Source organism: Falco punctatus (assembly GCF_963210335.1).
Source record: "Falco punctatus genome assembly, chromosome: 5".
In the NCBI taxonomy this organism is placed as follows: Eukaryota; Metazoa; Chordata; class Aves; order Falconiformes; family Falconidae; genus Falco; species Falco punctatus.
Window position 1 is genome coordinate 89,903,056 of NC_137584.1, and position 142,583 is coordinate 90,045,638.

Sequence of the window (142,583 nt, forward strand, 5' to 3'; positions counted from 1 at the left end):
AGCTGGTTTGAAATAAGCCTAGCTAGCTTTCCATGCACAGAACCTGTGCGGTCTTGTTCACCTTCTAATTCTGCCAGGGCAGTCTTTAATGGTTTAACGAGCTAACAAGTGCTCGTCTGATTTAAACTTGCATTATGTTCTGCTACCCTGATAGAATTCCTAATATTATAAACACCCTTAATAACATAGCTATAATCTAGAAAACCTGCTCTCCTTTTTCCAAACAATTACTTAATGAGGCAGTAATTTATTCTAAGCTATATTTATTGGAGCCCATTCCAGCTTTATCAGACATACTCTGTTTGGTGTGTGCGGTTAGTCAAAAACATTAAAACTGCTCCACTTCTTCCAAGGGAACATGTTACATTTAGCAAACTGACAGCATTAGAAACTGTTTCCAATTTAATAGAAGCATATGTTTCCTGCAAGACTTAACACACTACAGAGTCGGAGATTGCCTTAGACTGCGGCTTTGCCTTTTTTTAGCATGGTAAAAAGGAGCTGGAAACTGAAGGCAGAAGTGGAGTTTGTAGTCATGTTTTTGGTTGTTTTGCCTGCTTTTGTTTTTCGGAGAGCCTTGTAGCAGGGCTTCGGCAGGCTGCAAGTTTAAGAAACTATCAAGAAAGTAGTGTGGGCGGTGCACGGAGAGCTCTCGCTCCAAACGCAGTTTCTGATCATTAACAAACAGCAAGAGCTTGCTTTGCCCTCTGGGCCTCAAATAGTACAGTATGCAACAAGGGAGCGCAGGCAAGGCACGGGGATGGAAACAGTAGGATCAGATTACAGTTTCAAAATATCGCTGGAACACGTTGGCTGGCGTTTACACTATTGACTGGCTTTATAATTGCATTGCTTATTTGCTGGGGAAGGCTTCACCTTACTTTCTGATTAACACAGACACTCCTTTGGGAACCTGGGGACTCCAGGCTGTGAGTACTGAAGTCAACCCCCACGAGAGCTGCATGACTTCAGATGCTCTTCAGATGAGAGCCTGAGCTTCCTCTGATGTCTTGTCTCCTATTTGCCAGGAGGTTTCCTTGCACAGTCCTTAACTAAGTCCTGCTTAGATTAGCCTCTGAAAGTTGCCCACTTAGGTTTTCCTTTCTTATTTCGATTTTTAACTTGAGACTAGAAAAGACCCCTGTCGCCCAGCTGAATTGCTCTCCCCCAGTCTTCACTTGCGGGTGCCTAGAGCGGGGGGCCAAGGCTGCCTTCCTGTAGGAAGGGGGGAAGTGCCTGCCTTGCTGAATGCAGGAGTGGGGTGCTGAGCAGCTTTGCTTGCCTCTCTGCTGCTTCTGGAAGAGCCAAGGTTTGCCCATCCACCACAGGAGATGGGAAGAGTTAGGTCCCCATAAAATGTATGTGAGAAATACCTGCCACTTAGAGTTACTGCTGGCAGTGACAGCCTTGCAGCAAAGGCTTGCAAACAAAAACAATTCCCTGTACTCTCTGGAAGCACAGAGCTACCCAGGAGGCCAATTTTTTGATACAGCTCTAAAGGAGAGTTTTATAACTGCTTATTAAACCTCACTCAGGTTAAAAAAAAAAAAAAAAAAAAAAAGGCAGCCAAAATTAATGTGAAATGTGTGTTGGGGAAAACAAACCTTGTAAATGGTGAATGTCTGAGCACTGGGTCTGGAGTGGACAAGAAACCCCAGCATAGCTCTGCTCCCTGTAATTCTTGTCTAGGGTTGGGGGTTTTGTTTTCAAATTTGCATGTGACATGAGACCCAGTTCTTACCAGGCAGCGGTTGTCAGGAGTCCTTTCTAGCCAGGCAACATGGACGCATTACACTTCAACAAGTAAAATCTGCATCAGATCCTAGAGAAGCAGCTTTGCAAAAAAAAAAACCCAACAAAAAACAACAAACCCACACCACCCGTCAGTGTACAAATTGCGAGCCAGCTGCAGCATATTGAACGTAGCCGTGCGTTACTGCGTGGTACATGCTGTACTAGCTCCCGGGGATGCTGCCGTGCCAGGATTTAAAGACCCTGGTGTCAACAGATGAACTCTTCAGGGAGGGGTGATTTTCATCATGCTGTGGCTGTCGCCTCTGAAAGTCCATGTTGCTTATTTGCTCCAGTCCTGGAGTTAAACCTTGACACCTGGGCTGTACAGCTTTCTTCCTTGTTTTTAGCGAGGTTGGGAGAGGGTGCCAGATTTATGCTGGCGCTCCCTCCGCTGTTTCTCTTCCTTTCCAACTTCGAATGGGAGGAGGATGCTTGCGCTCTGGGAGGGCAGGCCGGCTCCCAGCTGCCAGGGCAGGTTTGCTGTGCTTTGCCAGGATCCTGCAGGCCAAGGAGCATTGTTCTGCAGTGGGTGAGCCCATGGTCCAGCCCTGAGGGGGTCTTCCCAAAACACCAATGCTCTCCCTCCCTCTGCCATGGCCTTGGGGATGTGGGAACAGGGATGGGGAGAGAGAGGTTTACCTGCTTGCCTCCCAGGATCTAGGGGACACATACTTTGAAGTTGAGTTGTGGAGGCTGATTACAAGTTCAGGTGGTCCCTCAGGCTGGATCTGGCAGCACTGAAATGCCTCACGGCAGCCCATCCTGCCTCTGCTAGCTTAGAGGATCTAGCCCTTGTCTTGCCAGTTGAACCCAGTTGGCACAAAAGGCCTTTTTATTTTGGTCCTGCAGCTATCTATGCCAAATCCTGATCCTGCTGAAGTCAGTAACAAAACACTCATTGACTACCGTTGGGCCAGGATACAGCCAACGCAGCCCTCAAGGATGAGGAGCGAGGGATGGAGGAGAGGAAAATAATATTTCATGTGCCAGAAGTGACACAGAAAATGCTTTTGTAATTTACTGGATAGAGTCTCCAAGAAACCCTGGTGAGGCTCATTTACACCTGAGGTTTGGGGAAACTTCGTTTTGCAAATGAAATGTGCAAATTCAGTACTCTTTGCTGTTCAGGCTTTTATGGGGGGCTTTTGTGTGTGGTTTTTTTTTTTTTCTCTGTGCACATGTGTCTGTGAAGTCGTGGTTTATTTTAATCTCAAGTTGCCTTTTTCTTTCTTTTTTTCCTCTTTCTCATCTTTCTCTCTTTTTTTTATTTCATTTTTTTTCTCCCCCCCTCCCCCTCCCCCTTTTGGTTTTAATTACCCAAGATTTCAGAAAGTAACCAGTCCTGCTTTCAACTCTACTTTTTACACGAGCCCCTGCTGTTCATGTCTGTCTTTCGTCTTTTGGCTACATGGGGAGGAATTGTTGCCTGTGGACTCTGGAGTTTGATGCTTTTACCTTTTTGAGCAACGTGGTGTTCATTCTAAAACTGAACCTCGCTGTATGAAGCTGTTCATCCTCTAGACTGACTGATAAGGTGGTGTAAATATGTGTGGAAATGTAACTTCTTAAAAATCCTTTTCTGCTGTCCCTCTTGGTGTTTGGTTCCTCTTTTTCCTTCCTGTCCACCTTGATGAGCGGGGAGGGACTAGTGCGTTGTGGAATTGTCTTCCAGGAAAAGCCCTTGGCATTTTAAACTAAACTGTTAAAAATCTTTGAGAATTAACATTAAAGGGTGTTTTTGTTATTGGTGAGATAACCAAATCACTTTCCCCTTCCGTTTTTTATATATCTAGTGCTTCCCTATGCCAAACTCCTAATTATTAAAGCCTTCAGAAGTAGTCCAGCAGTGACAAGAGACAACGTCCCAAGTACAATCAATAAATACAATACTTCTTTCATGATGTGCAGGTACCTCTGTCCTCTGGAGAGCGAAGGATCGTCACTAAGTAGGCTCAGAGACACAGTCAGGCATTGCACAAGCTTTTTCTGTGTTTAATCGATGACGGTTGACTCCAGAGAACCACCCGCTCCAGGCTGATTATCTCTTCTACTGAGCCCCAACTGCATTTTTTTCCAGCTCTGTCTGAAGAGAATGCAGAGCCAATAAAAGGAAGCTAAATGACATGCAAATGAAAAAAATATATATTACTTTTGTTTTTCAATTAAGAAAAGCCAACTCCCAAACAATGCTAGGGTTTCTCTGGCTCTGAGGCGCGTGCAGTTGCCCTAAATGGGCAAAAAAGCAAGTTGAATCTTTCTCAGGAACAATGGTTCAGCTTTTGGGCCTGGGTCTTCCAGAGCTGGAGCCAACTGGTGGAGAATATTGGGGAAGATCTCCAAGTAACTCCCCTGGCCCCAGTCCCTGGATAAATGCAGTTTTTCCATTGCCTTTCTTCAGCTTTCTGGTTCCACATACCTAAGTAACATTGAAAACTAACTTGCATACCAAACCCCTGCAACACCCTTTATTAAAACAACAACAACAACAAAGCGATATCCCATCTCAGCTCTTAACAGTTGGCCCAAAAATGACTTTTGCTGGCAGACGGGTGGAAATGCAGCAGTAATACATCTGGCTGGGATTGCTGCTCAGCCAAAATAGATGCACGAAAGACCCTCTGTGGACATGACCCTTTGTCGCTGCCTGCCCAGGCTTGCATTTTGGTGGGTTGCTGTTGTCTGACTGTCCCCATTACGGCCATATGACTTGGTAGGCCAACTGTCCTCTGACACTTGAGAGGATGCGGGTGTATCTCGTTTTGTACTGATCTTTGGCCAAGCCAATCTGTAAGTTCGGCGGTTTTGTTTTCCCAGCAGGAGCTTTGGCTGGAAAGGCTAGGAGCAGTTTTTTGAGATGTACAGAACCAAACCAGATCAAATGTTGGCATTGTACAGCTTAGTTTTTTGGGGGTTTTGTAATGTTCAGTATCTGGAGATGTACGACATTGATCTCTTTAATGTAGGTATGAAACTGTTGATGGAAGGAGAGAAGGGATGGTTTGAACTGTAAAGAACAAATGGGCAACGTTGTCTTAAGCTCTGGGGTGGTCAGAAACTAAAATTCCTTTAAGGAGACCCAGAGAAAGTCTTGCAAGCCTGAAAGCGTGTCTGGTTTTATTGACTCTGTCAGTTGGTCTAAAAGATACTGCCTCCTTGCTTTGCGTCAAATGAATCAAGTGATTTATGGAAACTGGAGGGAAATGGTTTTACAGTTCCCATTTGCATGCCAGAGGAGAAGGGAAGAAAATAAAACTTTATAAAACTGAGAGTCTAGTGGTGCTCATTTAGGCCCACTCTTTGGGGGAATAAACACCCCTTGCTTAGGCTGGCATCCTGCTTTGCTGCTTGAATAGTTAAACCAGCTTCAGTTCAGAGAGCTTTACTGGGGAAAAGGAAACCGAAAGCTGTGCTGAAGAGCAAGTAGGTGAAATTGGGAGTTGCCTGATCTATTTTATCTTTTAAAAGGACAAGCTCTGAACCAAGCTGTGTGAAGATCAAGTGAAATATGAAAGCTTGACAGTGATACATACAGGAAACCTTGAATCATTTCTAAGCTTCCTGGAAAATGACGTAGTGAGGTTATTGTCGTGTTTATTAGTGATGATCCCATACCTCTTACTTATCAGCTTAAAAAATGTCTTAACTACCAGCTCCTCAATCCTGGATGCAAACGGGCTCAACTGGATTCATTTGAAATGCTTGTTGACGCCCCCAACAATAATAATTAATAATCCAGTGCAGAGAATGGAGTGTGGCCACCCAGTTGGTCTGTTTTCTTTATCATGGGGAAGAAGGTTTGCTTTGTAGAGTGAATATTTCTATACATGCCTGGCAGAGCCTGACAAACTTCAAAACTCTCATAGTCCCTAAGCCATTTAAAATTTTTTCCTTTACATAGAGCGTTGCTGTATCTTTAGGACAGAGTCTGTCTTTTTTTCAGGGGGGGAGATAGGAAGGGATGGGAAGCTGCTAGCTCTCCTCCTGACCCATTGCTGCTGTGAAAACATGCTGGACTGTGGTAGGGGTTTCGGTTCTTGCTAGCCCAGTCCTCCCTTTCTTGCCCTATCTGGCCAAAGTGGAAGGAAGCATGTCTGTCGTGAACATCTGAACAGCAGAGCCCCCCGTCATACCCTAACCCCCGTGCACGGCTCTGGAGTAGTCCGTGGAAGTGACACTAGGGAGCAGAGAAAAACCAGACTTCGGCAGTAGTGCTAAATTTCAGAGGTTTTGTTCACCCAAGATTCCAGGCGCGGGGATTGCTGGTAGCTGGCCAAGGAGCTTGGATGACAGCCTACCTGTTCCTCAGCTCCGCTCAGCTTGCTCCCTCCCCCCTGCCTTTCTTTTTTTAATTGCATAATATGCTAGAAAATGATCTGGATTTGGGACTTATTTTTAACAGAAGAGGCTCACCTTACCCGATCTGATTTTGGTTTTAATGTCCAGCAAATGCTTTCTGAATATTTTTTTTTTCTTTTGGCATTGAAACCCTGATTTCTTCTGCCCCCTCTCCCACTTTGCAAGTGGTCTTTGCTTTTAAATTTTTGTCAGCCATTCTTGGGGATGTTTGCCAGTCCTTAGCTACGTTGTCTTTCTGCAGAACCAGTATATGACGATCAAATTGGTGTTAGACCTGCCTGGTGCAGTCATTTTGCGGGCATGGATCCCGTTGGGGGAACAGGGAATTGTACTCAAATAAGGAAGGCAAGTTTTGTCTCCTAGACGATAGCTGCATAATAAAACTGCATACAAGAGGAGTCAGATTTGGGGTTAAAAAATATACGCTTGTTGCAACTTCTGTCTGGGCATTTTTCACTTTTTTCTTTTAAACAGAAAAAACAAGGCAGAAATCTTCATGCCATTTTATTAGTGTTTTGTTAAATGGAGGGGAGGGATGCAGGCGTGGCCGGGGGCTGTCTGTGATCCTACGAAAAGGGTGACTGGGTTAGCGCTCCAGCACCTCACCGCTCTGCCTGGGAAGAGAGAGAGGAAACCCGAGTGTTCGCCCGAAGATGTGGAAACAGGCCGAGCATGGGGTGCTGTTCTGCCGGGCCTGCGATCGTACCCCCGTCTCCGTAGGACTTCTCCTTGGCTGATTTGATGCAGCCCATGGGACAGGCACCTGAAGTGTTAGTACGGCCTCTGCTCCTCCTAGATTTGATTTAGATGTCATAAAATAGCTTGTCTGGTAAACTGGGTCCATGCAAGTCGCAGGGGAGAGAGTCGGGGGGAAGCTGCCGTCTCACAAGCACCAAAAGAAGTGCCTGGCACGGGGGCTGTGCTGTTTCACCTGATTAATTGCTGGTATTTCAACAAACCAGACCCTGGCTACTTAGTGAAGGTGGGGGGTAGAGTGAAGCAGAGGGTTTCCGACCCTAATGCCCTCCCAGTTCAGATGCATAACGTTAGGTCGTGCCTCTGTCACAGCACAGCACAGCAGTTCCTTCATTCCTCTGTGTTTGGGGGCATCTTTGTGTCACAAAAATAATGGTGACAAAATGAGGCTGGGACTGTGCTGTGTAGAGGAGCATTTCCAGGCACTCTGAAACATCCTGGAAGAGACAGCACCAGGGATTGAACTGCCCTACTTACTCTTAGCCCAGAAATTATTTATGATGTGGGGCAAGTTTGGTATAATTCCCTTTGTTTCCTTCTGCAAAATCTGCCATCTGACCGGGAGAAAAGCACATGCATTTATGCTGATTTGTGTTCTTTGGAAAGCCCTACAGCATTCTTTTGTTCTCAAATGAGACCTGACATGGATGTAGTCCTGAGTGAGGAACACGCTTTGATGGGGGAGAAGTGAAGACAAATGGTGCATCTGGAGCGATGCATCCTTGCTGTGGTGCGAAAGCTGTTCTGCCTGTGGCGAGCAAGTTCCTGAAAATCTTACCAGAGGAAGTAAAGGCTGCTGGTGTTGCCTTAGCCAGGCGGAGGCTGAGGAGAGGGTTTCAGACCCCATCATATAAAAACGCTTCCCACAGCCAGAAGCACAGGGGCTGCAAGCCCAGCCCGCCCCAGCCCGCTGCCAGGGCTTGCTGTGGGGGTGGGGACGTAGCGCACCCCCCAGTCCAAGGTGCAGCGGGGCCCACGCTCCCCACGTGGATTCGGAGCGCAGGACTAGAGGTGCTGCTGGGCGCCTGGTTCCGGGGGGGGGTGCTCAGCTCTTCAGGAGGTACCCAACCCCTGTGAAGTTTCATGAAGAAGATGCCCCCAGCCTCAAAGTGGGACCCAGGTGCTGTCGGGGTTGAAGGCCCTGGCTGCAGCAGCAGAGTGTAGCACAGAGAGTGGTCTTGGGGAGTAGACTAAAAGACCTGATGGATCATCTTCTTCATCTGTAATCTCTCTAATTCTGAGTGTAATAACTGCATTGCCTGCTCTAGTACATTCCTTAGGCGTTCAGTTAAATAAACCCACGCGGTCAGGTACATGCATATATCCGGGCGTGCTAAAGGGTTGGATCTCCTGACTTCCCTGGAAGGCTTCTCTCAGCAACTGCGCGAGCCTCGCTCCCCTTCCCACCGGCAACGTGCTTTTAGATGAAAAAGGGAAATGCATTGTGAGAACGTCGGTGCGTTACGTGTGTGTTCGCAGGCAGAGTACTGCATCAGTCGGGAAATGGAAGGGAGCGCTCAGTATAGCGTCTGTAGCTTGTGCACCTAGGTGTAGATATTTGGGGACCGTACGCTTAATATATGCGAGAGGGAAATTTGCTGCCAGGCGCGTAAGGGCTTGAGTTTTATAGATGCTGGTTGAATTTCGGCTTGGAATTTACTAGCGTAGCCATGCTTAAACACAGCGGGCCAGAGCACCGTGTTAAGGCGGCTGCCGCCTCCTCATCCCACTGCCATGAGCCGAAAGTGAGTTGTTCATGGGACGGGTTTCCAGTTGTGACCGTCAGGGGTAAGCAAGGAGGGGACGGAGCCGCCAGTCTGTCCACACCACGCGTGTGAGGGAGTGGGTGGGCCAGGGTGGCGATTCTGGTGCGAGGGACGGGCTTCAGGCTTCGCCCGCTTCATCAGTCTCGTCTCTTTCCTTTCAGATATATGTTGGGGAAAGGAGGAAAGCGGAAGTTTGACGAGCATGAAGATGGGTTGGAAGGCAAAGTGGTGTCTCCTACTGACGGTCCCTCTAGGGTGTCTTACACATTACAGCGTCAGACTATCTTCAACATTTCCCTTATGAAACTTTATAACCACAGGCCATTAACTGAGCCGAGCTTGCAAAAGACAGTTTTAATTAACAACATGTTGAGGCGAATCCAGGAAGAACTCAAACAAGAAGGCAGCTTGAGGCCCGTGTTCGTGACCGCTTCGCAGCCCGCCGACCCTCTCAGCGACAACTTCCGCGAGGCCCAGCCGGCGTTCAGCCATCTCGCTTCCCAGCCCCTTCTCCCCACTGACTTCGTAAGCACTATGCCCCTGGAGTCCTGCCTCACCCCAGCCTCTTTGCTCGAGGACGACACTTTTTGCACTTCCCCGACTGTCCAGCACGATGGTCCGACAAAACCACCACCTCCTGCTCTCCAACCAATAAAGGACAGCTTCTCCTCAGCCTTGGACGAAATCGAGGAGCTTTGTCCAGCACCTACCTCCGCAGAGGCAGTAGCAGCCGAAACGGCAGCCGGCGACTCCAAAGCCCACCCCAGCGAGTCCAACGTTCAAAAGCCCGAGGGCCTCCCGGAGAGCAGAACAGCCGAATCGAAACTCATGGACTCGCTACCTGGCAACTTTGAGATAACAACTTCTACAGGTTTCCTCACAGACTTGACCCTGGATGATATTCTGTTCGCTGACATTGATACGTCCATGTATGATTTTGACCCCTGCACGTCTGCCACGGGGGCTGCCTCAAAAATGGCTCCTGTCTCCGCAGATGAGCTCCTAAAAACTCTCGCTCCGTACAGCAGTCAGCCAGTAACTCCAAATCAGCCTTTCAAAATGGACCTCACAGAACTGGATCACATCATGGAGGTGCTTGTTGGGTCTTAAAATATAGAAATATAGCAAATTTTTTTTTTTTTTAATTTTAAGTACCAGTATATACACTTGGTAGTATTTCCATAGTCCCTCCCACCCCCGATTCACAGCACTGTGCATGCGTCCTTGCTTGCCTTTTTTGAAAAGAAAAGGATCACACTAGTTTTTGCTTCAAGCAGAGTTGGAGTGCCTTCATCCATGTATGACCACTTCTAATGTATTTTTTTTTTTAAAGTGGTTCCTCAAGGAAGACCGAATATCCTGGTATAGGAAAGAGTATGTATTGTAGACAATGTTATGTTATTACAAAAAAAAGAAAAAAAAAAAAAAAAAAGAAAAAAAATTGTAAAAGCTAAGCACAAGGATTATGTTGGGGAAAGCTGTAAATTGCATGTGCATATTTGTCTATTTTTTCTATAAGTTTTATTGCAAGAGGTAAAAAATTTTATTATTTAGATAATCTCAATACCATTTTAGCCCTGTATAGGTTGATTTAGCAATTCAGCCTTTTGGAGGCATTAACCTGCTCCTCTTTAAGTGTTGCATTTACATGGCTGTTTAGAAACTGCTGCCCAAATTTATTTTATATTTTTGTACAGATTCTGCAGTTTATGATATTGTTTTTTCTAAAAACAAATGCTGTTTATACACACAAAAAATAGCTATTTTGATAGGATTTGCTCACATAGTTCCTGCATAATTCAGATGTACAAGAACCACTTGTACTTTTATACAGAGTTGTAATGTTTTATATGTGTATGGTGCAAAGAGAAAATTGGATCAAATAAGCCTGCAGTCGGTTTCCCTGAATGCAAACAAAAAAAGTGCTTTAAGAAAGGGCTGGGAGCTGCTTCTGTAGGAGTTTCACAAGTGTTTGCTCCCTGCTGTACCCACTGCGCGCTACTGTGATTCCTGAAACTTAGAGCCATGTCCTTTTCCAACACGTATGTGAAGCAGTTGGCAGGAAACAGTTGTGGAACTTCACCCAAAGAGGTCCTGAGCACCACCGCGGCCGCAGCCTCCCTGCCCCGGCGCCAGGCTGGTGCCCCCAAGCCCACCTGCGTCCCCTTGCCGAGGCGTCCATCCTGCGTGTGACGTGGAGCGCCTTAACACGGCGGCAGATCAGCGCTTCCTCACCCGAAGCTCCTGGGAGTGGTTTTGAGGGAGAACATGCCCGTTGCCTGCCGAGAGCCGACCTCTCGCGGAGACCTTCCTGACCGATGGGCACACACGGAGCAGGCGGAAGACTGGTGTTGACAGCGTCCACTCGCCCTTTCTTGGAGCATTTCTCCTTCCTCCCCTCTCCCCACCTCACTGTGCTAAGTGCTGAAAAAGGTAACTTCAGTATTACTGCAGTGAAGCTCATCTCTTAACCTGCACTGGATGGACTTGCTTTAATATCCATTGCTGTTGGAACTGGAGCCAGTCACCTTCCATCACTTGGCATCTCGTATAGGGTTGGTTTCTTGTATCAACTGTGTTACCTGCTTTACACTTTATAGACCCGTTTTACAACGAATATACAGACACAGCTTTCTATGCATGGTCCCGTTCCCTGTAACACCTGAGAAATCTTCTCCTTACTGCACCAATAGCATTTTTTTAAGTTCATGATGGTGTACATTTAATTTAAAAAAAACCAATGTTTGCAATGTATCATGCCTATTGCTGAAGTTGCTATGGCATTTTAGTTTTTCAATGGTACTTTAGCTGTCGAGTGCCGGTTACAACCTATATTGTTGACATGCCTATGGCTTCTTTAGGAATAACTTTTATATTTATTTAAGAAATTTTAAATTATGTTTTACGTCATTTGGCAATATTCAGTCAGTTCTGCTCCCTTCTTGTCATGGATGAAATTGGGTCTTGCCTGCCTTTTAAGGAGGCAGCTTTTTATAAATTGGCACTTTAAAACAGGCCATATATATTTATTAGTATATAGATAGATAGATGTAACGTAGATATGCACACAGACACAGTATAAAAGCAAATACATTTTGCAATGAAGGATCTCCTAATTGAAATGAAATGCGTCATGTACAATTACGAAACGCGCTTCTGGCTCCTAATTCATCTGCCAGGGTGAGATGCGTGGCTAGGGGAGGGGGGACTTGTGGAGCGGGTGGGTTTGCTTGCTTCTTTTTTCCAAGCTGAACCCAGTGAAGCAGTGGGATTGCTGATGGATTTGCAGTTGTTTCCTTACATGGACTAAAAAAAAATATAATAATAATAAAAAAAAATTAATTGCTTTGAACAGAAAACTGTTGACCAAGTGTAGCTTTAGGGACCATCAGAGGCGAGGGGGTGGGTAAGGAGGGGGGGGCGGTGCTGTCTCGCGCCCAGCAGGACCAGTCCTTGCCTCAGCCACAGCCCTCGGCCCTCGTCGGGAAACAGTCGGCTCTGCCCATTGCGCGTTTCTGGTGACTGGGGCAATGTCACCACGCCAGGGTTCCGGGGCTGTCCCCGCAAACCTGCAGGCGCACGGTCACATCAGCAGTTCCACACGGTGACTGGGTAAGCACTTGCCTTACCCGGGCTAAAACCCAACTGACGGCACGCTGGATGGAACTGGCTGTTTTTTTGGGAATACTTACGCATTTAAACAAGTACCATATGCTAGGCAAGAGTTCGCATCGATGCGGTTTGTGGAGAGCTGTGCTGTTAAGTGGGGTTGAAGTTTTTATGTCCACAGAACAGGAGCTTGAGCTCTAAATCCACGTTACCACTCGTAAGATGATGTCTGTGTATCCTTGGTGCTGAAGCGCACGTCCTGCGGGGTATCCGTGCAGGAATCCCGTAGGACATAAGCCTACCTGACTTACGGGACTAGGCGAAAGGGCGGCGAGGCTGGCGCAGGCTGCGGAGGGAAGGGCTCTGCGGCCCTTGCTCCCCGCACAGTCACTTGCCGCCTGTAGCGTGGCCTTTGCCCTGGTCCTAACAGCAGCCACGTTTGGAATTTCTGAGACCTACACCAGGGATGGAGATTGACATTAATGTGCAATGAAGTGACAAGATGGGAGCAGAATTAAAGAGCTTTGGATTTGAAGTGATTTTTTTTTTTTCCATAAATTATTTATTCTTTTTTTTTTTCCTTCTGTAAATATATTTATTTTATTGTGAAGCTAACAACATCTGGATTGTAACATGTACAGAATGTATGGTAGGAATGTATTCTCTTGTAGGAATGTAAATCTGTATGAAAAAGGGTACGGGAGCCAGATTCAGAGAAAATGAATTGAGTTCCAGTCAGGATATGCATGGCTCACATGACTTACCCCCACCCCACCCCTTTTTTTCTAATATGGGTCTGGTTTGAAATATGCAAAAAGAGTATGGATGAGGGGCAGTTTTATGTTCAAAATCAGTCCTAGCCGGGCTCCTACCCCGTCAGCCTCTCGAGCCGGGCATCCCTTGGGAGCTGCAGCAGAAGGCAGGAGCAAGCGCCGTCACCTCCGTCGCGCTGGGCTGGCTGGTGTAGGAGAAGGTGGCGTTTGTAACGCCTACGGGAAGCCGCGCTCGAGCCCCCGGTGCTGGACGGCTGGAGAAGGTGGCAGGATGTCACCTCCAGCCCCAGAAGCTGCGGCAGCCAGTGCCACCTCGCTGCCCTGCCTGTCCCACCGGCCGGTCCCTGGACACCACGGGTCCCCTCCAGAGCCCGGCGGCACCGCACGCCCGTGGTGCGATGGGGAGCTTCCCTCGGCGAGAGCACGGCTTGGAGCAGTGTCATCCCCGAGCACGTCCGCCTGGCGTGGGCCTGGCAGCCAAGCTGGACCCTCGGAAAGGGAATTCGGTTTTTCCTCAGCGCTGTGTGGTCATAGCCCGGGTTGTTTAAAACTGATGTTTTGAATTTAAAAGTTTACACTTTGATCACCATTAAGTTGAGTAAATGGTAATGGGTCCTGTCTGACAAACGGTTTAATTCACTCCGGCATATTGTGACCTTTTGGTTCTTGTTACAGGGTTTCTTTTGGGTTTGTCTGTCCCCCCCCCCCCCCCCCCCCCAAGCCCCCCTACCAGGTTTCAGTATCCTGCTTCTGTGCAAGTTGCTTTCAGTGCTTCTATTAATTAATGAGACTGAACATTTTTAAAGTCATTAATTCTTTTTTAAGCACTTTTTCTGAAAATAAGCCTAATGCAAGTTCTGGAACCTCTTTAAAAACACAAATTGCAGATAAAATCCCAGCCTTGACTCCTATCTAGTTCTGAGCGTAATCCATACTCGCGCCTGTAAAGGCCAAGATTCTGGAAAAGGTGTAAATAGTGTGACATGTTCAGTGCATGGTTGTTTGAACAGGGCTTGTTATTGTCAAAAAAAAAAAAAAAAGAAAAAAAAAGAAAAAAAAAGAAAAAAAGGCTGTATTTCCCCTTCCCCTCCCACAGACCTTAGAGCTGTGCCTTTTCTATGCAATATTACAGACATATACATCTGAAACCAGATTACTGTATTCACATGTAGGTATGGGCTGTAATCAAAAAAACAATGGGACAAATGTACATGGAAATGAGCAGTCTTACTTTTGTAGTTTTATATTATACAATAAACAATTAAAATAAATTCTGGCTTCATTCTTTCCCTCCACAGATGAGGACAGTAAGGGGGAGACGGACCCCACGGGGGGAGTGGCAGGGGGCAAGGGACGGCCCGGTCCCACCCTGCTCTTCTGTACAAACAAGAGAAATGTCACCTTGTGTGAGGCGTTTGTTGGTGACGGAGAGGTGCCCTGGGTGGCCGTGTCCCTCCGTGGCTGCTCTTGGACTCGGAGGACCGGGGGCTGCTCAGCTCCACCACGGTGTGATCTGCGGCTCTTGACTCGGGCCCCCTGGAGCGTGCAGCTTGCCAGGTGCCACCAGGCTACCAGAGAGGAATCCGTCCAGGTTTAATACATATAGTGCACTGGCCTTCAGGGCATTAAATCCCAGCAGGAAACATCTGATACCTTAATCCATCCCTCCATTTACCAGTGCCCTCTGCCCCCCAGGTGGCTGGTGTTCGCTGGCCGGGCCAGCCGGGAGGGAGATCTCGCACTGCTGGGGCGCAAATGAGTCACCCCCTGCGGCCCCCCAGCCTCCAACACCCCCAGGAACACGACTGCTCCATTTGGGATTTACAGCCGAACCAAAAAGCAGACAGTTGAAAAGCAGCAAGTTTTCCCTATGCTGACGCACCGCACAAAGCATCGTGGCGGCGGCGAGCTGGCTCCTGTGACTGGTGCGGCAGTGGCAGCGCGGGGCATGGGGCTCTAGGCACCAGCGGCTGCTCGGGGACAAATGGCTGCGGGGACACAAGAAAGGCAAGGAAAGGAGAGGTTGGAAGAGTTAAAAGCCAGCCCAGGGATTGAATTTCTGTCTGCTCAGCTCAGAGGGCGAAATGCACCCAGGGCTACGGTGCAAACACAAACGCTTTCCCCAGCGGCTCCGCTGCTGGCCAGGCCACAGGGGTGTTCACCCCGCGCCGGTGGCTGCCGGCACGTCTCCATTGCCGCTGCATCGACCTGGCGCAAGACACGTGGAGGTGCCACCGCCGACGCTCCCAAAGCCGCTGCGGTTTGGTAGCCACGTACCTTTGAAGAGCTCCTTTTCTCACTTGTGACTTGGTACCAGGTGCCACCAGCCCCAAAGGCCAAGGCTGCGCCAGAGCCGCACTTACCCCCCTCCCTGGGTGAGTGGCTTCCCACCCGCTCCAACCCCCCAGCCCAACAGCAACCCAGTGCTCAGGGCTTGTGCAACGGGGCTACGTGTGCAGGGAGCTGCCAAGCGTTGGTGGTGTTGAGTTCTGGGGTACCCCACACCGGAGGGGTAAGGCACTCACCTTGTTTCTCGGGGTGACAGGAGCCTGGGGTGCCCTCAGGACTGAAGGACCGTCCCTCCCTCGCTGAGGTGCCCCAGGAGGGGGGTTCCAGGCAAAGGAGCCATCATGGTGCTGAGCAGCGGCTCCTTGCCAGCAGCACCAGCCCAGGTCTGCACTCGGCTCCGCCGCTGCTCAGGACCACCACGAGCCGGTGCAGCAGCTCCGCAGCTGACAGCAGCCACGAAGCTCCTCCCTTGGCCCAAAGCACTGGGAGATCGGGGCGTTGCGGCCGGGTGGGCACCAGCTTTCACTGCCCTGGCCCAAATACACGCCACGAGGGCAAGAAACACGCTGAAACGCAGCACCGAGGCAAGGAGGGCAGAGTGAAAGGCAGCCCAGTCCCACCGCACTCCCAGTGCCCTCGCCCAGAAGGGAGGATGCTCCCAGCCCCCAGCCCTGACCCAGGAGCGGAGGGACACGTGTCCCCCTCCCCACACCGGTGGCGGGGGCGAGCCCTGCCCTCGCAGCACTGCCAGCTGCCCCGCATCTCATACTCACCAGGGAAACCACATGAGGGAAAAGCCACTGGGGGAAAAACCACCCTCCTCCGGCCCCAGGTAGGACTTCACAGAGCTGCTCTGAACCACAGCCGAGACGGGTCCGTAGGGATGCTGGCTCCACGGCTGAGCTCTGCAAGGAGCCGCTTCTCCCTTCCCACTTCACCCCTTTTTTCACCTCCCTCCCGCTGAGCCCCCCCATCCCACTCACCTCCATCACTGGCGCTCGCAGGCTCCTCTCTCCGCCTGGTCCCTGCGCATCATCTGCCTCCTCTCCAGGCAGCTCCCTCCTTCCACAGCTCCTCTCGCTTCGGAAGAAACTGCCTTAGCAACTGGCAGCAGGCCAGCAGGATCATGGGTTTTTCCTCCAGCCCCCTCCTCCTCCTCCAAATAACGAGATGGCCAAGGAGGGGGCCGGGGCTGCAGGGCCCCGTGTGCTGGGGCTGTGGGGGCTGCGTGCGGCAGCGGGCTGGGCACAGCCACCCGCTCCCAAAACCTCTGTAACCAAGGCCCCAGGTACACCAGGTGCTGCAGGGTCACGGGGCAGGGAGGTTTCTGGTCCTCCTGCCCTCTCCCTTTTCCAACCGACATGTCCCCAAAAGCCAGCCAGTTCCTCCCCAAACACCTCCCGATCCAGAGCATCTGCCAGGAGAAGGCACATCGCGGGCAACAGGAGGAACACGTTTCAGATCGCCCGTTTCTGCAAGGATTTCCTTCCATTCTTCTGGCCCTGCTTACTCACCTCAGGCTACTCTCCCCGGACTCTTTCCTCTGCCGTTTCCTCTCCTTTTCCCCCTATTCAAGGGGCTTCCTCCCCCTCCCCGTTCCTCCTCTTGCCTTCTCTCCCTTGTGCAGTTTGGTGCCACTTGCTGCCTGTACATCTCCCTTCCTGGTGCGAGCGGGGATGACATGGGTTCTGTGCTTGTGCCAGGCTCTGCGTTTATTAGAAGGGGGGGGTGGGGGGTGGGGGGAAGCAAAAAAAAAAAAAAAAGCCACAGAAGGCTGGAAGTTTGCTAGCAGACAATACGCAGGCAGGGTAACAGCAGTCCCGCTTTCCCAGCACGGCTGCTCCAGTTCACTGCGCTGCGCAGCGGAGGTAACAGCCCAGTAATGCCAGTTCCTGCTGCCCGCTCCCGCCTGCCGGGGGTCCGCACTGCGGGGAGGCACGGAGGGATGAAACCCCCACCCCTCTGCTCTGTCCCCGCCTGCCCCAGCTGAGGGAAAGCCTGGGGAAGCAGATCTGCCCGATGTAACCTGGAATTAAGGGTGGGGGAGCAGGAGACTCCACCGGGAAAATTCCAGAGAACTTCAGCATGAGGGGCCACACACCCGGGGTGGGGGGCTTCTAGTCCTGCGGGTTTTCCTAGAGAGTGGTGCCACCAGGTGCATCCGGGCAGCTGGCTCGGAGCACGACGGTTTCAGGACAGGCGTTTTTAAGCACAGCCCTCTGCTTTCACACCTCTCGCCTCCAGCCAACGTCAAGGAGCTGCTTCTGCCGCCCTGCATGGGACCGGGGGTGCCCTCAGCCACTGACGGCTGCCCCCAGCTTGAGAAGACAAAGTTAACACCCTCATTTCAGGGCTGAGGAGCACCTACTGAACACCCACCCGGTACGTGCCTCCGTAGGGCGGCACAGACCACCTGGTGCGTGTGCCCCCCAGGCTGCCGGTGTGGACCCCTGTGAGTACAGCTGCAAGGACCGGGTTTAGGTTCCTTAGGGTTTGAGGAAGGTCTGGTGAGCCGAGCTGAGCTGCCAGACCTCAGCTTTCACTGGAAGCAGCAGCGACACCCAAACCCGCACAGGGGCTGCTGGCCAGCCCGGAGATAATCCAGCTCCAGCAGCAAGGCTTGATCCCAGCTGTCAGCTTTCATCCCAGGAGGGGCTTGGGGGTCAGGAGCAGCTCAGCTCCAGATCTCAGAAGCCTTTCAGGGGCTACCTCTGCATCCTAGTGGCCTCCACAAGCAGCAGCTGCTCTACCTCCTGCCCCCCCAACACTGTCAAACGGGGAGAAAGCAAAGCGCAGGGCCCCCCCCAGCAGGGACCGAGCTGGCCGTGCTCCGACAGCGCCACGGTCACGCTCCTCAGACCAGCCCCTCCCGTGACGAACCTCACGGGCAGCACACCGACTCACAGCCGCCTTAGCCAGGGAGGGAAAATGGGATTTTGCTGCTCTGGGAGCCAGGTTGCTCCCACTTTGGAAAGGAAAAGGGTTCAGGGAAGCAATAGGGCAGGGAGCTGGGGAAGAGCTGAGCTTGCAGTTTGCTCTTTTGGAGACCTCAGATGCAGGCGACAGCTCTGGCAGACACGATGCTGGCAGTGAAGCCACCCCTGTTTAGATGACCCCCCTCCCCCGCCACCACTTGGCACCAGCCTCAGATACAGAGGGGAAGCAGCTCAAAACACCACCTCCATCCCTCCAGCGTGACAGATCACCCCCAAACACTGCCAGCATCGCTGCTTGTTCCTGCAAACCCGGTTCTGGATGGTTACATTTGTCCTCTCCAAGCGAATAACCCTAATGCAACAACAACAACAACAACATCACCATCACCTAATCACCTCCTAATCACCTCTGCCACTCAAATGAGGTTATTGAAAAGCCTCAATTTACGGGTCAGGGATCACTGGGACACCCGGAATTACTTGCAGGAAGGAATATGATCACGGTTGGTACGTCCCTGTGGTGTGACTGGGCAGTGCCCGGTGCCCGGCAGGGGCTCCTGGGACAGCAGCGATACGGAATGACAGCCAGCACGTCCCTGAAAACCGCGAGCTGCTGGCAGACGCTGCCGAACAAAGCAAGGGCCAAAACGGGCCCAGTGAATCATCCGCTACCAGTTGGTTCAACCAGTTTGAAGTCCCGCACCCAAAAGCGAAGACAACCCTGGACTGTGTAATCCCAGGCGAAGGAGCGGGGGAGAAAGGGAGCGAAACGTGCTGGGCAGGAGGGACGGCTCTCCCGTCTGGCCCTGGGGGTGAGCTCGGCAAGGCGGCGAGTCCCAGCTTGCTCCCTCCTGCCAGAAACTGATTCCTGCCTCCCCTCCCACGCTGCGTGCTCCTGCCGAGACCTCCCTCCCGGCACAGCTGCCGCGTGCTCCCTCCCGGCACCCGGAGACCGAACGGGAGCCGAGACCACAGGTCCCCGTGGGGAGCAGAGGGGCAGGGGGTGAAGCCAATGAGACCAGGGAAGGAGAAGGGCTCCGAGGGCTCAGGGCTTGCCGAACTGAAGTGTCCTCAGAAGCGGGGGGAACGGGGGGAACTGGCCTTTCCACAGTCCACGGGGGCTGCTCCTGGTGGGCAGTGAATCCACTTGGCTCCGACTCGCTGCATTGCATGCCTCGACAGGAGTCAGGGCCAGTGCTCTCCAAAGGTGAGGATAAAAAAAAATAGTTAAAAAAAAAATAGTAAAAATAAAGATCGCCTGTCTCCAGTTAACCCCAGCCCTCCCGCCGGATTCAGAGCGGGCAGCACGAAGCAAACTCGGCTGCATCGCAGTTCTGGGGGGACAGCTGCACAAAGGGAAACCCGCACCCCCAGGAGCGCTGAACACATGGAGCCTGCTCTCTTATGCTGCTCTAAATGCTAAAAGGCCTTCAACTGAAAGGCATCACAATTTAAGCTTAAATTAGGATTTAAGATAAACAGCAGGAACAAAGCTATCGGGCCCGACTCCTTTCTCTCCAGCAGACCCGCACCAGGCGGGCAGGACCAACAATTTCTGGTTATGGTGTCTGCTCTGCAGGAATTAATCCAAACCTTCTCCGCACCAGCTCCAGCAAACCTCGTTGTTCCAGACTGCCCTGTGCCACCTGCAGGTAACGCACCCTGCTGCAAAGGGTTAAAATGACCCGTTCCGAACAAATACCTTCCAGTTATATATAATCTATCGCCCAGAGCAACTATAGGAAAAGCACATTTAAAATGTGGTTTTTGACTACGGTTAAGCCTGCAATGAGGGACTTTATCTTTTTTTTTGGTTGTTCTGCTCATCTTTTCGAAGCGCAGCTGCCCCCGAAGCCGAGCTCCTCTCTGCCTCTTTACAACAGCTCCGAATGCGACGTGTCCCCCGGCCCAGCTGTGTCCCCCCAGAGGTTAACGCGCCTTCCGCACAGAACACGTCCTGCAACCGCACATCGGCCAGCAGAGCCGATACCTGCAGCGCAACGAGAATAGAAGTCAGAAACGTGTTTTGTAAAACACTGCCTCCTTGTTAACCCGAGGGAGAAAAACCAGGCGCTGACTATCTCACGCAACCCTGAGAAGCATAATAATTTACCAACGTACAAACGGAGGGCTTAGCGGCAGCTGCACTACATAAACAGTCACTGGGGTGCTCTGAAGTTTCTGTCGGTATATGGTATATAAAGCTGGGTGAATAACTGATTTTTCAGTTTGCTGGCAATCCTGAAAAAAAGTTTTTTTTAAAAAATTCATTTGGGGTCAGACTGAAACAAATGTTTCACTTTGACTCTTCAGCCCTTTACAAAAGTTAGCTCCGAAGATCATTCGAAATGAAAAGTGGCTTCAAAGAGAAAAATCCCAAAGCCTTTCGTTTGGAAAATGCTGTAGCAAAGTAGTTTTTTTTCTTTTCTCTCCAGAAAAAAACCCCACAAACAAACCAACCAACTTTGGCAAATCAAAACAACTCATGATGTTTTCATTTTTCCAAAATTTGCTTTTTCTTTCCCCCCCTCAAGATTTTACCCAGCTCCAGCACAACCAATTTACATTCATAATAACTTCAACAGAGACATTAGTAATCCTGATGAAATACAGGCTTAAATAAAAGGTCTCAGCCACTGCATAAATGTCCCGAAACTGAAACCCAGAAGAAGAAAGTAAGCTACAAACCACTAAGCTTTTCTTGGCTTGGCAGGAGAATCTTATTAAGTCTCTGAATCGTATAGCCACAGATTTGGGACGTTGTAAAAATTAAATTAGTCTTACTTCTTATTAGCAAGGCAAGAAAGGAACCAGGAGATTATGATACAGCAACTGCTATTGTGAGCCAATTTTTCAGCGTGTTTCTGCTTTTCTCCTGTAAACCAACAATTAGCAGGCGTTCTCGCTGCTCTCATAAAGGCAGAGTTATTTTTAATCTCAGGATGCACGTTTCTGACTTTCCACTCAGCCCAATGCAGTTCAAGGATTCAACGCCGCGCCACAGCGAGATTCTCGTTTCACTTCCCCGCTTGTTTCATTTGAAGCCTGGGCTCACTCGTGCCTGTAGCTGCTTCTCTCTACGCGGCCGGCAAACCTGCGGGCCAGGGCAGCCCGGAGTTAAACCCTCGGGATACAGAGGAAGAAGAGGCATCCATGCACAGCAGTCCAGAGATGGAAAGTGGGATGGCCTCCCCCCTCCTGGTTTGCCTTTTGCCGGGAGTTTAATACTTGAGTTTAACGGCTGCTCGATGGCTCTGATGCCTTTGGGGACACAGGCTGGCCAGCTGGGACAGGAACAGTGCCCTGCACGTGGGCCCAGGGGAATAGATGGGATTTATCCAGATTTATCCACGTTTTCATTCAGAATACGATTGCTTCAGGTGCTGGGGAAGAAGTGGGAGCGAGGTGATGTGTTTTTAAGTGAAGCCGGGCTTTAGCAGAGCTCCCTTCGTAACTCCCAGCTCCCAGGCATCTCACCACGCTCCTCAATGGAAACGGCAGAAAGCAAAGAGCAGATATTCCAAACGTCACACCCAAGCCTGGTTTTAAAACAGTAGAAAAGAAAATAAAAGTGGTTTTCCTATTTCATAAACACAGAAGGACGGGTAGTGACAGTTTGCTGGAAATTATTTTAACAGCTCACAACGGAAAGCGGCTTTGAATCCAGAGAAATCCTTGGAAGAGAAAAAAACCAAACCAAAACACAAACCAAATCAAAGCAGAACTTGGACCGTCTCAAATCACCACTACACTACGAAACCATAGCCTTCCCAAGGGCAAACTCCAAAGCAATATTTAATGTATTTAATGGCCCAATACTTTCCATTTATCATGAGTTCATTTGAATACCGGAGTCCCCGCGTTACACTGCAGGCGGGTTTGATTTATTTATTTATTTATTTTTAAATAGCACCTTGAATCCCCAAACAGCTGGCTATCAGCACTACAGCAGCACGGCAGGGCTGGAGGCGAGCAGCACGGCACCTCCGCTCCGTAGGGCCATGGTGCTCCCAGCGGGTGAGGTGTGACGGGCTGTCCTGCTTGTCCATCCTCAGCTCTCCCAGGAAACACCACTCACAGGAGGGAGAAACCAGCCACGGCCAGCCCCGCTCCAGCCACGGCCATCTCCTCCAACCATCGCCACTGCTTCCAACCCTGGCTCCAGCCATCGCCACCTCCAACCCTGCTCCAAATGAGAGGAGCTGGAAATCCCTCCAAGAGAATGTTGCTCTTAGCCCCGCACACTCAGTGGAAGCCCAGGGAGCTCTAGCCCCGGATAGCTCCAGCGACCGCTTCTGTCCTTCAGCCAGACGACAGGACCCCATCCCTTCCTCCCTCCAGTTTACAGCACCCCACAAACACCCAGGTTTTACACAGCGCCTTGCTAGCCTGAGTTAAACGGAATAGGAAAGCTTGGCTCTGTGCAGGAGTATGGAGAGCTGGGCTTCCTGCACACCAGGACCTCTACAGCCCTTGGTCATGTCCCAGGAGGAGAGAGGAGCTCCGGGGAACTCCTGGCACACACCCTCCTGTCCCTTTGGACAGGCTCATGTTTACTCCTGGTTTCATGTCCCCTATCCCGAAGGTGCTGCTGCATGCCGTGCAGGGGGAGCAAAGGCACCCCTGGCTCCCAGTGTCCCCTCCAGCCTTTTGAATGCTGAGCTTTCCTCTTGTCACAGGTGCCCAGCCCAGGGCAAGCACGTACGGCCTCCCAGGATGGGCCAGAGCCCAGACACCCACCTCCTGCACCAGTGCCAGCCCCGTGGGTACCAGCTGCCCAACACCGACGTGGTGCCGCTGGTTCTCCCTTCAGCAGCGACCAAAGGGCTGAGGTTCTGCAGGTGCCCCAGACGCCACTGCAACGCCCAGCATCTCCCACACGCTGCCACAGCCTCAGCAGTGCACTCATGAGATGCCTCTGTACTGGACCTGGGCACCAACCTAACTAGCACCCAGCACCTGGCAGAATAATCCCAGCTGCACCAATGTCACACATACCTATCTATGGATCTAGCCGGTGCGTGCACAGCCATATATAACCACCTAGGATCATTACATAAAATCAGCTCCTAACAGCAAACTCTAGACAGGGAAAACAGTCTGGACAGCATGAATTTTACAAACAAAAGCAAATGCAAAATCCCTATTTAGACACTTCAGTTGAAGTGTTTTGCTACAGAAGCCAGTTTTGAATTTATCAGCCTCTTAAACCAACTCCAAAGCAGCAGGAAACAATCACGCTGGGACTGTAGCATCTCTCTTGACCCTGGCATTTGAGCCAACTCTCCTTGCAGGGAAAAGGGCACCTGCAATTCGTGAGCTGTGCTGCAGCTATGACAGCAGCCACGGGAGCCTTTTCCTCCCCCTCTCCAGTTAAGGGTTTCCCGCGTGCGCGTTTGTTTTGCAGAAGAGCTGGCCTACCTATGTCTTATTTTCATCTTTTCCAGCAGCATCGCTATTTTTGGGGAACCTACAGCAGCAGCAGGGTCCGCAGTGCTTTGTCAGGCAGGAGAGAAAAGCACGCCGCGTTGAAAGTAGAGCATGAACTCCCCTGCGATCCTGCCAGCGTTCCCTCGCCTGCCTCTACCTGTTTGGGTTGCTGAGAAGAAACTGGAACCTATTATCAGGCCTGCTCCTTTGTCAGGTGCTGCTTTGATGTAAATTCAACCATGATCAAATGTGCTGATGGCAGCAAACAGCCAAAGAGTAACAAACATGCAAACTGCACAGTGACCTGCAGAGATTAGAGTACCAAGGCTGTAGACAAATCGGGATGATTAAACACAAATGAGCTAGGAAGTCTTGGGAGAAGTACCCAGGGAGACAGAAATAAGCAACGCAGACAGAAAATACAAGAACAAGGCAGACCGAAGACTGAACAGACCCTACCAGCGCATAAATCAAAGCCTTCCCCCGCTGCCCGTGCTTTAGCTGTACCCTAACGCTTCTGCTCTGAGGAAGCCGGCACTAGGCTTGCTGCAGGGAAGCAGGCGGAGAAACCCTCCGTGCGCCTTTGCTGCATTCCGCCTGGCACACCGCTGTCGCTACAGAACCAGCGCAGCCCTTACAGAGGAAAAAAAGAGGCTCCCCTGCCCCCCCCCCTTCCCCCCCCCCCCCCCCCTTTTTCTTTCTTAAAAAACTTCTGGAGAGGCACTGACAGGAGTTCCCTGCAATCAGAACCGCCCTGCTAATTGCAGCATCTGCAGAATCCACCTTCGCTCACAACCCGCAAATCCAAGGAAAGCCTAGCGGGAGCTAATGGCACTATCGACATCCATCTTCCAGCAGCACAACTTTCCCAAGCGTGGAGGACCAGGAGGGTTGCAAGGCCAGAAAATCACGTGCTCATATATAACGTGATGCAATTCCACGGCTGTGCAGCTTCCCCTGCCGCTTTACGTTGGCGATGCACGCGAGTTCCTTGCGTGCCTCACGCTGTTCAAACACGCTGCACATACATCCCCGTCTGCAGCACAACACCACCTGCTTGAAAGGTTTCTTTAGAATTTGGAGAGTAGGGCTGTTCTTTGAAGGTGGGAACTTATTTTGGGGCAGCACGGTATATCATTGCATTACTTCATTTTTCATCTCTTGCCAGTAGCGATGTCACCACCCTGCACACTCTCAGACTTAAAGACCTTTACCGGTTTAGGAACCACTTAGCAACATGCCAGGTGGCAGAAGCTAAATGAGATCTGCTGCCTTATTACAGGCATATTTATCTTTCAAATCCCATAGCTGCAGACAGCACTTTCTGTATCCCTCAAAAAATGAACTTCTCTAGCAGTAACACAGGGAAATCTGTAAAATCCCCCTTGTAAGCATGTTAAAATCCCCCTTGCCACTGCATGCCACAGCTCTTCCCACCATCACTTGTAAACCGGAGCAGTGACACTGTGTTCACACTCGCAAAATGAGAACGAATCCTCGACCCTGCTGATCCAAAGTGGAATAAGATCGAGATGTCAGCAGGGCAGATTTCTGCACACACAGCCTATTCTTTGCTAATGAGGTTTCAGCTGCGATCCTCCCCACTCGCATCCCTGAGATCAAAGCCCACTTCAAAGAGCAGGACGCTTGGACATGGGCTGACAGCGCGTCCCGAGCTCTCTCCCCTAGTGCTGCCGTGCCGTTAGCTGGCCTGGGCAGCGCTGCACCTCACCGGGGCTAGCTGGGGTCTGCTCTAATTGTGCTCTGGTCCGTCTCTGGTCTGACTGTTTTTTCCTGGAGGTTCAGTATATTTTCCAGCATACATAAATGATGCAATACAACGCAACATGCAACGCACCAGCTTAGCACAGCACAATCCACATGCGGTTTAAAATAAAATAAAGACTGCAAGGAGATCAGCGCACTTTTTGGAAGACAAAGACAAATACCATCTTTCTTGCCAGGATGGAGGAAAGACCTGCAGAAATCACTTGGAGCTTCAGGTATTCGCTACGCTCCAGGCAGGACCCCTGCTGCTGTGCAGCACTGCCCACGCAAGCGGATGGTACAGCATCCATAGCACCCCACGGGCTGACCCCATCCCTCTTGTTTTCTAAAACCTGCTCAACTTGGAGGTTTAACTCAAGCCGGGCTAATCCAGGTCTCCTGGGAGTGGAAAATCTCCACTCCCCGTCTCAGGGGAAGGTGGCTTTCACAAGCAGATGGGAATTCAAGCACACACGCTGCAACATTTCAGTCCTTTCCTGAGACAGGCTAACCTCCAAAGCGCCAACATGGTCCTCCAGCACTCCGCATGAATGAAACACTAGGAATCGGAGCCTGTGCCAGCTGCAATGGTCCTACAAGCTGGAAAGGACCAAACTCCCTACCTCTTTGGTCCTGGACTGGGGGAGAATTGGCTCAGGCCATCTCCTGAATGAAAGAGCAGCTCTCCTAATGACTGAGTTCACATTGCCAGCCTGCTAAGGAGCTGCATTGATTGGAAACCTAAAGGACAGCTGTTTGTTCCTCCCTTTCCACCCTGCTTCCTCCTCCCCGGCCAAAGGAGGAGGAAAGTTGCCAGAACAGGCTTCATGTAGGTGGCCAAGGATAGAGAGAAAGGGAGAGGACACCCCTTCAAAACGGAAAAGGAAGGGAAACTGTACCCTTAAGAGCACAAAGCAGCCATACAACCGCTCATTCTGCCATTGTCAGAGGGAGGCAGCTCAGTCCAAGAGAAAGTGGAGTAACCTGCAATAGTCCTAACAGCTGCAAAACACCCGCTGCCAACTGCATGTTGATTCTTAACTTGCTTCAGCATTAACGAAGTGACAAAAGGCTTTAGTGCTCCCAATGAAAACACAGTCCCTGCACTCAGTAAAATAACACAGCCATGAAAAAAAACCTTTTTGGTAGTAGAATTCGTGTGCAAACAGGATTCAGGTCCAACTTGCCCAGACTAGGACAAAACATCTGATGAGATTCGGGGCTGGGGAGGGAGAGAAAAGGGAGGGTTTGAAGGGGTGTGTGTGTGGCACACTTCACATCCGCTTTCCATTTGTTCCCAAAGCAGCCCTGCTTTCTATTTGGGCTAAAAGTCCCTGTAGTTTAGAAGCCACGATATGATCAGAAAATAAGGCTGTACGGACCCTGAGCCAGCCTTTGCATTTTTGGAAGAGCACGTTGGATACTTTCCACTCTGCTCTGAACTGCTGTGGAGGCTGCTCCCGGACTCTTCTCCAAGGCTGTAAGGAGCTGAAGCGCATTAGGAAGAGATCCAGCAAAACTCGCTGCCTCAACTTCTTTAAAATCCTTGGACTGGTGCGCGTAAAGGCGTAAGGAAATCAGCAGCCCAACTACTCATGGACTGCCTGCACACAGCTGCCAGCATTCACTTGTTCTTTCCAGGTGGTCTTTTCCACACCCTTCTTTCCCCCAACTGAAAAACCAGCTCCGACCACAGCAAAAATTACAATTCAGCCATATCGCAGCTCTGCAGACCTAAGTGACATCCAGAGGGGACACCAGACAGAGCCAGCTCCGCCACGAGCACACACACGTGTCTTCTGCACATCCCACCATACACCCAACCTGCTCCTGGGACCATACAGCTGCCCACTGACTCTGGAAAAGCACACTGGAATGAAGCTGTGCGGCAGGACTCCCCTCCCTTCCCCTGTGCCACTATGACCAAGACTCGTTGCTATCAACGGGGCAGACCTTGACCACCACGTTCTTGGAGATATTTATACCAACAGGCTGCAGCTCACAGTCAGAAATACCACCGGGACTAGCACAGGAGAAGCCAATTTGCCTTGTTTCTTTTACTGCTAGAGTTGGACCCCGTTACAGCCGAATCCCCCAGAGGTGCTGTCACAATGCCACCAAAAGGGGTCAGGGTGGGAAGGGAGGGTTTGTTCTCCCCAAAGTACAAGTCCCAAAGGCTCACCCCCCTGCCGAGCCAGGCCAGCTCTGGCACAGCGCAGCTCGTCAGGATGGAGCTGACCACCACAGTGGTCTGTGGGGTTTGCGCCACAGCAAGGCTTGCGGTACTCTCTGTATTACAGCATAAGGCCGTGGCTACCCGAGGTATGCTGGACAACTTCCTTTCCTACAAGGCATCCTCCTGAGCAGCTGGAGGCCAGTCAACAGATTAAGGTCTGATCCAAAGAACTTGCTTTTCTCCCTTTGTGTAATGCCTTCTGAAGACCAGCTCAGGCGAGACAATGCTTCCTGCCATTTATAAGATTAAGGCTGTCTTGAAAACCACACCTGGCTTCAGTAAGCTGCTCTCACTGCAGTTCTTCACCATCTGAGGGAAACAAACACCAAGTGTTTTATCACTTAAAGATTTAAAAACAATCAAGACACATTTCATTGGAAAAGCAGAGACAAAGGCACAGACAAGCTGCTGAGCTGAGCTGAAACTGCCCCTCTGCTTCCCCTCCATCCCCATTCAATAACTTCATCGCTTTAAGTACGGGAGGTGAGGCTCACACGATGACAGCGGTCCCAGCAGCAAGCCTACCTGTATTCCAGGGGGGTTTGCTTGCTAGACCTGGTGTCAACCATGCAAATGCTTGCAGCATGGGACTGCATGAGCATCTGTGCTAATAACCGCCCCCCCCCCCCCCCCCCCCCCCCCCTATGACCCAGCCCTAACAAGCAAGTATCAGTCACAACAGCTCAGCTGCCAGCTCTCCTGGTTTCAGCTGGGACAGAGTTAATTTTCTTCCTAGTAGCTGGTGCAGTGCTGTGCTTTGGATTTGGTGTGAGAATAATGTTGGTAACACACTGATGGTTTAGTTGTTGCTAAGTAATGCTCATACTAAGTCAAGGACATTTCAGTTCCTTAGCCCCCGACAGTGAGAGGGCTGGGGGGTAACAAGACATTGGGAGGGGACACAGCCAGGACAGCTGACCTCAGCTAGCCAAAGGGATATTCTGGACCACAGAACATCATGCTCAGTATATAAGAGCTGGAGGAAGAAGGAAGGGGGGGGGGCACACATTTGGAGTGATGGCGTTTGCCTTCTCAAGTCACCATTACATGTGATGGAGCCCTGCTGTCCTGGGGATGGCTGAACACCTGCCTGCCCACGGGAAATGGGGACCAAATTCCTTGCTTTGCCTGCATGCGTAGCTTTTGCTTTACCTATTAAACTGTTTTTATCTCAACCCACAAGTTTTCTCACTTTTACTATCCCAAGGAAGCAAGAAAGGGGCTGGGTGGTGCTTAGTTGCCAGCTGAGGCTAAACCGTGACATCAGCACAGGTACAACAGGTCAGCAGCAAGTGCCACCTTGGCCAGACAAACAGGAAGGACACAGGTGGAAGCCCAGCAGAGCACCTTAGGGCACACAGCCCGAGAGGGTCAGCTTCATTTTGATGCTTCAGCTTAGTTTATTGCATGCATGGGTACGTATTTTAAACGTACACAACTATGCCAAAAAGATCGTTAAGCATGTGGAAAACCATGCCAGAAGGATCATTAAGTCTGCTTAGGCAAACATTTGAAAATACGATACCTTAATTTGACTCTCCTTTGAATTAGCTTTTAGTTACAGAGCCTTGTTATTTTGTTTTCCACAAGACCACAGTGTCTTCTAGTTCAGTGAGAAGCATTTTTCTGCCTCACATTCTAAAAGTAGTCCCCAGGCTTATTTAAGGCAGACAGTCCAATTCCTATATGGAGTACAGCATTAGGTGACAAACACTGGATCTGCAGAGGAAGATTTCAGTGCCCATGAACTAGGCACATACTTTTCTTCGGTGACTGTATAGTGAATCTGGGTGTCAGACAGTGAGCGTTCCTCTGTGCTTTGAGACGTGTGATACCTGTATCAGCTGAGTCCTCCTCAGATTCTACTGACAACCTACAAAGAGGAGCACGGCATTTCAAACAAGAGTTGATCTTTGCAACCCTGCTGTAGCACAGGGGCAACAATGTATATTACAGGTTTAAGAACAGGCTGACAAGTTGACAAGAGCTCCAGCAGCTTCGGGTGCTTAGCACATGCACCTGACCCCTGGTGTATATTAAACGAGCAAAGCTCCTAACTGCTTAAGCTACATCCTGGAGAAATCAGCATTTCTGCAAGTCCCAATCAGGCAACTCACACTGGGCACCAAGTGACAGAAATGCACAAAAAGAAGCCGGCACAGCCAGCTGCTTCAAGCCAGGAGAGCATCGCACTCCACTGCGCCTTCGCAGTGCCCGCGGGCGGCCATCCTTTCCCTTTAGCTACATGCAGCAGGGGCCCTGTAGGGAAGTTTCACTGCACTATGCTGATTCAGAGAACAAATTTGCGCAGGGCATGAGGCAAGGATTGGGTGAAGACAGGATGATATCTAAGTAACCACTGTCACATTGCAGATGCATGACAGGAATCAAGCTGCAGTTCCAAATCACAGCAGTGGAGCTTAGCTTTTGAGGATTTGATTTTATACCCACAGACTGGATTTATAATGTACCTCCTTATTTAAAAATACTTTTTAAAGAAGATCTTTAACATCTGGACTTGTATCAATGCTAAAACAGGCACCAGCAGCTGCATTTAAACCCCTTATGTCTGCAGTTCAGCTCTACCAAAAATAATTGACAGCAATAGTGGGCTGTTGCGACGTGTGCAAGTTACACTCATGTGACGGGTTTGACACATTCTCTCTGCAGTACAGTAACACAAAGACTTGGGTCTGAGGCTCAGTTCCAGATTTTGGAGAAAAGCAGCTAGTGGGCACAGTGTGTGCACCTGTAATCCATCCCAGGCTTTCTCTCCTCTCCAAATGCCCCTGCTCCTCACGCTTGTATCCCACTTTCTCCACCACCTGCTCCTCCTATAGCTATCCCAGCTGCCTGCACTCCCAGCCCGGCTTCACCTTCTTATTTCCCCTGCTCAGAGCTTCTCCTGAGCTTTTGCTTTGTATTTTCTTCCAGCAACTCCTCTCCTTGTGTTGTTTCCTCCTATCTCCCTTCCAAGTTGCCGGTTCACCTAAGAGAGCAGGCCAGGCTGCTCGCTGCCTTGACTGGCTGTGCTCTTCAGCAGAGAGGCCAGACTACGAAAAACTCTCCTTTCGCAGCAGGCACTCCTAGCAGATGCCATAAGCTTTTATAAGTTATACTCAAGTGTATTTTGCAACTATCCTGTATTTTCGGACTGCTCTGAAATCCAAAAGATAACTCTGCATGGGTGCAGAACTGTCACAAAAGAGACGCCCCTAGACACAAGCGGTTGGGTCAAAGCTGATCTATCCGTCTTGCACGCTCTGAGCTGTTTCTCTTGCATCCTATAAAGACTACTAGATACTCAGCGCAAGCACGGCAGTCCTGCAGTCCAACAACAACTTTCCACACGTTGATTTCATTACCAGGTAAAATTCTGTACAACAATCTCACGTGATGAAGGGTTAACTTCAGTACACAGTAATTGCATCTGAGGGCATCTACGTAAATCATTTGCAAGCTTTATTTTTGGCATCTCAAAATGAATCTGTCACGCTAATGATATTCTGAGAAGGTCTTAACGTTTCAAGTGCTGTGGGAAGTGCAGCTCTGCTAACACCTGCAGCAGGTGGTAATGCTGCTGGTAAGTCAGCGCTGAACTGCCGGGTGTCAGAGTGCAGTCTCTTGGATAATCCAAGCTGAGTCCAGCTCTTCTTAGCAGTCACTCAGGGGCCTGCAGCTCGCTTCACAGTGGGAGTTTTGGACTTTGCTTCATGGCCATGTTCCAACTCAGGCAATTGCATCTGAACCAAGTGGCCTCTGCTGCTTCTGTTGCACGGGCACATAAGCCCCTTGCTATTAAATGACACTAGTTCTGGAGTGAACGTGATACGCATTGACATGTCTGATGACAATGCAGAGCAACACGTATGTGCAGAAAGTATCGGTTACCATCCTGCCCATAAACCTACTGGCAAGACTAAACCCATATGGCACGCTGTATCAATGGGAACGGCATGCAAGGACAACCCTCTGCAGCCAGATCTGCTAGGCAAAACTTTCTGCGTAAGAACAAAGCTGTCTGTACACAACAGGAGAGAGGTAGTTCAGCCTGTCTGTCCATGCCACAATCGACCAGCAACAGGCAGGCTTAAGCTAGGAGACAAAAAGCAATGCTACATTTTAAGGCAAGCAGCATCCAACTCAAAAGGGTGAATTATAGACAGAAGATTTATGTCTTTTGGCAGTGTGAAGGTCTACAGGATGCGATTGGGGGGGGGGGGGGGCGGGCACAGAAAGAACATAAAAACCTCATAAACACACTGTAGGTTGGTACCAGGTTTCATAAAGTTTCAGATTGGTACATCCGTCACAATAGAAATCTCCTTCCCCCCCCTGCCACTTCTCCCCCTCCCCCACCTACGGCGGGCCACCAGTACTGCACTTGGAGACTGGAAGACAAATGGGCAGCTGCCTCTAGAGGCAATTGTGAGGAGACTAAAGATCAACTTGCAGCTGGCACTTCCACCCCCACCTCTCCTTAATACTTCAGTCCACATGCTTCCAGACAAGGATCATGAGTCAGCTCCTAAACATATTCTCCTTGAAACAATAGCTATAGCGCTCTGCCGCAGCTATACCACTACTCTGGCTCCAAGGGACACGCCACAGTTGGGAAAACAAAAGGACCAATTTCAACCCACAGCAGCCCACCACCAGAACTGAATGATATAATATGCACACACGGAAGAATACTATGGTAAACCTGTGAGATCAGCAAAGCTAATTTTGACATGTAGCAGGCATGAAGTCAGTACCGTAATGAAAATCTGCAGAAGCAGCAAACAGAAGTGTTTTTGGGGCTACAAGATAAAGCAGATGGCTTCTGCATAAACCTTTGCAGCTAGCACAGGGTGGTTTGATACCGCAGCACTGTACACTGCAGTACTAATTAGAGGTCAAATGAGCCAATTTAGCCTTTACATATTAACTTTATCACAACTGTCGGAGCTGCTCTCTCAATTCTGAGTAGCCACCACTCGCTGAAACTCCCGTGTCCACAAAGGTGGAACTCCAGCGCTCACCTCTCCAGGACATTTAAAGAGGAAAGAAGCTTCCTTTTGCCAGGGCATTTCAGCTTACCAGCCAATGACATCAAACTTCAACTCTCTGACCCAAGTGCTATCAGACGATAAAGAATTCAACAAAACAGTAAGAAAATGCATTGGAGATTTCTCAAAACTAAATATTAAATGATGAACTGGAAGTGACTACGGAGCACTTAAAGAGCTGTGCACATAGTAAAGGTTAGCCATGGGAAAGTCTACGCCCAGGCAAAGCGCCTTCAAGACATACCAGCACCCAGAGCATGCCTTACCTGCAGCCAGTTCACCGATACCCGCTGAAGAGGTGCTGCTGAAAGAGCTACAGTGCAAGCTAACATGTTAGGTAGGAAACTTAAGTGAATGCTATGTTTACATTTTTATTTCTAGCTAGGCAAAACCAGTTGTCCTTTCTCACCTCACCATAATTTGTGTTCATTACAGCTGAGTATTACCAAGTACTGTGAAGAAGTCTCTAATCCAAATTACCAACGTGTCTTGAGCCACATCGCCCCACCAGCCAGAAGGCTAGCTGGAGCCAGAAATAAAAGGCTACATCACAACACGTCAAAGAGGCAGGACAATTAAAGTCTGCTGCTCCTTCTGCAGGACCCCGACAGGTGCGTTTTGAGGGACTGTGCCACACAAATTAGAATGTTCTACTGTTCAATGCAGTGCATTGATTTTACCATGAACACAAATGTTAACGATGTATACACATGCTGTATAAAAAGACAGCAGACTATATACATATGTATCTTTTAAATTATTTTATTTTGTGTAAGCTAAAAGGAAATTTACACACTTAAATCTCAAAAGACCTTGGGCATGCACATTGACCTTTTTAGAGGTTCTTCTACATAGCTCTCTTTTTTTCCATAGGAATTTCCCCAGACATTTACAACCCATAGTTTTTTACTGTATATACAGCCTAAAACCATAGCAATCTATGATTATGTCATTTTACACTGTGCAAAATCAAACAGGAATAGTGGTACAACAGAACATAATTTTAAACAGGTAAATTTCATTTTAAGACATTCATATAGTTTTGGTCCTTCTTTTCCAAATCAAACTGATTAAAAGCAGACAACCTTCTAATGACCAAAAAAATCAAGTGTTTAGACAGTGATCCATAACTGGAACAAGAAGTTACTGACAGCATACCTTTCAAAAGGCTATATAGTGACAGAGCCATACTATTGAAATTGAAGAACATAAAAATTGATCAGCCAACCAATCAAACAGGGGGAGGGGATTGGGGAGAAGAAAAAGAAAAACACATCTTAAGCTTGTTAAAACACAAAAGAAATTACTGGGTTTTAAAGAAACAACAACAACTGAAAACCTGCAAAGGGACAAAGTAACCTTTTCTTCCCCCCACCCCCCACCCCCAGCAATAAGTATTTTAATATATGCAGGAAAGAAAGACGCTCAATGCAATCTAAAAACCTTTACGGGGGACTTCACAGATTGTGAAGATTGAAGTTTTCATTATGTGTTTCTAGGATATTTTTTTTTAACTTTTTAAAGTTTTGTAAGAAGGACACCACCAGTGTATTTCACAAAGACATAAATGTATACATCCCAGCACAACAAAAAGAATAGATCTTCCAAAAGATTTGCCCCCAATTATTTACATTTTTCTCTAATATAAATTTAGGACTCCAGTATGTAAATAAATATACATTACTATGTATACCTTTCTAGTGCTGCTTACCAACAAATCATCTGAACTTGACTTTTTTTTAATTAAAGCAAGATTGCTTTTTACGACCCACAGAGGGAAGGAAAAAAAAAATCAATAGAAAACGTCCAATTCACATCACTTTAGTCTACCTTTTCTTGGCAGCTTGTTGAAGGTGTTAATGTGGCTGGGAACATCAACACCTTGGCATGCATGAAAGTTAAGTCAGGAAGGCTAGAAATCACCTTGGCAGCCTCTTCACTAAGATGTTCTTCTTTTTTAGGCTTCCTGTTGAGAAAAGAACAAAGTGCATTAATCCAGTACCTGATATCCCTCGGATCACTGGGAGAATCGCTGATTGAAGCAATGTTCTGTCAGTTTGTCTCCCATTGACAGGCACTTCTGCAAGCTACTTGAAGGTAGTCTAATGTTATAATATCTACCTGCCTACCAACAAAAGGTTAACATAGAAAGTCAGCAGAATGTTCCTGCATATTGTTGTAATAAGGGGAAAAAATACCCCGATTTCCTATTTAGATGCTGATTTTTTTTTTTTTTTTGGCAGGTTCCAGTGTGAAGAGACAGCCATGCCCATATTCTAGGGATAAGACAACTGGAGCATTAGTTCTAAACTACCTAAATCCAGTACTATCTTTCAAAACAAAGTGGAAAAATCTTGAAAGGATACTAAGAAGTTCCTAACTTACTTCTTAATACTTTTAAAATAAAAGGGTACTTATGCTGTGTTTCCAACAAGACCATTCTCAGATGATACATCACATCGTTCCACACGGTGATCCACAAACCCTTTTTTCCCCCCAGGGCTCATCAGCAGCAAAAGGTGGCTCACAACTTGTAGCTACTTGCTTTGAAGTGCAGTAGTACTTGTAGCTATAATGATACATACAGCAGTTTGGGAATCACTGGTGTTTACTTTGCCTTTTGCATTATTCACAAGAATTACTGAGTGCAAATGAATAAAGAGGTCTGAATCCCATGTGCTTGGTTCTCACCATTATGCAAAACCCTCACATTTCCTAGGTAAAACGAAGCCTGGCTCAGACTGCTACAGAAGACCCCTCCCCTCCTCTGCCCAAAAATCCATACTTTACAGACATCTGGTTTATATTTAAAGAACACTGCTTATTACTAGAAAGTGTCAGTTTCCCATCAAACGTTATTCCTGTTTCAAAAAGGCACCTGCTACACCCTGTAATGACATTAGAAACTCTAGCTGAACAAGCTCCCTCATCTTCGGGGCAAAAAACAGACAAAAGGCTTGAACCAAATAAACTGCCTTTCCCTAGAATGCCTCAGAGATTCCCCTTCAATCTTGTCCTATCTATAAACTTCAAACTGAGCCTGTGAGAAGGCAATGACCACTCCCATCACAAAGCAGCATGTACTTCTATTTTCTTTTGTCAGCGCCCGTTAGTATTGTTTCCTGAGGTGACCAGAGATCAGGGGAAAGCAAGGGGCTACGTGTTTGCTTCAGCAGCTGTCTCAGAATTTCATAGCTAGGAAGCAAAGAAAAGAAGAGCTGGAGTCAAACTCATCCTTGACATCACTGTCAGTGATGATCACTGTGTTGACACTGAACTATCACTTCTGTTTGCTACTTGAAATCTCCACTTGATTAAAGATCTCTAGATGAGGCAGCCTAGATACTAAATCTGACTTTCCTTCACTAGAATAGCAATATTTTCTTTTCTCTGCTGCAGTGGAATTTCATGAGCCACTGACTAGGCAGATTACCAAATTCTAGAGGATAAACAAAGCTGTGTGCTGGATTTACTGAAGGAAGAAGCAGAGAGCCAATATGTGTCTCCTTCTCCAGCAACTTCACAGTCAGCTCTGTTTGTGCTCGAAGGACTATCCCCGAGCTGTTGAAATGTCATTCTCACCCACCACTGTGTTATCAGTATCTGGTGCCACTATTAGTAATCACTTACCACTAGCCTCTTAAAGGTACAAACCCCTGGTGATCAAGGGCTTAGAGCTAACAAAGGAGTGTTTGACACAGGAAGCCAGAGGAAGAGGGCTGACCCAAAGATCTGCATTAAAAGGAGTTCCTGTAATTGTTAATCAGGCACCGAGATGGAGCTCACACACTCCTTGCTATTTATATGCCTCTTCCTCCTCTGCTCAACTGTGGCATGCTAAGAAATGGCACTCCTGGATCCCAGAGGCAGTGTTGCATTTTATATGCAGGACCTTTACCATGGGAGGATGCTATCACTCTTGCTGTACTAGCTGGTCTCTGCAACATCACTGTAGAACATGCTCACCAGTGACCACAGTCAGATGTGAATCTCATACAATTACTGAATGCTCCCCTCCTGGCTGGAGGCCCTTTGCAGTAATTTATGTACTTAATGTGCTCTGTAAAGAGTACCTATACAGAAGGACAAGCTAACACAGCAAACATTATTTAATTATGACCAAGTTACAGCAATAGATACAATCACCTGGCAATGAGACTCAGAACCTTTTTTAAAATCATCTCAGTGCAGAGAGGGATGAGACAGCCTAAAGCCTCCAGCCTCCATTCCTCGCCGGAGAGGGCCAGGTTCTTCTGGAAGACAATAAAACTGGACACTGCAAGTACCCTTTCTGGGAAGCTGTCAACACCTTCAGTAGCAAATATCACCCGGTCAACCTTAAAGAACTACTCATTAACTCTCTAAATTTAGAAGACAAAGTAGCACCATCACTGCAGAGTGTTCTTACCCTTAAAACTTAAACTGCCAAATAACTGTGGTGTCTTTTGAAAGAGGCAAGAGGAATAACCATGTTAGGTGCATTAATTTCAGCCACCACTTTTGCTGAAGAAGTTCCCATTGTTAAGAGCTTCTTTTGCTAAACCCTGGTCTGTAGGGGGGTGTTACAGATCTTCTCCTGGTTATGCACTCTTAACTTCTAGATGCCATAGCATGCAGGAAGGACACCCAAGCGAGCAGATGTCACTGTCAGCTGTTACGAGTTCCGTCTGCTTTGGAACCAGAAGTTTTGATTACTAAACCATGAAAGGACCCAGCCCTGGCTCAAAACAAGGTCTCTGCCCCATTCAGGTTTTAAAACTACCCCCATCCATCTCTTCTCTTAAGATTACATTTCCTCCCAAGACAGAGGACAGAAAGGATGCCCTTATGTAAGCACCTGTGCCAGTTCATCTACCTGTCGGCTCAAAGATTGCTTTTCAAAGGCAAGTTAACACTAAGCTGCAAGAAATGAGCCAGCGTGACAGGCAGGAAAGTTGTTGGAAGAAAGTTTAGCAAGAAATAGGGAATGCTTTGTCCATGTGTCACTCACACCTTACTGTTCTGTTTTGCATTCCAACCCCTTCCTGCAGTGTCTTTCAGGACTTCAGTCATATCTCATGTTTGCAAAGAGTTCTGTGGATAGCACCAGCAAGGTCAGGCTCTAATAACAACGAGCTGGTTAGAGAAATGCACTATAAAAAACCCCCAGTCACTCTGTTATTAAAAGTTAGCCTGCTTCATCTAACATTGCCCCCAAGGAGTATTTCTAGTTTAAATGAGGGTTTCGGCCCTTTCTTGGAAAGGTATCTGTTCTGCTCTTCTTCAAAAAGACAGCAGATAAGCTTTTGATCTCTGCCAATTCTCTGGAACCCGGCAAGGCTGCCGAGTCTCTGTGGAATGCTGTGCTGGATCCCTGACCTTCAACACTTGCTGCTGCTGTGAAGGCTTCAGGCTCCAGCTGAGGGGGAAGTTTCCTTCCTCTCCCAACACTTTCCTTCTGAGAAGCTGACTTTCCAGCTTCAGGTAATGGGTTTGCAAGCAAAAGATGGGGCTACTTCACACAAAGACGACTCTTCACATGGCTTTCTACAGCTGAACAACGGTATTTTCACTCTAAACTTTACCCTAAAGATCCTAACTTCAGACAAGTTACAGCCATGGGATAGCCTTAGCCCAACTGAAGTTGGCATCAAAGTGATATGGCCACTGGCCACATCCTCCCCTGATCAGTTACCATGAATAGCTAACAGTCCACATTTCCAGGTTGTTGCATGAATGTCATCTTTGTTAAGCTGGCAGCATCCAGCCACTCCCATTTTAAAGTCTTCAGTTCAGTAAGAATAAAAAAAAAATTCAAAAGAAAACCAGTTTATTACAAAAAGCTAACATACTGCTACACATTTGGCATATTGCTGAGATAAATCCTTCTTATTTCTCTGAAGGTTTCTAGCTTGAAAAAAGACTGCTTTTCTTTTGGAGAGCATGAAATAAAAAAAAAATTGAAAACACTTGAAATTTTTAAAATTCAGAGTTACAAAAACATACAAAATGTATTGAACGCTGCAAACAGCTGCTTTAAAACACCTAACCTTTGTGTGTGTCTGAACTTAACTGCCAAGTCTGAGGTCCACAGCCTCTCTCTACAGCCTGATATATTGCTGCAGTACAGACCTAGAACCTCTTCCTATCAGTAAGCAATGTTCTCCAGAACAGGGGAAAAGCTTTGACATCTAGATAAAGAGCTTTAACAGCACAAGCAAGAGCTTTCAGGTGAGCTGTGGAACCACTGGAAAAAAATCCAAACCCCTCATATCAAAAACTAACAATACAGAAAAATGAAGGTCAACATTCATTTAAGCAAAGCAGGCTTCCCTGTTCCTTTGTAAAGAAAAAGTAAACTAAGACATGTTAAAGCAAATAAGCAGGTACAAATCTAAAAGAGGAGATAAAAATAATAGAGGTACATTTCAAATTGCTATGTCCTGCTGTGAATTTGTGGTTACTTTTAAATTAGACAGAATATATTACAAAAATATTTCAACCATAACTATGTTTTCTAATTAGTGAAAGTCAAACTTTCCTACTAGTGTATCTTCAGAAAGAGTATATGCACTCCACGGACAGAAAAATAGGCAATCCAAAAGCTGAGCCACAAAAAAATCAGCACTGAAGTGTGGAGTTCCCTCTACTGGTTCTCCTATGACATTTCATGGCTTGTTGAAATTTTTAATTCAGTGTTCACTGAACACTCTCGCTGCAGGAACACTAGCCAGACAGTTTTCTCAATTAAATAATATGTTTTAGAAGAGCACTTGAAAATCATAATTTTAGCCATTTTAAGAAAGCCAGCTGTCTCCCAACACTACAAATTACTACCTTTGCTACACCTCTTCCACTGTGCCTCCTGAGTGCTATGCTGCATCAAAACCTATCTACTTTTTAGAGTGCCGAATAAACCCTAAAGCTCACTTACGAGTGAGGATATGTTACTATTTATTAGTTGCTTTGCAACTAATAATTGTTGCATGTTGAGGCACACATTTCTTCAACAACAGAAACGTTTTACTTGGCGAGAATCACTCAGTGATTCTTTTAATGGGCACTGGCATTAATTACATGTTCAGACAGTCCAGGATTCTACTGCTAAGATATGCATTCAAAAAACAAACCAAAGAATCAAGCTCATAAATGGAGAGACTATTCTGCACACATTCAACAGGTCAGACTTCAAGGAAGATATCTGACACCTAAAACCTTTATATAGGCTCTACCTATAAAAAAAGTACAGAAGAACTTTACACGAGATCCAGGAAGCAGAAAGGACATCCTAAACCAACTACATTGGTTTATTTGCTTGTTCCTTCACTTGCAACAGCAAAATGAACCTGATGTTTGGTCACTGAAGTTCTGACAGGTGCTAGAAATATATGTGAAGGGACAAGTATCGTCATACTTATTAGTCAGTTTTATCATTTTACTTGTGGAAGTTTCCGTATCTATAAATCACAGAGGACTGAAGAGGGTCTTCTGTTAAAGTCCCAGGTCACCGAACTGCATGGGTCAGTTCACTCCTCCACTCCTAGGAATGAGCTCTGCTCTTCAGAAAGCCACTTGCTACAGTTCACTCTCTGGCTCTAGGCTTTTTAAACTTAGGTTCTGGTGATCTTTCTCATTCAGCTCATGAACTGTTTCCCATCTTATTTTAGAGTTCTACGATAACTTGAAATATGAACTACAGCACTATGTATTTCATATTTAATTATTAAATTTAAGCCTTTTGATCATTCAAGAACTTCTGACCTAAAATAGCATACACATTCAGTTCTCACATTTCATGCTACCCTTAGAAACAGAAGAAAAAAGCACAACAAAGTATTTACCTTGTGGACGTGCTTGCCTTCTCCACTGTGGACATGAGTCTTGCAAATGCATCAGTCACTCTGTTGCTTGCATTGGAAGTTTCCAGTTTTGAGGTTGTCAATTCATACAACTCAGGATCCACACCTTATAGTATAAAATTATAATCAGTGATGGTTGGAGGCAAGTATCGCCACAATTAGCCACAGACCAACTTGCTAGACACTGTTTTCTGTAAACATCTGAATTATAATTTTAAGATACATGAAAAGAACATGACAGAACATGTCTGTATTTCTGGAACACTGTCCTCTCTCCCCACCCTTTTTCAGTAGCTTTTATAGTGGTACTACAAAACACACACACATTGGATCAAGTCTGGCATAAAGGTCTCAGTCTACAAGTAAACAAAACAAATTTGATTTACCTTTTAGAGTGAAACACCTGTAAAAATGTCAGCTGGCTTAAAATGGATTGTTTCAATTACTTCAACTCAACTGTATTAAAAGAACCCTACATGTCAACATCGACCAACTCTTTAACAAGAGATTACACACAACACTGGCATGCATTAGAGTGCATTTAGCATCTTGCTTTTCACAAGAGGTTGTGTTAAAAAAAAATTAAGTCAGGAAAAGCAGCTTTCATGATACATCAAAGCGGAATGGCATTAAAAGTTACATACTAATAGGTATAATGCTACCAAAACTTTTAGTCTATGCTCCTTTTTAATTTTTCAAGTATTTATAAAGCATCAAGTATATGGATGTTTCAGCCTGGATTTGCTAGTTTCAGATATCTTAAGTCAAATGCTGAATTTTGACATCACATACATTGCAAACAGATTTCAAATTTTATCAGCAGAGGTCATTCTGAAAGCAATGCAAACAATGGAAACCTGCATCCAAAAAGATAGGTATGTAGGGGTAAAATTCTATCTGCTTAATAACAAGCATCACATCTCAGCAGGAAGTAGTTCTAGAATTTTCAGTTATTAAGTACGCTTTCTTTAAGAAAGTCTCCATGAATTATCAAAATAAATCAAGAGGAAAGACTGTTAGAACACATTTTGTTGCTTAGAAGCATTTTAAATTGGTGATATTCCTCTAGTTACAGCTATTTCATGCTTCACTGATTTAAATGAAGTGTGAACATGTGCCATCCACAATTAGTATTTTTCAAAAGCAGCACAGAATTTTTCTACAGAAGCATCATGTGTTACAGACACCTGCATTCTAAACAAGTGTAACACCAGTGCTAGCTGGTTCGGACAACACAGAAGCATTTCACACTACTGAGAACAAACGCTGCAGATACTCGGACACGATGGTCTCATGCTACCCAATATAAAACCAGCATTTATAAATTGATGTGCCGATGATTCTACCCAGTTTACTTGACGATTAAGACATTTTTTAAGTACTCCTGAAATACTGGAAGATCACTAAATAAAATAAATAAAAACTCTGTGCCTATTATCCTGCCTTTTCCACCCAGTAATTGCAGTACTACATGCGCAAACAGACAAGGTTAATAATCCTCATTCCTGCTTTGCTGGAACTCTCCCCAGGCACTGTGTCTTGGCCATTCGTCATTTGTGCACAAGTACTTTTTCATTGTTGGGAAACTAAGCTGACCAAAAAGTAAAATTAAGAAAAACATCTGGTTAAGCTGCAGGAAGGTAGTGGGGCAGGGAGAAGATTTACTCCAATATGAGTTGATTAGAAATTTATCAGCTGTCCTTTCAACATACGTTTTTATAAGTCTGGATTTTCAACATTAATTTCATCCAGTTTCATGCAAAACATCAAAAATGTACTGTCCTGAGACCAGTATACCAAGACTAAGTATTGTCAGATGTTTACAGAACTTGGAAATAGGAAAAAGCCCAACTATTCCATAAAATATCCACTTTCAATCAAGGAGAGTAAGACTTGAAGAAGCCTGCGAAATCCCATTAAGGTACCAATTGTAAAACTAATTGAAATAAGGAGTCCTTTGACATGCAACTCTGCAACAAATGTTAAATGCAACCTTGTAAGTTACATTATTTAGATATTCACATTTATGTTCCTGAATTCATTTTCATTGTAGTGCGATGTCACTGCTCAATTTACTGTACTTTAGGGACCTCTTACTCAGTAAGATTTATGTTAAACTATTACCATAAAAATAAAACAATACACGAAATCTGTGGGAACATACTAGAAACAAGTAACTCCTCATTTGTGATGCAGAAGGCAAATTTTTATAAAAAAGTTATTTTGGCTACTGATGAATCACACTGAGAAGAATACAGCATAGGTCTATAGTAAGCAAAACAAAGGTCTTCAGAGAAAGAACAAACTTCTACTACTGATAAGTGTTTCTTCTTTAAGCCAAAAGATCTAACAATTTGTCTTTTAATTATTTTATTTAACTTTAAGAGTTGCATATTCTCAATTTTATTCAAATGATTAGAGAATATTTAAGGAAAGCACTGCAAAACCTTAATGAGATATTGAAGAAAAGGTAGCCAACCAAACCCCACACAAAGCTCCTAAACACACACACAAACACACGAGCTGCAAGCCAAGAAACAAATGACTTTCCCAGAAACAAGTCAGAAGGAAAGAAAAGCCAAAAAAACCCAAAAAACCAAACAAACAAAAAAACCCCCAACAAAAATATGCGCTACGGGGCATAGCAGGGAAGGTGATAATACCTGTAACTCGATGAAACAACATAAAAAAAAAAAACAACCAAAAGGCAATAAAAGGCTAACAGAGTATTCCTCTAGTAATCTCTTCAAGTGTGCACGCCATCAAGACGTAAGAACATACCCAACTGCACGAGCAGTACATGTACTGGGTACTGACAACTGATGTTGATAGACTTGCACACACTTACGAAAGAATCTCTAAGACTCAAGCATCTTGAATTTGCTACCTATCACTTCCATGACAAACCTGCCATCTTTCATCTGATAATGACATGTCTTAAGAGTGGAATAAGAAGACATCTGGAATGCAATACCACAAAATTGCCTTCAATGATCAGATTACGTAACTGAAAGCAGGTTTTTAAAAATAAAAAATACAATAATAATTAAAAGCATTTATTTGAAATGTGGGGAAACAGCACACCTCTTAAAAATTGATTCTTAAAATTAAAATCACTAAGCCGAAAAAACCCTACCTTCGAAGACAGTTATGATGATGGCCTCAGGCATTGTAGTGAAAGAGTATTTGCCTTATCTACTTAACCTATGCACTGGGATAAATCCCCAAAATGCTCCCTTACATTCCTGCAGAAATTTATTCCAAGCGTAGGCTTTTACAAGCTCACACAAAATACTCAGAGCATGTAAAAACCACGCAATAAATGAATTAAATTACTTTCATGTATTATTCAATGGAGAGAGTAGTGTTTTCATCTCCTTTCTAAGGGATTAAGTTGCAGATAAAGTGCTTTGGTTATATAATTAACGTTAATGAACTTCTAATGTCCCCCAAACATGCAACTATCCTTATTTTCTATTATGAATGTTGTTAAAACACTTTTTTCACCTTATCATTAAGATTACTAGTTCATACAAAGGAAAAATTTACAACCTCCTGGTAGTGGCAAACCCCAGTGGGGTTGTGTTAAACCCCCTGGCTTTGTATTCACATACAAACTTCCAAACAACATCATAATCCTGTAATTTGGAAGCACTCACTTGGAAGACAGAACAAGCCCCATTTTTTTTGGAATCACCACATTTACAGTATTTTTCAATTTTTCTTAAGTGCTTAGAAAAGTTAATTTTCAAAATTTCTCACTTGAAACAAGTGTTTTAACATCTTATTTGCAAGAGCGTAAGAGCCATTCATTCCTTCAGCACGTGACAAAACACAGAGCTGACAGTACCTTTCAAATACTTCGCACTCGATATAAAACATCAGAAAACAAGACACAGATTAAAGGAAAAATGCAGTAGAAAAAAACATTTTACAGAAATGCAGTGTAAAGTTTCTCCTTGTTTATAGGAAAGTCAAGTGATGTGCTCATGCTTCTAGTAAGTCGTTTATAGTATTACAGTCGTGGTTTTAACACTCTGCTGACCTGGGATTGTGGTGGTGCTGCTAGAGCTACTGTCATCCACGGGCCCAAAGAAATCAAGGTTCAGAAGAGTGGAACCTCCACTAGCTTGAAATTCAGTGACCGTGTTGGTAGGCAGCCATATAGAAGGTAAGCCAAGGGAGGGGTTTATGTGTAAAAAGGGGTAAGACACACACTTGAACATGCAAGTTATAATTAGTACTCAGTACGCAATTTAAAAATTGACATGAAAACAATGCTTACATATTAGTTTGTACCTTCTAAAATGTTAACAACTTAATTCAGTGCACATTTCCTCATGTACAATGCAGCAAGGAAATCAACACTAGTAACTTTAAAATAGAGATATTTATTTCAATCTAAAAATGAAAGAGAACCAGCACGACCCAGAGAGAAAGATGAGATCAGTTAAAGGGAAACAATATATAGGTCAATTGACAGTTAGAATATAGTGGGCTTTTTCTCCCCTCACGGAAATTGAAAGCCATTCTTTCATCAGGAAGACTTAGCAGATCCCCAAATAGCAAAGAACCAAAAAAACCTTTAAAGTTTTATTTAGCAGCTTTAAGCTATTAATTATGATTATCTTAAAGTAGTGTGAACACACGGTAACAAATGCCACTCTTTTATTCAGTTCCTCACTGGTTAAGTTATACTGTTCCCCTTTAGTACTAAAACAGAAATCAAACCAAGATACATTTTAAAGAAGTTGTTTGTTAAAAAGAAAGCATGATGATTGACTGAAGTAATAAGACACCAGACAACAGCAAAGGGTCCATCCAGGCTTTCCTTCAGCACCATGATATTGCTATCCAAACTCTCACATCCCACATGTTCTGAAACAATACCATGAGGCAACACCACTGCAGTAAGAGATGCAGTTTATTTTAGCCTGCTTTTGAACAACTTATGTGTCGTAAACTAATTGCTGTTAGCAGGCTCCTCATAAAGGTATCAGATCCCTTACAGGTTTCTAGTCTGTCAAACAAACAAGTTTCCAAAACTTGTTTTATTTCTTTTGCATGCACTTGCATTTCTGGAGACAGGAGACGGTGGCACAACTCACTTTGCTATTAAAATAGACATAGGTGAAGTGTCTTATGTGATAACTATATACATTTACAGATACAAATAAGTTTGTAGCTACCTCTTATTTAATCTATTAGCTATAATTAGCTTGAGTGTAAGCAAAAGTGGTAACAGATGAAGTCACATTTTGAAATATAAAATTATCTGTAAATCTGAAAACTTTCAGCTCAAGAAGTGTATCTTTTGCAAACAGTTTGTGGTTAAAATATTGTGCTTTGAAGTAGCCACTATACACAAGTTTGTCATTCAAAGGATGTCTAAAGAGATAGTTCATTGGTGAAAAATACTTTTAAGAAGTAAACCTCATCAATCTAAAATGCTCATTTGTTCAGAGTTTCTTTATAATCTGCAGTTATACATAATGAAGTGTTAATATTGCCACTGTGTCACTAGCATATGGCAGGAATCTAAAATAATACTTAACTTAGTATTTTTCAGACTACATAATATTTCACATAGGGGCACAGTTAATCAGAAAGAAAGCCTGAATTTCCAAAGTTAGGAGTAAGAAATAAATATTATATATATTTATATATATGTGTGTGTGTGTGTATTTAAAAAAATAATCAGCAGATAGATGTTTGTCTGAACTTTGTAGCTTTCTTATCTCTAGCTCTGGTGCTAGAGGCTCTACGGAGAGACGTACCATCTAAAGGGTTAGTAAGGCCACTGCTACTCCAGTCAAACTGGACAGGTGGTAGAGATTCCTAGAGTTGAAAAGTCAGAAATCAGATTTTATAGTCAGTTCAGGTTACAACAATGCAAAGCAGTTCAAATAACAGATTCTTTAGCGTCTACATACTAAAAAGACAACTAAATGAGCAAGCCCCAACTTTTAGGAGGCGTGTATTTTCATAATATGCACTAAAGATTCAAAGTAGATTTGTTCTAATAAAGGAAATCCCATTAGATTCTGAACAGTACAGATTAGGTAACTTCTAACTCAGACAGGATTTGCAAATTAACTAAAACGTATGAATTGGATAAAAAAAACCCTTCAGGCATAGTCGAAAGTTAAACTACTATTACTTCCGTGGAAGACGAGGCATTTTGCATAAAAAGTTATGTATACACAATTATAGGGCAAATTTAGAATAGTGTTATTAGTGAAAGCTGTCTGTACATGCTTTGTTCTGATTATACATAAAATCAGTTATTTACCAAACAGCCCATGGTTCTTTTGGTTTGTTTTGCTTTTAAGAGACATAATCCCTACATGCAAAGGACAAGCCATCAACACCCTCCTCCCTCCACCCCCTTTAGAAAAAAATAATACTGTGATTTATCATCCTTTAATGATTAACTCATTCCAATATCTAAACAAACCATTAGTAACAATGCTTAAACAAGAGGAACATGGAAACTTTGACTCCCTCTGGGAGCCCATCCTTGCCTTTTCAATTCCTCGTTAAGTCTTTTGCACACACACAGATAAATCCAACAAGCAGCAGGGACCATGCTTTACAGGGAAAGTGTGTTCAAGTGCAGTGTAACTTCCAAGTGCTGTCCTCCTGTATTCTCAGGCCACAAACTGATGGGATAATATCAGAAGTGTCTGAAATAAAGTGATCTTTCTACTTCTGTGCATCAAATTTCTGCTCTCTCCCCAGTGAGGTCAACTGTCAAGAAGTACTGGGAAACAATGTGCCCTCAACTTCGAACAGAACAATCACACTTATGGAAGAAAAGCAATGGAAGTTTTCTGCAGCATTATTCAAAATGCATCATTAGTTGTCAAGCCTCCAGCGGCTGAGATGTACCTTCTCTTCGCTTTTTTAGAAAGTCAGGTTTTTGGTTTTGGTTTTAAAAGTTTCAACTCTCCACCACTGGAAAAAAATAGGCAGATTCACTAATCAAAGCTGTAGCAACCTGAGCTAGCTTTGTATAATTAAGCTAATTGTCAGAGGTTTTTGCTAGGTGACGGTTGTTTAGAGAAAGAAAAGTTAAGGGAGCTGGAATTTTCTGTATTTACTTACAGTAAATGCCTTGCCTAGAAAAATCTTCCCTACCTAATTACTTGGAAGTATTTCCAGTACCGAGCACAAATGGAACAGCATTCACTCCACGGAGCTTAAGGAGCTGATGCTACACTTTCTACTTTGCTTTGGTAATGAAATTACCGGCATTGAAATGATTTGCATGGAAACATAATGTTACCAGTGCGAAAGCTACACCTGATGAAGCAATAATCACTATCATCAGTAGCTTGTTTAAAGTTTGTCACATCTAAACCTAACAAAATTCCTAAGTTGAATAATTAATATTAAAAGGGGGTTGGGTTTGTACACAAAAAAAAGAGAAAAAAAAAAGGAGACAAGTATAACAACTAAATAGCTTTCTGCCCTGACCAAATTGAACCCAAATTGGAACCAAATAACTTCCTATCAATTCTCACTTACTGAGGAGAACACCCCCTGCATTTTGTGTCAAGGGTCTTAGCCAGGACTGATTAGTGCGACAGAATCACATGGAAAATGTGGTACCAATGGCTGGCTAAGCTCTTCCCTTTAATGATGACATCATTTTCTGATTTGCCAAGGAGAGGACAAAGGACAGGATGAATTCTTCCTAAAAGGGGGAGGAGACATAGCCCCCCGCCCGCTCCCCGACTCCAAATCAGTAAGAGTGTACCATGTATATTAGTCTGCTCTGAGGGATGAGGACACTCTGCTGACCCCAACTTACAAAAGAGAAGGGGTGGTAAGTAAAGCGGACCCCATCTATACAGGATGCTGGCAAGCCCTTGTTTATACAATAGCAAACAAAGTGAAAGGAGAGGGCAGAGGCAAAAGTCAAGTGAACAGAAAGGAAAGTTTTCTGTTTCTAGTGACCTTGGCCCTAGAAAGAAAACTAACTATTCTGGGACAGCTGAACACAACACTGAAATCTCAGACACTGGGAACACGCCCTGCAAATGGGAATATAACGTTTTGTCTTTCAGAGATTGTGAGGTTGCTAGACTACTGCATTTACAACTATTATTTTAATAACATGCTTTAAGGAAAAGTGCCCAATCTAAAAGAATATTGAAAATTGGGGCAAACTGCTCTCACTCCTCCCTCCACCTTAGATTACAGGATACAGTACAGAAATGAAAAAGTATACTCAGCTGTCAAGACTACTACTCTGAATGTTAAGGAAGTGAGAAAGGAAACGAAAATGCCTGCTGGTTATACTGCATCGTATTTCACGTTTATCAAAGTGAGAGATGTTTTCACACAGTAATTTTAGAATGGTATTATGTAAGAGCTTTTATAATCTGAAAGAGTAAAATGTAAGTGTGTCTGTGCCAATAATTACCCAAGGAAAATTAAACAAAGGAAAAAAAAAATATTCTGCTGTTTTAAAGCTGGGGTAAAAAATAGAAGGACTTGCAATACAAATGTAGCGTCAATATTTAGATAGATCCCACAAATGAACTTCATAAACATTTCAGAAAAAGGTTTACAAGGAAGAAATTAATACATCTAATTGTGTGTATTCATTGGCAAAATTACCACAGTTCTGAAAATTGTTCTTCTCCGACACCACCTTTAAGCAACTGTCACATCTGATAGAATAATAAGTTCTGTAATATCTCTTACCTGCAAATCTTTCTCTCCTACTCTGTCAACAAAGCTATGTATATTCTTGGATCTTTCTCGTATGTGTAACTGGAGAGCAGTTCCATGATAGAGACTTTGGCTGGTGGCCAATAATATGGTAGTTTGCATCTGTCATTGTTAGAAGTCCTGATGGTCCCTTATGTAATTAAAAGTGGTTTTGAAGACTGTCACCCCATGGGGTTTAATTAAGGTTCAGCCCCTAATAGCCAGCAAGTGTAAAATACATCTCTCTATTATAACCTGATCCCTAATTCAGTGGCTTAGATGCATGCAGATGTGCTGGAATAGGCACCTGCAGAAAAGAATTACTTGTAATTTTCTTCTAGAAAGGTCTGGCTGACTGCAGATTTCTATTTCAATATAAAACTTACTAAGCAAAACTAAGCAGGTAAGAAATCCTAAAGTTATCCTGAAAGCTACCAGTAGACTCTACCAAAGAAAAACAGTCCCAAATAGAGGGAAGAGGATGCTTTGAAACAATAGCATGAGCAGAAATACCTAGATATCTTTTTTCCAAGAAAGCCAAAGAGAAGCAGGTGAATAAACATCAAAACAACGTTCACCAGAAGCCAACATTAAATCAAGAGAAAGCAGTCAACATCAAATCCAGACAGCAACCTTTTTAACAAGCACTGGAATATATTTTAATCACACTGCCTGAAGACTTGGCCATGGTATAGAAGCTCACTATAGCAGATGCTATAAAAAGAAGAAAAAAAAAGAAGAAAAAAAGAAAAAAAAATGGGGGGAGAGAGAAGGGTACCTGTCTCGGGTTTCACAATCAAAGGTTGCCTGTTTGAGCAGCCTGATAGCGCCTTTTGCTTCAGACCTGCAGTCTTTGAGACATCGTGCTTAGATAAAGGCAACAGTAATCAGGGGATTATTTCATATTCTGTTTCTGCCTTACAGTTACGAGCACAGAGGAACAGAGAAATAAACCCCTCAATTGTCAAGATAAACAACAGATCAAAGAACCTGGATGCTATCTTCAAATATAAAATAGAACAAGTCTACAAAAGTCATCTTTATACAACAAACTAACATGAAAGATCATTCAGTAACTTAACTTGGTTGAGAAGGAAAGTCAATTTCAAAAACCTTGTCCTTACAACCTAAATGGCTCAGATAGAAATTTGTCCAGTGTATTTCCACAGCTTAGCCAACCATGTGAGAACCCCTGCAGAGAATGAGGCCAAAACATACAGTTTACATAACTAGGAAAAATGAATGCAGCTCATTTGCTGCTTTCTTCCTCATTCTTTTGACTTCTAATGCTCTCAATTTTAAAGCTCTGCGTGCTTTCCTCTGTTCGCCTACCACCAAAAAGCTTAGGTGGCACTTCTGTGTTTCTACAAATGTTCCTTTCACTCCTACTTTTGCAGCATCAGAGTCTTTTCTTCCAAAATCTTATTCCCTCAGCAGGAAGTCATACATGTACATGCACAGACACCAATCTCCCTTATGAGGAAAGGCTGAAAGAGTTGGCCCTGTTCAGCCTGGGGAAGAGAAGGCTGAACAAAAGCAAACCAAAGCCACCAAGCATTAACAGAAGATGAGGCCAAGAAAGAAACTAGGTCTCTGGGGTAGATAATTGATCATTCATGTCCTGAAACTTTCTGAAAGTCACTTAACTGTGGCCTCTTTGCATTCTTAACGGTTAGAGCTCTAACTCATCTCTTCCCTAAAAGCTTATTTTTGTCCAAAAAACCCAAATGCTAAAAGTAACCTAAGGCCAGCAAGGGCAGAGAGAGATACCATAGAAGCTTCTCGTATGTATTCATGGACCACGACTATTGCACCAAGATGGCCAGATGTCAGAACAAGCTATGGGACAGCATTATCAAACTGTGACAAGTAATGAGAAATTCTACTGCTGGAGTACCCAGAAGAACAAATCCATACGCGGGGGACAGCAGGATGATACACGACTTTGATAAGTAGAGGTTCTTATTTTCAGCACTCAGCACTATGACTGCCAAGCAACTGAGAAAACATCACGTCAGAGATGCTGCTACTTCAGGCTCTTACAGCTCTCTCCACTGTGTTCGGTGTATGGTTTAATTTATGTTTTCCGCTCTGTAAAAAAGGGAACTTTGAACGCTGCAGAAAGCCAGTGAAATTTTCCTACTTTGTTCATATATAGAAATCACACAAGTGATTTCTTCAGCTTAGATGGGTTGCAATAATCATTATTATCTTTTCTAATATCCAGTTCAACTGCTCAGTTCCACAACAGTTTGTGAGAAGCAGCATAGGAAACATCACCGAACATGTATATTACTATATAAAACAACCTCATTCTGAGCTCATTCTACAGTCAAAAAAAACTTCTTCTCTAGCACAAGCATGTCACAGTCAGAGTTCTGCACAATGACAGAGCAAGAAGTGCAAAGAAATCACTATACCAGAAGTACCTAGTGTTAAGGTTAGGTGTAGCACAAGGATAATTAATTTGGGAATGCCTTCAACCAGAAGTCACAAGCATAGCAGGTAACTAAAGCTGCTGGGCAGATTAAACAAGACCTGTACTAAGGAGGGACACAGCTGACTCTCTGAATATGTGCCAAGTACCACTGTAGTGACACTGAAAATGCAGCATCTCTGCATATCCCATTAGCTTGTTGACAACCACAAAGTTGCAACACACATGGCATTTAAGTGTTTTTCTAATATCATATCAAAACAACCACAAAACAGAATTGATGAAATTCAAAAGCTCACTCCTAAACTCCTCTGAGCATATTTTGTATCTGACTTTAAAGACAGAGAAGCCAGCAAACCAACTTTCTCTTCAACAGATAATTATTCAGTGAAGTCTGGCAAAAAGAGCCAGCAGAACTCATAAAATCAAAGAGTCAAGCACTTATGCTAGTCATAACTGCAGTACCTAGAATTTCTTTGCAGGCAGCTGGGTGGCTTTTTATGTTACTCTGAAAAAGACAGGAAAGGGAAAAAGGAAAAAACATGAACAGTATATGTGTAAATACAATAATTTAGAAAAACTAGTGCTAACCAACAGGTAGAGTAATCTCCTAAAATAAGCTCCAGAAAAAGCAAAGGTGAAGAACCTTATCCAGAGGAAGGATAAGTCTAAAGTTACACCTAAAATTTGTGGAAGTAACTGTCCACTGCCTTTTAAAGCAAACTGCTGTGTAATTGTAGGTATCACCAGGACTCTTAAAATGCTGGCCACCAGCTTCTACAGTCTTACCACAGGGACTCCCTTCCAGTCACACATGAAAAGCAGATCCAAGAGCAGAAATTCAATTTGACACAGGGAATACCTACCCTTTACATACAAGTGGCTTTGAACACACCATCTAGATATTTTAAACATGAAGGAAGAGGCAAGGCATCCCATTGTTTCCCTCATTCTTTCTTTTCCTCTCCTCCCCCTTTGCTCTCTATTCTTTACCTGGAACTGCTCAGATGTACATGTGTTCATCTCTGGCGATACAGGTGGTGTCTGTCCTATTGAAGCTATTTTCTCTGCTGCAGATATTGGTTTCAAAGGTTCCTTGGTAGGCTCTAACATGCCCTAAATAAATAAAGAGATAAATTTAAAAAAAAAAATTTCACGTATGCACACAGACACACACGCTTTACATATATTCCACGAACTGCAGATGCAAAATACTAGAACACACACTACTAGGAGGTACTACCCTCAACTAGGGGCTGGGGGGTAGCCATATCTCTCTGGGACAGTTTCACTGAAAGGGATAGGGGATAGGGCAGAGCAGGGAATCATCCTGGTTCCTTAGGCCCAAGAAACATTTTAGAGCCAGTAACAGAAACCCCAGCGCTTAGCCGAAGCTTGCTTTCAACTTTCGATAATGTAATTTAAGCTGGAGGAAACAGTTACTTGATAAGGTTACGTCTTCTCCTCCCAATTGTGTGTAGACTATTCCAGAAGTATCAAATGGACCATTAAAAAGCTACAAGTGCTTTCGTTCCATTTCAACAATTAAGAAATTCAGAAGAAACAAGTCAAATTATCAGTTTGCAGAATGATACCAAGAACAATAATTACTGACATGGAAATAAATGCATTAAAAGACTTTAAGAAAATAATTAAAACTGCATTTTTAATTTTAAACAAACAGTTCAAAGATAGACAGTACTATGAAAAATGTCTGAAACCTCTGGTGCTCCTGAATAAAACTGAGGGCGAGAAAGTGATCCACAGGAAGACTAAAGTTTGCACCGAGACATGCAAACCACCTCAGAACAGTAAGGTATGAGAAAAGGAAGCCCCAAATAAAACGGCTGGATTTGCAACTAACAAATCCAATTTTAAAATGATTTCAGGACGTCAGCCACCAAGATTAGCTGTCCCCACAAATGTTTCTACACCATATTAGGGGAGCTTAGAATTCAACCACCAGTTAAATCAATTATTTTGGACAGTGGAAAACCACATGAAGTGTGGCAATAGAAAGCAGCAAGCCACTTTACTCCTACCATCATCTCTATCCAGCTTATTGTGTGCAGAAGTATGTAAGAAAAATTTAGCATATAATTAATTAGCAACAACAATCTGTTGCAAAAAATAACTGCACATGTTGCGTACAAACATAGTCTCGCTCACAAATATGTTGCGGGAAGAAACCAGCATTTTTTTATTTCTCTGTAGCAGAATCCCATGCTTACATCCAAAGAAGTGCGTGAGCTGACCCTGATGCATCAGAAAACAGCAGCTATAGAAACTGACTGTAGAAGGCACTCTAAAAAATAAACCTGCAGATTAAATTGGCTAAATATACACCAAACAACATTGCAATCCTTTCATATTATATGGTCAGTCACAAACTGACAAGTGTACATGTGTTTGTATGTGTATATACAAACATAGGTTTCCAGAAAAAAGGAATGTATTTATTCTACTCAGACTAGCAAAAATAGCAAATCTTATCTTCTGAATGTTTTTACTACAGACATCGCAGAGTCCGAAATGCCACACAGGAACTACAGAATATGAGCTTAAATGAAAACAGTTGATCTTACTGCACTAGGTTACTTGAGTTTTCCTTCAATCTACAGAAATCTAAATTATGCTTACTATTTTTATCTAGCACTTGTGGCAACACAACGATACCGGCTATACAATGCTTTTTGTATGCACAAATAGGCTTTTATACATAGATACTTATATATGGGTCCTTTTTTAATATGCCAACAACACTGCAAAGCATTACCACTCATCCCTCTTGACCCACGGATACTGAGATGCAATCAATTAACAAAACAGTCTGTCACAGAAACAGTTGTACAAAGAGGAACGCTCGAGAGAGATGAGAAAACTTCCTACACACATTTCATGTAATCCCATAACTACCTAGCAGTTCATCTGGTCTTAGTGCCAGGGCTTCCCACAAGAGCTGATATGAATTGATGCTTTGATTAATTTCAGTGCTCCTTTGATGTTTTTGATAAACATGAAATGAGAAACTAGATTAAGTTGACATTTTTACATCTATACTTCGTATTTAATAGTTAAAATTCAACAAAAAAAATTTATTGCTGCATACACATTAACACATTACTTCATTTTTTTCTTTTTTAGAAAATGCCTCAAATTGAACTTTGACCCGTCTTCTTAGATAAATAGCTTGCTTTATGAAATGAGTAAATCTATACTTTTTTCATTTAAAGTATCTTCTTGCACATGTAATGAAAATTGTTTATCTGATGATTCTTTTCCAGCATTTTTACTGATGCCTAAGCCATAACCATACTTCCAAAAAATATCTTTCAGCACACTTGGTGCTTGATGTCACTTAATATATTTCATTATATAAATGTTGTTGGAACTATAACAAAAAATAACACACAAAAAAAGCTTACCAGTCCTGCTGCATACATGGGTACTATAACAGGCTGTTTCTTGTTGCCTGTAAAGAGCTGATAAAACAACAACAACAAAAAATTTACTGAAGAATTTCTGTGCCTGTGATGATAAAATTTATTGCAATGTTATACAACTTGTATAGCATTTATTCTCTCATACTAATGTTATGTTAAGTGTAACACAATGGTTAAAAACTAATACAACTTTTAATATTAATAAGGCTTATAAAAAGTTGTCAGGCAGACTGTCATGAAAAGCCATTTTCAGTGCAGCTATGCCATTAAGAGACAAGCATTCATACAAAAAGACTTCCATCTGATCCTACATTTTCAGGAACTCCGTTATTTAGAAAGCAAGTTTTACTGACAGACTCACAATATTTCTTGTGTCGATTCCCAAGGAGCACAAAAGCTTTTTGTTGCTGTGGGAGCCACCCCACTGGTATCTCAGTCCATATGCATCATGGATATCCTGCAGCTCTGTCCACACGTCCATCAGTTCCCTATACAACCCATCATAAATCAAGTTATCAACAAGAACAACAGCCTTAGAAGCCTTAAATATTTTATTCTAGTTTTTAATGCAAGTGACTTATTATGCATCACAATTAAACTTACGCCCAAACACAATACCCAGAGGAACTAAAGCTGCAGTGTTCTCAGAACAACTATAGTTCAGACTTCTTATTGGAGAATAATGTCCATAGCAGACAGGACAAGGCATATTTAGACATCATCATCACATGAATAAATATAGCAATTTATATCAAGTGTAACTAATAAGACATATTCTGATTAAATCCAAGACATCATTTTAAAGAAGATGATACGCTGCTAAGTTGGTATGCTAAGTGAAATACTCCTGGCATACACAGTCACTGAAAACAAGCGTTCTGCTAGATAGCCAATTTTTAATTGATAGTTTTTCAAAATGCTTGAAGAAAATAACTCATTTTTAATTACTGCTGTATGTTTTAATTTCCCAAAGACAACACATTTCTATGTAATTTCAGTTTGTTGCATTGTGGCTTCTTACCCAGTATTTGCTAAAGTCTCCTCAGCTGTCATCTGCTTTTCACCCGCTTCCAACAAATGATTCAAGGAACTTATTTCTTCTTCAATTTCAAGAACAGGCATGGGAGGAAAACAGACTTCAAATATTCGTTCCAGACGACTTAGCAACGTTGTCTGCATTAAAGAGAAAAATATTTATGTCAAGTTTTGTTAATTATTCTAAAGAAAAGGGTCAAAAATTATAAAAATAAGTTAAGATGGAAAACAATACATAGCTATACAAAGTTTCACTTGCCATGAAATATGTAACTGCCAGAGGATCACAAGATTTTTTTAAGCACCAAACACAGGCTGCTAGCTACTGAGAAACAGTAAGGGTCTTACTCTCTGCAAACAGAGTTCTTATAGAAGAATCCAGAACAGTTCTTACCAAAGTTACTATGTCATAAGTTAGCAGAAAATATGTGCAGCAAGTATTATGCCACGTAAGATGTGTGAAAGTCTCCAAATCTATACATGCTAAGGGTTTTACTAAATACATCTTTTCAGCAAGCTTGGTATCGATCAGTATCATTTCACTTCAAGATGAAGCACTTCAATCCAAGCTTGAGACATAACACTGATTCAGAAAATAGCTTCACTTATAAGATGCATGCAGTTAAAGGTCTCACAAAACTTAACCTGATGTGCAGCAAACTCATGGTGTGATAGCAACTTTGAAAACAGTAAAGAAAAAACTATTTATAGTCCAAACACTGCACACTTCCTAAAAAACTGTTACATCAATGACTCAGATGTAGAAAAACTATAATCCCCAGCTTCATTTGCTACAGTTTATGTTATAGTCAGGTATAATGCAGAAGACCCAAGACTAAGGCATTTAAACATTGTTTGTCAAAAAGTATTTGTAAGATTTGTTTTGTACTTCCACAGATCAAAACAACCAAAGAGAAATAATTACTTCATGCCTTAATTTCTTGCCCCAAAACCTATTTACTCATTTTTTCACATAAGACATTGCTTGGAGAACAGCAATTCTTCTATTTAAATAAGCAATTTCCCTTTCCTCCCATTCATGATTCATAGCTGATGCTGAATGCTGTGATCCTTCAGGGGTTAAAAACCAACCTTGGGAGTTTCTATCCTAGCCAAATAACTGAAACAACAAGAACCCTACTAACTTTTGTTTTAGCTGCATAAGAAGCCAGCTAGATAGCAGCATGGTTTGCATAACCTCAACTTTTATCAATGTTACTCTTGTCTGACCTTCTTTCTGCTGCCTTACAGTATAAGCTCACACCAAGAACATGTAAATACAAATACTCAGAAGTTTTGCAGAAGGGCTACAGATCTATATTTCACTGTTTTGAAACACTAAGCAGGATTTCCTGCTTGTCAAAGTAGTTGCAACCATGTCTTGATGCTGCCATTACTTCAGCAGCCCTTGGGAGAAAGGAAACTTCAGCATCTTAGGAAGGCAGAGTTCTTAAGTTTCACAATGCAGAAAATGTCTCCTGCTTTTCTCTCCACCACTGCCATGATCACTGCTGTTGGGTAGGATAAGGTCTCAGCAATATAATCAGCATATATTGGTCCTAATGATTTCCAGGCATTTTAATTCCACAGCATGCACTGGACCTTGGCAGATGGATATAATATTAAAACCAAGAAAACGCTCAAACTCCTGTCCCCACAAAACAAAAAAAAAGTACCCCCCCCCCCTCCTTTTTTTTTTGGACAAGCACTATATGCTTTCTTATTTTCAAGTTCTTCCCTTAAATTTCTATCACTTTTCTCTGTTGTATTTCCATAGAGACACAGAATTTCAGCTTTATTACAGCTCTATGAACTGTCTCAAAACATCAGATGTATGACTGACATGGAATATATTTTTTCTCCTCAGTTCAACCCATTAAAAACAGGTAAACAGCAAGCTCTTAACATTTATTAAAAAGTACCAATTACAAAGCATGCTCATAAAAATGAAATTAAAGCTTTTTTAAAATGTACTTGGGTTTTTTACCAGGAACACCTGAATCTCTCTTCTTGCTAGGGGAAGAAGACACAAGCCTGGCACAAAAGCAGCAGTTTTATCTTTCTAATTTGGAGTTCCTCAACAGCCACCTTTCCAATGCTCTGCCACCCCACACACAGGGCGGTGCCAGCAGCTCCAACACCTGCTTTCCTACCAGGGAAACAGAAAAGAAACGAGTAGGCAAAAATCCCATGAGCATCCCACAGCATGTGCCAGTATAGCTATGCCAGCAGAGCCCTCCTGTGGAGATGCAGCATATTCCAGCAGCAATGCTCAACTTACAAACATAAACCTCATACAGAGGTTTTTTGTAACAACTGAAATGATATAAGGTTCAAAGAAGCAAGGCTGGTAGGTGGAAGTTACATATTTTAATTAGACCAACCAATGCAGTTGGGACAAACCTTTATGCACTAGAGTATCTGCTTCACAGTTATAATAGTTATGTATAACATTTCTCATTCAAATTTTTATTTGAAAAAATTTGCCTCGTCTCTTGTCTCAATTAAGCAGATCACTGACCATGTACATCAGCAAGCATAGTACAGGAAACATAACATGGAGGCAAACGCCGCGTTATCAGAACATCTTGATTCTGTATTGGAGTCTGGATGATGAGTTGGGAACTGGGAACCAAGTCTGTTCAGTCTATTCTATTCAACTGCTAACTGCAAAAAGCCAGAAAATGAACCTGCTTAGAACACCAGCTCTTTACTTTTGCTACCTGTGAAAGAAATGCCTGACAGGGACAACCATCAGGTTCAATTATTTCCAAAGGATAATGTCAAAATGCGTAGTTGCACTACCAAAGGATCTGAATTACACAGCGTACCTGACTCACTTTTTTTTTTTTTTTTCCTTTCTTCCTTTTCCTCTTCAGTACCTCACTGGTATATTCAGATCATAATGAGTCATACTTTACAGAATATAGTTTTCCTTTTAATCATCTCTTAATGCCCAATCATTTTGGCCATACAGCAAGTTACAATACTTGTTACATTACTTGTAGGCTGTTACACGTTTGTTGACCAGAACTGAGACACCAATTTACATTTTTAGGAAGTAAATTCTACCCTAACATCGCAGCACACAAAAGCATGCTCTACTTAAGTTTTAAAACTTAACTTTGCCTACAGTATGTCACTTGCCCTCATCTTACATGAACAGGTGATGCTTCACTTATGTAACACAGCAGTAATACGTGTCCCCAGTGAAAAGGAAGGGGCAGACAAAAGGCATTGGATCACGAAAACAGCAAGGCATTGTGTTTCTTGAAAAGGATCAACACTTGAGAACATGCTGGTGACTAAGAATATGCTCACTTAGGTAATGGAAGAATTAACAGAAACTCCCCAAGAACCAAGCAGCATCTCAGTCAATACCCTATTTCAAATTTCAGCTTAAGAATTGTGCCACAATTTCAGGAACATTTAATTATAGCTTTCTTTACACTTCCTTTCATCTTTTCTAATTTTCCAGAAATGCTTAGCCCTTATTTAATAGGGAAGAACTGTTTCCATAGCAAATCAGAGTAACTAATTCTATGTGTGCAAATGGACACAGGGATGAGTGTGCAAACACACATCTCCCAGGCAGTGGCAATGTCCTAAACGGAAGCAGCCAAACTTGTTCTTCTAATTGGTAATGTCATTCTGTGGTCACAGCTCCCAGGTAGAAAGGGCATTACCAAGATTTTAAAATTAGTGTATAGGCCCATCTTCTACAAACCTCAATCTATTGTTTATATAAAACAGACTGTAAGAAAATACTACTTTTGTTATACACAGTAGTGTCATATCTTTCAGCGTGAAAAATCCTAAAAAAAAGGCAGAAAAGAAAACAAGAACTTTTCTCTACTTTTCATGTCACTAAAGGCATTCACAGTACCCAAGTGTTCTCCACTGCCATTTGAAAAGAGTAATTCTCAAAGGCACTTACTGAGGACGTGAACACAGACTACAGCTGCCATTCTAAAAACTGTGCTTCTCCAAACAGTGACAAACTCAAAGCCCCTTAGTTTCTGTGACTGCACAGAAGTTTTTGGTGAGCACTTAAGATATGCAGTAATTGCCACCTGAAACAATCAAAATATCTCAGACTTACAAGTGAGAATGATAACCACAGGATTAGAATTTATCTCCTTGGCAGTTAAATAGGGGGCAAGATCCAGCCCTCAGGGCTGGAAGGTCGAAGTACTTGGTTTACGGAGTTTGTTTTTCTCTTCTCCACCACAAGACTAGCGAATCAGTGAACTCCTTCAACACAACAAATCTGAACTGGCCATCCAGTACACCAAAGCCTCCCCAGCCACCTCCACATGAGACAACACACGGGCCACACTACAGAAAGCATTGACACTAACTGCAGCTCTCACCATATGACTGCTGTAACGCTTCTCTGGGTGAAACTGCAGGGAACGCTGTGTACGAGGGGGAATCCCCCTGCCCTGAGTCCTCTTGCTTCACTCCACAGTCTCAATCACATGAGCTGCAGAATAGACACAAGAGCTCATCCAGGGAGTGTCTCGTGCTGAAACCTGAAGAGTGGAGTAGCACTTTGTCCCTCCTTCCTCCCCACTTTCCAGGGGACAGCCCCATTTCTCAATGCAATCCCTTATTTGCCCCTCTCTTGCTTACAGCATCTCTGCTCCAGCAGCCTTCAGAGGTGCTTTAAGAAGGGGGAGAGTCAAAAGCAAGAGCACGCCTTCAGCCCTCCTTTTCCTGCTGTCAGGAAAACAGGCTATGGAGAGAGCAACACTCAAGCTCTGGGCTGTCTGTTTGCATCTATCAAACACAAACCTGGAAGACCTAAAAATAAATGAAACCGGTGTAATAGTTAAATTATTGAGAATATTTGATACTCAAGTCTTATCCGATTGAAAAGCATAAGAAAGGAGACAGAAATTAGCATATGAAGGATCCAAGATGCTAAAATGTATAATTTAGGAAAGGAGAAGTCCATATGGACGTGATCAGCTTCTAGTTAGAATTCAGAAGCCGAGTGAAGGCTCTCACAAAACAGCAGAACAAAGCTTAGGGGCCTGAAGCCAAGAAAAGAAACTGATTAACCAGAGAGAATTTACTTATTTTAAATCATGAACACACTGTTCTGGAGAATGCCTAACAGGGGTATTTATGACCATTTTAACAAAGTAACACAGAGGTTAAATGAGAAACTCCCTTTGCTAGGTTTTCTAACAATCAAACCATATTTTCCAGCAACACATTTGCCTGTGAGGAGCTAAGTTGCCATATAGTCCTTCACCATATGTGTATGTGGGTTGGGTGGTTGGTTTTGTTTTGTTTTTTTTTGTGTGGGGTTTTTTTTTTTTTTTCATTATTATTTTACTTTATTTTTATTTGGGCTTTTTTTGAGTTGAGTTTTTTTAAGTTTTGGGGATTTTTTTAAAGAGCTAAACTACACGATCATACCATTAACATAGGGGAGCTGAAAAACTGTTTTCAATGGATGCAATTCACCATAGGGAACACGCAAATAAACTTCAGTGGGGTCTCAATATCTTTTGGACTTGAGCATTAAACAAAGCTGAACAGTTACCTAAATGCATATAAGCAAACAAACAAATTACTAAGCTCCTAGTTTAATGGGGACAGTTTTTTCTTTGGAAAATAGATTGCTTAAACTAAGAAACAGCTTCCCTTCCAAATCACAACAATTTAATTCTTTTTCTGTTGAGCAGGTTTTGCTTAGCAAAGAGAACACCTTCTCAAAAGGAGTAAGGGAAGAGCTACAGGTAGAAAAAGAAGCAGCAAAGCTTACAAAGAATGCTAGTTTAACTTCTCATGATTCAAATGTGATGGCTTTTCTCCATCCCCTCTTGAAAAGCAGGTAAATTTAAGATGGTGCCATAAATTTCTTAGAAGTAAAAAAATGCAATTATTTCATTTCATGACCACAGGTAATTTATAATGGAAACACTGGTCCTAAACTGAGATTTACAAGCCAGGAAGAAGATGCCACAAGAGCTAAAAGCCTTTACCAAAATTAAATGAGGAGTAAGATTTTTTTTTCACAATAATTTGAAGAATTAAAGGTTGCAATGATAGTCCTAAATATCCTAAAAACATTTTAAAACAGGAACTATAAAGGTCTTGAGCTCACCTACAAAGCATATTTGAAAATTGAGTGGTTTGAGAAAGAAGAACAAGATCCCTCTGCTCTTTTTACTGTTTGATACAGGAGAGTTATAAACTGCAGGGAAGTTCAGCGCAGAAATGTGAAGCTGTCTCCATCCTTCTTGCTGGAAGGCTTGCACATTTATGCTCCCTCAGTTGCAGAATGTATCAAATCTTGCATCTTCCATGCAGGCAAAGTGAAGTTTAACAGTTACTGATCTAGACTACATAAAAAAATACTTCCCATTTCAGTTGGTCATGTTATTACCTAGTGCTGCGCTAAAAACTATTCAGTCAGGCTCTGAGAGGAAGTATAGCAGGTGAAACTTAACATGTACAAAATGGAAAATAATTTTGTTCTGTGATATATAAACAGAAATGTTAAAACAATGCCCTCACAAACTGTTGGTTTGGTGTTTTTTTGTAAGATCCTCTTAGCCAGCCTGTCCTGAAATACAGCAGTTATGGGCTACTTTTAACAGTCTGGTTTTTACTGTTATTCGGCTGCACATACTTAAGAACTGTGCCATGGACTTAAACTGACTTCCAGACAGATACATTCTCACTGCAAGTTGTTACCCAACTGTCTGAACTTAATTTAGCCAACACTATCTTAATTTATCTTAGTGAACCAGGAGGCTGAAGTCTTTATGGTCATAATTACTTTTTTGCAAGAGGATGACTTCATTCACTGCCCAAGACAAAGTACTCTCTAAGTGACAGCGATCCAGGGTTTTCTTTGTCTTGATGCATACTTGTGGCTTAGTAACTGTGTGCCACCCACACCCTCTGATTAATCTGGAAGGGTAGAGCCTCTGAGCACAGGCTCCCTAATAAGAAGAGGATCTTAAAACCCACTTGGAGGCCTGTTCAGGCTTCCAATCCTCCCTTTCCAGGATTTGTTGACTCTCAGCTAAATCAGGTAAGAGTTTTGGATTTCCAGCCAAGCCACTCCTCCTCCTCCAGAGATGCCTATACTCCTTCAACACCACTAGGCACGGCTGTATCGCCCACCCACATGGCTGCCATAGCTAATAAATGCTCTTGTGCTTTGCTGCCTAAGTCCTATATATATTCTTAAAGCACAATACAGCAGAGTAACCCTCTCAGCTGACTAATGTTCAACACTACCTCATGGAAAAAGCTCTGCTACAAGCCTTATATTCCTTATAAACATAACTCAGCAGCAAGCAATGTGATCGCATAAGAGGGATTAATGTACATGGTACAGTGCAGGTTTGCTCAAAATTAGTTAGATCAACCAGTTCACCCACCACGACATCCTAAACCAGTTTTAATGAACACAAAGACACATATATACTGAAACCAACTATTACATATTTTTTATCTGAAGACAGGTATTAAATGATGAAGGTATATGCTAGTATTAATATGGATTCAAATAGCAGTCTGCGTATCTGTATCCTGCCTTTGAACCTGGAACCTTTTCTAAGGGGTTACAAGTTCTTTCAGTAGTTTTAACCGAATAACATATACCATGCCCTTTTATTTCTCCCCTCCACATAGCACTACTGAATAGAAGAGGTCAGCGTGTTGCAAATCCTGCATTGCAGACTGTGTGCAGGATTTGGAGAGCCTAAGACCAAAGGCAACGGAGAAAAGACATAATGATCTTTTTGCTACTACATGTCGCTATATAAGGTCATTTTTGTCATTTCCCCCCTTACTTTCTTTTTTTATGTTCTATATTTTGTAAGAAAAACTGGATGAATTAATTGAATTCAGGCAAAGTCTAACTTCTAATTAAATGTTATACCAAATCCACACTCTTTAAACAGCTTGCCCGACATATACCTTACAATCAAGATCACATTCAGCAGGCACAAAATTTTGCTGCCACCTCCACATCCAGAATACACAAGCTAAGGAAACAGAAAGAAAAATACAGAGACCATTGGTAAGGGAACTTGAGCTACTGGGAAATAACTTTCATACTGCATTCTGGATGGATAAAAACACTGTATACATCATTTCCACATTTAAACAGTAATGCTGCTGGCTAAGTATACAAATGCAGAAAACCGAAAAATAAAGAATTAGGGTCATTCGGTTTATACACCATTCAAAATTATTTCACTACCACATTACAGTGACTCTCCCAGCCGCGACATCACAGATCAAGCATAGAGAGTATCTTGTAAATGATCCCAGTTCACAATTAGCCTAAGCTGAGGTCTCAATTTTCACTTCTCAAGTGTCTAGCACATGCAGTATTTCTCTCTTGCACAGTCTGCTCCCTTTAAGTTGCTAGAGCAAGTACTTTTTTTGATCTGCCAGCAATACATCGATGCAAGTGATCTACTCCTCCCTATCCTTTGGTCAGGGAAATAAAAAACAACTTTGTTTTCTTATCTCTCCCTAGCTTTATTACACATGCAAGTGTTTCTGCTTTTGCATCAAACAGCTCCAGAACTCAGCTTTAATGTAAGAGAAAAAAGTTCAGCAAATACTTTAAAATGCTGTGGTTTGTGGTTTGACCTCAGTGATATCCTCTTATATGAAAGTAAGGATGAGGATCAAAATATGATTTTAATTTTACTAAGATTCAGCACTTAAAAGTACTGGGACTGTCTGCTGGCTCATGTTGACTTAATTTATCTCAATGTTTCTAACTGCAGTTTACTAAACTGTGGCTCAATGACTTAAAACCAAAAGCACTATTTCAGATTAAAAAAAGCGCATTTAAAAAAAATATTAAAAGGTTTCAATAGATCCTTCCAAAACTCACAGCACTTAAAGAACACAAAGTAAGTTTTGAAAATGTGAAATTATTGTTTTAAGTTAACGGGGTTGGGGTGGGGAGGGGAGTAGCAACTACCTGTAATTTCAAAGCTAACAAAACTATTACAACAGAAAAAAACATTACCAGCCTAACTTCCTCCACAGCTTACTTGTGTAAAACATTCTCTGCATTGTACTTCCTCACTGGCACTATGTCACTTGATATATCCAAACAGTCACAACTGGCTGCAGCATAAGGAGAAGGAATGACAAAATCTTTAATAGAACTTGCTTTACAATCTAACTGAACCACTTCATGACAGATCACTGAAGAACTTCCACTGTAACTTGGCTTTTATCTTTTGTTAAGGCAGACTTGGGGAGGGGGAACAAATCCAACAACTATAGAAACTCTGAAGGTTTTGCTTTTAGAAACATCTACATTCAGAGGTGTTTACTTTTGAAATGGCATCATAAAATTATGAAAAATTTTAAGTAAAAATAAATGGTTGAAACCTTCAGACTATCTCTTAACAGCATGATTAACCAGAAAAATGGATGACTTACTAAAATCATCTCCCCACCTATTTCTTTGTTAGATTCTGGACTGTCTTTCAAGTGGCAACAGGAACAACTTAGATTAATAGCACTAATGACCTTAGCACTCTCCAATTTTATGGGTGAATGACCAACAGAATAGGTAACAATAGATTTGTGCTTTCAACTTGAGAAATGGATTCACGCATTCAGGTGAAGATGAGCAAGGTTTTGCATAGGCACAAAAATCCACATGCAGGTTCCCTTGCAAGCCTTTTTTTGGCTCACGAAGCCCCTTTGAAATTTGGTGTGTCAGTCATTGCACAAAACAGCAGGCAGGAAGTGTTGGGAGCTGAGGCTCACACCTTTTAATGTGACAAGAAGTCAGCACTAAGTCCCAAAAGCTCCATTCCATTTGCTGATGCTTGCAAAGCTCCAGCTGGCACAATCTTCTTCTGAAAAGCTATTTCACCTGTCACTGTAGGAAACAGGAAGAGGGACGGCTGTCACCAAGCCTACACAAGGGGTCCTGGAAGAAAGGACTTACCTAATTTCCTTTTATTGCCGGAGAAGATCCAAACCTTTCAGACACACACTACCACTAAAACCCTTTATTGCTGGCGCTGCTACATGCTTCAAAAAAGACAGAGCATACTCTAAACTACTCACATGGGATGACATGATTAAAAAAAGCAACACAGAATTTTAAACTCAAATTCTTGTTCTGAATTTTGTAAAAGTAGTATTAAATACTTAGTAAAAAAATATATGAACAGGTGCAGATTGCAAAGATGACTGTTGAAAAGACTTTGGAAGGAATTTTATTGGGAATTCATACATACTTAGGCACTAAAGCAGAAAACCAAGGGGATGGGGGTAAGAAAGAAACCTACCTACTTCACCCTCCCCAAAAGTCCTGATTAGAAACAGCTGCTTTAATACATCATCAGTTCTGTATTTGTGATGTTGCTATAATGTGGAGCTTCCCACAATTAATGGGACATTTCAAATAAGTTCAGTGGCAAACTTCCCAGGAGTTGGAATACCAGGGACAGAACTCCACAGGTTGTATTTTATCATGCTCTCTGCTCTAAACAAATGAGGGCAGCTATTTACAAACTGAGTCATTATTTTTTAAGATTTTGAAAACATGATAGAGAATGGTGATGAAAAACTTTGGGAACCAGTAATCTTAGCTTCCAGTAGCACCACTATTTTAGAGAGTGCCCCCCTAACAGGCAGTAAACTACGAAGCAAAGGAAGAACTATTACAGGTCCTGAAATGTTATGATGGCTTATTCCTTTGATCAGTTTATGTAAAAAACCACATGTAATAGTCAAAACAAATGCATACAAGTTGCAGCATACTCTGCTCATTTTTCCGTGGATAGTAACAGTGCAAAAGATAGAAGATGCAAACACAGCATACTATTTCATACCAACCCGTCTCACCCACCAAATTAAATCTCTCCCACAAGACAAACAAGAACTATTCAAACATCTGTTGTACACAGAAGCAGGAACCAGGAAGAACTGTATGCACAAGAGCAGAACAAGACTGAACAAAAATCAAGAACACCTTACCTGAACTGAAGGTGCTGGCTCTTGAGATTGCTTATTGGTAGCTCCTTGGAAAGATGCTAAAGCAAAATTGTCAGTCTTGTGTAATACTGGACCATCAATTCTGGCAGATGCATCTGTCCTATGTGACTGCCACGTCTCTTTTCTGTGATGAGATTCACCAGCTTGCTGATCTCCAAAGGCAGCCCAGGAACAGCTGTCCTTTTGTTCATCTTCAAAAGCATTCCAGTCTGTAGCCTGGTTACAACCTGCTGAACTGAAGTCCGCAAAGTCGTCAGAGTACTGAAAAGCAACACTCTCGTCTTGAGGTTTTGGCACTGAATCAAAGTCTCCAAATTCACTATCATCACCATTTCCTACCTCAGTAGTATGCTGGAAGTCTAAGCCAGAAGTTTTATTGGTAGTATCACATTCTAAAGTGTCAGCAGTCTGACTTAGTTCAGCCTGATCCAACTTTGCTGGTGGCTGAGAAACAGTACTCGTGTCCCTGAATTCACCAAATTCATCATCATGTTTGCTAACATGTGCAGGCTGTTTGGAAGTTCCTTCTACAACTAAAGCATTTATCAACTCTTGAGTGTTAACGAAGGGGAGAGATGCACTGCTGACTGAACCGAAATCACCAAAATCATCATCATGTGTGTCACTGCAAGCTACAACTTCGATACTACTACCACCATTCTTCAGATCTTTAGAATCACCTGATTTTTCTCCTGCAAGATCACAGCTTAGGCTTTGGGTCTTATCAACCCTGATGTCCTCTGTTCCTGAAGAGTCATCAGGCCTAGTAAAATCTTTGCCATTCTCTATGCCATGCTGTCTTCTCCTCCCACTGTGTTCTTCATTTTCAGTAGTGCATATTGAACTTCCAGTTGTTTGAGATGTACTAGAAATTGCAAATTCATTATCTTCCAGTGCTGAGGGCCCCTGTTCACAACTGATTTCTGAAATGCAAACCTCTTCTTCAATACGAGTTACTCTGTTTATTCTGTTGTTCTCCTGAATGCTTAGAGAGTCTCTTTCATTAAGAACACTGCATATTGTAGGTCCTGTTCCCTCTAAATGGATTGTTTTTTTGTTTGAGAATGTAGCAAAATCTGCAAAGCCTTCACCTGAGCTAGGCATTGAGTTCAAATTTTGCTTGGTACTACAGGTGCTAATGGTTTTCAGTCCCTTTGTGTCACTGATACCATCTAGATCTTCTGTTCCCTGAGGATTTACAGGGTCTGATGCTGCAAATCCATTTGTTAGAATCTCTAGACATGGAAGTTTCTCACCATTACAAGCATCTATTTGCTCATCCTGGCTCTCAACTGCTATACCAGTTCTAATAACATGAGAAGAAAACCCCTCCGATTTCCCAGTGGTGTCTTTTTGTTCCCCTCTTTTGTTTACATCTTCTAAAGCAGTACCTGAAGTTCTACACTTAGATTTTTCTTTGCTGGCACTAGTAGCTGACATATCAGAAAGATCCTTAGTACGAGTAGGAAGCTCTGCAATGCAGTCTTTAACATTTTTAACAGATGTGAAAGTTGCAATGCTGGCTACATTGTCAGAATAATCAGAATAATCAAGTGGGATGAAATGATTTGTGGGTATAAATTCTTCCTTTGGATGACCATAGTCTGCCGTATCAAAATCAGCAAAAGCTACACCAGCAGTGCTTACACCAGAAAATCCTCCAAACTCTCCAAATTCATCTTCATCATCATCATCGGCTCCATTGTCTAATGGTGGAGGGGATGAGGAGTACATTCGAATAATATCTGGTTCCATTGTTTAGTTTCACTTCAAAGTTAATGCATTTCTGTAATAGGGGAAAAAAATAAGTATATTAGAATTTGCCTAGCTGTTGTCATCTTTTATTTTTCCTATATCATGTTTTGTTTTAGAAGTGTGCATATAGGTCAATGTCCATATTGGATATGAGAGGCACATTCCCCAAACCCATCTTCTAACCGATTCTTTTATTTTAAAAGTCACAGAGAATCTACTAGGGACAGTTCAATCCTCTTGTAAACTACTACATGATCATATTCTCAGCAGACAGTGCTGAAACATGAATACGAAACACATTTGTCTTGAGCTGTTGTGCAACACACTGACACAGCTGAACTCAGTTTTAACCCATCAGTTCTCTACCTTCTGTCACCAGCAATTCATAAAATAGCCAATGACCTGGTCCACCTTTTGCCACACTCATTTGTGTGCTCAGCTGACTGTGACAGAAATTAAGCCACTTGGACTGTGCCACAACAATCACGTACATCAGGCACCTCCAGCAGCACCAAAGATTTTGAAAGATGTTCCCATAGGCTTTGAAACTGTAAAGAAGCGGAGGAAGGAACTGCTGTTATAATCACTAACTATGATCTGCTGCCCTACTGTTTAAATTTTTTTCCTACCAATTTATGGGTTTCTGTTAGGTCTCCCTGTTCTCTGGTTTTTGTAACGCTGCCTCCACAGCTGCTGCTGCCAGCCTGCTTTTGTCTTACGAACCGCCAGTTGGGAAATGCCATTGCTGGTGCTCGCAAAGCCTAGAGCAAAGCAAACTTCTTCATCAAAGCTTATTCTCAAAAGCAGAATGGAGCAAGATCATCCATAAAATATTTAAACACAAATCACGAAATCACAGGGGGGAAGGGAGAAAAAAAAAAGAAAAAAAAAGAAAAAAAAAGAGAGAAGAAAGTATTCCCATGGTTTAGACAAACAGATTAAGGACTCCATTTTAACATTGCAGACCATTACAGTAACAAGCAAAGTATGGATGGAAAATTTTCCTTCCTAAAAGGTGATCCTGATTTTTTTCAATGTTGTATGTAATTAATGAAATAACTACTACTATTTATGGCTTCACAATTGTACGCATCACTTAAGTAGTTCATACCTTAGAGCCCTGAAAGGAAGGACTACAACCAGGCTTTTCCCGTTTCAAATGACACCTGTCACGCATGAACTGCAATAACATACTAACCATTATCTACAGAAAAAGAGCAAAAACAACCTATACATATTCTTAAATATTTGAATTTCTAACCACCAGAATAAGTGCAGGCATTACAATACTAGTTCTGAAACACAGGTAGAGCATGATCCTTAACTCCAGCATCTTTACCAAGTGACTTTGTATGTGCACCTGAACAGCAGCACACAAAGGGTATAACAAGAAACAAAGCTCTGCAGTTCTTCTCAAGCACAATGTCCCACAGCACTTGAGCCCAACCACTCTTGGTACCTGCCAGGGAAGTCCGGCATCCTGAAGGTGACTAACATACCTACAATTTCTTTTAAAAGGGTATTTTGCAGTTATAGAAGAACATCACGCTTATCAGATGAAACCATGAAGTAATTTGTAACATCACATGCAAACTGAAGACTGCAAAGGAATTTTGTTTAGAATAAAGAGTAAGTTGTCAACAAGCTCCCACATAGGCTTACTCAGCACCAGCTGCTTAACAAGGTATTTGAGAGAAGAACTTCACTCTTATCTCAGAGGCCTCATCTCTCAAAAGCACTCTCCCTGCAGTTCTGGAAAAGGTCTAGCAATTGCTGTTTACCATCATAGGTGAACGTAAAGATCCTTTCCAAGATGTATGTAGAGCGTGACTGTGTTCACACTGAGATTACTCCAACCTGTTTAGTTTCCAAGCTTCTGGGTTACAACCTACTAAACATAATAGCTACTGTAACTGTAACTATCAAAGCAGCCACTCCTGATTTATATCCAAACTTCCAAGATCTACTGTGGTCAACCAGCAGCACTAAGATAAACACCCAGTAAATACATCCAGACTACAACAGCTTTCTGAATGTTTCATTGCAGAGGAAGATCCATGTGTTACACACAAAGATATGCCTTGGTAGGTAGAAATGCTGGTTTTGTTCTTTAGTAGAAACTAAGAAAAAAAAAAAAAAAAAAGAAAAGACCAGTTTGGTATGTATTGGTACATATTAGATCTGCTCATCTCAAGGTATCTTTATCTTGGGATAGCAATTTTTAAAGCTATAGGGGAGCTGGTTAAACATTGAATGGCACAGTCTCTGGAATTCCTAGGGTCATGAAACAGTAACTCTTCAGTAACACACTACATTTGGGAGACAGGACAGAGAACATTGCATTAATTGGGATGGGACTCACACACCCACACAATTCCTGGAAAACAGAAAGGATTGGGGTTTTTTTAATTAAAAAAAAAAAAAAAGGAGTAGGCTTATTTGGTTATAACAAATCATTCCTTGTAACTAAATTTAAGTTCACAGTTGAACCTCAGTAGGCAAAACCGTAAAGTTTTATTACTAAACCTCTGGAAATTTAGTAAGAGTTGTTATACCCATTTGAAAAATTCAGTCAACACAACATTTATCACCTGATCCCACGTGACAAAAGCTTTAGAGACTGCAAAGGCAAGAAACTTGAAAACTTGGGAAAAAAAAAAAAAAGAAAAAAAAAAAAAGGCTCTTGAAACAAACAAAACCCCCTCAGCACTATTTCAAGGACAGCACTGACTGGATATAGACCTTCATGATGCCAGAAGAAAAAGGAAGTTGAAGAAAAAGAATGAAGTAGCTGGGAAGAAGGAAGGTGGAAGAGTCCTACAAAAAATACCCCGATTGGCTTCTGGGGAATAATACTGGAGGGTGGAATAAGCAGGTCCTTGACCAAGACAAAATACTAACATCGAAGCCACTGCAACCTCAACAGTAATTTCATCATGTAATTAGATGTTTTATTCTTTATTAGGCAGAGATGTACAAGCCCTCTAAAACTTATCTCTAAAGCCATTTAGAAAGAAAAGATTTTAGAATAGAAAATGACAGTTCTACAGCATGTTGATTTACATTGGAAATAAAAAGCCATAACTAAACCCATAGAAATCTGAAGCAGAAACCAAAATAAAATCCTTACATATTTCAATTACTCTCAAACTGGTAGTCTATAAAACATTACATGCTTAAAGTCAAATGCTGACACAAGTTAAAGCTAGTAAGCTAACACATTTGATTTTAAAACAAGATTTCTGAAGTTGACAGGACCCATCCTTGAAGCTTTCAGTGCAGTATGAGTAATAAAAGATCCCAGTTTACCACCTCAGTATTATATATATACACACACATTAAAAAAGTACAGATACATACCAGATTTTTCCTATTTTCCAACAGTTTTAGAGTAATCAAGTCATGCAAGCAATTATATTCAAGTAAAAAGGAGATTAAATCTAGGTAGACCCACCTCCCCTTTCCCAGAAACCTTATTTTTATTGACAAGAAGTCATGAGAAGGAGAAGAAAAAGCAGAAGACAGAAGCAACTTCAAATTTGTTTCCAACTGGCAAATATATAAACATACAGCCCTGTACACAGACAATGACATCAAAGTATAGTTCTGCTGGTTCAGTAATAAAACAGATCCACACTGTACTCCTACAGCCTGAAAGTTTCTAAAATCTTGGAAAGTACTTTGATAAGTTGCAATTCTTTTGCTTGGCTAAGAAGCACTGCCAGCTCAGTGGCCTATCTAGATTACCAGAGCTTTATGGATAGGAATTACATACAGGAGGATACCGATTAGCTTCCTAATTTATGTATTATATAGGCCAGTATTACTTAAAACTAAATTAAAAAACTGCAGTCGTCATGACTCAGACTAAACAATGAAACCTAACTAAAAAGTTGGGGTTTTTTCATTTCACTGTATCTCAAAGACATTTCCTAACACTATGAATCAGAGGCCTTGAAAAAAAAACTTCTGAACTTTCCCATTAAAAATAAAATTTGTCTGTATGTTTCACCAAAAGCATGTGTGTTGTTTTATTTTTAAGTCTTTTCAGATTTATCATCTTGTGTAAGTTGGTTTTCACTTGAGTTATTTGAAATACCACATACAGCCCTGTATTAGTAACTGCTCCACTTGACATCAGAAGATCTCATATAAGAAATGCCAACAAAAAAATAATTCTTAACCAGCGCTGGACACACATCCATACATTAACCATCATAACAAGTCTACCCTTTTTTTGTTGTTGTCCATTTACTGTATTAATATCATAACCTCTGCTAAAAATAAACCATAGAGTTGAGAGAGCCCTTAGAGGCAAGGATGATCCAAAAAAACTCCAAGATGAAGCATTCAGAAAACAGACTGAGTAATGCGAGAGCAGCAAGCATCACAGTCAAAGGGAATTTACCTACAAGACACCTTTTCTTTTAACATAAAAAGGGGAGACAAGGAACAAGAGCAGTAGGGACAAGCACAGGAGAAAGGTAACATGAAGAGACTGCATGGGGCCTGAAGCAGACTGCCAAAGCCCAATCAAACATGTAGAAAGATCTCTGACCATCTAAAATTTTTCTCCTCTGCAACTTCTGCCATAGAGAAGAAATTTCCTTCAATTTTTCATTTCAAAGCACTTTTAAAACATCACAGGGATCATTTACACAGCAGCAGTCCAGTAGCACTATGCTCTGCTCCAGAAATGTTTCAGTAACGGTTGCCAACAGGAGCCACAAGGAACGTTAACAATGCATTTAACAATCTGATCAATGGTTTGCCACTCTACTACATGTTTAATCAGTTTAACCCATAAGAACCAACTCCATAATCAATTGTATGGACTCACGTACATTTTTTTTAAAAATGTCAGCTACTTCCAATGTAACAGCTGTGTTTTAAAGGCCAAAGTCTGAGCTCAAAAATGTATGAATCTGTATTATATATGAGTGTAAGGTTGTTACATTAACACAATTTAATTGTTTACAGAACTCAAAAGAATACCATACTCAAAAATGTAACAGAAAGAAGAAAGTCATACTAGTATACCCCCTCCCCTTAACTAATTAGTGAATTTTTTATTTTTTTTTTTTTTTTTTTAGACAAAGCATAATCCCAATTCTCCTTGCAATATAAAAACAGAACGGGAATGTTTAGCCTTATTGTACTTTTCTTCAGAAAGAATTTCATTATGATCCCCTTTCTCGACTTCCAAGTGTTCCACCTGCCAACCATAAACTGTTGAACCAAATTAATTATTGTCCACTGGAACACTAACATGGTGAAAACCCACAGGTCTGACAGAACAATTTTGTTCATTACTTCATTTAGTTAATCCCTGCTTTGTCTGGCATATCAAATAGAGGCTAAGAGCTGGAACTGTGGCTTCATCTTTTGTAGTACTTTATACCTAAATCAGACATATTCTTGGTCAAGACATTAGGCTATATAATTTAGTAAACCTGGTATTTCAAGTGATTAACCTCAAAGCAGAATTTGGAAAAAAATCTGTGACCAATACACAGATTATTTATCTTCCCCATGTTTTTGAGGGAATTGGGTCTCAAAACTCAGACGTGAAGTTAACATGCACTTTTGCAGTTACCTGTTCATTTAAACATTCATTTAAACATACAAATTTTAAACAAATGAAAACCAGCAATTTTTCAGCACACTATACAGAAAGGAGTCTTCGTTGAAAGGAATTGTAAGTGGTTTTACTTGCATATAATAGAGCAGGTACTTCCATGATTTTTTTCTAACATGCAACAACCCATGTTTCTGGCATCAGACCTTACACCTGCAAGTGAAGAATCTGACAGGCTTTAAGTGCTCATGTTTAGACTGGACTATTTTAGCCACAATCACAGATTTAAGTTAATAAGTTTTTCAGATCATAACGGTTCAATATTAGACTGATAATAGATTTCTACCAATTCCTCATGACATGCAGTTGTCCAACATTTTCCAGAAAAAAAACTACTAAAGAATTGTGTTGGCTTTCAGAGGCCATTTTCTGCAGTCTCTCACCTATTTTTTTCCTTTAAAAAAAGGAAGAAAAAGCTGAAAACACTCATTAACTTCTTGCTTCCATGTCTTTTTTTATATTCATACTTTGATATTCACTATGAAGAAATTCCACAGAAGTTTCAGTATCATAACTAGAAGATCACTGTAAAAGTCATACTAGAAATGTAATTCACCAACACACTTACAAGTACATATTGGCATTTGACTTCAAAGAAAAAAGTATTTGCTGATTAATTAGGTAAGATTCAATTCTATTACTGCAGGTCTTGGTTTAAGCCTTTTTTCTAAGGTCACAAGAATTTAAGAATGTAACTCAGGTTAATTTAACACTGGAAAAGATAAGAGTAGTGATTGACTTAAGTTTTGATAGGGCAAGGATTTGGAAAGACAAAATGCATACCCTTCTTTTATCTCAAGTCACTAACTAGGTTTCTAAAGCATTTACTATCAAACCAGGGTATCTTATTTGCTTGCAGTAAATAAGGCACAATACCTGCTTTCATCACACACTGATCACAACCTTGTTCATTACCTTTTTGTAGAGTAACAGTGACAGTCTAACAAAGATGTGGCAGCAAAGAGAACAATGTAATTGCAATACACAAAAGCAGGTATAAAATTTTTTCCTTTCCTAAGGAAAAACTTGAAATAGCATGTTTGGCTCTTATATAGGACCTAAAAACCTAGGATACCACCAAAAGCATCTCTAAAGAAATACCTAAGGTATGTAAATTCCAGAGCAGAAAGTTCCCTTAAGTTAAGATAAACATTAGCAAAAAAAAAAAAAAAAAAAAAAAAGAACATAGCAAAGCAACAGATAACCTCTCAGCTGTGGATTATTCTGAAAGCAAAGCTGAGTTAAGCAACCCATTACTTAAAGCACAAAGAAAAAATAATCAGAAATGACATGGTTGAGATGCAATGGCAAGGATATGGATTCAAGTCATTAGCTGCTAGCATCTGATCTTTCCAAGAACATTTAACTCTTCTACTGCAAGGGAATTTCTCTTGCAGATACCAAAAATACCACAGTAAGGACCAGATTTAGACTTCTCATTACAGCAAAATGTTAGCTTAGAAGTAAGAAAAGCTGTCCTCTTCTGTTAAGCCTTTGTTTTTTCATTGGCTTATAAACAATGGAAAAACGTATTACAGTCTTCCTGCATCTGAGAACTTCTTTCTAAAAGGGCCAGTGTAAATGAGGAGAGCCTGTCTGTTAAAATAGCATTTCTACAACCCAAACTCACTCTAGACAGAGAGTCACTGCCCAGGCTGAAGTCAGTATATTCTTAAATTGGTTTGCTTACTTTTATTTTTGGAATAAGTTACCAGCAAACAAAATACTGCAAGAAAATGTTTACTTCATAAAGCCTTTGAGAAATCAATGTTTTCGATTGTGAATATAATGCTGTTACAGCCAGAAGGTCCATTACCCAAAGCAGGAGTTTCAGAGCACTTCTTTTTTGCTTGGACATGTGTGAGTTGAGGAAAACAATGTTCTCCAGTTCCAATAAGGCAAATATATTTAAGCCTTATTTCTCATTACCCAACATTTTGGAATTAATCAATACCACTGTACATTACTGTGGTTTCAATAAACACTGAATATACTAGGCACCTTCTATTAGAAAGTGTTGTATGGGAAATGAACATTAAAGAAACAAAACTCAGGAGACTGCCGTCAGAATTCAGGCACTTATCTCAGGCAGCTCATTCTTCCTGTCCTCCTGCCCTCCCCAGGCCAGCAGTAAACAGCAAGCATCTTCAGACAATCCAGCCTCTATAAGATTCCAACCTCTTTGACAGTGGTCCCCTTCCTCTCTCATCACTGACAACACAGGAAGACTAAGACAGGTGGCAAAAATGTGAAATTTAAACAGAGCTGGGATACAGATATATTCCTTTAAATCTTACTTGGTAGATTACATATAGAAGCTATTGAACGTACCTTCAGTATTTGTGCTGTTTTACTTCTCCCTATTTCATTTTGGCTTAGCTGTGGAATCAGAAGAACATCTGAAAAGTACAAATCTAAACACTGTGCTAGCTTGCGAAGCTCTCTGTCAACCAAGACTAGTGTCACTTCCCCAAAACCAAAAGACCAGGTTATTTTTATAAAGTTACTATAAGCAAAAAAGAAGTATGTTTCAACTCAAAATATACTGACTTGCTTAAACCAGCTGCAGAGAAAGACACTGCCTGTACTTAAATTTGTAAACAGACAGTGGCGAAAATGTTGCAAGAACAAGCGTCTTTTTAATTCATATAGGCAAACACAACCAGCTGGGAAAGTCAATCAGGTTTAAAATCTGGCTCTGTGGGAACACAGTATTTGTGTCCAATGTACAGCTCACATCTATACAATGTGTACAGACAGATGCCGTAAGTAACACATAACTGGGATGTTTTAATTCTTACCATTTTTTAAATTCCTTTTAAAACAGCATTCAACTCTGTGAGAAAACCTATTTCTGGATGTTACCCTCAAACAGGTTAGCTGCAAACCTGTTCTAAATTAAGACGAAAATATGCTAGATTAGAAAGCATTAGAACTAGATTACCTAAAGTCAACTGTTCTCTGAGATTTATTTAGAGAGCGCTATGTTCTCCATCATATATAAACCCTTCAAACTTCATACAGACTACAGTAAAGAGCAGATTACAACTGCCCAGAGGCACACGCTTTTATGAAAGGTTCTCCCACAGCTTGGCAGAGGAAATACACAGTTACATAGGGTGAAGAAAAACCATAGGTCTTCCTTCCATTACTTCATAAACTTCTGCTTGTTTTTAAGTGAACAAGTATTTTCTTCAACATGCAGAGAACAAGTAAGTGAGAGAAAAAAAGGCAAAAAAAACCAACCTGACTGAAGCAAGTTAAACACATCTAGCAAGAACAGGCTTACATTATTCATCATTTATCCCACCTACAGACATTATCTCATATTAAAAACACAATACAGGAGGGACACCTGATACTCCAAAGAATAAAAATCTATTTTCCATCACTTTTCAATAGACATATGAATTTGAGGTTTCACATTTCCTTCCCCCTGGCACCTACTTTCAAACATACTAAAGCAAAGACCAGATTTGCCCCGCCTTGTGGTTCTTCTAAAACAGGACTCTTGGATTTGAAAAAACCAAATTTACAGAAGCACTCTTTACATCACCTTGCAACCTGTATCGATACAGAAACACTCCTTGCAGTATCAATCCAAAAATTTTAATTGCAGAAGAAGCATGGAAGAAAGTCTACTGGAAATGAGGTTGACTTTTCAAACAAGGCACATTTCAAGGCCTTTTTTGTGTGTGCATAGGAGCAGCTTACACAGTGCTTTCTGCTCAAAAGAAAAATAAAATTAACAGACAGAATTTCTGAAACCTAGCAATGAGAAAGATCTAAACCACTTCTCTTAAGAGGACTATCCAGAAAAGTTATGAGTATTTTGAATCCCCATGAAAGGGTTCGCATGTCATTGCACTGAAATGTTCACAAAGACTTAGTTTAAGTTGTCAGAGAGTACAATAGCACAGAACGGAATGAACATTTTGTTGAAAAAGAGAATGAGTATCTGAAAGAAAATTACGCCTCTGAGTACAGTGAAAACAACAAGATCCAGCATCAGTTTCTTCACCACTGGGTTTCCAACTGATACCACTACACAACTGCAAGGAGAGCTCTATGAATATTTCAAGAGGAAAGGGCAAAGACTTGACTGAAGTCCATCTAACCCGCTCTATTATTTCCACTGTGAAAGACAAGTCTTTCAAAGCACTGAAAGTTTCAGAATATTTTTATGTAATTAGGGTGTTAAAATGCTTGAATTAACTTAGTAAGTTACTGAAGAAATTTTAAAGTATAAATCTAAGATCACACACTGCCTTCGTCAACAGAAATGTGCAACACAAATGATTCATTGTGTCTAACTGAATTTTAGTCTATTATATCCTTTGCTAAATGAAACCTATGATCTGAGCAAAAATAAAATGAAAGTGAAAGAAATAAAAAAAATAAAACAAACCAGACATCACGAACTGATCTATTGAGGCTGAGATCCTTCAACTGCTCACTTACAAACAAATTAAGGAAGTAAAAAGTAGAGGTCATACTTTCACATGACCTTAGAAGGTCACACAACATGTACTTTATGGAAACATCATGTGGAACAGAAACACCATAGCCACATTAGCTTTTCTGAAGTCCCTTTTACTATACAGTGAATTCACATTTTTAAGTTTAAATTCTCATATCCTCAAATTTGTGCTATTTATTTTCACCGATAGGAACATTTCAAAAAAATCCACAGCCCCTCAGCAGCCAAGGGTATTTCACCTCTTCCCCCTGCTCTCCCGATTTAACGTTCTATTCCTCCAGGTACAGCTCCAACCTCAAGAAGAGGAACCACTACTGACGCATTAGCTGCACGAGCAAGCAAACAAACTTACGTCTGTGCCAACAACACAACCTAATGTTTTAATGTTTAAAGTAGGCTAATTGGTTTTCCAAGTCTAGTTCACGTGTCCAGAGAATAAAACAAAGAGGAAATACTTTTAATTTTGTTCAACCTCTAAGGATCACCCCAATTAAAAAGCAGCATCCACAGACTCAAAAGCTGAAAAAATTAGTTCTAATGAAGCACATCATGCTGTGAACCATGCATGAAAACTTATACGACCAACGTGGTACAGCTGTTGTCAACGATGCTTCTTCTACTCACTCCATTTATGAACAGATGTTTGCTTTAAAGGGAGCATCAGACTTCTGCAGGTTTCAATTTCTGTGCTGAAGCTGGAAGAAAGGGGCTGTCACCATCAAGCAGCCAGCTTACTGACACTGTGAAGGGATCCCAAGGTTTAATCCTTGGTTTAAGGAACTGTCTTCTCTATGGGAAAAGAATACTTTGGTTCATCAGGTAGCTGCTCAGAATAGCAAACTGAAGCAACTAGACCTAATAAGCATGCTGGCAGTTTCGCCCCATTTTAGAATGGCGGTACTTCTTAAAAAAAAGGTCAAATATGACCGTAACTCTGCCTCAGCGTGCCATTTAGCAACTAGCACGCTTTATGCCCCTTCAAAAATAGTTTATCAGGAAATACCACTCAGGACAGCTGAACTTCTGGTACCACATCACCAAGCCCTTTCCGCAGCGGCGGCCCCACCGAACCCCACAGAAACGCGGGGCACCGGGCCCGGGCCGGCCGCCACTCCCCGGAGCCGCTATGGGAAAGCGCTCGCCGCCACCCCCGGGGCCCGCCGCCGAAGGACAAAGCCGCCCGGCCCCCAGGCCGGCCCTGCCCCCGCCCGGCCCCTCGCCTCCGCCGCGGCGGGACGAGCCGGGGAGAGAAGCGCCTCAGCGAGGGGGAGCGCTAAGGGCTTCAGCCCCCTACCCAGCCCTCCCGCCGGGCAGGGCGGCCCGGCCCCGCCGCTCCCCTGAGGCTGGCGGGGGAAGGACGGGGAGCGCGGTGCCCTGACAGGCCCCGGCCGCTGCAGGCCCCCGGAGGAAGCCCCGGAGGGGGTCCCCGCGCGCCACCGCGGGGTGCCCTTCCCCCGCCAGGCCCGGAGGAAACACGCCGCCCCTCAGCCGGCGGTAGCGACGGTGCCGTCTCTTACCTGAGGGCAGCGCGGGGGGCGGCGGTGCCCGGGCGGGCATGGCGGCGGGCGGGGAAGGAAGGGGAGAGGGGACACGGCCGGTTATCTCAGGCCTCCCGCGGCAACCGCCATCCAGGGGGAACCCATGTCACGGCGACAGGAACCGCGTCGCTGCGGCCCGGCCCCCTCCCGGCGGCCACCGCCTCCCCACCCCGCCACCGCCTACTTGGCCTCCCGGCAAGCACCGCACCACCGCCCCCGGAGCCTCGTCACTTCCAGCAGCGGCCGGCGGGGCGGGACCGTAAATAAATAAATAAACAAACGAGCGACTAAAGCCGCTGCAGCGGTACCTACCCGCTCCCTCTGCCGGGTAAGGGCAGGCGGTGGTTGGACGGCGCAGCCGCCATGTTAAGTGCTGGCATGCCGCCTCCACCGCGCCAGGGCAGCCATTTTGGATGAGGCGATACCGTGAGGGACGCCGCGGCCGTCATGTTGAGTGTGGGAGGAAGAGAGCAGTGCCGGGTTGCGGTGTTTTCCGTGCCCTGGCGTTGGCAAGATGAGGAGTTTTAATTATTTTTTTATTATCCCCCCCCTGCTCCAAGGGGTGTTGTGTGGGCTGCGCCAGGTGAAGCCCTGCGCTCGGTGCCAGGGATCTCTCAGAGGGGCCGTGGCCGTTTGGGGCGGCTGCCCGCGGAGAGGCGCCGAAAACAGGCGGTGATATAAATAAAGCCACCGAAATAAACATGGGGAGTGCGGGGAGGTGGCGGGAGGAAAGCGGGTGGAGGGGCTGCGAGCAGCGCTGTGGTACCGGTAGCACCGGGGTGAGGGCCCCGGTGGAGCCTCTCAGACGCAAACACCATCAAGCTGGTAGCTGGCGCTGGGAGGCTTTCGTTTCCAAGTCTTGAGGGTTAGGCTGATGTTTCTGCACAGGAAATTGTTTATTGTAAAGTTTTGCCCCTTTGAAGTTTGGGGTGGGGTGCAGTCTGATCCTATATGTATGATCCCGCATGCCTGTTCCCAAACCCGCCCCTGGAACAGGCTACCGTACCCACTGTTCCACCTTTTATCTCTTCTTGTGACCACAGGGTAAGTTCCTTCAGCTTCGGAGTTTGCTTTGTCCGGGTGGCGGAGTCCCTGAGGCCTGTCTGCATAGTGCGGAAACCTCGGCTCACAAGCACCAGGGTCTGCCAGAGCTACTGCCTGCAGAGTCGCCTGGTACCAGTTTGTCTCTGGAAAAAGAGATTTGCATCTGCCTACGCTTCCTAGGGAAGGTGTGTACATAAGCTAGTTGTAAGTGCAACACCAGTGAAATCATGCTTGAGTTGAACTGGCTTTTTAGGGTTTTGTTACTTGTTGGTTGTGCAAATGCCATGAAAAGGAGTAGAAAGGCTTTCAAAAAGGTATACAGGGAAATACTCTATTAAAAAATTATTTTCATATTTTTATATGTGTCTTATTTGCCCTTTTTCCCAAGGCGTACAAGCAGACAATAGTTTGACCTCATAGGTGAAAGAACGTTTACAGCAAAACCACTAAATGAAGTCACGAGAAGTAATAACACGTGCATGCTTCTGTTTTGCAAATTTTGGTTTGTTTTCTAATATCCATTTATACTGTACTGGTGAATATTACCAGAACTACCAGTGCATTAGGTCTTTAAAAATGCATAACATGGTTTTAAATAATGTGCAAAGCCTGCTATTCATCTTTTGTCAGTAGTGAACTGAATGCTGTATAGCAGTTACAACATGCTGGCAAATTACAATAATAAAATAGTGATCAAAGTGTAATATTAATTTGTTCCCATAGAGACAAGTTTAAACACACAGTAGTTTGGCTGAGGAAGGCTTAAAACAAGGCTATTCATGCAACTTTTCATGCTTGAGATAGATTTGTGGTATAAAAATGCCTCAAATATATTTAAGAGTAATTATAATTAATTGGCTAATTTAATAAGCAATATAAGGCCTTTGTGAAGCGTGGGGAAGCTATATTGTTAATCCGATGGTTCTCTTATGTTAGGAATCCTGTTACAGTAGCTGAGGATAATCATAGGTGACTATTAATGAGGCTGTGTGACTATTAGTGAGGCTGTATGAGTATTACATTTCGCCGCCTGGTGGCTGTTCTCTTTTTTTTCAGCCTCGTATCAGAAAGGCAGCGTAAAGCTTATGTTTACCTGGAAGGACAGAAGATGAAGTGGTGAGGGAACAAAGGTAGGACAATTTAGCAAAGATCTTGGACTTTCACCCAGTGTACAGTAATGTGATTTACAAATCGTAAGGGTGCAGAGAAGAATCTGTAAAAGCAGTGAAATACTTTGTTGTAAAGCAACAAGCTAGATTGTTTCTTCCCAGATCGGGCAGTAGCCGCCATTATGCTCCAGGGGCCCAACATATGCCTCAGTGTGTAGTGTTAGTCCGTGAAGAATAGTTTCCCGTTCCAGCTGCGTTTAGTTGATGGTCGTTGGCTGTGAGTGTTAATCATCCTTATGTCAACATTGTAAATAATATAATTAGAGGAAGTAATTGAATAATTATTTCCTTTTACGCAGCTGCTATATCAATGATTTGAATGAGCTTAAGGAATAAACATACTCTCCGTAAACTCCACAACCTGAGCCCTAGCACCCTGAAAAAGGAAAATTAAAGCCTTTCTGTGGAAAAGACCAAAGCCACAAGAACGACTGTGTACCACAGGAAGAGAGCCAGAAATATCAACAGCGTCAGTAATTAGGTCCTAGAATAGAAGGAAATTTGTTAAGTAAAATTCCCAGGTGATTTGAGGAAGTGTTTCATATCCGAAGCTACAGACAGGCAGTAAATCTTTCCAAATGGTCCATGCCAGTTTTACCAGAGAGAAATTTCCTTCTCTTCTTGGTGGTATTCTGTAGTATCTAGGACTGGAAGCTTTAATCAGTATGTAGTTTGTGAGTCCATAAAATTTAACTTGAATGCAGGATCAGATGAGAGATAAGCGTTCCACATTAAAAAAAAAAAAAGAAGGTAATCTTCACTTAGGTATAGTGTGAATGATTGACAAGATGTGTGGGATTTCTTTAGTCATTCCTCCCTAAGCTTTGTTGATTGAAGGAGATTACGTTTGCTTATGAAGGCAGACTGACTCTTTATAATAGTATTAGCCATATTAGTTCTGTGAAATGGAATCCATGGGTTACAACAGTGATTTCAAGGTTATATTATCAACATATGAAAGTTTCCTTTACAGAATTGCATAGATTGTAAACACTGTATGTTATCTGGAGATAATCCTAGAGTGGCGTTTATCCATTTTCAGCCATAAGGTGGTGGTTGTTTTTCTAAAGCGTATACTTCCAAGCAATTATTTTTTTCTCACAGCACAGTGAGAAAACGTTGTAATTCTGAGATATCCTTCTCAGTGTGAAGCCACTCTGCACAGTGCAATAGAGGTTTTAAGTCAAGCAGGACTAGTCTTGGTAACTCCGAGGTCCAGCCTTGATTGTTAGCTGTGGCAAAGCGGCTTTATCGGTCACTGCAGTTGAGTCCTAAACTGTCAGGAGAGGGCGCAGCCTCCCTAGAAGTCTCAAATGGAAAAAGGTACCGTGGTGTGTCAAGATCATTTAGGAAGGCTCTCCGGAAAACCTGCGTGGTCTGGAGGCTCGGACACTCCTCCTGGGCTGGGAATTGAAGGTAGCAGGTAGAACTTGTTACGATCTACATCCATGTCCATCATAAAACTTAGTCATTCATAATTCTCAAGGAAACTGAGTATTTATAGGGAAACAATTTAGCTTTTTATATCTCATTTTGCATTTACAACATGATTCCTGAAGGTAACTATCGTGTAGTGTAATGCAGAATATCTTCTGGAAGATGTTGGATTGCTAGCAGTGGATAGTGCAGTTCTTTCTTTTACTTTTTTTTTGTTGTTTTGGTTTTTAAACATCAAAAATATAGCTCCTGGCAGCGCAAGCTTTTTCTGGCTTCCTCGCTCAGTGTACAGGGAAGAAACTTTCTCTAATCAAAGACTAGATAAATCTTCAAACTTCAAGCAGTTTGCTTCCCTTTGCTGTGTCTAGCAATGCTGCTGATCAGAAACTAGACAGTTTCGTGAGAAATTATTGTGCTTGATTTTTCTTTCTTTTTTTTTTTTTTTAATTCACAATTTGAATCAGACATTTGAAAATTTGAAATTATCCATAGAATGAATTTAAAATGGTCTTCGGACCTGCCAGATAATTTCATTCCACTAATGTTAAAGGCTTTAATTTCTGGTCTCATCAGTGCAATGCTAAGTAATTTAAATTTTTCTGTGGAAATGAAATAAAAAAATCCAGCAAACTGAAAACAGGAAATCAAACCATTGCAATTTTTCTTCTCAGAATGTTTTGACTTCTTCCTATCCTGACATGAAACTGAATTGGCATGTTTCTCTAAAATGTTTTTTAATTCATTAAAACTGCATTTCACTTAGACCGTTATAGCTGAAATAACCTCTAATACTGCATTATCAAGCAGAAAGAGCTTGTCTGCCAAAATTTGCTAGTCAGCCTCAAAGGCTTTACATGAAAATTGTTTGTGTCTGTGGTTTTGTAAGGTGGGCATTTTCAAAGCTAGCTGAATGAATAATATGTGCTTTCTGCTGGCTTCTAAATAAACAACAGCTAGTAAAAGAAAAATTCTGCAGTTACTGCTAGAGTTAAAGTTGCAGCTGAGCAGCGAATGAGCTGTTACTAAAGCAGCCTGTTACTAAACTCCACTGCAGATCTGTCCTTCGGCATGGAAAGTTGTTAAAACAGATCTATGAGCAGCTGATGCTTGTTTCTTTGAGCAGTGGTTGGCGCCCTGAGCTCTGTTCAGAATCGGTGCAGGCTGTCCGGCACTTCCACAGGGCACTGCAGGGCTCTTGTCTGTGTTAGTGTTGAGGGAGCCAGGAGTGCCGCTAGGCCTCAAGGCATCCCCCAGCTGCATCAGGGACCCTTGTCTGAAGAGCATGTCTGGGTCTGTAAGCTGGCTGTAAGACAGAGATACTGAGGTTCCCTATTCCCTGCAGTTCTCACAGTGTCTGAATTAATTCCTGCTCCATGTGGTCTTCATGATAGTGAAAGGAACTTGCTGAGCCTCGTCTCTCTTGTGGTAGGTGTTAGCCATTATGACAACACCTATGTGGTGGTCTCTATTCTCTCCCAGGGCTGTAGTACCTCTCAAATCTTTCCAGAGATGCTAAGATACTTTTCTAAACATCTCAAATACCCACATCTTCTGCACCACTGCTAGTTCCTTTAGCATTGACCTCTGGGCATGCAGAATGACCAGGCACTGTTTTTTCTTGTTTTGGGGATCCAACAAAGGTGTCTTAGCTTTTTCCTAGCTCTTCAAGGAAGGGGCTGTATCCATCTAGTTGCAATGGCATAAAATACAAACCATTGTAACATATGTTTTAAATGGAACATATAAATCTTCTGTTTGTAGTGTTTGTTATTTTTACAGATCTCCCTAGCTATCTTTACTGGAGTCATGGTTACAAAAGTGAGAAGGCATTATGACATCAGGCCTGTTCTCTTCTCCATTAAAAATCCCAGAATTCTCCTTGAACAATCCTAAATGCGTTAACTACAAAGAACTCTATGTAGTTACACAAAATGGATGAAAAGACAGTTTTTTTAGGTAGGTCTTAGAAATCTACATCTGAAGAGCATGTAGATGCTCTGGTTTTTGGCTCAGGCTTATTTGGGCAAGGGTTGCTGATGCTCTTGTTGGCTTTTTTTTTTTCTTCTAAGGAACTCCTTTCTGAGTCTCAACCATGTTTGCAGCTGATTTGGATCATCTAATGAACATGCAGGCTCACATTCTTGCCATATGAGGGCTGTCCAGTGGATTAACCAGCTCATGAATGTCAAAACAGCCCCATTTTACCTGCTGTGGTCCAGACCACATCCTCAAAGAGGCAGAAGTTAATGACTTCAGTGCGGCAATGATATGTGTACACCTGGCCTCAACATGTTTTTATAAGTAACTCATCAGCAGTGTGTGCAAAGTGTATTTTATTGTATGTACATTTTAACATCGCCAAGGCTTGTTAGCAGAGGCAATAGACAAACCAATGTAGCTGGTGAAAACTGGCAAGCTGTTGGCAGTGCTGGTGTGTTCAGGTGTGAAGGAGATACAAGAAACTTTAAGATGAATGCAGACTGAAAAAAATCTGACTTCAGCCCTAATTTAACTGTGTTACTCAGGCAAGCTGAGGGGGAAAAAACAGCTGACAAGTGTAGCAGGAGCTCAGCAAGCTATAGACAGCCAAAATGATAAACAGGCAGCATGTTCTATTTCCTCCCAGGTCTGACAATACTTCTTTCTCCTAGAAGGTGGTACTGTGTGAGCACCTCAATTGACAGCAGGAAAGCAAGATTTCTAACTCTTTCAGTAGTAGAGCAAAGCTTTCCACTGTGAGTAATTGTTTGGGGTTTTTTTTTGTTTTCTTTTTTCAATTTAGAGCCTCTAAATGCAGAAAGCCAGTAAGAAAATAAATCAAAATCATTTAAAGACAGTCCCTTGCCTTTAAGAGACATGGTGGCTTGTGAGTTATGTACATTTAAGATGAAAATAGCTGAAGACCATTATTCTGTTTTAATTATCCAATTTATTTGTTGGACAAAGGTGAGCTGATTTCCATAGCCATCCTCCTTCCTTGTGCGTCAGCTCCTTTCTGTGATGACAGGAGTCAAGAGCCTCCAAACACCCTTGTAGATCAGCTGGTAGGAAATTCTGAGGTACAAACTACTAACACTGTGTACGTATGTGGTGGGCACTATTACAGCAGTCTTTTGCATACTAACATACATGCCCGTAATCTTTACTGACATGTATTTTAAGGCTTTTTTCATTTCTAAGGCATTTCAGAGTTGTGTGTGTTTTGTGGTGGTTTTTTGTTTGTTTGGTTTTGAGGTTTAGGAACATTGAAACTTACCTGTACAGCTGTTTTTATATTTACAGCAAGACCTGCAATATCCTGTTGTAATCACACGAGTTCATTTCACATCTGTATGTCAACACAGTGAAATTCAGGTGCCAGGTTCAGATGTTTTGGACAAGTTTTCCTCATGAACCAGTGTTGTGTGACTGTCAGTGATGCATATCAATAAAAATAATTTCAGATTTTTTTTTCCAAAGATCATGCCTTTATCTCTTTACAGTGAATGGCAAAATGTCCATTAAACTTAAGTGAACGTAGGATTCAGTTCTAGGTTTTAAAATGGAAATGGCTGAGATTTTTCTGAGTTAATGACAATTTCTGTCTCAAATGCAACTGCCATGGCAAGGAAGGTGGTTCCTTTTACACATACTTGTCAAAATCCTTCTCATTGTCTTTCGCAGTCATATCTGATGCCTGTTTTCAGTACCAAGTATATCAATTTTATCCTCTGTCCTATTTTTCTGTAGTGGCTTTGCTTTCTTGTTCATTGAGATGCAAAGCATCTGGGATGTAGGAACATAACAAGGGAACATCTCAGAAAAACAGGATTGCTTTCTGGAACACTGTTGTATGAGAAATATGTGAGATTGGCCATATCTGGTGCCAAACCTGACAAGGTTGTTGTCATAGGTAAATTAATAATAACAAGACAGATTTGAGAGAAAATGCCATGCTCCAAATAGCCAAAATGTTTTTGAATGCCAACAGAAGTGCTATCTGCCCCGGCTGCCCTGGAGTCCTGCATGCAATGACTTTTGGCTGCACCAGCAGTCAGGATGAGACCGTCAGACAGAGGGGTCTGTGTGATGCCTGGCTGTTGTCTCACCAGCAGAAAGAAGCAAGAGTGAACCCGTGATGTTTGTACCAAGAGCCGGCAGAATGTGGGAAGACACAGGCAGAAGGAAGTGTGGAGAACTGGTGAGGGAGGGAAATGGCAGGATAACAAAGGCAAGCACAAAGACGGTGGTGCACATGAGGAGATGAGAAGTTCAACTTCCACCCCTTCAGTATCCAGGATCAATCTGAGATCTCTTGAGAGCAGCTGAACCAGCTCTGTTGCCACAAGGAGAGCTAGGAAAGATGAGATTAGGTAAATCCAGGTGCCTGAGCAATCTTTTTAAATTCACTAGGCTTTAAGTAGGAACTCTCACTTTAAATTATAGCTAACAGGGTTTCAGGGCTGGGAAAAGTTTGCTGTCTCTGACCCAGCTTCTTTGTTCTAGTAAGTGAGGATGATCCCCCAGCAGGCTTACATCACTGCAGGAGCCCGTGCTAGGGAGCGCTTCCCTTCATCCCCTGCATCTCTCTGCGCCAGCCCTACAGTCTACGTACAGCCTGTGTCATTTCAAGGGAGCAGTAAGCTGCAGCCAGCCCATCTCTAACGTTATTGAACTGAAGAAGTGTGCATTAGTGGTGAACTTGGCTCATGGTTTTCTAGTTTTATTACCACTGAAGTGAAAAAATTTTAATAAGCACAATTAACCTATCAATTATAGAGTCTAGCGCTTGTTGCAATGAGCCTTGGATTCCCACCATAGCTGAGAGAGAGCTATTTTCAGAGCACTAGCTGGGCTCTGTACCCTCATCTGGCCAAAGGGGGATCTGAGATCAGATCGTGATGTTGAGAGTTCTCATGCCCTTGTTCTTCCACATATGCACTGCTAGTGAGTGGGAAACAGCTCCAAACAGCACCAAAAACACCAAGACCTGCCTTTGGGAGACAAACTGATTGCCAGATGTTTTAAAGGAGCAACTTTATCTCAGTTTTCCTTGCATTTATGGAATTGTTTATAATGTTGGCCACAGGCTTTTTTCTGTCTGCTCAGTCAGCTGTAAGTCAGCAGTTCAGTGGATTTAAATGAAAGACTGATGGCAACTTACAATTGGTTTGCATGGAAGTGGCACTGAGCCAACTGCCCTGTCGTGGAATGTTATGTGAGCAGAGCAGATATAATTATTTCCAAATTTGGCCACAATCCATATTTTATCCATATTTATCCATATATTGCTGCAAGGGGCTTGTCTCCTTCAGCAAGAAATCCTCTGGGCAGAGAGCATATCTTCAGTAACTCACTGTTTAGCCTATACTGGGTGGATCCTCTGTGGAGGAGCCAAGATGCATGACCCTTCTTCCTAGTGATGCAGTTATCTCCCAAAATGAGACTGCTGTCTCCTCAGCAGCCTGTCTCACTTAGGAAATATTGCAGATTATGAGATCATTCACAGTTCTCTGAGTAGCAACTAATTCTTGATATGAAACCTGTTGGCAATAGCCTGTTTTTTTTGAGGAGCAAAGGCTCCTGTGCTTATCATCATGTGGAGCAGGAGGGAGTTTCAGGAGCACTGCAGAGATCTCTCACCAGTCAGGTGCTTGTTCTTCTTATTCAAAGAGATGGTGAGATGTGAACCAACTTTTGTTCAAAAATAACATAGGCATTTTAGCACATGACTGCCCCCCCTCTAGCACGTCCTCTTGTGCCTCTGGTATCATTTTTATCTGAATTGTACTGATGGAACTCAATTGCTATCAATCAGATGGCCCTTTGCAGAGTTGCTTCAGGGATGAGGCTGATGTAGACTGAACCTGCTGGGGTAGCTGTTGCAAACTGACCTAGTCTTCTCTTGCTTGCAGCCAACCAGTCAGGGGTGGATGGTGCATCCATTTTGTGGCTGCTGAGCTATGAGTCTTCTGGTCTTTTTTTCCCATATAAATATCTTCAGATGCAGTTTGACAGCTGGTTATAGTGAGATTTTTCCACTCTGCAGTTCTACACCATCAAGACATGCTTAAATTATCCTGCAGGCTGTACCTTCGGAGAGGCCCATGTTACACATCTCTGGGTTTGGCTGACAATTTATACACCGTTACTAGCTAGGCCACTTCTCCGAAGAGTCCCCCTTTCTCAGTCTGACAGAGAGGCAGGCAGATGGAGCTACAGCTCTGTGCTACCTGAAAAAACTCAGGCTGATAATCCCCTACAAAGCATGATGAAGTGTCACTGTGTGCTCAGGTTTGCCTTGGGGCTGGTTTGCTTTTACAGAGATGGACCAGGTTCTCCTGAGTCAGATTCTGTTATGTGCAAGCTACTGTGATGCCTTTAATTCAGTTTAAGAGTGGATCAGACAGGTTTCTTACCCCTTCACAATTATTACCTTGTTATTGCTCAGTTTGTTAATGTGCATTCTGGTAGCATCATACAGCTACAAGCATGCCCCAGGGCCCCGTGCAGTGTCTATGGTGTGTTTTTCTCTCTTGATTGTGTAGGAGTCATCGCTGCATTATGAACTTATCTCTACAGCTTCTCGAGGCTCACTCTTGCCTGTGGGAAAGCTTCATGTGCAAAAGGCATCAGGCCTGGCTTTCTGTGGGATAGGCTGGACCGTTACCTCCTGAGCTGAAATATGACTGTTTATTTTTTCTGCACTGGAACTGATAGGAGGTTGTGGATAGCAGTGTCAGAGCTGTGTTTGACCCTAATGTAATGCTGGCCCTAGGTAAGGCTCTGCAGTGGTCTCCAAGTTTTCCTTGGAAGTCAAAACTTTGGTCAGAGAAAATATGGTGGTGGGTGAGTCCCATGAAGAACAGGAAGGAATCTCTGCAGTTGTGGCAACTAGTGCTAGTGTGTGGGAAATACACAGCATTTGTGTGAGCTTTTGAGTACCAGTTTTATTCCTGTGATCCTTTTTGGCTGTTCTAACACCTTGATGTTGAATTCAACTGTTTCACCTCCCAGGAAGCAAACATTACCACCACAGGATATTCTCTGGTGCACAAAGATGCTGTTTATGTTTCCCATTGCACTGGTATTGCTCAGCTATGGAAAACAGAATCCCTGTTTTACAAAGGCAATGGTTGCTAGAAGAGCGAGGTCTCCCGAGGAATTATAGGTGGCAAGTTGCTGTGTTGGTAGAATGCAACAAGCTGCAGTGATATCTACTTAATACACATATGTAGGCTTTGGACTTGTTGGCATTAAAAACATTTTGAAGATCAGGAATAGATCTGTATGTGACTGCCTTGTACGTATTTACACTTCTGTTGCAAAGGACAAAAAGAAAAGAGAGTGGTGCCTACTTTTTTGGTGATTAATATTGTTTGTGTGGATGAAGTTTGTTTTCTCTGAGGCTTTTGTGCGTGGTCTTTTACAGCTAATGAGCTGTTTCTCTGTAAAATTCCTTCAGAGGATACTCCAGAGGAGCCAGCTGTAATTTAAACCCAGAAGATTGTGTCCCAGTCCTTCTTTGACATCTCTTTTGGCTTCCATTATCTTTAAATTACATCCTTAGTGCTGTCACTTTGTCAGGGTGGGATCAACCTTGCCTAGATTCTTTGCCCGTGGAAGGTTTAGTATAGCCCTAACTTAGTTAGGAACCTGAGGATTTTCCCCTCATTTCCTTGGGGTGTATTAAAATGGGATATCCTGATATGAAGAGTATGAAACAGGCAGAAGTAAAAAAAAACCCAAAAAAATCATTCAGGCTCTGAATCTCTAAGCTCCAAAGACCTCACCATCCTGAACCTCACTGGCAATAAAAATTGCCTGTAAATGCAAAGTCTTATATCTCTGCACCCTTCAGGTTTAACAGAACAGATACCTGAACATATCATTGTCCCCCTGTTTCTGCAGTCCACCAGAGCCTTTAGCTCCAGTCCTTGCTCAGTCTTTAGCTGGGCAAAGTAGAGAAGGAATTTGAAGTGAGTAAGAACACATCAGGACTCCTGTGTTTAGCTAAGACTGCATATAAAAATAATATTGTCTTAGAAAATTAAAAGCCTGTGTCCTACATCTGCTGAGCAAGGGGTTTCATGCCCATGTTGTTTTCCTGCATGCTGGCAGATTCACAAAATGGGATGCATTCTCACTGTGGCTAAATAAGCAGCTGGAAGGCTGTTATCTCTGTGCGGAGCCATGGGCCTGTTCCCTTTCTCTTTTCAGGCGCTCTGCCCATTCTTCCTCCTTTGTAAAGGCTGCAGCCTTATGGGAGGGTGAGCACGTTCACATACATCACAGCGTTGATGCCAGCTGAGACTGAGCTCAACAAATTGCTTCTGTCCCATTCCCCCAGAGGTGGTCACTTAACAAAAGGTATAAACTTTTTGATAAAGCACTCCAAAACACCTGTCAGACTGACTTGAACTTTGTGTAGCCAGTGGTCATTCGCCTATCGCTGACATTTGGCCATTTTGAAGTGATAAAATGTAAGCTATGCACAAGACTAGCAACCCAAAACAGCTCAGGTCAGATTTGTTTGCTGCTGTAACGTCCTTGGACCTTGACGTCTGTAGCATACCAGCATTGTTTCCTCTACATTCAAGAGTAGGAAACCACTGAGGGATGGAGGCTGAAACATCTAGCATTCCCAGTGCTGTTTGCAAAGAAACCCACCAACCAAGAGCTATTTGGTAGCTTGGGTTCTGAGAAGGAGCCGTTCTCTTTCTTTGTATGCCAGTGCTGGGCAGTTCAAAAAAGACAGGGATAAAAAAATTCCCTTGTTTGGTCTAAGCAAAATGATAAATTTGCTTTATCTGGTTTTGCTTTTGGTGGAAGGGAGGCACACAGTGTTTTCCCATTGCTGCCTGTTTCTGGCAATGCACAACCTGCTTGAAAGCCACTGAAAGTTCTCATAACCAATAATTACTTTGGATCTGGCTTGTAAGAAACTCTGCTCTCAGCAGTATGGAAAGTAATTAAAAATAAATAAAAGTCACATGTTTATAGAACCCTTTCCACATCATTTAGCATTTCTAGTTGATAAGAGTGTTGTGTTTCTTACTCCTGTATGTAGAAGATGCTTGTATTGCCTGTGGGATGGTGAAGAGCCGGTGCTGCCCTAAGTGCCTCAGCTCCTTCCAGGGCTTTTTATTCAGATTTCTTTCCAAGCCTGGCAAGACAGGTGAACCCCTGTGGAAGCAGAATTGCAAATGTCATCTTTGTTGTGTGAGTGATGCATAACCTTCTGCCTTCAGCACTGAAAGCCTTTGCTGTTCTTCACTTTCTTAGGGTGGGAGTTTCCTTCCTATTAGCAGGTACTTAAGGAAACATCTGGAGTCCCTTATCTGTGGCCTGTTGTTTCCAGCCCTCTTTTTTTAAAAAAAACTTCAAACACAGAGTGTGTATGTGTGTGACAGGGAGATCAGGCAGCTACATTTGGGTGTTTGGTAGAAGGCAAGTGTCCTCAACCTCCCTTTATAAACATTGGAGCTAAGGCCTCTGGAAGACCATTCAGGGCATGAAAATTGTCGCTGCTAAATCATCCTCTGAAGAAGTGTCTCTCTTTCCATTGCCTATATATGGAACCCACAGAGACCAGACTGAATTACCACAGCTGAAATTAGATGCTGCAGAAGGTGGCTTGAATGCCCCTGCAGTTTCAGCTACTACTCACCCACTAAAAGGCTTCCAGTTTTCCCATTAATGCAGCCACTCAGCTCACCTAAGCAGAAAAAGACGTCTTTGCGGAAAATTGTGTATTAAGCATCAGTCTTTATTGCACCAAATACCTCTTTTAAATCCTCACCCTGGGAAGCTGTTGACACATGTTCGAGTCACTCTACCATCTTCTCCCAATAAATGTGTGTGTAATTGTATTTGTGTATACTAGTTACGTGTTGCTGTGGAAGTTTTGGCGTGCTGATATATATCTGCATGCCAACCATCACAGCCTGTGGCTTCGTGGCCGTATATGGAAGTTCACCTGTGAAGGTATCCAGAATTTCCCTTTGGATCTATTTGAGGTCTAAACCAAGCAGCTTGGAAAAGGGCAAGTGGAGCAGCTATGCGCCCGAGATAGGTGTTAGTCTCTGGCACTGAAAGTTGTGGCCTCCTGTTTGAAACCTAGCTCACATCACCAACATAGCTATGAAGGACGTTTCTTCCTGCCATGCCCTGTCTAGATCAGGATGTTCTCTGTGGAGTGGTATGCTCTGAGAGGCTACTCCCTTCCAGCACTTCAGGTAGAAAAAGATGGCTTAAACATAAAGGAAGCCATGAAAATTATTTGGAGGCTGGCCAGAGGCAGGTGGGAACAGGCTGAGGAGATGGAGGTCTGTTTGGTCTGGTGCTGTGGCTTTGTAGATTTAGTGTCTAAAATGTGGGGAGAGAATTGCATGGAAGGAGTCATTGGCTGCAGTTAACTAGGGGGTTCCTAAAGGCGAGATGTAGGAAAGCTTGAAAGCACACACCTCAATATAATTAGAGGTTTTTCTGAAATGAAGATAAAAATTGATATGCAAAGTCTGTACACTTGGATTTCACATTGAACTACACCCCCTGGAGAAGGCCTTTATCTTACATTTACATCAGGATGTTAGGCAATACACCACCACCTGCAATTTACTTTGACTGTGGTAACTTTTAATCCTTATAGTGTGGATTGAAGCCATGGTTTAGAAAAGTTTCCAGTCTGTTATTTGGTCATTAGGTTGAAAAGGTCTGTGTACCTTGAAAAAGGTGATAATTAACATGGTGAAAGTATATGGAAAGCTAAATGACACTGAGAAGGTAGTTTAGAGTCTTCCCTTTATTCATCCACCTATTAAAGGATAAAAGGGCATATAATGAGACAGAAGAGTGGTACATTGAAGGCAGACAGAAATTTTCTTTGCATGGAGTATATTGCCACTCATGAACAATATCAATGTGTGTAAATGTAACAGGATCCTTAAAAAGATCAGGCATTTTAGTAGCCTACAGCACCAATTGCAATCACTGCAATATCAGTGGTAAATGTGTAGAATTTAAGACTATTGAATAGGTTTCAGACTGAAAGAGAATTCTACGTAAAGAGAATTGAAAGAAAAGTCTGTCTGGGGCCAGCTATGCTATAGCCATCTGCCAGAGCATCTCTTGTGCTCTCCTGCAAAACACATTCCAGTTAGCACAGCCAAAGACTGTGAACTGTTTGGACTATTTGGCCAGTTTTATCAAGTGTAATAGTCACCATGCTTCTATGGTGGTCAGTGGTCATCAGTTTATATTGAATACAGCAACAGTCTACTGGAAGGTATCTGGCATTCTGACACCTACCTGAATGACTGCTGAATGCTTCAAGTGTACATACGTTATTTCTTCTACAAGTGAGCACGTACTGTGCTCTATTTAGAGATACTTGGGTTGGCTCTTAGTGGAAAGGTTCAGACTTTGATCCATCCTGTACAACTCCTGTCTAAACCAGCCCAATGACAGGACTGTTAACCTGGCTGAAGATATTCCCAGAGTCTGAAACAGCTTCTTCTGCTTTATGAGACATATAAATGCTTTATGAGACATCTAAGTTCCCAACAGATGCTGCAGCACATCTGCTTTGCACAGGCAGCTCCTGGTTGCCTCCCATCTGACTTTGCTTACAGCTTGGCCCTACCAGCTGCGTGCCCGCATCTGTACAGTTTTGCACCCAGTAATAAGCCTTGCACTTCTGCAGTCTTCATAAGACTTAGTGAGTGAGAGACCACTTCACCGTGCTCGGTTGTGCAACACAAGCACCCCAGATACTGCCCTCTGGCAGCTGAGACCCAGGACTGAGCCCTTGAAGGATGTCTTTAGATGGCCATCAGTTCTCTTTACTGGTACAGGGATGTAATTTCATGTGTTATGAGACCAGGTAAGGCAGGAGACATACGGACCCTCTGACCTGCAAATGCATCATCTCTTCATCCTGGAAAGTGAGATTCTGCTTTTTACCAGCTTCCCTTTCACACTGGCCAGTGTGAGCACACAGCTCTCAGAGGACAGTCTTAGAGGTAAAACCGCTGTGCTTGTCAGTTGAACTCCTGAGCTGTTCATTCCTGCCCTTTCCTCCTACCCGAAACAGTGAAATGTTTGCTGGCACTGTCCAGGAATTCATCTGCTGGCATTTTAATATGCATGTGTATGATCATCCAGTTGCTACAACTACACTGTGGGAATCTTGTTTCTAAAAATACACCAATCTCTGCTGGTCTCCAGCACTAGCATGAGGTAATGTATCAAGTTCCCTCACTGCCAGTGACACACAGGATGAAAGTAATCCATACAGCTAGTAATACATAAAGGCAACAATTATAATCACAACTGATTTCCCTTTCACTTAAAAACATCATCTTCTAGCCTGCATTAGCACAGCTTCAGCTCTTGCAGTGCATCAAAACAATCATGTGCTTCCCCTTGCTAAATAGATCCTGAGAGCATCTTCTGAATAGCTCAGGGAGGTTAGGTTTATTATGGGAACCTCAAACCAGTTCATACTCCAGCAGGTGCTCAGTTGCTATCAATCACTGTACTTCCACCAAAACTGAGAGAGATCTACCTGTTTGCATCACTCAGGTTGTGATTGCTGTATTTTGTCTAGGGAAATGTGTGTGCATATCATCTTTTGAATTCAAGATGCAGCAAATAACTCCCTGCTAAGAAACCTGATCTTCCATGTTCCAGTTTCTCTTCTGCATTATTTAAATTGCAGTTGAAAGCGCTATGAGTCAGTGGAGGCTACAAAAAAATTGACAGAATACAACCCAATTTTTACTATTTAAAAAAATGGTATTTTGGAAGGATTTTGCATTAAAAATAGCCCCTCTGATCCCAGAGGAGCTACTCAGTGTATAGCATTACTCAACCTTACTGTCATATATTCTGGCCCAAAATAACATGTCTGTCTGGTGAGCAAAGGAGGGAGCTTGGGAGCCTGAACTTCAGTGTTGTAGCCAAAATTCACAGTGATGAGACATTAAGTGTGTGCCAATCACTGTATTCCAAATCACAGCACTGACTGCTGAGAAACTATTGTTACATTTCTGTTCTTCCCCCTACCTACATACAGGGATATAGGATATAGGATGTAGATGTAGGAAATATATATACTGCTGTGTACTATATGTATAATATACATCAGTAATGCTAGAAATGGGAAGGAGCCTTCATGAATTAACACAAATTATAAAGTTTGTCAGTGCTTTGAAGTTCTTCAGTGAGGGATGCTAAATAAAGCATACCTTGGTCTGTGTCTGTAGAGGACACGTAAAGGTCTGAAGCCACAGAATTCCTCTGGCTGTGGGGTTGCCAGCAATGGTCCTCTCTCATGGAGAGGAATGGCCATTCCTGAGAAGGAGCAGTGGTAAAATGGAGGTGAATGGATGTGGAAGCTGTGTTCTGCTCCCATGTGATAATCCAGAGCTTCTCCCAAACTTTGCCCCTCAGAATCTGTTTTCTAGCTGCTGTAGCTCATTGCGCCTCTTCCAAACACAGAGTGTGAAAGGAACCCCACTATCCTTGGTGTGGCCTTTGTTCTTCTAAATTAAAATGTTTTGTTTTCCCCTGGAGATTGTAGTGAATCTGTTGCTTTTCCAAGAATGTTTCTTCTACCTAGAGCCATGTTCTGTCCTTAGTTCTGGTCTGGATCTTTTCTAGACAGCAATTATCTTTTTCATTGAACAGAAAATTTCTTAGAGAGCAGCTGGGAAAGAATCCTTTTTGTCTCTTTGAGCACGCAGTCCTGGAGCTGCTGCTGTAGCTTGTCATACATTACAGTACTGTCAGCGCTGGCTTTTCTCCCATCACAAGGAGTTTTGGAGCCAGGCAAAGGCAGAGCCACTGAGCACTCTCGGAAACCTCTAGCATCTCTATCAGGTCATGGCGACAGGCTGCTCCACAGAATGGAGCTCTGTCTCCGTTCAATCAAAACAACACCTGACCGTGGCCTCTGGGCACCAAGAGGTGATGGCTCATTGCTGTTAGTATCAGATTGCCTAGTACTGATATCCTCTTTTCTTTGTCGCTGAGATTTACTGTTCAGCTTTAGTGATGTTTTTCCTAATTAACCGGGCTTTTGTTCCTACCTTTCAGAGCTGCAAGGAAGCCCTGTTCTGCAAACCAGGAGTCAGCATAGCTCTGTTTTGCTGTTGCTTCTGACTGCTGAGGGTGTGAGTCTTGCAGGTCTCCTTCTGCTTGCTGGGAAGAGAGCTGCTGAAAGGCATCTCCTGTTTAGGGTCTTTCACAGAATGACTCCCCCAGCATCACAGCACTGGTCTAGCAAGGCACCAGTGTGGAAACTGAAACCTCAAAACCTGAACAGGATGAGAAGTGTGTAACTTTTGGAGAATGCTGGAGCCAATGTGATGTTTCAGAGCCAGCCTCTATTCTTAGAAGAGTGTTGAAAGTCATAATTTAAAAACAAGATCCAGTGCAGTGCTAGCAAAGAATCATATTCGTGGTATTCCTGTGAGTAAATCCCTCAACATGAATTGGCTTGACTTCAAGCTCAGAAGCACTCCACCAAAATAAGGCCCAGCTGTGAGGTGTCTGTATTACTGATCTGAGTGGGAGAGAAGTACACATGGCACTTGCTACATCAGGTGCTCTCAGTGGAGTGGGCAACCCCTTCCCTTCCTTCCCCCAAGAAACCATGCCTGTAGCTTACTTGGTATTATAGGTCAAACGAGAGCTTTTCAAGGGCCTCTATAAGAGTTAGCCAATGCCAAGTGGTGAAATCTGATGTATATATTCCCCCATTTAAAAATCCCTCAGGCACTTAAGTGGCTGCTGTTCTGCTGTCTGGTGGGGACTAGATGCTGCCTTTATACCATTCACAGTCGTTTCTGGTTTGCATCTACGTCATCTAGTGCTGTGTTTTAACTCAGAATCTCTAGATGTCTTAACGTGCCCCTTTGTGGGGTGTGCGTAGTAAACAAAGGGGCAATTTCAGGGTGGCATTGAGCAAAGATGGCCACAGATCCATGCTTATGGGTTAGAGCTAGGATGAACTGTGTGGGAGCATCTGATTCATAGTCATTTTATCGGGAGAAAAAACACAGAACTGGCTGTATTCAAATCCTGTTCATCTGCTGCTTCAGTGCTGTTTGGATTTTGAGGTTTCCCTCGGAAACCTCACACATTTTTACAGCCACAGCTGGACTTAGGGCATAATCCTTTCCCATTTGGATCATGCAGAATTTTTCCAACAGCTTTAACTGAAAGAAGCTGAGACCTTAGAGTTTCCTCTTGCTCAGGTCAACATGAACTTTAGTAAGGATCATGCCAACAATTGAAACACTGGATCTCATAATAACATGTCTCTGGAGCTGATCTGGTGGTTTTACTCACCGTGTAACCCTCACTTACGAATCCAGTCCCACCAGAGTGAACTGAAGCGTGTGTGAGTTGCGCTGCTGACGGGCTGTTTTATCCTATGCAAAAAACCATCAGCAATCTGTGTCTCATGGCCTGGCCGTGAGGTCTGAGTCGTGCCTGTTAACTCCTGAGGCTTACACTGCTCGGTGATGTCAGTGGGACTCTTTATGTGAGTAAGCAAGGTATTCTTTCCTCTAATTAAGTTATTTGATTGTTCTGTGTAGTGCATTTAAACTGTAAAGGAGTTCTACACAAGCTGCTACCAAAGTTGAAACATCTCATTGTCAAGTTTCACACTAGAGTTTTACGAGGGAAAAAGTTAGCTACATCTGCAAAACAATCAGAAGGTAAAAGAAGCCGGAAATTAAAGAAGCCAAGAGGGTGTGTAATGAGCATAAATAATTCAGATAAAAGACAGAATGACCTAGTGAAGATTTCATGTTTTATTGTTGTTAAAAGTTCATCATGAAATTGGCACAACACATAAAACCAGATCTGTGGCGAGTGATACGTATTACTATTCTTGCCCGCTTGTTTTGTGCACACCCTCACTTTTTAAAACCAGAAGGTAATGAATAAAAGACATTTCATGGGCTAACTGCGAAACTGATGTTAGCACAGCAGAGAGTGGCTGCGCTTTCTGTTGACTCTATCAAATGGATAATGCAGACAGAAATAGTCCTCTATTCATACTTAAAAATAAACTCAGTTTTAGAGTATGCCCCAGCTGAAAATAACTGGAGAGGGAGAGCTGGAAATAACCCTTTTCTTACAGACCTATTTCCATGAAAGTCAAAGGGATTTTTGCCATGGATTTTAAAAGCAGCAGGATATAGTTATTTGTTGACAGACAGATGGCGAGGCCTAGCAACAGAAGCTAGGGAGGACCTGTGGCAAAGTAGGAGTTTATTATTTTGATCTTGCACATGCTGCTGAATCTCCTTGTAGTAATTGTGCATGTTCACAACAGCAGTGATTGCTGGGAGGAGCTGGGAGGGTGTATCAAAGCCAGATAAAGCGTCTGCAGCTCATTTTTTCTCCCCGTTTGGGTTGGTCTTGGTTCTAACCTCACACACCATTCATTGCAAAGTGACTTTTTTACCTGTACATTTTCTGATCCACGTCAGAAAACAAGAACAATACCCACAATTACAAAAAAATCTTCACCACGTCACTGACTGTTCCTAGTCTTGTGTAGCTTTTCTTCCTGACTTCTGTGCTTATCAGAGTGAGCATTTAAGGCTGCTCTCAGCATGACTTTTGTTCCTCATACTGTCATATCAATTCCAGGGGCGCTGGGAGGTTGCTTAGAGCCGCCCGCCACTGACTGGCTTGGCAGAATTGTGGTTCTGCAGTTTTCTGCATGGAAAGGTCCCTGTAACCAGTCTCAAAAGAAAAAGCAGTGCTGTAGGTTTCTGAGGGGAGCGCTTCTCGTGGATGGGAGGCAAGATAAGCCCCACATGAGATACACTGCTTGAATGTCTGGGGGGGGCGGGGGGGGGGGGGGGGAAATACCTTAGTGGCATGGCTACTCCTAAATTTTCCTATTACTTATTTGGGAGCCTCTTTTAAAGAAGGCGAGTAGGAACATGAACCCATTCATGTCTTCCAAACTTGTAAGCAGGGCTGTTTTTTTTGCTGTGTGTCCTGGTATGGGGTTGTCAAAGGTGCTGGTTAATGATGTGGCAAATGCCTATCCCTGGGAAACTGTCATGCAGCTCCAAAGCCTATGCTCTGAAATGTCCACTACCTCCCTCTGAACTCATGCTCCATTAGGACTACAGCACATCATGCTACCCCAACCCTACTACCAGGCTTAAGAGCACTGTGGCTACTCGGGTTTTGTTTCCTCCACAGTGAATAGTTTTAAGTCCCGGAAGATAAAAATCTCAGTGCTGCTCCCTTACATTAAAATCTCAGGGCTTCAGTCTCAGCCTCACAGCAGGAGAGTGGCAGGGGTGGAAAGCTGGCACAGCAGAATGGTGAATCAGGCTCTCTCTTTGGTTTTCAGGCTGTTTACTCAAAACAACCCTTGAGAAAGATGCTTTGCCTCAAGCTGATGTCACATTCAACCGGTTTAGCAGTATTACGCCTATTTCTTCTCAAGCTAGTCAAGGAGGGGAGGGAGAATATATGTTACTGCAAGTTCACATAGACAACAAATGAATATTTAGTACAAAATGTTCTTTCAAGGTGGGGCAAACATTTCTAGCTGTGACAGAAAAAGAAGGTATTTTGTAACATTTTTAACAACTTGGCTGTGAAAAAGTGTTTATGTGAAATATGTTTAGACACAGACTACCTCACCTGATACTGAAGTATTCCAAGGCTCTTTCTGAGCCTTAACCTTTTTTTTTTTTTTTTTTTAATTACATCAGCTTTATCACAGCAAATTCCAAACGTAACTAAATAATTTGGTTGTAGTTTTTTGGGTTTTTGTTTTTGCTTTTTCCTCTTTGGAAAAAATAAAGCTATGCTGTGTGACTCCACTCCACACGGGTTCTAGCCATTCAAGGCTTCTTTCATTTCAGAATTCATTTCCTCATTCAGAGGAATCCATGGAAATATTCAGCTAGTAAATTCTAGCATAAGATTACAGAAGTTGGTTCGCACGCTCAGTCCTGAACAACTGCAGCTTCTGAGAAGCTCACACACTACTTGTCCCTACTGAAAAACATTTTGAAAACCTGGCCCAACTTGGAAACAGTCTTATTTCACGTCTAGCAGGGCTTATATCCGAAATGAAGATCTGAATAACCCCTAAATTGTGGAGACCAAAAAATTCAGATAGAAGTTCTGCAGCGCAATCTCCCATCTTAAACATTTGGATTTGGCTCAAGGTCCAACTGAACAGAAACATTTAAGGCCTCAGTTTTCTCTGACTTACACTGCACATGGAAGTGTTCAGCAGTTGCTTCTGAACACGATCAGCCAACATTAAGCCAAGCACGCATGGAACAGCCCTTGGTTACGTAGCCATCATCCTTCTTTCGCCTTCCACGGGCTGGTACTGCCCAAGAGCGAAATAAAAATAAAACCTCTTCCAAACTGGTGTTAGACAGACAAATAGATGTGGAAGCCTTAACTGTGACTTTCTGCCCTTTTCTGAGCGCTCAGCCAAACCACAACCTGTCAGAAGTGGGTTCTCAGCCCTTGCTCGAAGCCTGGCTCAGAAAATCACAACAGTGCAGAATCAGGTGGTGGGCGCTGTGGTTGATCGTGTTATGCAAAGGCAAAACCAGAATCAGGTTCAAAAAAGCATTTTCCTGAGACAGGAAACCACTCAAGCAGGAACTAACAGGAGTGCCCAGTGCAGCAGCTGGGAACAGAGGCAAAGCGGTATCACTGGGCCCTTGCTCCTGACAGACCCTGCTGACATGGTGGTGCGCTAAGCTCATCTTGGCATCCCTGGCGTAGGCACTGCGCTGTGCTGAGCCAGTGTGGATAGCAAAAGTCTCAGGGCTATGCTAACCTACCCGGAATCCCAAGCAGTTGAAAGTTCAAGTCAGTCAAATTGTGTTTTCTGAGCTACAGTAAAAGCATGGAGTGGAAATCTCTACTATTGTGCCATCAGGGAGATCCCTTTTGGTTCTGTGCTACTGTAGGGTCATGGTGCTACTTACTCTCTCCAGCCTCCTACTTCTGGCCCACCAGACTAGCAGGGCAGCCTCAGGCTGCATCAACGACCCTGGCTTTACATATCTAGTTGGATAAAAGCACCAGGCTGAGAGGGTGCTAAGTATCTCCAAAGAGAGTTCATCTTCTGCTTGCATCCGCTTTAGAACCATAAAGCATTTCCAAGCTGGAGAAAAATCCAAACACCTCATGTAGAAGCACCTTTCCCTTGGATTTTTATTATCATCATTGTCATTTTTAAGAATATATTTTGTACCGAAACACTGTCAGCATTCTTTATACAATGGAAAATGACACAGTCATCATGTATCTTGTAAAAGAGTAAAAACAGAGCAAGACAGGAAAATTTCATATCAAGATTCGATCTGGAGTACAAATAGATTCTGATGTATGACTTAAAAGCCACACACCAGATAAAAAGATAATCTGTAAAACAAACAGGTTCTCTCTTAATTTGGAAAAAGGAGGAAAAATCAGGGAATGTCAATGTTAAGGCTAAAAATTCCATTTTTAACTCATATTTTATAGGTGGCAGCGTGAATCTTAACTCGTCTGCAGTAGCAACAACATCTCCCTTGCTTTACAAAGAGATTTGCACTTGCATGAAATAAGAATCAGGCTTCTATGCTCGGAGGACTCCGATTGACCTCAGCAGGCTTTGGACTAGAGCCACAGTTGGAATTTCAGCTTGCAGTCTAAGGCTTCTTAACTGCAAGCCAAATTAGCACAAAATGAGGCTTTGCAACTGGCATTCTACCCTTAACTCTGGATATTCCAGTTCTGGTTGCTTTAAACCACAGCTTTATTGCAGGTTTAACATAGTTCTGTTTGTGAGATTCTTCTCTCTTTTTTTCTTTTTTTTCTTTTTTTTTTTTTTTTTAAATACTGTGCTACAAAGGATGTTATTGTATACTGTGTCTTACAAAGTCCCTATATTACATGTTTTCAGAATTGCCTAAATACATGTTTATGTCATGATTATAACTACTCAGAAAGACTTGCTACAGTCTGTTGTGAGCAGCCAAGGAAAAAAAGTATTTAGTCCTAAAGAAGTCAAGAAAAGTGGCCTGTGTTCATTTATAGTGTAGTGCAGTGACTGTGTTTATACAGCTATACCTACTATTTAAAAAGCTACTTGAAAAGTTATTATTCATGTGCAGTAGCTGATTTTCAAGCATTAATAACTTGGCTGTCTAGACAAGTTTTAATTGTCATATCAAAGGCCAAATATGTTCTCAAACAAGTGCAACGATCTCCCATCTCCCTTGGAAAGAGGCTGGTTCTCTTTCTGAACTAAGAGACTACCAAATTTAACTTTTTCTCAGGTTAAAAAAACACAGTTAAACCTACAAATTTGCTGTTTATCTTTTTAAAATGGATCGACCTTAACTCAGACCTATCCTGTGCAGCAAAGTTAGTAAGCCCTGAAAAACAGTTTCTAGTGAATATGCAGAGTTCCCACCAACTACCATGCCCACATTTCCCCAGGGCCTAGAGGGCTCCATTAAAATGTAACTAAATGTTTGATAGGAAACATTATTTTTCAAGAATGATATGTAAAGTTTGCCCAAAGAACCTAAGACATTTTGTACGTTCAAAATGTTTACACTTTGCTGTTCTTAACCATCGGTAAGATTGTTCAATTTTACTAATAATACATACAATGAGTATAAATAAATAAACTACAGATAAGCTTTAAAAACTGTATTAACAATACATTGTGCAAAAACTCATAATGATCTACATTCTATGCAAATACCCTGACTAAAATATACAGGCTGTGTCCTCACACCCCCATTCAGTTTTTGCGCAGTCCTTGGGCCAAATCAGCAGCTTGGAGCAATCAGCAAAATTCCATTGCAAGCCGTGGAGGTAATGCTGATTTACACCAACAGGTGAGCTGGCCCTCAGGCGTGTGCAAAAATCCCATAGAAATCAGTGGGAATTGTGCTTGACTAAGGACTAGACAGTTTGATTGTACCCCATTAAAGTGAGTGGGAGTTTTGCCATTGATTTCCACGGAACCAGGCTCAGGCCCCAGGTAAGGACATCAACACGTGGCCCTATGTTGTGCTACACTACTCCACTTCAGTGCAGAAACAATATTTGCAAAAGAAAAACTTTTTTTGTTTTGTTGTCACTGCTGTTCAGTAACTGGTTTTAGCAGTGCATTTCAGAAATTACCTTTCTGTGAGATTTGAAACAAGTCTTTCTGAATCCATTCCAATTTGATTATTCAGTACAGGTGGGCTATTTTGATCCAAGAAAAATGGCTCAATGTCTATTAACCAATTATGTTCTTCATTAGGATAAACAACAGCCTGGTTCATCAGCACAGGAGTGAAGAACTGCATGTGGAAAAGGAATGGGGCAGCCTTCCTACCATAGCTGTGTCCGGAGCCGGCTGTCACTTCTCCAAATGGATGATGGCACCTGAGCCGGTTTGGAATCTGCGGTCCTAACAAGTTCAGCCAAGTTTTGTAAGCTGAAGATCTCCATTTATCTTTATCGTGTCAATTGCTGACAGTGTTTCAATACGGTGGTAAAAATCAAAAAGCTGATGTCCATCCACAAATATTCTAAAACGGGGATGCTCGCAAAGTATCTCAACCTGTAAAAAACAAAACAATGAAGCATGCTGTTCACAGTGTGATTGGGAAGTTATTTCACAGAACACGAAGAGCACTCCATTAGCTTTTAAGTAGTGTTGATATGGTTACACGTTTTGCTACTTACGTGCCACGTAACAGACAGGGCTGAGACCAGTTTGCCCCCAGGACACCAGTTACACTGTGATGGTTCTGCTCTTTCTTCATAGGGACATTAATCTAGTCTCACAGCTTTGTGGCGGGAAGGACTGGAACCCAGTCCCACTGGCATCAGGGAGGTTTTGCCTCTTGGAATAAGGCCAGAAGAAGACTCAAACTGCTATCACAGGGGGAAGAAACTCTATCGCCAACCCAAATCTTACCTCGTACGTCTTGCTACAGAAGTGTTTTGGGGTTTTTTTTGCTGCAGAATGAGGGGGCAGTTCCCTCTGCAATGCTTTCCATGCTTCCATTAATGTACTTGGGAGGGAGCGAACAGGAGAGGAGGGCTAGGTTTCCCCTCCCATCCCACACATACTCACAGAGCTGATGTAAAACTAAAAAGCCTTCGCTAATTGTGGCTGCAGACAGCCCAGGACTCCGTGTTGGACTAGACTCCATGCTGGGGCTGCAGCAAGGGAAATGTGGTGCAGGATGGCTTGAATTCAGCTAGACAGTTCACACGAGGCACAAGCAGGATTGGGGAGGGACACAGCTCATCCCTCCTCCTCCGAGCCTGGCAGAAATGTTCTGGAAAAGCAACAAAGCCTGGAGCTGAACAAGCTTGGGCAGGTTGGGAGATTCCTGATGTTAGGGGTGGCTTGAGAGGGTGCCCTGTATTTAAGCTTCACTGGAGCTGCCCTGGCAGGAGGCAGGGGTAGGAGGACACCGAACTTGTGCTTCTTGTGCAGGCCCTCAGAGACCTCCAAGTCTGAACAGCCCAAGAAGAAAATCTGCAGGGAAGCCACACGTAAACCCTGGCTCATTTCAAGAGGCTGGTAGTCTGGAGCGAGGTGCTACTTCCAGGCACTTGACTCTGCTGCTATCACGGGGTATAAAAATGGCAACGGGGCCAGCGACAAACACTGAGCTAAAGCCCAACTGACTTGGGGCACGTTGCACCGGGAGCAGTGGCAGCAGACAGTCCAGGAGAGCATAAGCTCCTGGGGACCCAGCAGCGCACCACGTAACAGGGAAGCACCCGTGCTGCCGCGTAGCTCCCGTGTCACTGCGGCAGGCACATCCAGCCTTAGGCCTTGTTATGTAAAAGATATGGTTAGCCTCAACACTGCTTACAATCCATTTTCAGATCACCGTGGGCCACACCAGAATGATAATTGCAGTGGATCACAAGTAACTGGCAAGACACTTAATAGTCTAATTTATTGACTGAGAGGGAGACCGTCAAAGGTACAAAGTCAACTGGGAACCTAAATTCCATTTATGCGTTTGGGAAAAAAGGAAGGGGGCGGGGGGGGAAGAATGAAGATGAACAACTCCCCTTCTATAATATCTCATGCCAAATGTGCAATATTGCTGTCCTCTAACATCAACTGTTATTAGTGGGACACCCACAAAACATGCTTTGGGTAATTTGTCTGGCTTGGCTGAGGGCCCAGCCACCGCCCACTGCAGCAGGTACTATAACCTTCTCAGCCAGAGCAGGACCAAGCCTCCGAGCCCTTTCAAGTGCATTTCCCACACGCACCAAAGGGTGTTGCCAGTTCTGATGGGAGAGTTTGTAGAAGCAAGTAGAGCGCAACCAATTTGCAGCAAAACCAGTCACAAACACCCTCTCAAAGCCCAAGCATCTGGGGAGATGGTGAGTTTTTGGAGGTGGGGGAGACCATCTTGGGGGCAAGAAGGATTAAGAGAGTTTGGCAGCCAGTCAGAGCACTGGCATTTAGCAGAGGGGCCAGGGAAGTTTTGTAAGAGGGGAAGGGAGGAAGGTTTTTCTGGGTCAGCCGCATGGAAAAGGTATGCGGCCTTTTTTCCTCAATGTAGTGAAGCTGCTGAGAGAGAAGCAGCCCTCTGCAGCTGCACACTTTGTTAGTCCTAATTTGCAAAGACATCTTCACATAACCATAAACAGATGGGAATTTGCTTCTAGGTCAACTCAGTCCATCCACAGCACCACGGCATTTCCACATACACCATTTTCAAGTGACTACAGACTTAAATTTGACAGGAGACTTAATCCCAGGGTTCAGAAAAGAATACCACTATCGCTTAGCTGTTTAATCTCTTAACAGGAAGGGCTACAGCCAACCTCAGCACAACACCCCTGGAGAAAAAGGATGAACAAGATCCTTATTAGCTGCACTAAATTGCAAACACTATATCCATTAAGAAAACCATCAAAACATACAACAGTCACCGAGTATTTACATTCTCCTGTAATAACTTGTAATGCACTAATAACATAGAGGTACTGTTTAATTTATAGCTATAAAACTAAGCTGAGGAAGTGTGCTTCATCACGCAGTATTACAGCCTCCAACTTGTCATAGCACCCCGGTGAGGTGTTTGTAGCCCCACGCAAAATGCCTGCAGTTGCACACACCAGTGGAATCTCCGTGCAACTTCTGGTCAATACAAACAATCTTGTCAACTGGTGTCTCAACCAGAGAAGCACGGGCTACACTGCAATTTCACAAGAGGCAAGTTGGGTTCTACTGCGGCAATGATCAAATTATACTTTATCAGATACGGCGCATGCTGCTGTCATCCTGGTACTCACCCTAAAAGGCTGGTCCGGTATAAACGGAAAATAAGGAATAGACGATTGCTCTTCCCCCCATTCTCCGGCTACACAAGAGTTTCTGACAAACTGTCTGTCTGTAAACACGGCTTTCAGTTCAATGGCTACGTCCGCAGGAGGATCCTCCGACTCCCCGCAAGTCAGACTGATGCCAAAGCTGCAACACAGACAGAACGGCTCGTATTCAGCTGGGAACAAGGAAACATGCCCCAAACACCACCAGTCTCATTTCTCAGCTTGTCAAAGCCATTGATGGTAGGGTGGCACGGTAAGGGTGACAGCTCAGCTTGTTCGGAGAATGCTCCGAAAGCTCAGCAGGGACAAGAACATGGTTATAGCATATATATATATATATATGTATGTGCGTGCATGTGCATAGGTGTGTGTATCTATATATGCCATACATGCCTCCTTTACTCCCAAGTGCAACGTTGAGAAACAGGATCCCTTGAAGAAATGCCCCCTCTATGGGTCAAAGGAGAAATCAGCACGCTATATTTAAAATGATAAAAATAATCCTTTTCCAGAAAGGAGGGATCTGTGTGTAAGCGTGTGGCCTCCCCCCCTCGCCCCCTCCCCGGGCCCAGCGCCCCCGGGGCGGGCAGCCCTGCCCGGCTGTTACCTCTCGGGGTTGAGGTCCACTATGCCCATAACTAAGATCTTCTTTCCCGGCCTCATTCCTCCTTTGATGTGCCCACAGAAGGGGACGATCTGGAAAGGACAGGGGGAGGATGGCGAGGGTCAGCTCGGCAGCGGCGGCGGCCGCCCCTGTGCAGCCGCACCGGGCGGGGGGAGTGGGTGGGGTGTTGATAAAGGGGTTAAAAAAATGCCCCCCAACAAATAAAACCCCCAAATAAAGGTGAGTTACCAAGCGAGGGAAGTACACATCAGCTTGCACCGGGGATCCCAAGGAATTGTTTAAATGCCCGTCTTCTATTTTCTGCAGGTAAAAAGGAGAGCGCTGAGGCAGGGCTGGCGGGGCCCTCCCGCTCCCCCCGCAGGTGCCCGCCGGGGGGGCGTGGGGGCTGCCCTGCCCGTGTGTCGCCCACCCCCAGCGCCAAGCCCGGTCCCGGTCCCCGTCCCCGTCCCGTCCCGGAGCCGCGGGGAGGGGGCCGAGCAGCACTCACCAGCGCGTCCCGTTCGGCCACGGTCCCCGCCATCTTGTGGAAGCGGCGGCGCTGGGGACGGGGCGGGGGCGAGGAAGGGAGGAGGGAGGGGGGGGCTGCGCGCCGGCTCCGGCGGCTGGGGGCAGTGGCGGAGCTGCGGCGGCAGCGGAGCCGGTGCAGAAGTAGGAAGGGGAGGAGGCGGCGGCGGTGGAGGAAGAGGAGGGGAGGTGGCCGGCCCTGCCTCGCCCGGCGGGGAGCCCAGCCCCTGGCCTGAGGGGGAGCCGGGCAGGGCGGGGGCTGCTGCCGCTGCTGCTGGTCCGCTCCGTGGCCTCGGACACGCGGGGCCCCGGGCTCTCGCCGCTCGGAGTCCCGGAGAGAGAGAGAGACGCTCGGAGACCCTGAGAGCCCCAGCGGGAGGCCCCGGCCGCGGCCTCGCTGAGGAGGGGGCGGCTGGAGCCGGGGCGGGGGGTGCTGGTGGTGGGCCCGGGGTGGGCCCTGGCCGGCCTCCGGGGGGGGGCTGCAGGTGCTGTGTGCTGTGAGAGGGGCTACAGGAGCCCTGTGCCCCTTATTTCAGAGGTCACTTTTATTTTTGAGCTTGGACACCCTGGTGAAGAAGCTGAGACGGGTGTCGGGTAAATCCCCATCTCTCCAGAGGGGAAGCGATGGCTCAGCCCCCCACAATGAGCCGTCACCCCGCTCCCCCCGCCGGTGTGCCCACCCTGTGGCATGGACCCGAGGGGCGTCGAGTCCCTGAGGGCTGGGCTGGGTGGCACGTCTCCCGCTGGAGGGTGCCATGGCCCGTGGCGGCAGGTGGCTGCTGGATGGATTGCAGCCGCTTGGCCGAGTCAAGTCAGGCAGCAGCAGCTCCTTGGAAATCCTCCCCACCAGCCTCCTAACGAGGCACGCTGATTGCATAAGTCGGTCGGCTGGTGACGGAGCAGGGAGCTCCTGTTTACAGGCAGTGTCCGTAGTTATGCAACGTGGCAGCACCTGTGGGTGTCCGGCTCTGCTGAGAGCACGGCGAGGCTCCTGCCGAGGCCACCAGCCCTGCTCGTGGCTGCTGCACAACACCAGGAATCCCTCGTCTTTACCACAGCAAAGTGACTTGTCCTGGCAAGCATGCTGTAATGACCCTGTTGACGAGTTTAGGGTCCTGGAGGGGAGAATGAGGAAGGCGTTCTTCCTCACCACTGGGGTTTGGTGGCATGAGCATCTCTTTAGCAAGGTGATACAGCGGCTGGGCTTGGCTTGCTGCCTGAAGGACCTTGCACAAGTCGTTTGGCTTTTCATGACTTGTACCTGCGCATTAGTCAGGGTTGGTGAATGTCACTGTCCCTCCTCTGACGCACTGGGGGGGTTAGTGACTTGCATTGAGTAAAATGGAACAGAGTGGAAGGAGCTAAGTCATTGCAATATTTAGGGTTTCAGTGTGATGGTGTGTGTCTGTTGGGAAATCCTTGCAATCAATAGGTGATGCCCTTTGAGAAATCAAGAGCTCCTGAGAGTAAGTGCAGATTGTGCAAGTGTTTAGACGCTCAGTTACTTTTTCAGTAGTGCCCACTAATTTGGGGATGTTTTCGTCGCTGGATGCCCAGCTAGAGGTGGCTCATAGAAGTTTATGTTTGTGCATACAGCGCTGCTGGAAGTCATGTACTGGAGTCATGGCTTCTTCAGCTGTACCAACATAGCCACGCATGAAGGCAATGGGCATCTCTCTTGCCCAGGTCTTGCCATACGAAAACCACTGGACTGTTTTTTCATGCCAAAACATTGGGTGTCAGCCATCACCACACAGAAAAGCACCTTCCTCAAATACTGCCAGGAGAGTGCAGTAAAGTGAAACCATCGCACATTAGAAATGGTTGGCTATCAAGTGGTGAGTTGAGTGCACTCACGACTTCGCCACAAAGAGGAACTGGATTTAGCTTGATGGTTTTGTCAGCTCCTGTGTGCTGTGCACCTCGTCAATGCTGATGCCAGCTGCATTATGCATTTTTTTTCTGCAGGCCTGAGAAAGAACAGAAATCACTCTACGCTTTTTATTTTTATTTCATGGTACAGTGTTACACAATGCCCGAAGAACTCTTTTCAGAATGCCTCATCTTTTCCTCTGCTGTACAGGGAGCCACTTTACTGGATAAGATTAAATTTATTTGATGTAAAATCAGGCCAGGCAGTTGCATGTGCCAAAGCATAAATTATTGTGAGGAGAGAGGTCATCATTATTTTGTTTTGTAGCTGGTTTTAATTGAACTTTTTAATTTCAGAATAATTAAATAGCAGAAGACTTGGTGATTTGGCTAGCTGCTTTGCTTTGTGTTTGTCTTTTTTGGCATGTTTTCCAAAGTAGCACAAATGCAACATTTATTTTGTTGGCTATGGAACATGGATTGACTGGAACAACCTGCAGTATGAAGTTAGGATGTGGGAGGATGTTCCCGTGTTTTTAAGGCAGTGGTGGTCTGTGCCTTTCTGTTTCTGTGCCACATTCTCCTTTTGCGCCATGACAGCCCAGGAGGACACTGAAAATCCTGTTTGCACCACAAACAAGGTGAGGCGGCCAGAGCAGGAGCTTTGCCTCTGTGTGCGGCTGTCCTGCCTGTGTGATGGCTGCTCCTGTGGTTTCTCCTAGGGAGGTGTTCTCCGGCAGAAGAGGACTATGTGCCTCCACACTGGCCAGTGGTCTGTGGAGCAGGGCTGCATTTCTCAGCAGCACCGTACCTCCCACCCACGCAGAAGCTTCCTCCAGATCCAGCTTCCTACCAGGTTCCCCTCTGCAAAAGGCTGCAGGGCGAGTGCTGCCATCTAAGCTCCTGTGCTTGTTCTTCTGAAGAAGGGAGAGGTCTGAGCCAAATCTGTTCCCTCACTCATGCAGTCCTTGCTAAATCATCTGCACAGACTAGGCCCCGTTCAGTATTTGTACCAGCCCTCTTGACGGTGAAGATCTTGAGGTTTCATGCTTGAAGGGCCTGAGCTTGCAGACCTTGTGGTAATAGTTGGAGCAACATGATAAATATTTGTGCTCCACTGAAATAATGCTGAGGTACAAGTTCCTGAGCTTGGCTGGTTGGCCACGTACAAACAGCCTTGTGGAGAGGTGTTGTCTTCTCTTTCTGGGTTCGTACATCCCTTTGCTCAGTGGGAGCCAGGGACTGTTGAAATATTGGGAATTGTATAAAGATTAAAAGGAAGTGGCATGGTGTGAGCACCATTTGGGAACAATTAATGACATGCCCAGCCCAGCCACCAAAGCCATTTCTGAGAACTGGCAAACCCAGAACTTCATCTTAATCCCAGCACCTTGTATCTTGTAGCCTCTCCCTTTGATGATTTTAAAAGGTGTATCTAATTCTTAGCTGGCCTTCACTGGAAAGGAATGCAGCATGATTGCAATTTTGGTGTGGTATAATTACCCTGCCTTTCTTGCCCCATTACCACTGACATTGCCTTCCTCACACCTGGGTTTATAGGCTGACTTGTACAACCTCTCTGGTTTGTTTTGCTTTTCTAATGGTTGGTAGGAAGATGGGAGGGGTTTGCTGGTTTCGTGGAAGCTTCCTTTAGTTTCTGCGTGGCAAGGCACCGAAGTCCTGTTTTCTGTAAGACTCGGAAAAAGCTGAGTAATACAATAAAGGAGAAAGTCTTGGAAAAAGTTTCATTCAGAGGGTGGAGCCAAGCGTGTGATAGTTTAGAGGATTTCCTCCTTTACAGAATTACAGCAGTAAAACTGCAGTGTTGATAAAAAATTATTTGGGTTGGGTGGGGTTTTTTATGACCTTTGTAGTTTTGTTACTGCAAATTCTCAGGCAGAGGTCTGGGACACCAGACCCAACCGTACATAAATTTGCCCTGAGTGAGTGCCCAAGGCAGGGCTTGGGAGAGGACAGTGCTGGCCGGAGAGCGGAGTGGTAGATGTTGTAGTTGCTCTTTTGCTGCATGGCTTCAAAGTGTCCCAAGGATGGAGTCACCTGGCACTGTGTAGCGAATCTAAAGTGTGAGGTGCTGTGTACCTGTGGAAATGTTCATAACTCTGCCCTCCCATGCTCACTTGTGGGAAAGAAATGACAGTTATCAGTACAGGCAGTGCTGGGAGGGTGTTTAGCATGCCTGTATGCGTTCACAGGCTAGTGCTGTCACATCTTCATGGACAGAGGAGGGAACCCGGTGCCAAGAGCCAGCACCCTCTTCTTGACATTTATTTCATGTGGCTTCCTTGCTTCTTGTTGCCCCCTAAATTATTCCGGGCTGAATCTTGCCCTTAGGGGTTCAAGCTCTGGCCATGCATGAATCCAGGGGAGAAGTTAATTTTCTGAGGCTCTCAGTAACAGAGATTGTGTATGTTGGTGTTTAAGGACATGGTCCTGGTGAGTGAGTCATTTGGTCGCACACAGAACTGCTGCACACTTCTGGTGCAGAGCACGTGCACATCAGAAATATTTGTCTTGCAGATTGTTTACTGGAGTCTGCACCAGGAACCAAGGTCATGTACGTAAAGGCATGTCAGATAAGGCATTACTTGCTGGTTGATGACTGTTGGCATTCAGGATCTTTCAACACTTCTGTTGTCGATTTGTTAAAGAGTTGAGATCAATTGATTTTATTGGTTTGATTATCTTTTATAGAGTTATTTTATAGAATAGAAATATAGGAGGATAAGAAATATTTTTAATGAAACTTATAGTTGCACAGTAAAAGATGCTATGAGATCTTCTGTACGTCCTGTATCAAGGCTAGAAGAAGGGCCTGGAACTATTGTTAAAACATAGGTAATAACTCTAGGGTTGAAAGGTTCCTTTGCATCTAACTAGTCTTCTGTATAAAGAAAGTATATTGAGATGTCAGAATGTAGGATTAATGGGAACTGGGGAGAGTCGACTGGAACAGCTTGTAGTTACCTGCCAAGAAACCGTGAACTTTAGTAGCAGGTAATTCCGGCAGGGGGAGATCGCGACCACCGACTCATATACCACCTACCCAAATCGTACCCTAGACCCATTTCTGGACCTTTCTAAGCTTTATTGCGCAGAATCGGATATGGGAGGAGAATATGTTAATGATTTTTGGGAAATGTTATGATTATGCATGAATAATTAATGAATATGTATGAATAAGTTCTATATATGGAATCTGTTTTTGGGACCTGGTGTGCGTTGATCGTGAGAGGACTCGCTCACGCACCCGGCCGTCAATAAAGAAGTGTCTGCTTATCTACATCACATTGGTGTCGATAAGTTCTTCATTCTGAGATTTCGGTAACAGTTTCAGTCCTTTTTACAGAGAATTGATGTCCGAATGCATCAGAGGCTGGTCTTTCCTGCTGTGTCTTGTTTGGTATTATCACATCTCAACAATTTGATAATAAATCTCATAACGTTGGCTCTTTTGTCTTTCAGTTTCAGTTTTGAGGTCTTTGTCATTTCACAAATACCTGGCTTTTACTTTATTCAGGCATTTTTTAAATTTTTTTTTAAGGAGGCAGTTCTAGCAATTTCAGAATTTGGCTACTTTCCTAAAAACTGAAATCTAGTGGCAAATAAAAAGGACCATTATATACATACATTTTAAAATCTTGTGATATTCATTCCAAACTCATGATTTTAGTGATGGAGATTCATGACCATGATGCTTTACGCCTACATCACATCTTCCAGAGGATGTGGAAGAAGACTGCTAAAGAGCTTTTACACAAAAGTACCAGCGTGCCAAAAGCTCTTCTTTCTATGTACATTTTGAATTATTAGTGACTGCTGTTTGTCCTCTTTCTCCCTGTCCCTTAACAAGAGGTGGCCCCCCCATTTTGGTAAAAGATACACTTCTAATCCTCATCACAGTGGCCTGAGGAGACCTCCAGATGTAGGTTGGGATTGACTGTGAGCGTCACAGACACAGGCATGGGGAATCCAGGGAAAGCCACACACCCCATTGGGCAAGGCACAGTGGCTGAGGGACCTCTATGCTAAGCAGGTGGCAACACCGCGTTGCTGCTGGTTGGAACCCCCGGCTGCTGCTGCCACACTGAACTGCCAACAGAGAAGTGAAGACCGTGCCAGCTGAGCACCGTAAGGCAGAACCAGCACAGGGCACAGTAGTGAAAAGAGCTCCGATGACCAGTTCCCCAGGGCTACAAGAACTCATCATATGTCACGATTTCAGGGAATTATTTGTCTCTCTCGTAAACCTCTGCTGGCCTTCACTAGGCCATGGCAGCACTTGAGGCTGGTCTAGGTTCTGCCAATCCTCCTGGGGTATGGTGGTTCTGGCAAGACCAGCCTTCAGACATGCCAGGCCCTGGAGAGCTGGAAAGGCTGGAGAAGAGGTAGCCTTAGTGCAAGGAGATTGGGTAAGGTCAGTTGGAAGAGGATGAGATTAGATGACACTTGAGCCCAGTGGAGATGCTCATGTCCCTAATGGGGAGCACCCTCAAGTGCTGCGGGACCTGGCAGGCGGGTTTGCGAGGCCGCTCCCAACAGGAGCCAGGCTTGAGGCCTGGAGAAAAGCAAACACACCACGGACTGATGAGCAGCGCGAGGAATGGAGACCTGGCTGAACCACCAGGCCTGGGGTACCGAAACTAGTTGGACACTGGGAAGCAATGGTGAAGCCCAAGGAAAGAGGCACCGCTGGAAGGTGGAGGGAGGTGGTCCTTGCCCCCTGCCCTGTCATGCTGGGTCTAACCAGGGCAAGGCATGGGTGGCCATATTGTAGAGAGATCCCAGCCCCCCCCAGGCTTGACCCACTTTCCATTGGGAATGGAGTGTTGGTCAGTTGGAGCCAGCAGCCACCAGAGGTGGCAGTTTTGGAGTTTTGGAACAAAAGGCCATCTCCTGCAAGCAGCTGATCTGTGTTCATTTGTCCCTGGAGCGTCACCATGCAGGTTGGGCAGCCTGAGGGAGGAGATCACCTGGATGAGCAAGGACACCCACTGGGCAGCGGCTGCACGGTTTATGCCTGCAGCCACGGCGCCGTGGCTCATGGTGCTGTCCTATCTCGTTCCCCAGAGAGGGAGGTGAAATGAGAATTTTGGTGCAGAATGTTGAGGGAGCAATTTTCCAGCTTTCTTGATTTGCCACTCTTGAAAAGGCTTTGGGGAGCCGCTCGGCCTCCTTGGTGGCAAATTGAAGCCCACGGGTAAGAGGCTGGTTTTCTTAGCTTTAACGGACTTTGGATGCCCCCGGTCTGTCGGCCAAAAATGGAAGACCACTGCTCTGACGGACACCCCTGGCATTTCAGAAGAGCTTCTCGTGGCTCGGGAGGAAGTGGCTCTGGTGGCTCTCGTCCTCTTTCCCTCTGAGGACTAGAAGAGAGCCGCTCCACAAGTGTCTAGAGTTCTGTGGCGTGGTGCGGCCATGAGTTAGTTGAAGACCTCAGACTGCTTTTGGTAAGGGGATTTGCCTCTGAAAAGTAGACAGGCTTTGGGAGGTTGTCCCGCTCTAGTCATATGGTAGGAAGCAGCGGAGTCAACGGGACCAGGAACCCAAGGTCCCGGCTCTGTCTGTAGCAGAGCAGCCATGCTGCGGCTGTGCAACCTGTTTGAGCAGATGTTGGACCAGATGTTCTCCATGGGTCCCTTCCGGTGGCAGCCTTCTGTGTGGTATTGTGATGTGGTTTCACACCTAAAGCACCTCAAGGCAGCCCTAATGCCCACTGGGCAGGGCGCTGGGAGAAGGGGCCGTCCCAAACTCCTCCCCGCGGATTCATGCCCAAACGACAGGTCCCCACAGCAGAAACTCCCGTGGCAGGCACAGGCGGAAGAGAGAAGAGAACATTTTATTGGAAACAACAGTTGCGGAGGCCCAACAGGCAGAGCGGTTCAGCTGCTGGAAATGAATCTCCACCTGCAAAGAGAGAGTCAGAAAGCTCTGCTAAGTCCCTGAGGGCAGGAAGAGGCAGGACTCTGCTCCCCGTTCTGTGGGGAACAGCATTCAGCAGGAACCCTTTGTGGCCCAGAAGAGAGAGCCGTTGCTGCCATCGGCTAGGGGTTGTCTGTGGCGCCTTGTCCCCATGGGGAATGCCCCTAGAGACCTGCGTGGGAGCAGAGAGGCGTAGTGCCCCTGTGCCACGCAGCAGGGCTCCCTGGGGAGCCCCTGGGCTGCCACCACGGAGCTCGTTCCAAACCCTGCCCAGCACCATCCCTCGCCCTCCCTTGCCAGCGAGTTGCACTGACGCAGAGCAGTGCTGAGAGCTGAGAAAGATGGGCAGCAGCGCCTGGTACACACCTGGACCTCCTGATCTTCCGCACCTTCGTGCGTCTTTTGGCTGGTCCAGCCCGCAGAAGTTTTCCTATCTTTGTCCTCCTCTTTTCCGTGCAGCTTTTAGTGTCCTCTCCCCAGGCCTCTCTTCTCCTTAGCCTTCTGCCTTCCTTGTTCTGGAGGGAGCCTGCAGACCTTTCCATCCCGCAGTGGTATTAGTTAGGGGGAAAGCCACCCTCCAGTGGAGTCCCTTCTGATTTGACCCAAAGCGAGCCCATTTTACCTTCTCTCCTCTGAAAGGCTGGCCAGCTTGACTGGACACCCCAGGGGGCCTGCTGCACTCTTGATGGTGCTTGGAGGCAAAGCTGGAGGTGCCTACAAGAGAAATGTTGCAGTTGGGAGGTGGCAAGGGACAACGTGGAGCGGGAAGCGACTGTTGGCCAGACTGCTCCCTTGGCTGTCCAGAGGAGCTCCCTTTGGCTGGTTTGCATCGGCCACATTGCGCACAGTCATCTGCGCCCCTGCAAAATAGACTGGCTGAAGCTCTGACATGGAGACAATGAAGTAGGGCCCCGGCAAAACCCCTCTGACCCCCTCTGTCTTTTTGTAGCTATTTTGTGGGCCTTTTGTTTGCTCAAGCAGATGCCTAGTGCATTTGAGAATCACCTTGCCACTTCCCCTTCCTATGTATCAGCCTGGGGGGGCTGGAGGAATAAGCCACACGCAGCCCGGCTCTGCTGCCGGGCAGAGGCACAGCCGCGACGTGGCCTCCTCAGAGACTGCCCTCCTACAGCAGAAGCCAGGCTGTCACCGTGGCTGCGGGGCTGACATACCTCTCCCGTTGCAGACTCCGCCACCGTATCTCCCCCAGCTTTTTCGAGGACACTGAGCAGAGAGGGGCATGCCTGCAGCAAGGCTTCTGCCCAGTGCTCGGTATCCTCTGTGTCTGGGCAAACACTTGGCTCTTCCAAATGCAGCTCTAGAAAGAAAAAGCCCTTGCAGCCAGGTGACTTCTTGGAGGTAAAACCCAGCTCCAGCAAAACCCACCGGCAGCCCTCCAGCGCTTCTGTTTTCACCCTCCCGTGCCCGGCCTGCAGGCCTCAGCTCACCTTGCTGAGCAAAGTGTTTGTGCGCCAAGAGGCAGGGGCAGAGGCCATGAGACAAGCAGGTCTGAGAGGACCACACAGGATGCCCAGCCCCTCCAGAAAGGATGCTGCAGGTTCTGGCATCCCAAGCATGCCAGCCTGTGACACCCCTCAGTCCCACTGCCTCTTACCTCCAGATCTCTGCCTGGTGGCCAGCGACTCCTGGGCTGCTGGGCAGGGGGGGCCACTTCTCTCCTCCCCAAAGATTTCGCCACAGTTCACCACCAGAAACTGCAGCAGCACCTTCACCTGCACACATCAAAGCCCTGTTGTCAACCCAGCTGCTGGAAATGGACCAAGCAGCCTTTGCCACTCCTGCGCCTTGCCTGTGCGCAGAAGGCGGTGGCTGTGGGGCTGCTCTTGCAGGCTTTGCCACCCCAGCAGCATCTGCCCAGAGCCCAGCCCCCTGTCCCCGGAGCCCCGGGACACCCACCACCTCTACGGAAAATGCGGAGGGAGGGCTGGGCAAGCCCTGTGCAGGCTGGCTTACCTGCAGGGGCTGGGGCAGCGCGCCATCCTCCCCACCGAGGGCTGCCAGGGGCTGCCCAAAGAGCGCCTTGCCACAGCTGGAGCCCGCCTGCCCCGGTGCCTGGGCAACGGCCGCGCTCTGCCGCAGAGCCAAGGGCCAGGGCAGCCCCCTCCTGCTGCTGCTGCTGCTGCTGCTGCTGCTCCCTCCTGCTGCAAAGCAAAAGAGAGCCAGAGGCCATCAATGGAGACTGCCAGGCCAGCGGTCCCGGAGCCTGCCCGGCCTGCCGCCCAGTGCTGAGCAGTGCGGCAGGACGGGCAGGGAGCCAGCAGCTGCAGCCGTGGCTCCGGTTCAGTGGCTGGGAAGCTCCCGAGAGCCGGCGTGCCACCAGGGCAGCAGCAGAGGCTTCGTGTCCCCCCAGAGCCAGATCCGGCAGCCGCTTGCCCAGTGGATGTCCTTGCTCATCCGGGTGATGTCCTCCCTCGGGCTGCCCAGCCTGCACGGTGACGCTCCAGGGACAAGTGAACACAGATCAGCTGCTTGCAGGAGGTGGCCTTTTGTTCCAAAACTCACCTGGTGAGCGGCAAAGTCCCTCTCCGTTGCTCGATTTGGCCGCGGGAGGCCCTTGCTTGGCATCAGTCTGCAAGAAGGCGGCAGCGCTTAGCACCAGTGCCACCGGCGAGGCCATGCCAGTGTTCCTAGTGGCTCCCCGACCCCCTCCACTGCCCAAGAGGCACCGTGGGATGCTCTCTCCCTCCCCCCGGCACAAGCTCCCCTGCCTCGCTCCACATCCCTGGCACCCCGGCACAGCCAGAGGCGGGTGAAAGGCAGCCATCCTCACCCTTGCCTGCCGCTCCACCAGCCTCTCCAGGCTCCTGGCGCTGAACGTCCTCCACTGGGCGAGAGAGAAGGAGGGGAAGAAGATGAGCGGCGATGCCTCAGCTGCTCGGCTGGAGGACCACTGCTCGGGGACAGAGCCCGGAGCAGAGAGATACTCACGGCACAGCGGCGGCTTAGCTCCTTCTCCAGGAGTCTGAGTGACGGCACATGGGTGACTCGAGGTCTCTTGTGCCCTTCTGGTGTCCTGTGGGGCGGGAAGGCACAGGGAAAGAGCTGGGTGAGCCCCAGGCCACCTCTTCTGCCTTGTCTGGAGAGCTGGGGAGCTGTGTTCCCCCGGCCAGCTGGGAGCATCCCCCCGGCTTACCCAAGCAGCGTGTCCACCCACTGCTCCTTCAGGGCCCAGGAGCTGCAGAAAGAGAGGAGACACAGCGTCAGGCCCCGCAGCCCCCAGCCCGTGGGCAGAGGTGGGTGCCTGCGCACCCCTACCCCGTGGGGAAGGGCACAGGGGCAGGATGGAGCCCCACGGGGCGGGGCAGAGGTGCTGCCCAAGCCCTGGCTCCCTCTGTCCTGCCACCCTGCCCACACAGATGCTTTTGCCCTTCCCTTCTGGGGACCAAAAGGTGGCCAGGGGATGCAGGAGGTGGCAATGCCCCCATCCCTCCCTGCCGGCGTGCTGCCTGTCCCCTGGCCAGGCTCTGCACGGGGGGCAGAAGCCACTCACAGGGTGGCGTGGGCACAGCTGGGAACCTCTCCTGCCCGGCCATGGGACGTGGCACCACGACTCACCCAAAGTCGGCAACGCAGGAGCCAGTGGGCCAGGCGAGGATGAGGGAGGTCCTGCCCTCATCGCTGCCTTCCTCTTCTTGGTGTCCCGCTGCCCTTTCTGGGCTGCTGAGCACCCACAGCTCGTGCAGGGCCACGCGGAGCTGTGGGCGCAGGGTGGTGCCACGTCTGCGGAGGGGAGACGTGGGCAGTGAGGTGGAGGTGGCCTCCTTGGGGTCCCCAGAGGCAGAGTCCTGTCCCCCCCCTGCCCTTGGGACGGGCACTGGTGCCTCCAGCAGCGAGGTGCCGGGGCCCGGGGTGGGTGCCAGGGTGTCCCTGTCCTGGTCGCCAGGCCAGGGTTGGGGGAAAAGCAGGTGGGCTCTGAGGGTCTTACTGCAACTTGGCCACCACCAGTTCCTCCGGGAGGAGGAGAAGGCGCCTCTCACTCCGCTTGCGGCCCTGGGTCAGCCGCACGTCCGCGCTCAGCACTGCCTCGTCGTCGCTGAGAGCCTCCCTGCAGAGCAGAGCAGAGCAGAGCGGGCATGAGAAAGGCCACTGCTGCGGGGTCCGGCCGTGCCCGTGTGTCCCCAGGCCGCAGGGGGAGCCCACCTGGAGCCACTGCAGCAGTTGGCCTGGCCCATCCTGCCCGGGACAGCAGCACCCTCGCCGTGCACAGAGGATGTGGCCCAGCCGGCAATAGCGAGGATGGGAAATAGGGCGCTGGTGCCAGGACAGCGCTGTTTGGCCAAACCCTGCCTCGTGCCAGCGCCACTCCGTGCCAGCACAGCTCCCTCCTGCCGCCTCTGGTGGCTGCTGGCTCCAACTGACCAACACTCCGTCCCCAACAACCAACACAAAGACCAACACTCCGTCCCTAACAACCAACACAGAGACCAAAGCTCCACCCCCAATGGAAAGTGGGCGGAGCCTGGGGGGGGCTGCTGCCTTCTCGCTCCGGACCTGTTGCAGTCTGAACTCATTTTCCCATCCGGATCCCCTGAGGAATCCTCCGTTAGTGACGCTTTGCTCTGACAGGCGTCCTGCTGCACGGGGCAGCGGTTCGGAGCCAAAGAATTGATTTTGGAAGCATGGTTTGTACGTGACTTAGAAAACGGAAGAGAAGAGGAATATTGCAGCAGTGAACCGTGGGGTGGACAAGTATGCCCTGCCCTGTAGTTTTAAGCATTACACTTTGCCGTCCATTGTTTCAAAACTGCTTTCCTTCCCATAATTATCTTCGAAAGAGAAAGCTGATCCAAAGAGTTTTCTCTTTTTATTTTTTGGGGTTTTTTTTGTGTTTTTTTTGTTTGTTTGTTTTTCAGAGTGGCTCATTGATTTCCATTTTTACTCATAAAGGTGAATAACCAAAAGAAAAACCCCACGGCCCTATGTTACCTAGAGTTTAAAATAGAGAGAACGCACAGGTGTGCCGTAGCACGCTTCATCTGTGGACATCCAAGTGTCTCACAGAGGTCATAGTGGGCATTTTGAAGAAGAGGAAACAGAGGTGCTGAGAGGGAAAGTGTCTCAGCAGGTCAGTGGGGAAGCGGGGCAAGTGTCTGCCGAGCCTGCACCGGAGGTGGGGGTGAGGGAGCGGAGGAGAACAAAGCCGTGCTCGTCTACCCAGGACAGCCCAGGTCCCCAGTGCAGTGACACTGCTGCGGGAGCCGCAACTCACGGCACAAGCCGTGGAGCCAGCAAAGCCTGGTTTCCTCCGGTGTTGCGGCTAAAGGCTAGTCCCAGGGACGCCTGATGTTGGCCTTTGATGGTGCAATCACGGGGTGCCGCTGTGGCCTTCCCCTCACCGAGGGCATCGGTGGAGTCTGGCTCCTCACCTTTGTTGTCTGTTTTCCCAAAACCTTTGGGTACTGGGGAGCTGTGAAGCCTTTCTGTCAGGTGTGATGACTGTGACCCAGCAGGGCCAAGGCAATATCCTTGTGCGCACCCCCGTGCAGGCACACACAGGCATTGCAACACAGGGGACACCTTCTCCCATGGAACTGTGCACATTCTAATATTATTTTTCCCTTTTTTTCTCTAGAACAGAATTCTGAAAGGGGATAAAGGCTGGTACCGCAACGCTATTCGTGGTGTTGACTCAGCAGTTGCTGTTGTTTGACCTTACGGGAAAGCACTTCCCAAGGGGACACACAGAATTAGACTTCCAGTTCTGTAGCTGTGGCTTCTTTGAGCCCCGAGAGACTCAGCATGAAGGGAGACTCATCCAGGTTATTCATCTGATGAGCAGCTTGAGTGAGAAGGCTGCGGGTTATGCCTGCAGCCACGGCGCCGTGGCTCATGGTGCTGTCCTATCTCGTTCCCCAGAGAGGGAGGTGAAATGAGAATTTTGGTGCAGAATGTTGAGGGAGCAATTTTCCAGCTTTCTTGATTTGCCACTCTTGAAAAGGCTTTGGGGAGCCGCTCGGCCTCCTTGGTGGCAAATTGAAGCCCACGGGTAAGAGGCTGGTTTTCTTAGCTTTAACGGACTTTGGATGCCCCCGGTCTGTCGGCCAAAAATGGAAGACCACTGCTCTGACGGACACCCCTGGCATTTCAGAAGAGCTTCTCGTGGCTCGGGAGGAAGTGGCTCTGGTGGCTCTCGTCCTCTTTCCCTCTGAGGACTAGAAGAGAGCCGCTCCACAAGTGTCTAGAGTTCTGTGGCGTGGTGCGGCCATGAGTTAGTTGAAGACCTCAGACTGCTTTTGGTAAGGGGATTTGCCTCTGAAAAGTAGACAGGCTTTGGGAGGTTGTCCCGCTCTAGTCATATGGTAGGAAGCAGCGGAGTCAACGGGACCAGGAACCCAAGGTCCCGGCTCTGTCTGTAGCAGAGCAGCCATGCTGCGGCTGTGCAACCTGTTTGAGCAGATGTTGGACCAGATGTTCTCCATGGGTCCCTTCCGGTGGCAGCCTTCTGTGTGGTATTGTGATGTGGTTTCACACCTAAAGCACCTCAAGGCAGCCCTAATGCCCACTGGGCAGGGCGCTGGGAGAAGGGGCCGTCCCAAACTCCTCCCCGCGGATTCATGCCCAAACGACAGGTCCCCACAGCAGAAACTCCCGTGGCAGGCACAGGCGGAAGAGAGAAGAGAACATTTTATTGGAAACAACAGTTGCGGAGGCCCAACAGGCAGAGCGGTTCAGCTGCTGGAAATGAATCTCCACCTGCAAAGAGAGAGTCAGAAAGCTCTGCTAAGTCCCTGAGGGCAGGAAGAGGCAGGACTCTGCTCCCCGTTCTGTGGGGAACAGCATTCAGCAGGAACCCTTTGTGGCCCAGAAGAGAGAGCCGTTGCTGCCATCGGCTAGGGGTTGTCTGTGGCGCCTTGTCCCCATGGGGAATGCCCCTAGAGACCTGCGTGGGAGCAGAGAGGCGTAGTGCCCCTGTGCCACGCAGCAGGGCTCCCTGGGGAGCCCCTGGGCTGCCACCACGGAGCTCGTTCCAAACCCTGCCCAGCACCATCCCTCGCCCTCCCTTGCCAGCGAGTTGCACTGACGCAGAGCAGTGCTGAGAGCTGAGAAAGATGGGCAGCAGCGCCTGGTACACACCTGGACCTCCTGATCTTCCGCACCTTCGTGCGTCTTTTGGCTGGTCCAGCCCGCAGAAGTTTTCCTATCTTTGTCCTCCTCTTTTCCGTGCAGCTTTTAGTGTCCTCTCCCCAGGCCTCTCTTCTCCTTAGCCTTCTGCCTTCCTTGTTCTGGAGGGAGCCTGCAGACCTTTCCATCCCGCAGTGGTATTAGTTAGGGGGAAAGCCACCCTCCAGTGGAGTCCCTTCTGATTTGACCCAAAGCGAGCCCATTTTACCTTCTCTCCTCTGAAAGGCTGGCCAGCTTGACTGGACACCCCAGGGGGCCTGCTGCACTCTTGATGGTGCTTGGAGGCAAAGCTGGAGGTGCCTACAAGAGAAATGTTGCAGTTGGGAGGTGGCAAGGGACAACGTGGAGCGGGAAGCGACTGTTGGCCAGACTGCTCCCTTGGCTGTCCAGAGGAGCTCCCTTTGGCTGGTTTGCATCGGCCACATTGCGCACAGTCATCTGCGCCCCTGCAAAATAGACTGGCTGAAGCTCTGACATGGAGACAATGAAGTAGGGCCCCGGCAAAACCCCTCTGACCCCCTCTGTCTTTTTGTAGCTATTTTGTGGGCCTTTTGTTTGCTCAAGCAGATGCCTAGTGCATTTGAGAATCACCTTGCCACTTCCCCTTCCTATGTATCAGCCTGGGGGGGCTGGAGGAATAAGCCACACGCAGCCCGGCTCTGCTGCCGGGCAGAGGCACAGCCGCGACGTGGCCTCCTCAGAGACTGCCCTCCTACAGCAGAAGCCAGGCTGTCACCGTGGCTGCGGGGCTGACATACCTCTCCCGTTGCAGACTCCGCCACCGTATCTCCCCCAGCTTTTTCGAGGACACTGAGCAGAGAGGGGCATGCCTGCAGCAAGGCTTCTGCCCAGTGCTCGGTATCCTCTGTGTCTGGGCAAACACTTGGCTCTTCCAAATGCAGCTCTAGAAAGAAAAAGCCCTTGCAGCCAGGTGACTTCTTGGAGGTAAAACCCAGCTCCAGCAAAACCCACCGGCAGCCCTCCAGCGCTTCTGTTTTCACCCTCCCGTGCCCGGCCTGCAGGCCTCAGCTCACCTTGCTGAGCAAAGTGTTTGTGCGCCAAGAGGCAGGGGCAGAGGCCATGAGACAAGCAGGTCTGAGAGGACCACACAGGATGCCCAGCCCCTCCAGAAAGGATGCTGCAGGTTCTGGCATCCCAAGCATGCCAGCCTGTGACACCCCTCAGTCCCACTGCCTCTTACCTCCAGATCTCTGCCTGGTGGCCAGCGACTCCTGGGCTGCTGGGCAGGGGGGGCCACTTCTCTCCTCCCCAAAGATTTCGCCACAGTTCACCACCAGAAACTGCAGCAGCACCTTCACCTGCACACATCAAAGCCCTGTTGTCAACCCAGCTGCTGGAAATGGACCAAGCAGCCTTTGCCACTCCTGCGCCTTGCCTGTGCGCAGAAGGCGGTGGCTGTGGGGCTGCTCTTGCAGGCTTTGCCACCCCAGCAGCATCTGCCCAGAGCCCAGCCCCCTGTCCCCGGAGCCCCGGGACACCCACCACCTCTACGGAAAATGCGGAGGGAGGGCTGGGCAAGCCCTGTGCAGGCTGGCTTACCTGCAGGGGCTGGGGCAGCGCGCCATCCTCCCCACCGAGGGCTGCCAGGGGCTGCCCAAAGAGCGCCTTGCCACAGCTGGAGCCCGCCTGCCCCGGTGCCTGGGCAACGGCCGCGCTCTGCCGCAGAGCCAAGGGCCAGGGCAGCCCCCTCCTGCTGCTGCTGCTGCTGCTGCTGCTGCTGCTGCTGCTGCTGCTGCTGCTGCTCCCTCCTGCTGCAAAGCAAAAGAGAGCCAGAGGCCATCAATGGAGACTGCCAGGCCAGCGGTCCCGGAGCCTGCCCGGCCTGCCGCCCAGTGCTGAGCAGTGCGGCAGGACGGGCAGGGAGCCAGCAGCTGCAGCCGTGGCTGCGGTTCAGTGGCTGGGAAGCTCCCGAGAGCCGGCGTGCCACCAGGGCAGCAGCAGAGGCTTCGTGTCCCCCCAGAGCCAGATCCGGCAGCCGCTTGCCCAGTGGATGTCCTTGCTCATCCGGGTGATGTCCTCCCTCGGGCTGCCCAGCCTGCACGGTGACGCTCCAGGGACAAGTGAACACAGATCAGCTGCTTGCAGGAGGTGGCCTTTTGTTCCAAAACTCACCTGGTGAGCGGCAAAGTCCCTCTCCGTTGCTCGATTTGGCCGCGGGAGGCCCTTGCTTGGCATCAGTCTGCAAGAAGGCGGCAGCGCTTAGCACCAGTGCCACCGGCGAGGCCATGCCAGTGTTCCTAGTGGCTCCCCGACCCCCTCCACTGCCCAAGAGGCACCGTGGGATGCTCTCTCCCTCCCCCCGGCACAAGCTCCCCTGCCTCGCTCCACATCCCTGGCACCCCGGCACAGCCAGAGGCGGGTGAAAGGCAGCCATCCTCACCCTTGCCTGCCGCTCCACCAGCCTCTCCAGGCTCCTGGCGCTGAACGTCCTCCACTGGGCGAGAGAGAAGGAGGGGAAGAAGATGAGCGGCGATGCCTCAGCTGCTCGGCTGGAGGACCACTGCTCGGGGACAGAGCCCGGAGCAGAGAGATACTCACGGCACAGCGGCGGCTTAGCTCCTTCTCCAGGAGTCTGAGTGACGGCACATGGGTGACTCGAGGTCTCTTGTGCCCTTCTGGTGTCCTGTGGGGCGGGAAGGCACAGGGAAAGAGCTGGGTGAGCCCCAGGCCACCTCTTCTGCCTTGTCTGGAGAGCTGGGGAGCTGTGTTCCCCCGGCCAGCTGGGAGCATCCCCCCGGCTTACCCAAGCAGCGTGTCCACCCACTGCTCCTTCAGGGCCCAGGAGCTGCAGAAAGAGAGGAGACACAGCGTCAGGCCCCGCAGCCCCCAGCCCGTGGGCAGAGGTGGGTGCCTGCGCACCCCTACCCCGTGGGGAAGGGCACAGGGGCAGGATGGAGCCCCACGGGGCGGGGCAGAGGTGCTGCCCAAGCCCTGGCTCCCTCTGTCCTGCCACCCTGCCCACACAGATGCTTTTGCCCTTCCCTTCTGGGGACCAAAAGGTGGCCAGGGGATGCAGGAGGTGGCAATGCCCCCATCCCTCCCTGCCGGCGTGCTGCCTGTCCCCTGGCCAGGCTCTGCACGGGGGGCAGAAGCCACTCACAGGGTGGCGTGGGCACAGCTGGGAACCTCTCCTGCCCGGCCATGGGACGTGGCACCACGACTCACCCAAAGTCGGCAACGCAGGAGCCAGTGGGCCAGGCGAGGATGAGGGAGGTCCTGCCCTCATCGCTGCCTTCCTCTTCTTGGTGTCCCGCTGCCCTTTCTGGGCTGCTGAGCACCCACAGCTCGTGCAGGGCCACGCGGAGCTGTGGGCGCAGGGTGGTGCCACGTCTGCGGAGGGGAGACGTGGGCAGTGAGGTGGAGGTGGCCTCCTTGGGGTCCCCAGAGGCAGAGTCCTGTCCCCCCCCTGCCCTTGGGACGGGCACTGGTGCCTCCAGCAGCGAGGTGCCGGGGCCCGGGGTGGGTGCCAGGGTGTCCCTGTCCTGGTCGCCAGGCCAGGGTTGGGGGAAAAGCAGGTGGGCTCTGAGGGTCTTACTGCAACTTGGCCACCACCAGTTCCTCCGGGAGGAGGAGAAGGCGCCTCTCACTCCGCTTGCGGCCCTGGGTCAGCCGCACGTCCGCGCTCAGCACTGCCTCGTCGTCGCTGAGAGCCTCCCTGCAGAGCAGAGCAGAGCAGAGCGGGCATGAGAAAGGCCACTGCTGCGGGGTCCGGCCGTGCCCGTGTGTCCCCAGGCCGCAGGGGGAGCCCACCTGGAGCCACTGCAGCAGTTGGCCTGGCCCATCCTGCCCGGGACAGCAGCACCCTCGCCGTGCACAGAGGATGTGGCCCAGCCGGCGATAGCGAGGATGGGAAATAGGGCGCTGGTGCCAGGACAGCGCTGTTTGGCCAAACCCTGCCTCGTGCCAGCGCCACTCCGTGCCAGCACAGCTCCCTCCTGCCGCCTCTGGTGGCTGCTGGCTCCAACTGACCAACACTCCGTCCCCAACAACCAACACAAAGACCAACACTCCGTCCCTAACAACCAACACAGAGACCAAAGCTCCACCCCCAATGGAAAGTGGGCGGAGCCTGGGGGGGGCTGCTGCCTTCTCGCTCCGGACCTGTTGCAGTCTGAACTCATTTTCCCATCCGGATCCCCTGAGGAATCCTCCGTTAGTGACGCTTTGCTCTGACAGGCGTCCTGCTGCACGGGGCAGCGGTTCGGAGCCAAAGAATTGATTTTGGAAGCATGGTTTGTACGTGACTTAGAAAACGGAAGAGAAGAGGAATATTGCAGCAGTGAACCGTGGGGTGGACAAGTATGCCCTGCCCTGTAGTTTTAAGCATTACACTTTGCCGTCCATTGTTTCAAAACTGCTTTCCTTCCCATAATTATCTTCGAAAGAGAAAGCTGATCCAAAGAGTTTTCTCTTTTTATTTTTTGGGGTTTTTTTTGTGTTTTTTTTGTTTGTTTGTTTTTCAGAGTGGCTCATTGATTTCCATTTTTACTCATAAAGGTGAATAACCAAAAGAAAAACCCCACGGCCCTATGTTACCTAGAGTTTAAAATAGAGAGAACGCACAGGTGTGCCGTAGCACGCTTCATCTGTGGACATCCAAGTGTCTCACAGAGGTCATAGTGGGCATTTTGAAGAAGAGGAAACAGAGGTGCTGAGAGGGAAAGTGTCTCAGCAGGTCAGTGGGGAAGCGGGGCAAGTGTCTGCCGAGCCTGCACCGGAGGTGGGGGTGAGGGAGCGGAGGAGAACAAAGCCGTGCTCGTCTACCCAGGACAGCCCAGGTCCCCAGTGCAGTGACACTGCTGCGGGAGCCGCAACTCACGGCACAAGCCGTGGAGCCAGCAAAGCCTGGTTTCCTCCGGTGTTGCGGCTAAAGGCTAGTCCCAGGGACGCCTGATGTTGGCCTTTGATGGTGCAATCACGGGGTGCCGCTGTGGCCTTCCCCTCACCGAGGGCATCGGTGGAGTCTGGCTCCTCACCTTTGTTGTCTGTTTTCCCAAAACCTTTGGGTACTGGGGAGCTGTGAAGCCTTTCTGTCAGGTGTGATGACTGTGACCCAGCAGGGCCAAGGCAATATCCTTGTGCGCACCCCCGTGCAGGCACACACAGGCATTGCAACACAGGGGACACCTTCTCCCATGGAACTGTGCACATTCTAATATTATTTTTCCCTTTTTTTCTCTAGAACAGAATTCTGAAAGGGGATAAAGGCTGGTACCGCAACGCTATTCGTGGTGTTGACTCAGCAGTTGCTGTTGTTTGACCTTACGGGAAAGCACTTCCCAAGGGGACACACAGAATTAGACTTCCAGTTCTGTAGCTGTGGCTTCTTTGAGCCCCGAGAGACTCAGCATGAAGGGAGACTCATCCAGGTTATTCATCTGATGAGCAGCTTGAGTGAGAAGGCTGCGGGTTATGCCTGCAGCCACGGCGCCGTGGCTCATGGTGCTGTCCTATCTCGTTCCCCAGAGAGGGAGGTGAAATGAGAATTTTGGTGCAGAATGTTGAGGGAGCAATTTTCCAGCTTTCTTGATTTGCCACTCTTGAAAAGGCTTTGGGGAGCCGCTCGGCCTCCTTGGTGGCAAATTGAAGCCCACGGGTAAGAGGCTGGTTTTCTTAGCTTTAACGGACTTTGGATGCCCCCGGTCTGTCGGCCAAAAATGGAAGACCACTGCTCTGACGGACACCCCTGGCATTTCAGAAGAGCTTCTCGTGGCTCGGGAGGAAGTGGCTCTGGTGGCTCTCGTCCTCTTTCCCTCTGAGGACTAGAAGAGAGCCGCTCCACAAGTGTCTAGAGTTCTGTGGCGTGGTGCGGCCATGAGTTAGTTGAAGACCTCAGACTGCTTTTGGTAAGGGGATTTGCCTCTGAAAAGTAGACAGGCTTTGGGAGGTTGTCCCGCTCTAGTCATATGGTAGGAAGCAGCGGAGTCAACGGGACCAGGAACCCAAGGTCCCGGCTCTGTCTGTAGCAGAGCAGCCATGCTGCGGCTGTGCAACCTGTTTGAGCAGATGTTGGACCAGATGTTCTCCATGGGTCCCTTCCGGTGGCAGCCTTCTGTGTGGTATTGTGATGTGGTTTCACACCTAAAGCACCTCAAGGCAGCCCTAATGCCCACTGGGCAGGGCGCTGGGAGAAGGGGCCGTCCCAAACTCCTCCCCGCGGATTCATGCCCAAACGACAGGTCCCCACAGCAGAAACTCCCGTGGCAGGCACAGGCGGAAGAGAGAAGAGAACATTTTATTGGAAACAACAGTTGCGGAGGCCCAACAGGCAGAGCGGTTCAGCTGCTGGAAATGAATCTCCACCTGCAAAGAGAGAGTCAGAAAGCTCTGCTAAGTCCCTGAGGGCAGGAAGAGGCAGGACTCTGCTCCCCGTTCTGTGGGGAACAGCATTCAGCAGGAACCCTTTGTGGCCCAGAAGAGAGAGCCGTTGCTGCCATCGGCTAGGGGTTGTCTGTGGCGCCTTGTCCCCATGGGGAATGCCCCTAGAGACCTGCGTGGGAGCAGAGAGGCGTAGTGCCCCTGTGCCACGCAGCAGGGCTCCCTGGGGAGCCCCTGGGCTGCCACCACGGAGCTCGTTCCAAACCCTGCCCAGCACCATCCCTCGCCCTCCCTTGCCAGCGAGTTGCACTGACGCAGAGCAGTGCTGAGAGCTGAGAAAGATGGGCAGCAGCGCCTGGTACACACCTGGACCTCCTGATCTTCCGCACCTTCGTGCGTCTTTTGGCTGGTCCAGCCCGCAGAAGTTTTCCTATCTTTGTCCTCCTCTTTTCCGTGCAGCTTTTAGTGTCCTCTCCCCAGGCCTCTCTTCTCCTTAGCCTTCTGCCTTCCTTGTTCTGGAGGGAGCCTGCAGACCTTTCCATCCCGCAGTGGTATTAGTTAGGGGGAAAGCCACCCTCCAGTGGAGTCCCTTCTGATTTGACCCAAAGCGAGCCCATTTTACCTTCTCTCCTCTGAAAGGCTGGCCAGCTTGACTGGACACCCCAGGGGGCCTGCTGCACTCTTGATGGTGCTTGGAGGCAAAGCTGGAGGTGCCTACAAGAGAAATGTTGCAGTTGGGAGGTGGCAAGGGACAACGTGGAGCGGGAAGCGACTGTTGGCCAGACTGCTCCCTTGGCTGTCCAGAGGAGCTCCCTTTGGCTGGTTTGCATCGGCCACATTGCGCACAGTCATCTGCGCCCCTGCAAAATAGACTGGCTGAAGCTCTGACATGGAGACAATGAAGTAGGGCCCCGGCAAAACCCCTCTGACCCCCTCTGTCTTTTTGTAGCTATTTTGTGGGCCTTTTGTTTGCTCAAGCAGATGCCTAGTGCATTTGAGAATCACCTTGCCACTTCCCCTTCCTATGTATCAGCCTGGGGGGGCTGGAGGAATAAGCCACACGCAGCCCGGCTCTGCTGCCGGGCAGAGGCACAGCCGCGACGTGGCCTCCTCAGAGACTGCCCTCCTACAGCAGAAGCCAGGCTGTCACCGTGGCTGCGGGGCTGACATACCTCTCCCGTTGCAGACTCCGCCACCGTATCTCCCCCAGCTTTTTCGAGGACACTGAGCAGAGAGGGGCATGCCTGCAGCAAGGCTTCTGCCCAGTGCTCGGTATCCTCTGTGTCTGGGCAAACACTTGGCTCTTCCAAATGCAGCTCTAGAAAGAAAAAGCCCTTGCAGCCAGGTGACTTCTTGGAGGTAAAACCCAGCTCCAGCAAAACCCACCGGCAGCCCTCCAGCGCTTCTGTTTTCACCCTCCCGTGCCCGGCCTGCAGGCCTCAGCTCACCTTGCTGAGCAAAGTGTTTGTGCGCCAAGAGGCAGGGGCAGAGGCCATGAGACAAGCAGGTCTGAGAGGACCACACAAGATGCCCAGCCCCTCCAGAAAGGATGCTGCAGGTTCTGGCATCCCAAGCATGCCAGCCTGTGACACCCCTCAGTCCCACTGCCTCTTACCTCCAGATCTCTGCCTGGTGGCCAGCGACTCCTGGGCTGCTGGGCAGGGGGGGCCACTTCTCTCCTCCCCAAAGATTTCGCCACAGTTCACCACCAGAAACTGCAGCAGCACCTTCACCTGCACACATCAAAGCCCTGTTGTCAACCCAGCTGCTGGAAATGGACCAAGCAGCCTTTGCCACTCCTGCGCCTTGCCTGTGCGCAGAAGGCGGTGGCTGTGGGGCTGCTCTTGCAGGCTTTGCCACCCCAGCAGCATCTGCCCAGAGCCCAGCCCCCTGTCCCCGGAGCCCCGGGACACCCACCACCTCTACGGAAAATGCGGAGGGAGGGCTGGGCAAGCCCTGTGCAGGCTGGCTTACCTGCAGGGGCTGGGGCAGCGCGCCATCCTCCCCACCGAGGGCTGCCAGGGGCTGCCCAAAGAGCGCCTTGCCACAGCTGGAGCCCGCCTGCCCCGGTGCCTGGGCAACGGCCGCGCTCTGCCGCAGAGCCAAGGGCCAGGGCAGCCCCCTCCTGCTGCTGCTGCTGCTGCTGCTGCTGCTGCTGCTGCTGCTGCTCCCTCCTGCTGCAAAGCAAAAGAGAGCCAGAGGCCATCAATGGAGACTGCCAGGCCAGCGGTCCCGGAGCCTGCCCGGCCTGCCGCCCAGTGCTGAGCAGTGCGGCAGGACGGGCAGGGAGCCAGCAGCTGCAGCCGTGGCTCCGGTTCAGTGGCTGGGAAGCTCCCGAGAGCCGGCGTGCCACCAGGGCAGCAGCAGAGGCTTCGTGTCCCCCCAGAGCCAGATCCGGCAGCCGCTTGCCCAGTGGATGTCCTTGCTCATCCGGGTGATGTCCTCCCTCGGGCTGCCCAGCCTGCACGGTGACGCTCCAGGGACAAGTGAACACAGATCAGCTGCTTGCAGGAGGTGGCCTTTTGTTCCAAAACTCACCTGGTGAGCGGCAAAGTCCCTCTCCGTTGCTCGATTTGGCCGCGGGAGGCCCTTGCTTGGCATCAGTCTGCAAGAAGGCGGCAGCGCTTAGCACCAGTGCCACCGGCGAGGCCATGCCAGTGTTCCTAGTGGCTCCCCGACCCCCTCCACTGCCCAAGAGGCACCGTGGGATGCTCTCTCCCTCCCCCCGGCACAAGCTCCCCTGCCTCGCTCCACATCCCTGGCACCCCGGCACAGCCAGAGGCGGGTGAAAGGCAGCCATCCTCACCCTTGCCTGCCGCTCCACCAGCCTCTCCAGGCTCCTGGCGCTGAACGTCCTCCACTGGGCGAGAGAGAAGGAGGGGAAGAAGATGAGCGGCGATGCCTCAGCTGCTCGGCTGGAGGACCACTGCTCGGGGACAGAGCCCGGAGCAGAGAGATACTCACGGCACAGCGGCGGCTTAGCTCCTTCTCCAGGAGTCTGAGTGACGGCACATGGGTGACTCGAGGTCTCTTGTGCCCTTCTGGTGTCCTGTGGGGCGGGAAGGCACAGGGAAAGAGCTGGGTGAGCCCCAGGCCACCTCTTCTGCCTTGTCTGGAGAGCTGGGGAGCTGTGTTCCCCCGGCCAGCTGGGAGCATCCCCCCGGCTTACCCAAGCAGCGTGTCCACCCACTGCTCCTTCAGGGCCCAGGAGCTGCAGAAAGAGAGGAGACACAGCGTCAGGCCCCGCAGCCCCCAGCCCGTGGGCAGAGGTGGGTGCCTGCGCACCCCTACCCCGTGGGGAAGGGCACAGGGGCAGGATGGAGCCCCACGGGGCGGGGCAGAGGTGCTGCCCAAGCCCTGGCTCCCTCTGTCCTGCCACCCTGCCCACACAGATGCTTTTGCCCTTCCCTTCTGGGGACCAAAAGGTGGCCAGGGGATGCAGGAGGTGGCAATGCCCCCATCCCTCCCTGCCGGCGTGCTGCCTGTCCCCTGGCCAGGCTCTGCACGGGGGGCAGAAGCCACTCACAGGGTGGCGTGGGCACAGCTGGGAACCTCTCCTGCCCGGCCATGGGACGTGGCACCACGACTCACCCAAAGTCGGCAACGCAGGAGCCAGTGGGCCAGGCGAGGATGAGGGAGGTCCTGCCCTCATCGCTGCCTTCCTCTTCTTGGTGTCCCGCTGCCCTTTCTGGGCTGCTGAGCACCCACAGCTCGTGCAGGGCCACGCGGAGCTGTGGGCGCAGGGTGGTGCCACGTCTGCGGAGGGGAGACGTGGGCAGTGAGGTGGAGGTGGCCTCCTTGGGGTCCCCAGAGGCAGAGTCCTGTCCCCCCCCTGCCCTTGGGACGGGCACTGGTGCCTCCAGCAGCGAGGTGCCGGGGCCCGGGGTGGGTGCCAGGGTGTCCCTGTCCTGGTCGCCAGGCCAGGGTTGGGGGAAAAGCAGGTGGGCTCTGAGGGTCTTACTGCAACTTGGCCACCACCAGTTCCTCCGGGAGGAGGAGAAGGCGCCTCTCACTCCGCTTGCGGCCCTGGGTCAGCCACACGTCCGTGCTCAGCACTGCCTCGTCGTCGCTGAGAGCCTCCCTGCAGAGCAGAGCAGAGCAGAGCGGGCATGAGAAAGGCCACTGCTGCGGGGTCCGGCCGTGCCCGTGTGTCCCCAGGCCGCAGGGGGAGCCCACCTGGAGCCACTGCAGCAGTTGGCCTGGCCCATCCTGCCCGGGACAGCAGCACCCTCGCCGTGCACAGAGGATGTGGCCCAGCCGGCGATAGCGAGGATGGGAAATAGGGCGCTGGTGCCAGGACAGCGCTGTTTGGCCAAACCCTGCCTCGTGCCAGCGCCACTCCGTGCCAGCACAGCTCCCTCCTGCCGCCTCTGGTGGCTGCTGGCTCCAACTGACCAACACTCCGTCCCCAACAACCAACACAAAGACCAACACTCCGTCCCTAACAACCAACACAGAGACCAAAGCTCCACCCCCAATGGAAAGTGGGCGGAGCCTGGGGGGGGCTGCTGCCTTCTCGCTCCGGACCTGTTGCAGTCTGAACTCATTTTCCCATCCGGATCCCCTGAGGAATCCTCCGTTAGTGACGCTTTGCTCTGACAGGCGTCCTGCTGCACGGGGCAGCGGTTCGGAGCCAAAGAATTGATTTTGGAAGCATGGTTTGTACGTGACTTAGAAAACGGAAGAGAAGAGGAATATTGCAGCAGTGAACCGTGGGGTGGACAAGTATGCCCTGCCCTGTAGTTTTAAGCATTACACTTTGCCGTCCATTGTTTCAAAACTGCTTTCCTTCCCATAATTATCTTCGAAAGAGAAAGCTGATCCAAAGAGTTTTCTCTTTTTATTTTTTGGGGTTTTTTTTGTGTTTTTTTTGTTTGTTTGTTTTTCAGAGTGGCTCATTGATTTCCATTTTTACTCATAAAGGTGAATAACCAAAAGAAAAACCCCACGGCCCTATGTTACCTAGAGTTTAAAATAGAGAGAACGCACAGGTGTGCCGTAGCACGCTTCATCTGTGGACATCCAAGTGTCTCACAGAGGTCATAGTGGGCATTTTGAAGAAGAGGAAACAGAGGTGCTGAGAGGGAAAGTGTCTCAGCAGGTCAGTGGGGAAGCGGGGCAAGTGTCTGCCGAGCCTGCACCGGAGGTGGGGGTGAGGGAGCGGAGGAGAACAAAGCCGTGCTCGTCTACCCAGGACAGCCCAGGTCCCCAGTGCAGTGACACTGCTGCGGGAGCCGCAACTCACGGCACAAGCCGTGGAGCCAGCAAAGCCTGGTTTCCTCCGGTGTTGCGGCTAAAGGCTAGTCCCAGGGACGCCTGATGTTGGCCTTTGATGGTGCAATCATGGGGTGCCGCTGTGGCCTTCCCCTCACCGAGGGCATCGGTGGAGTCTGGCTCCTCACCTTTGTTGTCTGTTTTCCCAAAACCTTTGGGTACTGGGGAGCTGTGAAGCCTTTCTGTCAGGTGTGATGACTGTGACCCAGCAGGGCCAAGGCAATATCCTTGTGCGCACCCCCGTGCAGGCACACACAGGCATTGCAACACAGGGGACACCTTCTCCCATGGAACTGTGCACATTCTAATATTATTTTTCCCTTTTTTTCTCTAGAACAGAATTCTGAAAGGGGATAAAGGCTGGTACCGCAACGCTATTCGTGGTGTTGACTCAGCAGTTGCTGTTGTTTGACCTTACGGGAAAGCACTTCCCAAGGGGACACACAGAATTAGACTTCCAGTTCTGTAGCTGTGGCTTCTTTGAGCCCCGAGAGACTCAGCATGAAGGGAGACTCATCCAGGTTATTCATCTGATGAGCAGCTTGAGTGAGAAGGCTGCGGGTTATGCCTGCAGCCACGGCGCCGTGGCTCATGGTGCTGTCCTATCTCGTTCCCCAGAGAGGGAGGTGAAATGAGAATTTTGGTGCAGAATGTTGAGGGAGCAATTTTCCAGCTTTCTTGATTTGCCACTCTTGAAAAGGCTTTGGGGAGCCGCTCGGCCTCCTTGGTGGCAAATTGAAGCCCACGGGTAAGAGGCTGGTTTTCTTAGCTTTAACGGACTTTGGATGCCCCCGGTCTGTCGGCCAAAAATGGAAGACCACTGCTCTGACGGACACCCCTGGCATTTCAGAAGAGCTTCTCGTGGCTCGGGAGGAAGTGGCTCTGGTGGCTCTCGTCCTCTTTCCCTCTGAGGACTAGAAGAGAGCCGCTCCACAAGTGTCTAGAGTTCTGTGGCGTGGTGCGGCCATGAGTTAGTTGAAGACCTCAGACTGCTTTTGGTAAGGGGATTTGCCTCTGAAAAGTAGACAGGCTTTGGGAGGTTGTCCCGCTCTAGTCATATGGTAGGAAGCAGCGGAGTCAACGGGACCAGGAACCCAAGGTCCCGGCTCTGTCTGTAGCAGAGCAGCCATGCTGCGGCTGTGCAACCTGTTTGAGCAGATGTTGGACCAGATGTTCTCCATGGGTCCCTTCCGGTGGCAGCCTTCTGTGTGGTATTGTGATGTGGTTTCACACCTAAAGCACCTCAAGGCAGCCCTAATGCCCACTGGGCAGGGCGCTGGGAGAAGGGGCCGTCCCAAACTCCTCCCCGCGGATTCATGCCCAAACGACAGGTCCCCACAGCAGAAACTCCCGTGGCAGGCACAGGCGGAAGAGAGAAGAGAACATTTTATTGGAAACAACAGTTGCGGAGGCCCAACAGGCAGAGCGGTTCAGCTGCTGGAAATGAATCTCCACCTGCAAAGAGAGAGTCAGAAAGCTCTGCTAAGTCCCTGAGGGCAGGAAGAGGCAGGACTCTGCTCCCCGTTCTGTGGGGAACAGCATTCAGCAGGAACCCTTTGTGGCCCAGAAGAGAGAGCCGTTGCTGCCATCGGCTAGGGGTTGTCTGTGGCGCCTTGTCCCCATGGGGAATGCCCCTAGAGACCTGCGTGGGAGCAGAGAGGCGTAGTGCCCCTGTGCCACGCAGCAGGGCTCCCTGGGGAGCCCCTGGGCTGCCACCACGGAGCTCGTTCCAAACCCTGCCCAGCACCATCCCTCGCCCTCCCTTGCCAGCGAGTTGCACTGACGCAGAGCAGTGCTGAGAGCTGAGAAAGATGGGCAGCAGCGCCTGGTACACACCTGGACCTCCTGATCTTCCGCACCTTCGTGCGTCTTTTGGCTGGTCCAGCCCGCAGAAGTTTTCCTATCTTTGTCCTCCTCTTTTCCGTGCAGCTTTTAGTGTCCTCTCCCCAGGCCTCTCTTCTCCTTAGCCTTCTGCCTTCCTTGTTCTGGAGGGAGCCTGCAGACCTTTCCATCCCGCAGTGGTATTAGTTAGGGGGAAAGCCACCCTCCAGTGGAGTCCCTTCTGATTTGACCCAAAGCGAGCCCATTTTACCTTCTCTCCTCTGAAAGGCTGGCCAGCTTGACTGGACACCCCAGGGGGCCTGCTGCACTCTTGATGGTGCTTGGAGGCAAAGCTGGAGGTGCCTACAAGAGAAATGTTGCAGTTGGGAGGTGGCAAGGGACAACGTGGAGCGGGAAGCGACTGTTGGCCAGACTGCTCCCTTGGCTGTCCAGAGGAGCTCCCTTTGGCTGGTTTGCATCGGCCACATTGCGCACAGTCATCTGCGCCCCTGCAAAATAGACTGGCTGAAGCTCTGACATGGAGACAATGAAGTAGGGCCCCGGCAAAACCCCTCTGACCCCCTCTGTCTTTTTGTAGCTATTTTGTGGGCCTTTTGTTTGCTCAAGCAGATGCCTAGTGCATTTGAGAATCACCTTGCCACTTCCCCTTCCTATGTATCAGCCTGGGGGGGCTGGAGGAATAAGCCACACGCAGCCCGGCTCTGCTGCCGGGCAGAGGCACAGCCGCGACGTGGCCTCCTCAGAGACTGCCCTCCTACAGCAGAAGCCAGGCTGTCACCGTGGCTGCGGGGCTGACATACCTCTCCCGTTGCAGACTCCGCCACCGTATCTCCCCCAGCTTTTTCGAGGACACTGAGCAGAGAGGGGCATGCCTGCAGCAAGGCTTCTGCCCAGTGCTCGGTATCCTCTGTGTCTGGGCAAACACTTGGCTCTTCCAAATGCAGCTCTAGAAAGAAAAAGCCCTTGCAGCCAGGTGACTTCTTGGAGGTAAAACCCAGCTCCAGCAAAACCCACCGGCAGCCCTCCAGCGCTTCTGTTTTCACCCTCCCGTGCCCGGCCTGCAGGCCTCAGCTCACCTTGCTGAGCAAAGTGTTTGTGCGCCAAGAGGCAGGGGCAGAGGCCATGAGACAAGCAGGTCTGAGAGGACCACACAAGATGCCCAGCCCCTCCAGAAAGGATGCTGCAGGTTCTGGCATCCCAAGCATGCCAGCCTGTGACACCCCTCAGTCCCACTGCCTCTTACCTCCAGATCTCTGCCTGGTGGCCAGCGACTCCTGGGCTGCTGGGCAGGGGGGGCCACTTCTCTCCTCCCCAAAGATTTCGCCACAGTTCACCACCAGAAACTGCAGCAGCACCTTCACCTGCACACATCAAAGCCCTGTTGTCAACCCAGCTGCTGGAAATGGACCAAGCAGCCTTTGCCACTCCTGCGCCTTGCCTGTGCGCAGAAGGCGGTGGCTGTGGGGCTGCTCTTGCAGGCTTTGCCACCCCAGCAGCATCTGCCCAGAGCCCAGCCCCCTGTCCCCGGAGCCCCGGGACACCCACCACCTCTACGGAAAATGCGGAGGGAGGGCTGGGCAAGCCCTGTGCAGGCTGGCTTACCTGCAGGGGCTGGGGCAGCGCGCCATCCTCCCCACCGAGGGCTGCCAGGGGCTGCCCAAAGAGCGCCTTGCCACAGCTGGAGCCCGCCTGCCCCGGTGCCTGGGCAACGGCCGCGCTCTGCCGCAGAGCCAAGGGCCAGGGCAGCCCCCTCCTGCTGCTGCTGCTGCTGCTGCTGCTGCTGCTGCTGCTGCTGCTCCCTCCTGCTGCAAAGCAAAAGAGAGCCAGAGGCCATCAATGGAGACTGCCAGGCCAGCGGTCCCGGAGCCTGCCCGGCCTGCCGCCCAGTGCTGAGCAGTGCGGCAGGACGGGCAGGGAGCCAGCAGCTGCAGCCGTGGCTCCGGTTCAGTGGCTGGGAAGCTCCCGAGAGCCGGCGTGCCACCAGGGCAGCAGCAGAGGCTTCGTGTCCCCCCAGAGCCAGATCCGGCAGCCGCTTGCCCAGTGGATGTCCTTGCTCATCCGGGTGATGTCCTCCCTCGGGCTGCCCAGCCTGCACGGTGACGCTCCAGGGACAAGTGAACACAGATCAGCTGCTTGCAGGAGGTGGCCTTTTGTTCCAAAACTCACCTGGTGAGCGGCAAAGTCCCTCTCCGTTGCTCGATTTGGCCGCGGGAGGCCCTTGCTTGGCATCAGTCTGCAAGAAGGCGGCAGCGCTTAGCACCAGTGCCACCGGCGAGGCCATGCCAGTGTTCCTAGTGGCTCCCCGACCCCCTCCACTGCCCAAGAGGCACCGTGGGATGCTCTCTCCCTCCCCCCGGCACAAGCTCCCCTGCCTCGCTCCACATCCCTGGCACCCCGGCACAGCCAGAGGCGGGTGAAAGGCAGCCATCCTCACCCTTGCCTGCCGCTCCACCAGCCTCTCCAGGCTCCTGGCGCTGAACGTCCTCCACTGGGCGAGAGAGAAGGAGGGGAAGAAGATGAGCGGCGATGCCTCAGCTGCTCGGCTGGAGGACCACTGCTCGGGGACAGAGCCCGGAGCAGAGAGATACTCACGGCACAGCGGCGGCTTAGCTCCTTCTCCAGGAGTCTGAGTGACGGCACATGGGTGACTCGAGGTCTCTTGTGCCCTTCTGGTGTCCTGTGGGGCGGGAAGGCACAGGGAAAGAGCTGGGTGAGCCCCAGGCCACCTCTTCTGCCTTGTCTGGAGAGCTGGGGAGCTGTGTTCCCCCGGCCAGCTGGGAGCATCCCCCCGGCTTACCCAAGCAGCGTGTCCACCCACTGCTCCTTCAGGGCCCAGGAGCTGCAGAAAGAGAGGAGACACAGCGTCAGGCCCCGCAGCCCCCAGCCCGTGGGCAGAGGTGGGTGCCTGCGCACCCCTACCCCGTGGGGAAGGGCACAGGGGCAGGATGGAGCCCCACGGGGCGGGGCAGAGGTGCTGCCCAAGCCCTGGCTCCCTCTGTCCTGCCACCCTGCCCACACAGATGCTTTTGCCCTTCCCTTCTGGGGACCAAAAGGTGGCCAGGGGATGCAGGAGGTGGCAATGCCCCCATCCCTCCCTGCCGGCGTGCTGCCTGTCCCCTGGCCAGGCTCTGCACGGGGGGCAGAAGCCACTCACAGGGTGGCGTGGGCACAGCTGGGAACCTCTCCTGCCCGGCCATGGGACGTGGCACCACGACTCACCCAAAGTCGGCAACGCAGGAGCCAGTGGGCCAGGCGAGGATGAGGGAGGTCCTGCCCTCATCGCTGCCTTCCTCTTCTTGGTGTCCCGCTGCCCTTTCTGGGCTGCTGAGCACCCACAGCTCGTGCAGGGCCACGCGGAGCTGTGGGCGCAGGGTGGTGCCACGTCTGCGGAGGGGAGACGTGGGCAGTGAGGTGGAGGTGGCCTCCTTGGGGTCCCCAGAGGCAGAGTCCTGTCCCCCCCCTGCCCTTGGGACGGGCACTGGTGCCTCCAGCAGCGAGGTGCCGGGGCCCGGGGTGGGTGCCAGGGTGTCCCTGTCCTGGTCGCCAGGCCAGGGTTGGGGGAAAAGCAGGTGGGCTCTGAGGGTCTTACTGCAACTTGGCCACCACCAGTTCCTCCGGGAGGAGGAGAAGGCGCCTCTCACTCCGCTTGCGGCCCTGGGTCAGCCACACGTCCGTGCTCAGCACTGCCTCGTCGTCGCTGAGAGCCTCCCTGCAGAGCAGAGCAGAGCAGAGCGGGCATGAGAAAGGCCACTGCTGCGGGGTCCGGCCGTGCCCGTGTGTCCCCAGGCCGCAGGGGGAGCCCACCTGGAGCCACTGCAGCAGTTGGCCTGGCCCATCCTGCCCGGGACAGCAGCACCCTCGCCGTGCACAGAGGATGTGGCCCAGCCGGCGATAGCGAGGATGGGAAATAGGGCGCTGGTGCCAGGACAGCGCTGTTTGGCCAAACCCTGCCTCGTGCCAGCGCCACTCCGTGCCAGCACAGCTCCCTCCTGCCGCCTCTGGTGGCTGCTGGCTCCAACTGACCAACACTCCGTCCCCAACAACCAACACAAAGACCAACACTCCGTCCCTAACAACCAACACAGAGACCAAAGCTCCACCCCCAATGGAAAGTGGGCGGAGCCTGGGGGGGGCTGCTGCCTTCTCGCTCCGGACCTGTTGCAGTCTGAACTCATTTTCCCATCCGGATCCCCTGAGGAATCCTCCGTTAGTGACGCTTTGCTCTGACAGGCGTCCTGCTGCACGGGGCAGCGGTTCGGAGCCAAAGAATTGATTTTGGAAGCATGGTTTGTACGTGACTTAGAAAACGGAAGAGAAGAGGAATATTGCAGCAGTGAACCGTGGGGTGGACAAGTATGCCCTGCCCT

The 142,583-nt window shown here is 46.8% G+C and overlaps 3 protein-coding genes and 1 long non-coding RNA gene across 19 annotated transcripts in view; 2 read left to right on the forward strand and 2 right to left on the reverse strand.

Moving 5' to 3' along the window:
• Window positions 1–10,121, forward strand: part of SERTAD2 (SERTA domain containing 2) — an 80,607-nt gene extending 70,486 nt beyond the window's left edge. For all 6 annotated transcript variants that reach the window (XM_080387926.1, XM_080387930.1, XM_080387927.1 and 3 more), the window contains one exon: window positions 8,834–10,121. In XM_080387926.1, the coding sequence (XP_080244052.1) occupies window positions 8,838–9,782 (945 nt within the window). In that variant the 5' untranslated portion in view covers window positions 8,834–8,837 and the 3' untranslated portion in view covers window positions 9,783–10,121. The remainder of the gene's footprint in view (window positions 1–8,833) is intronic.
• A 23,388-nt stretch (window positions 10,122–33,509) lies between these two features.
• AFTPH (aftiphilin) lies at window positions 33,510–80,974 on the reverse strand. 4 transcript variants are annotated; one of them, XM_080387907.1, is made up of 10 exons: window positions 80,644–80,971; window positions 67,236–69,039; window positions 56,224–56,375; window positions 55,564–55,690; window positions 55,185–55,241; window positions 52,753–52,875; window positions 46,379–46,439; window positions 44,647–44,730; window positions 40,584–40,707; window positions 33,510–34,729 (listed from the first exon to the last, which is right to left on the reverse strand). In XM_080387907.1, the coding sequence occupies exons 2-10, from the start codon at window positions 69,006–69,008 to the stop codon at window positions 34,585–34,587; spliced, it is 2,646 nt and encodes an 881-aa protein (XP_080244033.1). In that variant the 5' UTR covers window positions 69,009–69,039; window positions 80,644–80,971; the 3' UTR covers window positions 33,510–34,584. The 4 variants fall into 4 exon arrangements, 3 of the variants coding, with proteins under 3 accessions (XP_080244033.1, XP_080244034.1, XP_080244035.1); XM_080387908.1 differs by lacking the exon at window positions 44,647–44,730; XR_013928171.1 differs by lacking the exons at window positions 44,647–44,730; window positions 46,379–46,439 and having other exon boundaries at window positions 34,589–34,729; window positions 80,644–80,973.
• Window positions 80,975–80,998: 24 nt separating this feature from the next.
• LOC308064053 lies at window positions 80,999–105,760 on the forward strand. Of its 8 annotated transcripts, none has more exons than XR_013928172.1 (7): window positions 80,999–81,247; window positions 81,708–81,893; window positions 82,765–82,838; window positions 85,657–85,739; window positions 86,384–87,049; window positions 87,261–87,373; window positions 105,622–105,755. It is a non-coding gene; the product is annotated as an uncharacterized lncRNA (long non-coding RNA). The 8 variants fall into 8 exon arrangements; XR_013928173.1 differs by lacking the exon at window positions 85,657–85,739 and adding an exon at window positions 86,076–86,270; XR_013928174.1 differs by lacking the exon at window positions 85,657–85,739 and adding an exon at window positions 86,094–86,270.
• On the reverse strand, window positions 103,506–109,949 carry LGALSL (galectin like). Its single transcript, XM_080387931.1, has 5 exons — window positions 109,790–109,949; window positions 109,531–109,602; window positions 109,285–109,373; window positions 108,642–108,819; window positions 103,506–105,924 (listed from the first exon to the last, which is right to left on the reverse strand). The coding sequence occupies exons 1-5, from the start codon at window positions 109,820–109,822 to the stop codon at window positions 105,781–105,783; spliced, it is 516 nt and encodes a 171-aa protein (XP_080244057.1). The 5' UTR covers window positions 109,823–109,949; the 3' UTR covers window positions 103,506–105,780.
• Between the last annotated feature and the right edge of the window lie 32,634 nt (window positions 109,950–142,583).

What these genes read in the sequence shown, in the direction of transcription:
- LGALSL (XM_080387931.1), bottom strand. Translation starts at nt 109,822, where the DNA reads ATGGCGGGGACCGTGGCCGAACGGGACGCGCTG. An exon ending in TGGCCGAACGGGACGCGCTG is followed by an intron (nt 109,603 to 109,789) that starts GTGAGTGCTGCT and finishes TTTTACCTGCAG; the next exon opens with AAAATAGAAGACGGGCATTT. An exon ending in TACCGGACCAGCCTTTTAGG is followed by an intron (nt 105,925 to 108,641) that starts GTGAGTACCAGG and finishes TGTTTTTTACAG; the next exon opens with GTTGAGATACTTTGCGAGCA.
- AFTPH (XM_080387907.1), bottom strand. Translation starts at nt 69,008, where the DNA reads ATGGAACCAGATATTATTCGAATGTACTCCTCATCCCCTCCACCATTA. An exon ending in GTACATCTGAGCAGTTCCAG is followed by an intron (nt 46,440 to 52,752) that starts GTAAAGAATAGA and finishes TTTCAACTCTAG; the next exon opens with GAATCTCTACCACCTGTCCA. An exon ending in CCTTACTAACCCTTTAGATG is followed by an intron (nt 44,731 to 46,378) that starts GTACGTCTCTCC and finishes CTGAATTTCAAG; the next exon opens with CTAGTGGAGGTTCCACTCTT.